Source organism: Vipera berus, assembly GCF_964194415.1.
Source record: "Vipera berus genome assembly, chromosome: 2".
Lineage (NCBI taxonomy): Eukaryota > Metazoa > Chordata > Lepidosauria > Squamata > Viperidae > Vipera > Vipera berus.
The window spans coordinates 264,753,327-264,897,505 of NC_138203.1; the positions used below are offsets into that span (position 1 = coordinate 264,753,327).

At 44.0% G+C, this 144,179-nt stretch overlaps 6 protein-coding genes across 6 annotated transcripts in view; 1 reads left to right on the forward strand and 5 right to left on the reverse strand.

Annotated features, from left to right (window-relative positions):
• The first annotated feature begins 14,279 nt into the window (after positions 1–14,279).
• GABBR1 (gamma-aminobutyric acid type B receptor subunit 1) lies at positions 14,280–59,846 on the forward strand. The gene is made up of 18 exons (XM_081320082.1): positions 14,280–14,641; positions 21,293–21,427; positions 21,846–22,016; positions 27,142–27,243; positions 35,515–35,580; positions 36,303–36,494; positions 37,732–37,974; positions 39,370–39,433; positions 41,738–41,815; positions 42,972–43,122; positions 43,984–44,116; positions 49,470–49,586; positions 50,925–51,032; positions 54,235–54,328; positions 55,119–55,246; positions 56,403–56,531; positions 56,987–57,130; positions 57,961–59,846. Exons 1-18 carry the CDS (start codon positions 14,387–14,389, stop codon positions 58,204–58,206), a joined length of 2,556 nt encoding a protein of 851 aa, XP_081176208.1. The 5' UTR covers positions 14,280–14,386; the 3' UTR covers positions 58,207–59,846.
• A 2,768-nt stretch (positions 59,847–62,614) lies between these two features.
• LOC308663605 (RING finger protein 225-like) lies at positions 62,615–72,731 on the reverse strand. The gene is made up of 2 exons (XM_081320186.1): positions 72,524–72,731; positions 62,615–65,065 (listed from the first exon to the last, which is right to left on the reverse strand). Exon 2 carries the CDS (start codon positions 64,929–64,931, stop codon positions 64,227–64,229), a length of 705 nt encoding a protein of 234 aa, XP_081176312.1. The 5' UTR covers positions 64,932–65,065; positions 72,524–72,731; the 3' UTR covers positions 62,615–64,226.
• A 21,234-nt stretch (positions 72,732–93,965) lies between these two features.
• On the reverse strand, positions 93,966–102,273 carry RPS5 (ribosomal protein S5). The gene is made up of 6 exons (XM_081317751.1): positions 102,169–102,273; positions 100,112–100,217; positions 99,776–99,985; positions 95,421–95,549; positions 95,240–95,338; positions 93,966–94,119 (listed from the first exon to the last, which is right to left on the reverse strand). The coding sequence occupies exons 2-6, from the start codon at positions 100,214–100,216 to the stop codon at positions 94,051–94,053; spliced, it is 612 nt and encodes a 203-aa protein (XP_081173877.1). The 5' UTR covers position 100,217; positions 102,169–102,273; the 3' UTR covers positions 93,966–94,050.
• A 6,422-nt stretch (positions 102,274–108,695) lies between these two features.
• Positions 108,696–119,863, reverse strand: TEKTL1 (tektin like 1; the record flags this gene model as incomplete). The annotated part of the gene is made up of 7 exons (XM_081315540.1): positions 108,696–108,896; positions 110,109–110,222; positions 110,910–111,005; positions 113,053–113,219; positions 114,974–115,172; positions 116,305–116,409; positions 119,309–119,863. The coding sequence occupies 7 exons, from the start codon at positions 119,861–119,863 to the stop codon at positions 108,696–108,698; spliced, it is 1,437 nt and encodes a 478-aa protein (XP_081171666.1).
• Positions 119,864–123,253: 3,390 nt separating this feature from the next.
• On the reverse strand, positions 123,254–135,243 carry LOC308662942 (1-acyl-sn-glycerol-3-phosphate acyltransferase alpha-like; the record flags this gene model as incomplete). Its single annotated transcript, XM_081319088.1, is given in 7 exon segments — positions 123,254–123,384; positions 123,387–123,539; positions 124,887–124,959; positions 126,063–126,158; positions 127,061–127,236; positions 130,568–130,701; positions 135,059–135,243. Coding segments are annotated over 7 exon segments (948 nt in total).
• Positions 135,244–139,839: 4,596 nt separating this feature from the next.
• Positions 139,840–144,179, reverse strand: part of LOC308661478 (uncharacterized protein) — a 9,703-nt gene continuing 5,363 nt past the window's right edge. The window contains exon 6 of the mRNA XM_081316411.1: positions 139,840–142,001. Coding sequence (XP_081172537.1) covers positions 140,134–142,001 — 1,868 coding nt within the window. The 3' untranslated portion in view covers positions 139,840–140,133. The remainder of the gene's footprint in view (positions 142,002–144,179) is intronic.

The window sequence follows — 144,179 nt, forward strand, 5'->3', positions numbered from 1 at the left end:
ACGGACAGTGAGGTTCAAAGCCGTTGCTGTGAGTTACACCTGGGGCGACTCAGGCTTTCCGCTGTGGTGCTCAAAGTGGGCGGTGTGGATATGTGCGGGTGTGAAGCTTTCTGGTGGTTATGGAAACTGTCCTGGCTTGGGCAAAAAGCACCAGGCCTTGGGGAACAAGGGGAGACAAAATCGGTTAGTTTTCAGTGCAATCTAGAGCTTCTAGATGAGCTGCGTCTGCCACGTTGGACAGATTTAGCTAATTTCCTGCTCTCCAAATATCTTCTGCAACTTAACTTCATCCTGCTAGGCAAGGTTGGTTTTTTTCAAAAAAGAAAAAAAAGAAAAAACAACCACCTTGCAGCTTTGTTCTTTTTCAGTTTCACCTTATTTCATCATGAGAGCATTCAATGTGAAAAAAGCATAATCCACGAGGAAGTTCTTTAACACGGGGAGAATATGATGGGGAAAGCTTGACCTGTTGGATTCCTGCTTGTTTTGCAAAGGCTCTTGCTCGGTGGGGAGGTTGGGGAGGTAAACTGAAAGAAAGCACTCAGTAGGTCGAACAAATCCTGAGCTTAGCACTTAGACCACAGGTCTGCCATCAGCGTGCAATGCTGAAATTGTCTTCAGGTGGCAGGCAGCTATAAATGGTCATTTCAAATTTCTTAGGAAGCTCCAGATATACCCACATAAGCCTGGAGAATTTACAGTGCCAACTTCAGTTTGCTTGTAGCTTGCGCCCATTAAGTTTGGACTCATCAAGATGGGTGACGGCACACAAAGGAATTTTGCAGAAGATGCTTTCAGCTTTGGAAGTATGAGTAGTCTGGCATAAGACTTAATGCAGGATTTCCAAACCTTGGCAACTTTAAGACCCCTGGACTTCAACTCCCAGAATTCCCTAGCCACCAATTCCTGGCTGGGGAATTCTGGGAGTTTCATTTCATTTATTAAATTTGTATACCGCCCTTCTCCCGAAGGACTCAGGGCGGTGAACAGGGCACATATAAATAGAAAATACAAAAATTAAAAGAGAATTAAATAATCGCCCAGATAAAACAGTAACAATATAGAAACCCGTTAAAAACCCTAACATCCCCCATCAGGCCAGGCCAGCTTGTTCAAATAAATGGGTCTTCAGACCGCGCCGGAAGGAGCGAAGGTCCGGTGCCGTCCGGAGCTCAACCGGTAGCTGGTTCCATAAAGCCGGAGCGCCCACAGAGAAGGCCCTCCCCCTGGGGGCCACCAGCCGACATTCTCTGACCGGAGGCACCCTGAGGAGGCCCTCTCTGTGGGAGGGTACTGGGCGGAGGGAAGTTGACGCCGGCAGCAGGTGGTCCCCGAGGTACTCCGGACCCATGCCATGTAGGGACTTAAAGACCATTACCAGAACCTTGAATCTCAGAACCTTGAAGTCCACACGTCTTAAGGTTGTCACGGTGGGGAAACCCTGACAATGGAATTACCGAACAGTCAAATAATTCCTGTCGCAAAGATACATTAATTTTGTGTCCAGGTAGCCACAGACTTGTACAGCGTGAAGAGCTATAGTTTGTTCATGAAGCAATGCCAAGCTATGTACAATAATACTGGGGGATATTTCTGAAACGAACACTTCTTTTTCTACAGTACGTACTTGTCCCAAGATGCACCTGAACCTGGAGAATGGGCAAGTCACTGTCCGGGCAATTGAACGAGTGCCTGTTGAAGGCACGTGGGTGGAGTATCGCTGCAATCCTGGCTTTTACCTAGTGGGCAGCCCACGCAGCAATTGCACCAAGGTGGGCCGCTGGAGCTCCACCAAACCTATCTGCGAGTGTAAGTCATAAGGCAGGAGAGCAGAGTTGGGGAACCTTAGACACACAGGGAAGGTTGATTTGGAGCAGAAGGTTTGGGGGGGGGAAAGTAGTATTCAAGACTGTTAACTTCAGAAATTCTGGGAGGGAAAAAAATATTTGTGATAGATGGACTTAGCGCAGTGTTTTTCCCCCAACCTTGCCATGTGCAGACTTCGACTCATCTTTAACACATTTCAAGGCTGCCAAGTTTGAAAAAAACCCCACAGATTTAGTCTGAGTTTTGCAGTAGTCATATTTGGTGGGGCTTTCTTTTATACTCTAGTTTTTCTTTGCATTGGAATATTATTCTTAGAACTTCATGTTAGCTCAAGCTGGTTAGTAATTTCCTGGTAAACTGAATGAGAGCACTCCAGCAGCCCAGCTAGGAATAGCGCTGATGGCAAAAATCGGTCAGAATAAAATAAGTTCACAGCAGACCCTAGAATTGCCTTTAAACTGTTTCCACACTGCCTTTCTTGGGGCATGAATTCAGAGTGACTTCCCCTAACAGTGCATCGTGCAACAAATGAAAAATATGCAGTTCAAAATTACAGTTGAATCTATTAGCATCAAAGAAAGCATTGGCTGGGGAGAAAAAATAATCTCTAAAATAACACAGCCAAAAAAGCCATCAATTAAAAGCCTCCTCTATCAATTGGGCCTCTCTCAAAGGTCTGAAAGAAGGAAGATAGAGTGGGAAACTTATTTTAAGCTTGCGGGCTTCATTGTGCTAACTGGACAGGAGATATGCATACCCTTAACAAGTGGGTGGAATCAGGGAGCAGAACTGTCCCCCACTTCTCATCTCTACATGCCTTCAAACTCATTGATTCCTACACATTCCTGTATAGCATACATACACCTATACCACAGGTCGGCAACCTGCGGCTCCGGAGCCGCATGCGGCTCTTTGAGCCGTCTCTTGCGGCTCCCAGCCGCCCGGTGCGCGCGCACCTCTTCCAACGGGCAGTGGTGCGCGCGCACCTCTCCAAATGGAGAGTGGCACCGCCCGTTTGGAGAGGTGCACGCGCACCTCCCCGAATGGGCGGAGGTGCGCGCGCACCTCCCCGAATGGGCGGAGGTGCGCGCGCACCTCCCCGAATGGGCGGAGGTGCGCGCGCACCTCCCCAAACCTTTGGAGAGGTGCGCGCGTACCTCCGCGCGAATGGGCAGCGGTGCCGCTCTTTCAGGAAGCTGCCGCGGCCCGTCTGTGAAGCTGCCGAAAGCGGCAGCTTAGCAGACAGGCCGCGGCAGCTTCCTCAAAGAGCGGCGCCCCTGCCCATTCCGAGAGGTGCGCGCGCACCTCTCCGAACGACCGGAGTTGCGCGCGCACCTCCCCAAACCTTTGGGGAGGTGCGTGCGTACCTCCGCGCGAACGGGCAGCGGTGCCGCTCTTTGAGGAAGCTGCCGCTTTCGGCAGCTTCCTCAAAGAGCGGCGCCGCTGCCCCTTCGCACGGAGGTACGCGCGCACCTCCGGTCGTTCGGAGAGGTGCGCGCGCACCTCTCGGAATGGGCAGGGGCGCCGCTCTTTGAGGAAGCTGCCACGGGCCCGTCTGCAAAGCTGCCGAAAGCGGCAGCTTTGCAGACGGGCCGTCGCCGTCGGGCAACCGGGAACCGGTTCCATCTCATTTTTAAAAAAATGGCAGCCGCGTGCGTCCGCGCATGCGCAAAAAACCTTTTTGCGCATGCGCGTGCATGGACACACGCACGCGGCTCCCTCTTTTTTTAATTTGTGATGGAACCGGTTCCCAGTGGCTCTTTTTCTTTTTTAGGTTGCCGACCCCTGACCTATACACACTCCTTTATATTTTCCTTTAAGCATGCTCTCTCAGGCACATACATGCAAACTCATACGCCCTCAACTCATGCCATTGTTAACAAAAGTCTTTCGATGGGGTTCAGCGGAAGGCCCTTTTCAAGGCTAATCATATTGAGGATGATAAAAGATGAAATGCATTTATCTGCCTCTCCCTATAAAATATATCAAAGTTCTTTACAATCAGGTTTAAAAAGAGTAATGAAACATTTGTAACAGTAAAAAAAAACATACATATATGTGTTGGGTGGAGCACCCGGTCTACCAAATATAAAGCAGTCTGTTCTGTGTTTCACTCCAGTCTAGGACCATCTACAGACAGACGTCACTACTGTGAACACTGTAAATTCAAATTTTTGTGGCTGACAAAGAGTTAAAGGGAGACTAGTATAGCTAAGGAGCTTGAAATAGCTATACTAGTCTCCCTTTAACTCTTTGTCAGTCACAAAAATTTGAATATATATATATATATATATATATATATATATATATATATATATATATATATATATATAAAATGCTTGTTAACTATTTTTAGATTACCTTGCTAGGCCCCAAACATGGGACAAATCTTTATTTCCTGTGTCAGCCTAACCTGAAGGCCATCAACAGGCAGTAGTCACACCGGTGACAGCTCATATTTGTGTAATTTTTTTAAATTGCTAACAAAGAATTAAGGGAGACTGATATGCATTTCAAACTTATTAGTTTTCATCAGTCAGCCATACCCTTCTGAGATTCGAACCTGGGCTGATTGCACATTAGGCAGTTGTTTTCACCTCTAGGCCACAGGCTCTCTCTCGCTTTGTTAGCTGAGAAGCAAGGGAAGATATGTGTCAAATGCTTGTTAACTATTTTTAGATTACCTTGCTAGGCCCCAAACATGGGACAAATCTTTATTTCCTGTGTCAGCCTAACCTGAAGGCCGTCGACAGGCAGTAGTCACACCGGTGACAGCTCATATTTGTGTAAATTTTTTAAATTGCTAACAAAGAATTAAGGGAGACTGATATGCATTTCAAAATTAACAAGCATATATATACTGTAGATAGATAGATATATATAGATAGATACAGAGAGATATATGGAAGACTGAAAGAAAAAAAATACATTAAAAAAGTTGCCTCAGCTACTTATACAAGGAAGGCCACAATTAGTCATCTCAATCCATCCAGGCTCAAAATCAGATTGAATCCAGCAAAGGCAACAGGATTACCAGATATGGTTGCAAAAATCCAGATGATCATTAAATGACAACAAAGTGGTAAAGTTTCCTGTGTCTTTTTGCCATACAGAAAGTCCTTGACTTACGACCATTTGCTTGATTTGCTTGTTCAAAGTTACACTGATATGGGGGGAAAAATGACTTACCAGCAATAACCATTGGAGTGTCTCTGGGATCCCGTGATTAAAATTTGGGTGCTGGGCAACCAGCATGTATTTATGATGATTACAGCATCCTGGGGTCGCGTGATCACCATTTGTGATCTTCCTAGCTGGCTTCCAAAAAGCAAATTCAATGGAGTAGGTTAGATTCACTTAATGACCATGGCAAAAAAAGGTTATAAAATTGGATAAGACTCACTTAACAATCACATCACTTAGTAACAGAGGTTCCGATCCCAGTTGTGGTCATAAGGTGAGGAATACCTGTACACATATTTGCAACCTAGTTCCCATTTATCAGTTGGAATTGGTACTTATTTGACTGTTGAAATTTCAGTCGATAAGTCTACTTAGAATAGGTTTGGGGGATCCTCAATGTTATTAAGCTTTATTGGTGATATTAGTAAAATAATGAGCTGTCTATCAACAATAGCCACTCACAAATCATTTAATTTGGCATGTGAAAGAGTATATTCTTGCAATATATAGTACTGGCATACTCTTTGGGAAAGGATGAATATACTTCCCCAAATCTTTCTTGGGTCTCATCCCTTTCTCTTCCTGTTTCTGTGCAGTGTGGCGTCCTCCTGTTTCCCGGTCTGGATCAGGTGAGTTGGTTTCTGTTTTGCCTGCTATCCTTGTTCTCACATGTCTACAAAACTACAAAACTCACCATCATCCCTTTGTGTTCATGAACATTGGGCTTGTCTTGCATATTTCTTGGAGGTCTGCAACCATGGCAGCCTGTTCCAGCTGATGTTAATGGGTGACAAGGCTTTGTTCTCTCTGAGATCCTGATCACAATACTGTAGTTAAGCTTATTCTTTGACAACTACACTATTCTTTGACAACTACACTACACACGTAAGAGGGGTGTGTCAGCATCACATAGAGAACATACATGTTTAAATTCTTCACTAATCCCAGGGTAATCTACATCTCCAAGCAACTGTCTCTTAGTGTAGAGCTTTTATGAGACCAAGGTAGTACAGTGTCAAGAGATATTTGGCAAATATGGATGATAAGTAGGCAGGTCAACATGGGCTTTGGAAGAAATTGGCAATAGCAGTGATTGATGTTCTTGCCACACTATCCATTTTTTTTAAAGAACCCTTCTCTATCAAATTAGCACATTTCTTCACAAAATGTACTTTTATCTTGTACTTCAATTTGTTCGTCCTCATTCATGCCAAAACCAAAACTCAACAGCCTCCTTTGAATTAGTGGGTAGAAAACAGGTTGAGTTGACAATATCGTTAACACCCTCAAACAACAACATCTGCCTATTGCAGGTCCTTGGGAAGGACTTGATAGATGGATTAAAAATGCCGAAACTACTCTAAAGGTCAGGCTGACTGTGCGATCAACAACAACAATAATAATTAAACTTGTATGCCTGATTCTGAACAATTCTGGGCAGCTCACAGCAATCAAACAAAGAAGTTACAATCAAATCAATCGAATATAAAGATAAAAGATGGCGCGTGCGATGAGGCTAGAGGTCTCAATTTCCCTCATCAAAGGTCTGGGTTAAGAGTCAAAGATATAACCTATACCTTTGGATCATTTCCCGAAGTGGTTTCTTGTTAATGTGTATTTTCTTGGTCATGGAACATTTCAAAACCTATATGGCACAACAAGAATCCCTAACTAAGCAAAGAGAATAAGATACCCTGTGGAGTTGTTCCTTCCAGACCCAGCTAGAGAATTCAAAGAGACCAGGATTCTCCATTTTATGTATGCTGCCCTTCAGGCACCTAGGAGCCTTGCAATTTCTTTTGCATTCCTACAGCAACTCTGTAAGCGACAGTAAGCTGAAAAGGCACGATCTGTTTTCTTTGGGTTGTTTTTAGCATTCAGAAGAGATACAGATACTCTTTCTTGTGCTTTTAATGCATCTCCGCTCTCACTTTATGGACTTTGTCCATTTTGCTGAAAGGGGGGCATGCCTGCCCAGAATTCTTGATCGCGGATTCTTTCTGCTGCAACTTTGTGGTCAGACCCTCTGCAGAGATCCTTCTGCCTGCGTATTTTGTCTCTCGGCTAAGTTTGTTGCTGGGAGGCCATTTCCTTCTCTTTTTCTCTCTTTGTTCATCCGGATCTTATTTTTTCAAGCTATCAGAAGGGAGATCCCCTTCAACCCCAGGTTGAATCTCTCCAGCTTGACTCTTTGATAGGTAATGCTTGCAGCCCCCCTCGCCCCCTCAGTTGCCAGGAGATGTCTTGGGACACTACTTGTTCTTCTGCTTAACGTGAGTCAAGAGCTGGGAGGCACTGGGGCCACTGGATTATGGGATGCTGTTTTCGCCAGTTTTGTCTCATTTACCTTAGAAGAGGTTATTCAAAGTCTTGGGCAGAATTTCAGTCTTTCCAGTGGAAGATTATCAGAAACTGAACACAGAGCCCTCTATTTTTAAAGTTTGCCTTCTCAGCCCTGCAGCTTTGGTGATATTGGTTGGGGATTATGAGAATTGAGGTTCGACATCGGTGGAGGGCATCAGGGTGGAAAATTAGTATTAGCTCTCTGTGGTGAAAAAAAAATATTGCTGGGAGCCATGCAGCACTGAATATGGTTTGAATAAAAAGATGTATTTTCTAGGAAGTCAAAAGTTTTGGAATATATGAGCCGGCTTTTCCCCACTTACACTTTATTGGCATCTAAAGGGGCATTGCTGTAAACTCTGAGGAAGCTGCCTTATTTCAGATCAGAAGATGCCTGCGTGTAGCTGAGGGCCATCTTCGTTAACAAGGCTGCAGTTCTCCCTCATTCTGAGCCCTCCTTGGACTGAAGATTTTTTAATGGGCAAAATGTCGGGCTGTCTCCAGGCTACATGCCTTTCCTTCAGCCATTTATGCTTTATGCACAAATTAGGAGCTACATCTTTATTCATATTTTATAGTATCTTGCCTTGATCTTTGAGACACAGAATTTCAATTGCTGATCCTGCATATAAAGGGTTCCTCCTGCTTCTTCTGTCATTTCTTTCATCCATCTCTTCTTAAAAGAATTTTCCCCGAGCTTTATTTATTTAACTAGTTAATTTAGAAGTCATAAACCCTTGTCTAAAGAACACAGAATGGGGCATATCATTTCAGGCTTGCATTTTGATAGTAGATTTGAGGTATTAGAGGTGCTTTGTGTAAAGGAAGCCACAGACTTTATCCTCATGTTATTGACAAGTTGAAGAGAGGTAGGTTCATCTGAGGCCAGCTATCAGCAGAGAAATCCCTAATTATATTTTTGCTTCACTAAAATATAATTAGAGACTTCTCTGCTGATAGCTTAAAAAATGAGACAAAACTTGTGCACATACATCTAAGAGAGTCACATATCGGTAGTTAAGTAATAGTGCAGCGGGACTCAAACAGAAAAAAAATCTGCATTTATATTATTATTGTTGTTGCTCTTATTGTTATCATCAGCCAAAATCAACCCACTGTAAGATGACGTCTTATTCAGTGAAGATTATGGGCCATGATCTACCACAGTAATTCAGTTTGAGTTGTAGATAGATGTTTTTTTAACTTCCTTATCACACCCACCCACCCAAATATATACAGGGGGCCTACTTACATCTTATTTCTTTTTTTGCAAGTGCCAGGTTTAGTTTGGGAAATGGTCGATGGTGGTTGCATGTTTTTTTTCCTGCACTTTATTAGATCTATGGTAAAAAAAAATCATCATTACCTGTGGAAGTAAAGCAAGAGATGTCAAATATCTTTACTAAATGATGAAGTTCAATGGGTATCATTAGGACAAATCACTCTCTCTCAACTCAACCCAACTCATGGGACTGCTGTTAAAATAATATGAAAAAAACCCTGCCTAACTGTTATCTTGAGTTTTCTAAGGTGATAACAAATGTTCTTTTCAAAATTTTAGTATGCTTTTACACTAAGTACCCGCCTGCTAACTCTCCCTCTCTCAGTTGCTAGATTGCTGAAATCTTTGGTCTGTGCATTTGTAATACTTGCTATCTAGGCATGCTGCCAAAACCATTCCCCTGAAGTGAATAATCCCAGGCTGGGCCATAAATTATAAAGCTATACATCCTGTGGAACTTGCCATCATGTTGTGGTTCTCCACTGTTCCATTCATGTTCCTTACAGCTGCCAGAAAGTGTGTGGAGAAACAGAAGCTGTATCTGAAGACTAATGGCATGAATGATTCCATGTCTCGCAGCCAGGTCAGGGATTAATCTAACTGAGAAAAACTGGCTTGAGGCCCTGCAGATCCATGGTAGCAAACATGATGCTTCTCAGGCTTCTAAGAATACTCCTGTATCATGCTTGTTCCATTTCCCAACCATTCAGATCCAATATTCTGGTGTAGACAGTATTTTTATCTAATATACTGCCATCATATTGTGATTTTCCACAATATGTTCCTCACATCACATACTGGATTTATATTCAGGTTTGCAGGAGCCTGCGGTTGTTCCCAGTGTGGACTTTGCAAATATCTGAGCTGATTAGTATCTTGCTTGTTTTGCAGCAAGACAAAAATAATAATAAAACTATAGAGCTGCCTAACCAACAATCCTGGAACCTGTTGTAAGGGCATCAAGAACCGAGGAATAAGGCAATTTCTTAGCCTCAGGAAGGAGGCAGTTCCAAAAAGCCAGCCCTCCCACTATGGAATTGGTCTAGTATGATTCTGACCCACATCAGTTCCCTCCACACTATGAAACTGGCCCGTATGCAAGCCCCTGAAAGAGTTCCAGTGTCTCAAATGGTAAAATAGAAATTTGAGATAGTTGAACTAGAAGAAAATTGACCTGGACATTTAGCTAAAATGGAACCTGGTGGATTTTGCTGTAAACCGCCCAGAGTCATTGGATAGGAGACGGGTGGCAAATAAATTTCATAAATAAATAAATTTGGGGCTCACATATGTGGAAAGTACCAGATTAGGCTGGGCTGTGTGAATGCTGCCTTGGCTAGACAGGCAGACAAAAAAGTTGACCTCATCAATTGCAGGGCAGCTTGTTTAAAAGCATTAGACTTTGAAGTCATTCAATGAGGTAATTTCCCCTTGGGACTTTAAAGGACACAGTGGACCACAAGTGCTTTTCACAGAGGCATAACTTAATACTGCTGTGGGGTTTTTGTTTTGTTTTTTGGTGTTCTACAAGCGGATAATCGGATGGCTTCCGCCTTTACCCCATCATGGGTGAGCAGTTGGCATAGGAGCCAGACTTGGGTTTTCTTTAAAGGCAGGTGTCTCTTGCAGACTGCAGCAGTTGTCCAACCCTGATTAGGCTTGGAGCTAAGCAGGATGGATCTGATAGTACCTGAATGAAAAATCACCTGGTAATTCCAGTTCTTCCATATGATTGCCAAGAACATGCCAGGAATATGTGCACATCTACTTGAAGGAACTTAATTTTAAATAGGAATTAGGGTTGCCACATTGCAACCCAAGCCTGAGACACATTAAATCATCCAACTGCTATTGGAGATAAGGCAGCCATAATTCCTCCCTGTTCCTCTAGGGTTTAGTGCCCCTTTTTCCACATAAGACTTCACATTAATGGCCTAACAGAGGCAGAATGGACCTTAAGATAGGGAAGAAACAGGTAGGAAAACCTCCCCTGCCTCACCTCTCACGCCATTGGTAGCTACGGAACTAGGGTTCAAATTAGAAAGTGACAGCCTAAACATAGGAAAAGCATATTCCCTAGGACAGCTATTTCATTACCGGGAAGAGAAATGCCAGGCAAATTTTAGAATAGGCTTCAACATCCTTATACTCTTATCACATCTGGGGGGCACCAGGCACCAGGCACCAGGTTGCAAGAACCGACTGTAGACTAGGCTTCTGTTGCCAGGCCTAAATCTACCAGTGGCTGTAGGATATAGTTGCCTAGCAACTGTCACATTCTCCATTCACCAGCTCTGCCCCTCAGAGTAGCTACTGCAGAAGGCCAGCTGTTTCAACAGAGGGATGGGGAAACAGCTGGCAAATGTCTTTTGATAAGTCTTCTATTGATGCAGTCCAGAATATGCATCAGACTTGTTGTATTCTTAATACTGTTGCGCATACACTTCTATTATCATTTGAGGCAATACCTTTCACAAGATATAGCCAAGAAAAATGGGATCTCCAAATATTCCATCTATAGCCTTAACACCTTGCTCTGTGAGCTGAAACAGGCTGCTTGGTGTGTGTTTGTGTGTGTGTGCTCTGTATAAAGGGACACATTTATCTCCTGGCCATTTCAGAAGAGGTCCTCCAGGAGATAATATGAATTATAATTTGACCTATCAAAATCCTGAGAGCCCAAATTCCAAATCCTTTTTCCTTTTTCCTCACAAGACTTCACATTAATTGCCTAACAGAGGCAGGATGTACTTTAAGACAGGGAAGAAACTATGACGAGAGTCTAAGGAGTTACAACAGGGAGACTGGACACAGGATGGAACAGGGGCTACACTTCCAGGTGGCAAACCTTTGCTTTTCCAGTTGTTTTTCCTCTTCCACGTATCCTTTCTTACAAAGCCTCTGTTTCCCTACAGGGGTGAACACTAAATAGGGGGTGCAGGGACCCCCCTTACATATATTTTTTTTGTTTCTGTTCCTTTTCCAGACACCTCCGCATGTGTCTGTTTGCCAGGGAAATGTCAGCAACCAGCAGGGAGAGAAATTGGTGATATACACTACCTCCTCCCCATTTCCCAGAGCTGGGAAAAAAGCCAAGGACTTCTACAGTGCAACACCACCCCCCCTCCAAACAAAAGCACAAGTACCACTATTCTAATCAATTTAGCCCCCATTTCAGAAAACCCAGGAATCCTGTCTCTCAGAGTCTCCATGCTAGGCCCCACACCCACCTTCTCTGCCCTGCTAACTGTGCTGCAGAATGGATACACTACAAGTGGCTTTACTTCCTCTGATACTATTTATCTGTGGATAGGATAACCTAAAAAGAATTGTTTTCCCTTCTTCTGGCCACCTAGATTAGGGCTGCCTGATCTGGGCTGCAAATATCCAGGCACCCAATAGGTGGCAGCAAAGGTATAGGAAACGTTGTAACTCAACTATCATCTATTGGTGGTTTGGACTTACCAAGCTCGGAATTGGCAGCTCTGTAACGCTAAACCTGCTCCCTCTGCATGTCAGAGTTGCTGCTTTCTTGACGGCTATGATTTGCGGATCTGTGTGTGAATTGCTGGTTGTTGTTCACCCTTTCCACGGCATCCTTGCCTCGATTTTATTTCCATCACTCAGTGCTTCCCTGCTTCCCTTCTGGTGTGTTTTGATAAATCCCACTGCTTTCCCCCCCCTCCCTCCATGCCTGTTTTGCATCCTTGCCTCCAGCCTTTCTTTGTCAGCCTTTTTGTGTTTTGTGTGTGTCTTTGTAAAGCCTCTTCACTTTCCTTTACCGCCTCCTTTCCCCACCTCTTTGACTCTCATCCTGCATTGTGTTCCTTTGTATCTGCTTTTCTATCTGGCTCTTGCTTGTTAACCGCATCTGTCATTTTCCTCTTTCTGTGTTCCCGACTTTAACTGCACTTCTGTTTCTTCTCCTCTTTCTTCTTCTCCTCTGTCCACCTTCCACCTCAGCTGTTTTGTTTCTCCATCCTTCCCCAGATCTAATTTCTACTATTTTTTTCTTCGAGCCTCACTACACTTTTCTCGTCTTTCTACCCGTTCCCTCTGTTCTCTCCGCGCTTTCTCTTCTGCTCTTATCTCCACATAATTTCTGCGTTCTTTAACTGCCCCATTTTCCAGAGCCCATCATCCTACATGCCAGCAAATATGAGTAACAGAGAAGCGTGTTGCTAGTCACAGTGGAGGGCTTGGTATTTTAACTCTGACTTTTCTGGTTTCTTTGCCTTTTAAAATACATGTTTCTTTTCTTTAATCATCCTTCCAACTTCTTTATCACTTCCCTCCCCGCATAGCTTTTCTTTATCCAAGCTTCTATCTATCATTCTATCTTCAGGTCTCCAACTAGCACCAGACATTCAGTTTCTGGTCTTCCATCATCCTAATCTAGCCCCCCATCTCACCTCATATTTTTTTCCAATGAACTCCAAACCCCCATCCTCTCTTGCTCTGTCTTTCATCTCTTTAACCTCCTAATCCCTATTCTTGTCCTTCTGTTATTCTTTCTCCACATATCTCCAAAACATTCCAGACTCTTCCTTTATCATTTCATCTTTCCTCCTATTGGTCCATTTCCCACCACCACCACCTCACCTTTTCTGATTAGGACTTCACCTGTCTGCTGAATTTCCATTTCTCACACTGCTCTGAATCATTACCTAAGTGGGTTGCATCCACATGATATCCCAACTCCTTTCCTCAGCTCCCAATAATAAAGTTCAACCAAATTTAGCCTGCTGGGCAATCCCAGCTATTGCAAGTAGTTCTTGGAGGGATTTTGCTGGATAAATTTTGGCCAATCTGCCTAAACCGTTCCTTGGGCACATGGGTCTTCAAACTTGGCCCTTTTATGACTTGTGGACTTCAACTCCCAGAATTCCTCAGGCAGCGTGCCTAGCTGAGGAATTCTGGAAGTTGAAGTCCACAAGTCATAAAAGGACCAAGTTTGAAGACCCCTGCATCTTCCTGTTCTCCATCAGCCTGTCTGTCTGTTGTCTGTCTGTCTGTCTGTCTGTCTGTCTCTCTCTCTCTCTCTCTGTGTGTGTGTGTTTACTAATCTCAGCACTGTTCCTCGTGGCTCTGGTCTGTCTCACTTGAGTCCTTTACGTTAGACCTCTTTCATAGCGTTCCCAGCTCCATTCCTCCTTTGCCTTCTCCATCATTCTCTGCCCTTTCTCTGCATTTCTCATCATCCGTTTGCTCTTCATGCTTCTCCCATCGGCCCAGATGGTCTCCTAACCGTCTGCTTTTTTTCTTAGCGCCCTTTTTTTATTTTTTGGCCTTTCTCCACCAACCCCCTTGGGAGGGAGGGAGGCGGGGAGGTTTGTCCCTGCATTTCGCTGCCTCTTCGACCTTTCCCCACCGTCGCCGCGTTTCCTTTGCCGCCTCGCTCCCTCGCTCGCCCCTGCGACGAGGCGGCGCGGTGGGCTTATTGCAATTTATTCCCCCTCCCCTCCCCTCCCCGCGCCCTTGGACGGCGGCGTTCCGCGCCGGCTCCGCGCTGACATCAGCCCCCGCCCCCTCCTCCTCCTCCCCCTCCTCTTCCCCCCTCCCTCCTCCTCCTCCACTTGGCTGGCTCGCTCGCCAACACGCCCGCCCGCCCGCTCGCTTACTGCAGCACCGACGCCGGGCAGCGCCATGGAGGAGCCGGCTCCGGCGCCCTCGCCGCCGCCGACAGCGCCGCGCAGTGCAGCCACCGCCGCGCGCCCTCCCCGCCTTCGGCCCTGACCTCCGGCCGGCACCATGGCCTTCCCCGGCCCGCGGCCCGGCGGGGTCCCCCAGGTGGCTTTGCTGGTACTCACGGGCTGGCTCTTGCTCTCTCCTCCGCTGGGCGCAGGCAAGAAGAGGCTGCACATCGGGGCGCTTTTCCCCATGACCGGCGGCTGGCCGGGGGGCCAAGCCTGCCTGCCTTCCGCCCAGATGGCCCTCGAGGACGTCAACAGCCGAAGGGACATCCTGCCCGACTACGAGCTGCGTCTCGACCACCGCGACAGCGAGGTGAGCAGAGCCCCCCCCCACGCCCCACCTGCCCCACCCAGCGCCCAGGTGGGGACAGGTGGGCTTCCTCGGGGAGGAGGGGGGGGAGGGAAGGGAGAGGGCCCTCGGTTGCGGCAGGGAAGCCTCCTCCTCCTCCTCCTCCCCCCCCATTACACTGGAAGGATGTGGGAGAAATCAAATTGGGAGAGGAGGAGGTTTCGTTGTGCCTTATAACCCAGGTAGTTCTCTGTGTGCAGTGGGATGGATGCTCAAGCCAACTAGAAAATCTTGGAACAAGTCCTCCTCCTCACTTCCAGATCACCCAGGGACCCATCTGTAAATGGAGACCAGAGCGGCTTGGCTTGGAAAGAGGTGTTAAAAGATGTCGGGTCTACGCAACTAGGGCATTCTTAGGGGGAAGAGGTTCATAGAAGGTTGGACTAGATGACCTCCAAGGTCCCTTCCAACATTATTATTATTATTATTATTATTATAATGATTATAATGGAAAGAGAAAGTGGCCTTCAAAGTAGAGAGATGGAAATCCTGGAACTGATCTTGATGGGGAAGCAAGGGTGTGTGTGTGTGTGTGTGTGTGTGTGTGTGTGTGAAGGTTCCGCTCTTAAGACAGGAAGGATCCACAAGAAGGCTAAAAGATGAGGGAGAGGACAACAGCAGGACTAAGTTAGCATTCAAGGCTTTCAAGGGAGAAACTGCGAGCATAATGCCACAGAAGTCCTTCTTTTGTCACCCAACTTTTAACGGAACCTTTGGGCCAGAGCCTCATTTGGTATGATCCTGTGCAGTTTCTCACTTCTTTGCAAGAGTTGGTGAAAGTTGGTCAAGCTTGGGCTCCTCCACAGAGCTCCAAGAGGAATGAGTTATGGGGCACTTGGGGTACTGCCACAGACGATGATTAGAGGATCTGGTGAAAAGAATGACCTGGAAGGCAGGGTGGTGGTGGTGGTGGTGGTGGTGGCAGAGAGCTCTCATAGGATGCTATGGTCCAACATAGCAAGAAGGTAAACAGATGGGGGGAAAAAGGTGGGACTGGAGCAGTGACATTGGTGCACCTATTGGAAGCAAAGTTTGGAGAGCATTTTCAGAAATGGAGCTTGTGGAAGGGATTGGTGCTGGAGGCGCAAGAGAAAGAGTCATTTGGAGGTTCCAAACATGAGAATGACTCAGTTAACAATTTGCTAGGGTTCCCACGTAGAGAGATGTGCTGGAGGAAGATGCATGTTTTTAATGTGAGAAGGAAGAAGAGGAGAAGCAGCAACAGCAAGAGCAAACCATTAATCCACTAAAAGGAATGAAAGTTGAGAAGTACATTTTAGAGAGCTGGCTTAAGAGTGGTTTGTACTTGGATAAGGGACCGCCAGAAAATTCTTGGCTTTAGGCTAGACCCGAAAAAGATCCCAGCAGGGGCAGTGGAAAATCTTTCCGTGCAACTGCCAAGACAACTGTGTGAATGCAGACATGTACGGTAGTTTCCAGGACTCAAGTCCAGCTTGAAGAGAACTATATGAAGGAGAATTTTTGTAGCTCAGGGTTGAAACGAGGGAGTCCTCTCTGAGCTTGCTTGTTTGCTTGTAGATTTTCATTACCCAAACTAGGTAACATCATCAGCACTACTCTAATTGACTAGCTTGACTAGCGCAGATGATGTTACCTAGTTTGGGTAATGAAACATCTACAAGAAAACAATCAAGCTCAGAGAGGACCAAGGACCCCCTCAGAAAACTATGTCCTTAATGGGGCTTATAGGACTGGAGGCCTTGTTGTCAGCATAGCAGTTTCTTGAAGATAGTACAGTACATTATACAACAGCTGGTAGTTTGGTTGTAGGTTTTTTTTTAGGTATAGGTCTTAAATGGGAGGTCACTATGCCAATAGTCATGAAAGGTTGATTGAGGTAGCATCACAGATGTTATGAGACTCTCTTCACTAGAGTACCAGCCATGTGGATAAACCAAAGTAAGACCTATAACCTGATTCAAGGTTACAGGTAGTCCTTGACATATGACCCCCCCTCCCCAACTGCGACCAGAATTTGTGTTTGTTAAGTGATTCACACCCAATTTTACAATTGTTTTGTCCCGGGTATTAACGCAATCAGCGAATCTGGCTTCCCCCATTGACTTTGCTTATCGGAAGCCGGCTGATGATCACATGAACCCCGGGACATTGCAATCACTGTAAATACATGAGAGGTGCCAAGTGTCTAAATTAGGATCACATGACAGTGGGGATTCTGTGACAGTCGTATGTGTGAGGACCAGTAAATCACAGTCATAATTTCGAATGGTCATGAACTGAGTTATCAGTTGAGGACTCCCTGTCTTCTAGAGTAGTGTTCCTCAGCCTTGACAATTTGAATGTGTGGACTTCTGGCTGGGAAATTCTGGGAGTTGATGTCAAGATTGTGAAATGCCGCTCTAGAGTTATAGATATGGGTGGATTTTGGTGCAGGTTCTGTGAGGAGAAACAGAGAGGAGCATTCAGCTCCTTTTGAGCCAATGATGATGTGAAATTCCGCATCCTCAGAGCACCAGTTCCTGCCCAAACCAAAATATTCCAAAGTCAGTTGTAAATAGGGTTGAATAGCAAATGTTCCCTAAGCCAGATCTTTCTCTTGAAATATAAACACCCTTGTCAATCACCCTCTCTGCTTCCCAACATTTCACTTTTTTTAAAATTCACGTGCCTCCCTCAAGAAAGACTGTACAGAAGAAGATTGTGCAGAGAATCGGCATGGTATTTCCAGGGACCTAGCTTTGGTCATGCCCAATTGTTTTATGTGCTTCCATTACACACTCACATGCTGTGTTCTTTGTCCATTTAGGTCTGCATGCACCATTTCTGATTGATACAATCTTGAGTCGTTCCATTTGCACTCATTGCTCTCTTAATGTGTGTTGGACAACTCCCCTTGTTTGTTAAGTTCTTATTCAATCCTTTGTCCTTTTGCTTTTACCTCTACATGTTTGTTTGTTTTTAATATTTTCCCTTATAATCAGCTGTATTAGATGAGTTCTTGTGCACTGAGCAGCACAATGTGCCGCAAATAATGAATGGAAGAGAAACCGGGGTGCTGTTGTAAAATATTATTTCCTGTGTGGTTTAAGCCTTTTGGAATGTGGGTTCCTTGGTGCTCTCTGAGCTTGGTTGTTTTCTTGCAGACTTCCATTAAGATCCACAGGTCAACCCTGGGCTACAAATATTCTCTTCTGTAGTTTATTTATTTTTTATTTTATTTTAATCCCATTTATATCCCGCCCTTCTCCGAAGACTCAGGGCGGCTTACAAGCTTAGCAGTAGCCTTCATTCTATGTATATCCCTGCTTATTAGGGCTTTTGGGGGCCCCCAAGCAGCATTATTACAAAGTCAGCTTATTGCCCCCAACAATCTGGGTCCTCATTTTACCTACCTCGGAAGGATGGAAGGCTGAGTCAACCTTGAGCCTGGTGGGACGCGAACCTGCACTAATTGCAGGCAGCTGGTGTTACTTAAGGAGGCATTAGCCCACTGCTCCACCAAGGCTAGTTGCCTTCTGGAATGTCCTTCAGGCTAGATAACAACTGGGAACGAGCCACGTCTTTTACCCCTAGCTGGAGTGGACTCCTGGTTTTCATCCTCAGTACTGTAAAGGCCATTACGTTATGTGTCCTCATGCCACATGTTGCCATAATTGGACCATGTTTTTCTTCCTAAGATTGGAAATGAGCCAGACCATTCCTGCTCTTTCTTGTGGCTTTCCTGAGATACTTTCACTCCCATTGGGTCTACATGTACCTATGGATTGGTGGTCTCACCCTGAGCCTGCCTGTCAATGTGGCCCCGATGGCTGTATATGGGCAGGATTTCCAAAAGCACCCATCTTAACTTCCTCATTTGCTTCAACTCCTTGCCTTAAAGATTCTTGGGCGGACTTTGGCAACTTGAGGCAGGCCACATTCCTACAAATTTCCCCATACCTGATGCTCAAGTTGAAACCCCTGCAGCTCTTTCCTTTGCCCAGCTGCCCAAGGGCTATCCATATTAGCCCTTTCCCCCCTCCATCTCATCCTAGGGCAAAAAGCAATGTGGCCCAGTTGCCACCCTCCTGCCCCATTCGCTTGCATTGGAATTTCTGTAAACTTTTTTATTACTATTCTTTGCTTCCCTTATCAGTCTCTGCTCACATCCATTCCTCTAATCATCAGTCTGTCTGGTCGTCTGTCCCTTCTCCCACACACACACCTCCCTTCCCTGCCCTGTCTGTTCCTGTTTCTCTCTCCCTGTCTTATGCTCTCCTGGGGTTCCCAGTCAACCGCCCCCCCCTGCCCCATAGCGTTCCCTTTGTTCCATCCCTATTGAAGCCCGCTCCCTGGTGCTGACAGGTTGCCGTGGCAGCGCCTGCCTGAGGTTTCCATGGAAACTGATCCTCTTTCTTGGGGCGGCGATGCCCTGAATAATTCATCATCCCCTTGTGGAGGCTCACAGCCAGGAACAGGATGGGGCACATGGTTGTGGTGGGGGGGTGTAGGAAAAAACAGCAGGAGGGTCTTGGGTGGCACATTTGTTCAAAGATGGACAGAGCAAGGCAGGGGTCAGACAGAATGTGCAGAGTTAGGGAATAGTTGTAGGTAGGCATCCATTGCATGCTCAAGCCCGTTGGAGGTGTGAGGAACCTTTGGATGGCTAGGATGAGAGTAATATTTTTGAGGGTGAAGGTTCATCCTCCGAGCTTGTGGTTGGTTTCTGAACGTTTCGTTACCAGGCTAGGTAACATCTTCAATGCCGCTGACGACGTTACCTAGCCTGGTAACAAAAACAACCACAAGCTCGGAGAACAGACCTTCGCCCTCATCCTACACCCAAGCTATTTGCCAGTGATATTTTTTGCATGGCCAGAGAGCACATTGGATAAAATGATAGTGCAGAACGGGCAGGGCCATTGTTTTGTGGCAGAGTTGGATCTTTTTTTTTTTCATTTACTTTTTTGGTTAGGTTAAGCCTACAGTTGGGTGTTTTCCACCTACACCAGGAGTCTTCAGACCTGGCCCTTTTATGACTTGTGGACTTCAACTCCCAGAATTCCTCAAGCCAGGCATGCCTGGCTGAGACCAAGACCAAGTTTGAAGTCATGAAAGGGCCAAGTTTGAAGATCTACACATTTTAGGAAACTGCCACCACTTTTAGCAGCTGCGATCTTAGGTGGCTGTGGGGAATCACAGAAGAGAGTCTCAGGTTGCCTATATTCTTCTGCCTTAGTGGGAGGTGAAGTTTCACTAGCCAACTTGGCTCCAACTCCCAACCTCTTAACTGGAGAGTCCTCAGATGATTGGACGTTGAGAAAATGGCTTGGAAAATGGCAGTGCAAGGCGTTTATGAGCTGTTGCCCAGAAAGTGGCACAGGCCTGCTCACAGAGTCACCAGCATCATGTTCAATGCAAGGGAGATTTTACTCCTATCTACAGTCACCATCAGCCTGAGAGGCTTAGCTATGCTATGCCTTATTATGCCTTATGCCTTATTAATGGAAATGCAGGGGAAAGAATGTGGATCGGGTGAACACATTTAGTGTGCTTCTCCACGGGGAAAATTCATCCGTGATATCTATAATAGGTTGGCTTTTTGTTTCTGCGTGTTGGCATATTAAATGGACTGAAGTTGTTTCTGACCAGTAATGTGTCCATGGAAAAGTCATTTCCTTCCTCATGTAACCCCAGTGAATTCCAAGAAAGGTGGGGCCAAGCCAGTTGTTCTCCTCCCTCCCATTCAAACCCAATTCAAACTCCAGGATTGGCATCTTTTAAAATCTGTCAACAAAAATCCAATGAATTACCGATTCCTTCACTACGGTGAAGCCTTCTAACCTAAAGTCGCTTCTAGATGAGATGGATGACACATAAATCTAATAAATAAATGAAATATCTGTGTTTTCCTCATCCTAGGCATCTTGCAAACATGCAAACTTGAATTCTCAGCAGTGGACATACTGGCTGGAAATTCTGAGAGCTGAAGTCCATGTTTCTAGGAGAGACCTAGGTTGGTGAAGACTGTCCTAACTGAGTATCTTCATTGTTCAGAAACTAGGGGAGGAAGGGGTATAGTGTGTCTGTGGTAAGCTGGCTCTTTGGAGAAGCCATTTCCTTCCTTGTGCAACCCCAGTGCAATCCAAGAACTCTGGTCTGTCGGTAGTGGCATCATTTCTAGGTCTTGGCAGAGCAGTTGGCAAGTATATGTAAAACGTTTTCTGTTTTTTTTATGGAACAAGGATCACAGGAGGGCAGTGGTCCATTTGTGAGAGGATGGTTCATTGGCAAACCAAATGCTCCATGTTTTTCTCTACCTACTTAACAAATTACATTCTCACTTTGCTACAAAAGCCTTTTCCATTCCATTCTACCCAAATGTACAGGGTCATTTAACTCTTTCTATTATTAATTTTGTCCAAGCTTTACTCTTCCATGTTTCTTCTAGTCCTAGTTTGCAACTTGTTCATGTTTGGGCTCCATTAGAAGTATTTTATGTACAGCTTCTTGCCTAGCATTTGAAATGAAAATAAACGATTAGGAACAGTACCTTGAGTTTGACCAGAATTCTGAATGAGGGACCATGCACAGGTTGAGATTCTTGGTGAGGAGGTATATCTCTTGTCTCTATCTGTTCCTCACCACCTACAGTGTGAACCTGGTGTGGCCACTAAATTTCTGTATGAGCTTCTCTACAATGACCCCATCAAGATCATCCTTATGCCTGGCTGCAGCAGTGTTTCCACCTTGGTGGCCGAGGCTGCACGGATGTGGAATCTCATTGTGGTAAGCGTCTCTCATATTGATACGTATAGTGATGTTATGGAAGAAGCCAACTTTAATTTTGACCCTGCAAGCTGAAATTTTCAACTTGAAACCCATGAAGAAAATGCTTCAAAGTGAAAAGAGTCAAAGAACTATACCTTTCGTTTAACACCATCTTTTCCCATGTATCTATGATACCATAGACCCTATCTTTCTCCATTATCGTGAATGGAAGAAGGTAAAATACGTTGCAAGACTCCATAACCTTGACTGAAGCATCTCTAGATGCCTAGAACAGATGACTTTGATGTTAACCAGACAGATTGGTGTGCTTGCATGAAGGGGCAGAAGGAGAATCTTCATCTCAAAGTTAGCTAAGGAATGATGGGTGTCTCAGTCTTCCTGTCTTTAATAATATTTCCATCTTCTTCTTTTTCAGTTGTCCTACGGCTCCAGCTCGCCAGCCCTTTCCAACCGCCAGCGTTTCCCCACCTTTTTCCGCACACACCCATCCGCCACACTGCACAATCCCACCCGTGTGCAGCTCTTCAAGAAATGGAGCTGGACGAAGATTGCCACAATACAGCAGACCACAGAGGTGTTTACATCGGTATGGAGCCCAAACCTGAGCATAGACCCCCAGCTTAATCTCTTAGTCATTCTGTAATTTGCAGCAGGTTCCAGAACACTCACTGTTAAATCTTACCCTGATTATAATCCCTGGTTCCCATCCTAACCAGAACAGGTTTACAAGTCTAATAAATCACCCTTGCAGTTTGTACGTACAAACTGCATTGTTTCTTCCAGAGGTTCAGTACTGGGCTGATTTCCAAAGAAACCAAGGACAATTCATTGATTAATTACTGCAGTTATATCCCATCTTTTCTTATCAGCTCTCAAGATAATATACATGGGGTCTTTCATTTTATTGCTATAGCAACAGTCCTGTGAGATAGGTTAGTTTAAGAGAGAAGCCCGGCTCCATGATTTAGTGAGGACTTAAAGGTATATCTCCTCAGTCCAAGACTAGTAATCACTACACTGTCTGTGTTCATAAATCTCTTCTAAAACTACCACATTCTAACTACTTTCCAGAATTTCAGATAATCAGTCCATTACCTGATACCTGATTCTTTTAATCACAGATGCAGAGTTTTAAAACTAGGGCATTCTTTGTGCAGAATATTTGTTCTGGCAATGGATGGTGCCTTTCTCCTTTATCGAACCTGCTCCGTGCCCTAGTACTGTAATCCCTAGCTGGTCTACTCCTGATAACCATTATGGCCTTGAACTACCTCTTTACGTCCCCTACCCCTTTGGTGAATGATGATTCCAATGGAGAAAATTAAAAAAAATAGGCTAGAGACACAATTGCAGTGTAGACAGTTGCATGCCTGACATTATGCCAATCCTTGTTGGCCAGGGGATGTGCACAACGATAATTCACATTTACTGTACGCAATGATCTTTAAAATATCTTGGCAGCAGCCTTTGCTTCATAAAAGCGCTGATTCTGTAACAATTGCCAGTCACCAAAAAAAAAATATTGGCAAATCACTATTTCAGGGCATGCTTTCATTACCATCTAATTATGTAGTTGCTTTAAGTTCCTCTTTTGAGCAATAGAAACTCTCTATAAACTAACTAAATAAATAAAACTGACACAGTCTTCAGCATTTTCAGAATCTCCACACATATTATTTCACAAAAGACAAAACAAATAAAACTCCTTCTCATCTTCCTAGCTCTTGTGGTTCCAAAATAAGATTTTAAAATGGGCAGGCAGTATTTGGTGAGATCTGAAAAGAATGGATCTTAAAGTGGACAGGGAATAAGGACAAGAAAGGATACAAAATGATAAGGAAGGATATAAAAAAAGTACAAAACAGGTGGTGCCTGGCTCAACATTAGCAACTGTGACAGAGATCGAGGTGTCCTAGTGGACCACCATTTAAGTAGGAGCCAGCAATGTGCTGCAGCTGCCGAAAAAGCCAATGCAATCCTGGGCTGCATCAACAGAGGGATAGAATCAAGATCATGTTAAGCGATCATGCTGCTTTATACTGCACTCGTGGGGACACATTTGGAATACTGCATCCACTTCTGGTCACCACAATACAAATAAGTTGCTGAAACACTAGAAAATGCAGAGAAGAGCAATAAAGACAATTAGGGGATTAGAGGCTAAATTGGATGATGTTGAGGGACCTACTGGTAGATATGTCTAGCCTATCGAAGAGAAGGATTAAGGGGGATGTGGTAGCTGTCTTCCAGTACTTGAGAGGCTGTCATAGAGAAGAGGGGATTGATTTATTCTCTTATTCACCTCCTGGTTTTGGGCCATGTTCTTTTTCATATTTTGCAATATCTCAGCTGATCTTTCCTCTTGTTGCTGTTTGCCACTTGAATTCGTGCTAAAACATTTTGAATCCCTGCAAATCTCAAACTTCTGCAGGGTACCGAATATCCTAGCACAAAGACCCCTATCCCTGAACTGAATGCACACAATTAAGATTAATGTCTTGCTCCTCGATTGTCTCTGAGGGAAAACCCAGCTGAAGTTTAATGCCCTCTCTCTACTTGACGGCATCTCTATAACTACTACTGTACATAATCTTAATCAGCTTTTGGGTTATTAGCAGTGTTGGCAACCATCCCTTTATCTTACACACAAATGGGGAATTCAAACTTCTGGGTATATGTCCGTAGAAACCCAAAGAAAGCTTTCCTTCAAAATGTCAGGACTAAGATATACTGAAAATGTGCACGGTAGAAATGATTAAAAAGGGGTTTGATCCAGTGTGTGATCTGTGGACCAAACGAAACACTGACCAATTGAGGATTTCACACACAGAGAGCCCCCTCTGTCTCAGAAAATCTGCTCTGGGTATTTGGGGCTCCCCATAACTATGGGGATAGCCTGTAGTTGGAAGAGGAAATGGCAAAAATGGTCCCTTTTCTAGTCTGCTGGCATTCTGGGCAAAACTTCATTCAGGATGGTCCTACCCATGTAGAAGGTGAAACCAGCTCCATATTTATTAAGTAGACTATATAGTATAATGTAATATAGAGAGCCAGTTTGGTGAAGTGGCTGAGGCATCAGGCTAGAAACCAGGTGACTGTGAGTTCTAGTCCTACCTGAGACCAGGTGACCTTGGGCCAGTCACTCCCTCTCAGCCATAGGAAGAAGGAAGGAAGGGCAAACCACTTCTGTGGGGGGGGGAACCTTTGCCAAAAAATTTTGCAAGGTCTAGTAGTCCATGCAGTTGCCAGGAATCAAAAGCTGACATGAAGGTGCCCATATATGGTGAAATAACAAGAATGATGCTGTAATTCTCCTTCCACATTTGAGTTTTTTCAGCCTGAAGTTAGACAGATGAGAGGGGGTGGGACAGGTCGGGATGCAAAAAAGGAGGAAATGACAGGAGAAAAAAGTAATGAGTCTCTTAATATGCTTCTAGACTGCTCTCTCTAGCAGAAAATATATTTTCCGCCCCCTTTTTTTTCCCCTTACTGAATTTTAATAAATGTCAACTGAGATCTCAGCTGAGGGCTATTTGTCTCAACGATGTCCTAAACAACAATTACAGCTTCCTCTTTCAGAGAAGGGGTGGGGGGGGAAGCAAAACCCCACAAATAGCTTCAAGAAAGAAGAGGAGCATTTTCACCAGCTGTTTTCCAATGTGCCGTCACATTTATGCAAATGTGAAACCCCAGATTTATTTTTTACGTGGCCTGTGACAGGCAAGCGGGCTGCAGCCTTGCATCTCTCATGGTGATATATTGTCACTAGCATCACCGGGGCTAAGCGAGTCTCCTGCTGCCCAGACTTGTTCTTCATTTTTGATTACTCCCAGTCCATCAGAGAAATTAAGGAACTGTGGGTGATCAAAGCAGCTCTAATTAATGCACACTATGACTGATACAAGCAACATCCCATAACACTTGCACATTGTTGGATATATTATCGTTATCACAGTTATTATTGTAATACCAGAAAGAGAGCGGAACAGAGAGATCAGCACTATTAGAATCACAGTATATGTTACATTTTTCACCTCTTTGAAAAAAAATATTTGAAAAAGAACAGCAGCTGCTGGACCCCGGACATAAATGTGCTCCTAATCCTACCTGGCAATTGTGAAAGTAATAATATAATGTGTGCTTGAGTTCATGCCAAATATACAAGAGTCCAACCTTAGCTAACCTAGTTGCACTCACCTTTTCCTCCATATATCCCTAATTCTGCTTTGCTTCCTGTTTGTGGTTTGCTTCCTCCTCGGTTTGCCCTTTTACTAAGTAGCATTCAGTCATGCAAATATTCTGTTTACTCATGAAACGTATTCCTTTGCTTACAGAGAGGCCGTTTCTCATTGGGTCCAAGCGCTTCTATGGGGAAAAGGCATAGAAAAAAGAAAAGCTTCTTTTTTTATTGAAAAGTTTTACAATACATTTTTCCATAGCATACACCCTCCCTCCCCTCCCCTCCCCCTTACCCTCCCTCCCCCTCCCCCTCCCAACTTCCCAGAGCTGAATACAGGGTATAAACTTTACAAACTAAAGCTAAAATATGCTAACTAACTGAAAAAATAACATATAATTCTAACGCACTTTAACTCCTCTTAAACATAACTATATTATTAACAAATAGCATACCTAATACTACATCACATAATTTAATTTTATTTTAACCTGTATATATTGTACTGTTTTAATTTGCCCTGTAAACCGCCCTGAGTCCCTCGGGGGGAAAAGGGCGGTATATAAATCTAAATAAATGAATGAATGAATGAATGAATGAATGAATGAATGAATGAATGAATGAAATTTTTAGTCCCATATTTATTCTGTATATATTCAATCCATCTTCTCCATTCCAAAATATATCTCTGTTGCGATTGTTCTTTCAAATAAGCTGAAATCTTTGCCATTTCCGCCAAGTTAGAAACTTTCAAAGTCCATTCTTCTATAGTAGGCAAATCCTCCTTCTTCCAATATTGTGCTACTAAGAGTCTTGCTGCCGTAATTAAATTCAAAGCTTCTTTGTTGTAGAGAGTTTGATTCGTTGCGTCTATTTTTCCTGAACAGAGAGATGCATGTACATTAGAAAGCACTGAATGTGTTAAAAGAGGCCAAAGTATGTCAAATAATAATATTTGAAACAATTTATTTTGTGTTTGTTCCCTGTGATAGCAAGAATGAAAATAAAATAAAATTGGGAGCTGTATAGTGCAATACAAGAACTCGCTTCTGAGATTTTGACTAGGTATTTTTACACAGCTGTAGATAGGGCTTGTATCTTTTGAGAACGAAGAAACTGAAATTCTAAACTTCTGTCTTCGGCAGGGTCACAAATGCTGAAGATTTTATAAGCGTAAAACTGACGTTGCTATTTCCATGGTTTTTAACCTGTGCATGCAATGGTTTTATGCATTGTGCTAAGCTGCTCTTTGTATAGTCATGTTTTATTGAATAAGTGGTAACTGGGCTGGGTTTCTACCACACTAACCCATAAATCATGGCTTGCAAAACAGAACCACTGGATTCACGTAGTGTGCTGAGCTGCACTGTGATTTGTTTTGGGGGGGGGAGTGGGTTGGCTTATTATTAGCTTAGTAGCATGAGATGCAAACTCAGAATATATATTCTCCTATCTTAATGTAGCTTCTGAAGTACATCTTTGTCCAGGTCCTTATGACTTCATGATTATGATGCCTCCTTCTGCATTCCCACAGACTTTGGATGACCTGGAGGAACGAGTCAAAGAGGCTGGGATTGAAATCACTTTTCGACAGAGCTTCTTCTCTGATCCTACTGTGCCTGTCAAGAATCTCAAGGTATCAGAGTTTGTCTGACTGTCAAGGGAGGACAGGTTGGGACCCACAATTCCTCCATGCAGCCTTCCCTAACCCTGCCACCTTTCACACATAGAGGGATTAAGCTTGCAGAACAGCCCAAGAGTCCGTTAGGGGAGATTGTCCTTCATCCCCAATCGTCAGCTCCATGATTGCATGGGTGAAAGTTGACAACAAAATAATAGACTTTGGGCAGAGTTGTCATGAAACATTTTTGTTGCAAATTGAAAAGCAACATGGACACACTAAGCCTTTGCAAAAGAATTTCCCACAAAACTTGAGCAAATATGTTTGGCCCTGTTACCCTGAAACATCTCACCATGGGGGCTAAAAGGGAGACAATTCTACACGGATTAATGATTTTGATGAATAAATTGTTATACTATGTAACCTTGTTCTTTAGAAGTGAACCCATTTATCCATGAACTGTATATAATTAATCATGTCCCATTAAATTAATGCTGGCTGGTATTGTATATGTGTCTGTGTGTGCATGTCTGTATGTGTCTGTGTATCTACCTATCACGTTACTAGTGGACTTCTCACCTGTGTTAGTGCCTTGTAATCGGCTTTGGAAACATACAAGTAGCTTATCTAAGACTGATTAGATTAGCATAAAATAGAGATGGGGGAGAAAGGAACTAAGGTTATCTGATGGGCTACCTGCTAATCTGTCCCCTACATTTGTTGGTATCTTTTTTTTTAACTGATGCAATTTGATTGGGCAAGCTGCAAGTATGTTTCTGCAATTTGTGAAAATAATTTCGTACAGACTGAATCACATTTTCAAGTGCTACGTACTTATCTTTAGATTTTGGGGGGAATTTAACTTTTGAATGGAATGCAGTGCAATTGATGCAGCCTCTTTGAGAGGCCACTGTCCAGAAAGGCTGTGTTGGAATATTAAATTAAATGAATCATGTAATCATAGAGTTGGGAGGGGATCTAAGTGGTCATCAAAACCAACCCTCTGCACACGGCAAGATTCCCTACAGCATCTCTGATAGATGATTATCAGATCATTGTTTAAAAAACTCAAGCAGGGGAAGAAACAGTTTCCTACAGTAGCCTATCCCCTCATTGACCTATTCCACTGATAGACCACTCTTACTGTCGATACAGATCGTCCTCAAATAACGTCCACAATTGGGACCAGAATTTCTGTTGTTAAGCAAGGTGGTTGTTAAAATGAATCATGGGCAAATTTATGGCCTTTTTTTGCCACAGTTGTTAAGTGAATCACTGCAGTTGTTAAGTAAATCAGGCTTTCCCCGTTGACTTTGCTTGCCGGAAGATGGCTGGGAAAGTTGTAATGGCAATCCCATGACCCCTAGGATGCTGCAACCATCGTAAATATATGCCAGTTGCCATGCACCCAAATGTTGATTACACGACTCTGGAAATGCTACAGTTATTAAATCACTTTTTTCAGTGCTGTTGTAGATTTGAACGGTCGCTAAACCAATGGCTGCAAGTTAAGGACTACTGTAAGTTCTTCCTAATGACCTGTGAAAGCCATTTTGATTTATTGCTTAAGACAACAGATTAGAAATCAGGAGACGGTGATTCCTAGCACTGCCTTAGGCACGAGGTAAGCTTGTGTGAGTCTGTCTGCTCAGCCCTAGGTAGAAGGAAGAGGCAAGGGCAAGTCGCTCCTGAAATATTACCAAGAAAACAGCAGGAATAGCCTAGCCTAGCCGCTGTCACCAGGGTCAAAACTGACTCAAAGGGACTAAAATGGCAGATGATTGATGATAGATAGATAGATAGATAGATAGATAGATAGATAGATAGATAGATAGATAGATAGACAGACAGACAGACAGACAGACAGACAGACAGACAGACAGACAGGCATAAGATAGATATGATAGCTATGATAAATAAATATGATAGATAGATAAGATTAGATAGATAGATAGATAGATAGATAGATAGATAGATAGATAGATAGATAGATAGATAGATAGATAGATAGATATGATACAGATATGATACAGATATGATAGCTATGATAGCTATGATAGATAGATAAGATTAGATAGATAGATAGACAGACAGATAGATACAGATATGATACAGATATGGTAGATATGATAGATAGATAGATAGATAGATAGATAGATAGGTAGATAGATAGATAGATAGATAGATAGATAGATAGATAGATAGATAGATAGATAGATAGATAGATAGATAGATAGATATGAGCCTTGGTGGAGCAGTGGGCTAATGCCTCCTTAAGTAACACCAGCTGCCTGCAATTAATGCAGGTTCGCATCCCACCAGGCTCAAGGTTGACTCAGCCTTCCATCCTTCCGAGGTAGGTAAAATGAGGACCCAGATTGTTGGGGGCAATAAGCTGACTTTGTAAAAATGCCTCTGGGGGGGGGGCGAAAGCCCTAATAAGCAGGCATATACATAGAATGAAGGCTATTGCTAAGCACATTGATTTGTGCTTTAGATTGTAAGCCGCCCTGAGTCTTCGGAGAAGGGCGGGATATAAATGGGATTAAAATTAAAATTAAAAAATATATGATAGATAAGTTAGATATGATACATATGATAGCTAGATATAGATAGCTAGAGATATGATAGCTAGATATGATAGCTAGATATAGATATGATAGGTAAGATTAGATAGCTATGATAGATAGATATGATAGCTATGACAGATAGCTATGATAGATAGCTATGATAAATATGATAGATAAGATTAGATAGATAAGATAGAAAAGATATATGTATATATATATATATATATATATATATATATATATATATATATATATATATATATATATATAGAGAGAGAGAGAGAGAGAGAGAGAGAGAGAGAGAGAGAAGATAGATAGACAGACAGACATGATAGGTAGGTAGATAGATAGATAGAGATGATAAATAGACAGACAGACAGACAGTCAATCTATATCTACCTCTTTGAATTTTCATCCCACTACAGGTAGTCCTCCAATTACAACCATTCATTTAGTAACAATACTGGAAAAAGTGACTTATGACCACTTTCCACATTTACGAACATTGCAGGATCCCCACGACCACAGGATCAGAATTCAGCCATTTGGCAGCTTCGGATGTATTTATGACGGTTGCAGTGTCCCGGGCTCATGCGATCACCTTTTGTGACTTGCTGGCAAGCAATGTCAAATGGGGAGGCCAGATTCATTTAACAACCGTGTTACTATCTTGACAACTATGGTGATTCTCTTAACGCCTGTGGCAAGAAAGGTCATAAAATGGGGCAAAACTTACTTAACAAATGTCTCCCTTAGCAACAGAAATTTTGGTCTCATTTCTGGTGGTAAGTTGGGGACTACCTGTAGCTCTACTTTTAATCCTTGGAGCAAGTAAAAAATAAGTCCAAACCCTCTACAGCCCTTCAGCTATCCTGTCCCCACTCAGTTCCTCCCTTCCGCAAACTGAACGTAGCTCGGTCTTTCAGCTATTCCTCATAGGACGTGGCTTCCAGTCCTTGGTAGCCCTTCTCTGGACTTGCTCCAATTTATCAATGTCCTTTTGAAACTGAGATGTGTGGTCTGACCAAGGCAGAACAGAACAGATAATTATTACCTCCTGCGATCTGGATGCTCTTCAAGAAGCCGTTGGCATTTGTTGCAGCTGCCTCGGGTCGTTCCGGGGAAGTCGTATAGGGTTGTCTCCTAAATGAGAAATCCCTTTATGATCTTTTCCCTCTGTTAACCTTTCCAGCAGAAAAACAAGCGAGGCCCCCTGGCCTGCATCCAGCAGTGTAGCTTCCACCCTCCCTAGATCATAATTGCTGTGGGCTCCCAAACAGGACAGATTCATCACAGCCGGTTTAGCCGCCCGCTGTAGCGAGAAAGGCAGCTATCACTGCGATTCTGTTGTCCTAATGGCAGCTGCCAATCTCTGAACTAAGAGACCGGCAGATTCTCCTCCTTCTGATGGTTGCTACTCGGGAAGGAGGTGATGCCTCTGGAATGAGTGCACCCAAATGCCATCTCAGTGGCAGCACTTAACCTTTTTATGGATTCTTTAAAAAGCGGAGCAAAGTTATGATGAACATAAGCTGGTAGCACTCAAATGGCTGTGACCCACCTCCTTTCCTAAATGACTGCCTTTGTTCCTACGGAAGGAAATATGCCCCACTCAGTTTGCCCCATGCTGGTTGGGGAATTCTGGGAGTTGAAGTCCACCCATCATAAAGTTGCCAAGTCATTATAGGCACTGCAGCACCTTTCCCCCACTTAGTGGAAGCTATAATGCAGGGCTTTTCAACCAGTGGTACGGGTACCACCTGTGGTACATTGGCACCTGGCAGGTTGTTCGTGACCATCCTAGGAAAGTAGCGGGGGAGGGGAATGGCAGCACCACACAAGCCTGGGTGAGAGACGGCTGGAGCTGCAAGGCTGTCAGGGCTCAGTGGAAGCGCCAGGATCAGCGCTTCTTCGGGGCTGTCAGGGCTCAGTGGAAGCGCCAAGGTCAGCGCCAGGCTCCAGCTGGAGCTCGGCACTGATCCTGGCACTTCTGAGCCCAGAAACAGCACCAGTCAGCTGGAATGTTGCAGCATCTCCAGGGTCTTGTGATTTACATTCAGATGCTTGGCAACTGATTCCTATTTATGATGGTCACAGTGTCCCAGGGTCATGTGAAGTGACCAAAACCTGCTACAACCACCCAGCAGAGGGGGGAGAATAAAAACCAAACACCCCTCCACCCAACCTCTGCTGCCAATCCTCAACAGAAATGCTCACAACAATGAAAACCTCGGACAGGAGGAAGAGCGCTGCTGGGTGGGCAGGTGTCTTGCTCGGCTGTGGCTTGGGGCGGTACTTTTTTCAGTGCCATTGTAACTTCGAACAGTCACTAAGCGAACTCTTGTAGGTCGAGGACTGCCTGTACTTCATCACTTTTTTCCTCTTTTTTTTTTTTTGGTCATCATGTTTTTGACACCTTGCTAGGCAACTGGTGGTACTCGGATGTTGCCATATCCTAAAAGTGGTACCATGGGTGAAAAGGTTGAACAGCCCTGACTTAGTGGAAGCTGTAATGGGGCCAAAAAACCTGGGCCCTGTGCTTCTCTTCCCAATTTCGAGAAGAGCCCAGTCGCAACAGGTACTTCCCACGTCTAAGAATCTAATGGCCCCGTTCAGCAGCGTGCATTAATAATTTATGGCACAAAATGACAGATTTGTCAGACCTGGCTCTGCCAAAAAGAAAACAAGGAGCTAGGTGCGGGCTTCCCCAAGCGCCTTGTCTACTTCAAAAAACGCACAAATTCCCAGCTAAGCTGTTCTGACACAGAGTACATCACCTGATTAACCGTAAGTTCAGGACAGACAAAAAGAAGAATGTTTTCATGCAATGAATAATTAAGTCAGAAATATGTGCCTCGACTGTACAGTGGCTGCTTTTTAAGAGGTCTGAACAAATTAAGCACAGTGGCCGATTGAGATACAGGAGCAGAGGAAAGGGAAGGGAAGGGAAGGGAAGGAAAGGAAAGGAGGGGAGGGGAGGGGAGACATCTATCCTACACTTCCTCCTTCAATTTAGGGCTTTTCAGATATGATATATTTAACCCTCTGTTGGCCTTACTGGCTGAGGATTATGGTAATTAGGACCAGTGCTTTTTTGTAAAAGAAAAAGGTGCCGGAACTCATACATGTCATACAACCCGCCTTGCCTACCCTACAAGGTTCCATCCAAAAAAGGTGCCGGAACTCCGTTCTGAGCGTTCTATGACAAAAAAAGCCCTGATTAGGACCCAGCACAGAAGGACAACAACACCAAGTTGGGGAAGGCTGGCCTGTAGCTTGATTCCACAGGTTTCTGAGTTACTTTTTACTAATTGTTCTACTATCTGTTGGAATTTTGTCATTTTAATACCTGCTTGTCTATCTATCATCCACGTATAGACCAATATAACAAAAGAGAGTAATAATGACTTCCGGAAGCCTTAGCAAAATAACCCAGTCCCCAAATAAAGCAAAACGCATTTCCATTTACCCATCTGAGCTAATAGAAAACAGAAACTATAGTTACAGCTGCACTTAACCATATCTGGAGGTGATCTTTCCCTCTGTGTGCATGAAAGGAATAAAATGGTGCTTATGCCGTGAGGCTCAAGAGGTAATTGCAGTTGTTGGTGTGTGGGTGTGTACCTGTGTGCATGCAGTGTTTCTGTCCTCGATTAGCTGATTGGCAGGTTACATTCTTGGGACTGGTTAAGATTTGGGAATTAATGGTCTGAAAGGGTGAATCTGCCACTGTGGGAAGGTGCAGTGGGGAATATCTTTCTTGCAGTGTTCTAAATGGCGTTTATATGATTTCAATCTATTTAATGGAAGCACGATATGCAGTTAAGTATATTGGATAGTACAGGTAGTCCTTGATTTACAACCACAATTGGAACTAGAATTGCTTTGTTGCTAAGCAAGGCAGTTGTTAAGTGAGCCATGCCATCACTATAATTGTTAAGTGAATCATGCAGTTATTAAGCAAATCCAGCCTCCCCCCCATTGACTTTGTTTGCCAGCTGGGAAGGTTGCAAGTGGTGATCAGGAGGCTCCGGGATGATGACACCATCATATGTATATGCTGATTGCCAAGCACTCGATCATGTGACTGTGAGGATGCTGCGACGGTCATAAGTGCAAGGACTGGTTGTGTTGTGATTCAGGGTCAGCCTGTGGGTTCGGCAGTTGGGTCGGACGACTCAGAGGAGGAGGAGGGGGGTGTTGAAGACCTTGCTGAGGGGGTTGAAGATCTTGCTGATGATAGCCCTCAGCCAGACCCCTCCCACTTGGTCACCACGGAGACCCAGCTGTGTGAGCCTGACAGTGTGGATGAAGATGACCCACAGCTGGCCCTGTTCAAGGACGCCCGACGCAAGAGGCAGTCAATTAGGAGTAAACAGAGGAAGGCAATGGGGCTTCTCGGAAGGAGGCAGAGAGAAGCCACGCCCTGAACACTATATAAGGGGAATGTCTGGGAGGGCTGGTTTGCTGAAGGCAACCGCTCGGATGGTTCATGCTTCTTAAAGCTCCGGTTTCTTGGTTCGTGTCTTGTTTGTTTTTGTAGCTATAAATTTGGCAGGCGTAATTCCAGCCTCTTGCCGGTTGTAAAGGGGTTGTCCCTGCCTTTTCTGCAGGGCTGGTAGCAGGCTGGTACAGAACAGGTTGGAACTCCCTGTTTTCAGTGACGTCCTAACTTTGAACAGTCGATAAATGAATGGTTATAAGTTGAAAACTAGCTGTGTGTTGGATAGTAATGAATATGAACAGACATGCAATTATGTATATATGTACACATATACGTTTCACGAAAACATGAGTGATTCCCACCATCAGCATCATTTAGATAGAATACAGCTGGAAGGGACCTTGGAGGTCTTCTAGTCCAGCCCCCTGCTCACGCAGGAGAACCTATACCATCTCAGACAGGTGACTGTCCAGTCTCTTCTTTAAAAACTCCAGTGATGGAGCACCCATGATTTCTGGAGGCAAGCTGTTCCATTGATCAATTGTTCTCACTGCCAGGAAGTTTCTCCTTATTTCCAGGTTGGATTGCCCTCTGAGGAGCTTCTTATCCTGCCCTCTGTTGCTGTGGAGAATAAATGGATGCCTTCTTCCAAGTATTGGAAGTCTGTAATCAGGTCTCCCCTAAATCTTCCCCTTTTTAGGCTAAACATGCCTAGTTCCCTTAGCTGTTCATCATATGATTTTGCTTCCAGACCCTTTATCAACTTTATTGCAGCCTTTCTAGGGCAGGGGTGTTCAAACCTGGCCCTTTTATGACTTGTGGACTTCAACTCCCAGAATTCCTCAGTTGATTGTCCTCACTGTCAGGAAGTTTCTCCTTAGTTCCAGGTTGCTTGTCTCTTTGATCAGTTTCTAACCATTGTTTATTGTCCTTCCCTCTGGTGAACAACCTGACCCCCTCTGCCTTGTGGCAGCCCCTCAGATACTGGAACACTACTGTCGCATCTCCCCTATTTCTTCTTTTCTTTAGACTAGCTAAACCCAAGTCCTGCAGCCGTTCTTAGTATGTTTTAGCCTCCAAGCCCTTGATCATCTTAGTTGTTCTTCTCTGAAGTTTTTCCAAACTCTCAACATGTTTTTTGTGATAAGGTCACCAAAATTGGCTGCAGTATTCCAGGTGTGGTCTTATTAGGGTTTTATAAAGCGGTAATAAACTTGACTTGTCTCTGGCAAAGTCCTCTGGTCATCTGATTCCACTTTTTTCCCTTTTCAGCGCCAGGATGCTCGCATTATTGTTGGGCTGTTTTACGAGACTGAGGCACGAAAGGTTTTCTGTGAGGTGGGTACACGGGGTTCTCTGAGCGGAACAGAGAATACAGATAAAATGTTTTCCTAGCTCCATTCTGCTTCGGCTTCTGGAAAATTAGCATTAGTGTATATGATGATGGCACTAATTTGATGAACTGTTGCATTGCCTTGTGCTCCGGGGCTGCTGTATATGTGTTCGGCTTTGTTTCTTTCCAGTGCTTAAAGGTAAAAGGTAAAGGTTCCCCCGCACATACGTGCTAGTCGTTTCCGACTCTAGGGGCCGATGCTCATCTCCATTTCAAAGCCGAAGAGCCAGCGCTTGTCCGAGGACGTCTCCGTGGTCATGTGGCCGGCATGACTAGACGCCAAAGGCGCACGGAACGCTGTTACCTTCCCACCGTAGTGGTCCCTATTTTTCTACTTGCATTTTTTACGTGCTTTCGAACTGCTAGGTTGGCAGAAGCTGGGACACGTAACAGGCGCTCACTCTGTTACGCGGCACTCGGGATTCGACCCACCAAACTGCCAACCTTCTGATAGACAAGCTCAGCATCCTAACCCACTGAGCCACCACATCCCTTTCCAGTGCTTAGTGCATAGCAAATCTCCCCACACTTTCTTTCCGCCTACCTGTATGTATTCAATGAAACCCTTTCTGTACTGTAGTGGTGTGATCTCCTACTGCCTGGAAATGTGGCTTCCTCTGGTTTGCGAGTTTACCTTCTTTTATTCCTCCTTTGTGAATGGTGGCAGGTATATAAGGAGCGTTTGTTTGGAAAGAAATACGTCTGGTTCCTGATTGGCTGGTATGCTGACAACTGGTTCCGCATCAAGGACGCAAACATTAATTGCACGGAGGAAGAGATGAGGGAGGCGGTGGAGGGACACATCACCACGGAGATCGTCATGCTGAACCCAGAAAACACCCGCAGCATTTCTAATATGGTGAGGAAGAGCCGCAGCAGGCAAGGAACACGGCCATGTCTTTCAAAAATGAAAACCCAGTTAATCCGCGGTAGCCAAAATCAGAAGAAGGCCTAACAGTGCCTTTTTAGTGGAATACATTCTCTTAAAAGACATAAGCACCTGGTCTCCCCCCCCCCCCCCGCTCTCTTCTTCTCTGACCTCATCTTTAATTTAAATCTTGCATTGATTTTCCCACCCTGTGCATTTGATGAAGTGAGCTGTAATTCAAAAAAGCTTAGGCCTGCCAGACTCCTCCTGATTTTTAAAACAGACCTGCAAATTTATTTGGGAATGACATTCCTTGGTTTGGACCTGTTCGCTCTACAGAAGATTTGGCAGTATAAGACATGTGCTGCATCCGATGGCATGCTGACTGCATGTAAAATAATTACATATTTTATTTTATTACAGATCATTAATCAAAATTGTATACATTGGCAGGAGATTTTTTTTAATATTGTTCAAGTTAAGCAAATGCATTCCCCCCCCAAAGTTGCTCCTTGATTTTATTAAAAAAGAAAATAAAATTGTTTCATGAAATGTTCCTTCCCATTTAAAAAGAGTTGAATCACCGTATAAAGTAATATTTCTAATTCGATTAAAATTAGAGTCCAGAGTTTTCTCTTGAGTAGCTGAACGGTTATTGATTTCTCTAATAAGATTAATTCTCCTTTTTAGATTAATTCTCCTTTTAGAAAACCATACATTCTTTTGCATTTAATTATGAAACCAACTACAATAAATCTGAATCAATATTATTCTCAAACTTTTTACAGCAAGATTTCTGTTTTTAATCTGTTTATAAACCATTTAATAATACTAAGAACATAATCTCAAAGCAGCGTACAATAAAAATTAAATAAAAACATTAAAAATACAAAATATAATAACAATAAAAATAATATGCTAGAATTAAAATCATGCAAAGAATTTTTAAACCCATCTAAATGGAACAAGGCATTCTGTCAGAAAAGCCTGGGTAAAGAGGAAAGTTTATAAAAGCATCAAAACCACAGAGCAATTATATTACCCAATATAATATTTTACTGCTTTGCAAATATAAAATATTTTACATATTTTATGGAAGTATTAAATCCTGTTTATTTATAAAAGTTGCATTTCACTTTTTGCTGTTTCTTTTTCTTTATTAAAAGAATCCCGATATTTATCAATTTCTGCAACAAGGAAGAATGTTGTTTTTCTTGGTTCCCTACAGACATCACAGGAATTCATTGAGAAACTGACAAAGCGCGTAGAGAAATCTCCGGAAGAGACTGGGGGTTTCCAGGAAGCCCCATTGGCTTATGATGCCATCTGGGCACTAGCCCTTGCGTTGAACAAGACCTCAGCTGAACTGGTAAAGAAAGGACTGCGTCTTGAAGATTTCAATTACAACAACCAAACCATTACAGACGAGATCTACCGAGCACTCAACTCTTCAGCTTTTGAGGGGGTCTCGGTGAGTGATCCCTTGAAACCGATCTTTTGAGGGCAGGAAATCTGGTGTGCAGAATATTCAGGATCTATCCATAGGCAAGTCTGTCAAAATTCTGGGTCATCTAGTAAGATTATTTTGAGGAAGATCAAAAATCCTGCCTTCTCCTTCCAAGCCTATTTGAATTTTTAGAGCTTTTGGTTTTAAAGGTAGTAGTAATAGGTTGTCAAGAAACACTGATGGGAGGGAAAAAAGAAATATATACAGAAGTATTAGTACAGGATGGGGACATGATGGGCTAGTGCAGGGGTCCCCAACCTATGGTCCGCTGCCCGGGAGTGGGCCGTGGGCTCTTGGCCAGCGGGCTGCGGAAACAGCTGGCCCGTGCACACGCACACATGGACGCGCATTTCCGCCCCAATCATGCTAGGGCCCATGGCCCATTTGTGCATGCGTGTGGGTGTGAAAGGGGATGCTAGCATGAGAGTGGGTGTCTGCAGCCCATTCGCGCATGCTCAGCTAGCCCAGTTGGTTTGAGCAGCTGTTCACGCATGCACGAATGGGGCTGCTGGAGCCGCGCCAGTGTACATGGCCCTGTGCGCATGGCACCAATTTTACACTTGATTTCCTTTCCTCCGTTCCTTGAGCCCGGAAAGGTTGGGGACCTCTGGCCTAGTGGTTAAGACCCTGGACTTGTTGACCAAAAGGTTGGCAGTTTGAGATCTAAGTACCACATGATGGAGTGAACTAACCTAGCAGTTGAAAAGTATGCAAAATGCAAGTAGATCAATAGGTACCACTTTGGTGGGAAAGTAACACCTCGGCGTATAGTCTTGCTGGCCAAATGACCACAGAAGCTTCTTCAGACAACAATGGTTTCCTTGGCTAAGAAGCGGAGATGAACACCGCCCCCTACAGTCAAATACAATTGGACAGGGGAAACTTTTACCTTTACCTTTTATTGATACAGGACATATAATACTAAGGAAAAGGTCATGAAAGATAGTAAATCAAGGATAGGTCTCCCGGTTGCAGAACAAAAACTACTTTGTTCATGACCTTTCACTGAGGTTACATGTACACTTTCAGGTACAATGTTTCTTCACAATGATGACTTACTCCTTGAACTACTTGTCCCATATTTTTGAACACTGAGATTCTCAGAAACTTTGCTCTGGAACTCAGATTGTACTGGAACTGTACAATCTAGGGTCAAGGTGACTCACCTTCTTAATTTCACATCCTTCTATGATAACTGCCACATTTCTCCTCTGAAACCTCTTCCCACCAGAGAAAAACAATCCTTCTTCTTCTTACTGTTGGGATGTGGGACTCTGCCCCAATTAGCACCGGCAAGAGTGCCAAACCAGACTGCCACCATGAGGACCTTCTCTTAACACGATTTCCTTCACTCCCCAGGGACATGTGGTCTTCGATGCCAGTGGCTCTCGGATGGCCTGGACCCTCATTGAGCAGCTTCAGGGTGAGCAGAGTCCTCAGGATGCTCCACACTAAGGGTTTTCCCATAGATTGCAACATCAAGCTGACTCCCATGCCACATGAAACAGCTGCCAAAACATCAGACTCACATCATTTCTGCCCTTTAATCCTCTTTTTTTCCCCCAAATGCACACAGGTATGCTGTAATTTCCATTTTGGATTTTTTTTGGGGGGGGACAGGTAGTCCTTGACTTACAGCAGTTCATTTAATGACCATTTGAAGTTACAATGGCACTGAAAAAGTGACTTATGACCATTTTTCACACTGATGGCCATTGCGGCATCCCCAGGGCCGTGTTACCAAAATTCAGATTCTAGGCAACTGAGTCATATTTATGACGGTTGCAGTGTGATCCCATTTTGCGACCTTCTGACAAGCAAAGGCAATGAGGGAGCCAGATTCACTTAAGTTTAAGTTTAAGTTTATTATATTTGTATACTGCCCTTCTCCCGAAGGACTCAGGGCGGTGAACAGGGCATATATAAAAATACAAATTACAAAAATTAAAAGAGAATTAAACACGAGCCCAAACTAAAAACAATAGAAAAATGTAAAAAATCCCCAATAAAAAACCCCAACGCATCCCCCATCAGGCCAGGCCGGGCTGTTCAAACAGGTAGGTTTTCAAGTCGCGTCGGAAGGAGCGAAGGTCAGGTGCCATCCGGAGCTCAACCAGCAGCTGATTCCATAAAGCCGGGGCGCCCACAGAGAAAGCCCTCCCCCTGGGGGCCACCAGCCGACATTCTCTGACCGGTGGCACCCTGAGGAGGCCCTCTCTGTGGGAATGCACAGGGCGGAGGGAAGCTGACACCGGCAGCAGGTAGTCCCCGAGGTACTCCGCACCCATGCCATGTAGGGCTTTAAAAACCATTACCAAAACCTTGAACCTCACCCGGAAGACAACTGGCAGCCAATGCAGCTCGCGGAGCAAAGGTGTAACATGGGAGTACCGGGAGACTCCCAAGACAACTCTCGCGGCCGCATTCTGTACCAGCTGGAGCCTCCAAGTGGTCTTCAAGGGAAGCCCCATGTAGAGAGCGTTGCAGTAGTCCAGACGAGAGGTCACGAGCGCATGAGTGACTGTACACAGGGCATCCCGGTCTAGATAAGGCCGCAACTGGCGCACCAGGCGAACCTGGGCGAAAGCCCCCCTAGTCACAGCCACTATATGATCTTCCAAAGTGAGCCGTGAATCTAGGAGGACTTCCAAGTTGCGAGCCCTATCTACGGGGGGTAAAAACTCACCCCCCATAGAAAGAAGTGGAATATTCTGAATATCCCAGCTGTGCAGCTAACTTAACCAGCTGTGTAGCTAACTTAACTACAGTGATTCACTGAACAACTGTGACAAGAAAGGTCGTAAAATGGGGCAAAACTCACTTAACAAATTCCTCACTTAACAACAGAAATTTTGGGCTCATTTGTGGTTGTAAATTGAGGCCTGTACCGTGTGGGAACCATGCAGTGTTACAGTTTGCCTTTTAATTTGCAGGATTCATTTTGCTCCTCCCCCCCTTCCTTTGCTATTAATTGGGTGTGTGCCAATAACCCTGCGGTATAATTTATGTCACCGGGGGTTTACCTTTCCCCTTTATTCAGAGTGATGGGGAAATGTTTTTTTCTCTGTGTTCTTCATACATGCACTTTTGCACAACTCTATAGAAATCCTTCCCTTCGAATAAATAGACACAATACACACACATACACACACACACACCTGAAATTGGACTTCTGCTGCAACACAGCTGTACATCCTGTTTAGAGGATTTTGTGGAGAAACGGCAAAGTCAGATGTGTGTCATTACCTTCCAGGAAATTATTGCTCTTACGATCATGTTCTCTCCCCATTACTTTTTTTTGAGATTGCAGCTCGTAGAAATATACTGCTTAGAAGATGCTCTAAAACAAAGGCTTGCATTTAACAGTTACCATAGATGGTGAATCAAACAACTGTGCTTGGGAGCAATGCCATCTCTTGCCATGTTACACAAAGCTGTATAATATCCCCACCGAGGGCAAGGAATTATTCAACATTACAATGATCAGCGCCTCACAATAAATACTGTATAATTATGTAGAAATGTTCCATTCAACATAATTATATAGGATTTATTTTAGCGTGTTTCCTTTTATAAAAGGCAATCAGGTGTGGCTATGCTCTTGCTATTTTTTAAAAGATTCAGTTCCGGCATTCTGGCAGTTTAAAAACTGGTCCAATAGTCTTATCTTTCCGTAAATCCATTACTTGATTCTTCTATTGTCTAGAATTCTTCTCTCTGTCAACAGATGGTGTCTACAAGAAGATTGGCTATTATGACAGCACTAAGGATAACCTCTCCTGGTATAGCAATGACAAGTGGATTGGTAAGAGACTGAAAGATGTTCATTGTGAGTAGGAGTGTGCGAAATGTTTTGAGCTCAAAGTGTTTTAAGTGTTCTGAGCTTAAAATAAAATAATATTGCTTTGTTCCAAACGTCAAACAAAATCATTTCGAGCAATGGCGTTTTGACTATTTTGGATATAAGTAAGCACTGAAATACTGTTTCCAACTGAAGCTGGCGATTTCAAGTGTTCCAAGATCAAAACAAAGCTGTACATTCCAACAGTTTAATTCTGAGGTCAGGAATTGAGACAAAATCCTGAAATTGCTTCATGTTTTGTGCTGCTGTAACACACAGCCAAGTGATCATTTCAACAGAACATCTCAAGTAAATCAGTATAAGACACTTTCGGTTACTTAAAGATACAACTCAGTTCTTTCCAGTTTACCTGAGGCTATTTAACAAGTGAGTCAGAATCACTCTAATAGTGAAATTGTAGGGTGAGGAACTTAACAGGTATTTTATTTATTTATTTATTTTATTATATTTGTATACCGCCCTTCTCCCGAAGGACTCAGGGCGGTGAACAGGGCAATACATGTTAAAAAACAAGAATACAAAAGTTAAAAAAGATTAAACAAGATGCCCAAAAACTATAACAATAAGTTAAGTTAAAATACATAAAAAACAATAAAACCCAAACCCATCACCCATCAGGCCAGGCCGGCTTGTTCGAACAGGTAAGTCTTTAGATCGCGCCGGAAGGAGCAAAGGTCGGGCGCCATCCGGAGCTCAACCGGAAGATGGTTCCATAAATCCGGCACGCCCACAGAGAACGCCCTCCCCCTGGGGGCCACCAGTCGACATTCTTTGACCGGTGGCACCCTGAGGAGGCCCTCTCTGTGGGAGCGCACTGGGCGGAGGGAAGTTGATGCCGGCCGCAGGTGCTCCCTGAGGTATTCCGGACCCATGCCATGAAGGGCTTTGTAGGTCATTACCAGCACCTTGAATCTCACCCGGAAGACAACTGGAAGCCAATGCAGCTCGCGGAGCAGGGGTGTAACATGGGAGTATCGGGAGACTCCCAACACAACTCTCGCGGCTGCATTCTGTACCAGTTGGAGCCTCCGAGTGGTCCTCAAGGGTGAAAAAGCCTGTGATGTGAATTCCTTTCTTCTTCCCATATCTTCCATTGCAGGTGGTGTCCCACCAGCAGATTATACAAAGGTCATCATCACCTTCCGGTACCTTTCCCAGAAGCTCTTCATTTCTGTTTCGGTGCTCTCAAGTTTGGGTATCTTGTTGGCCATCATTTGCTTGGCCTTCAACATCTACAATGGGCATGTCAGGTGGGTGGTACTTTATTTATTTATTAATTTTATATGCTGCTCATCTCACTGACAAGTGATTCTACTTAATACATCCAGCTTCTTCTGCTGAGTGAAGGCATACTTTGCATTCAAAGTCCCATTCCCAATATATCCAGAACAACTTCTGGATTTTGAAACTCTGGAGCACAATTTGCCAATCAGGACAGATCAAGTGTTAGGGACCTGTAGCAATCTAGATACTGTCACATTGTAATGCTTATGGTTCCCCAATCTGACAACCTCCAGTTATATTAGGATTTCAATTCCCAGAATCCCCCGCCAGCACAAGTTGAGTATCTGAACAAAGGTACCATGTTAGAGTCAACTGAAATGGAATATCAAGTCACAGTGAGTTGGCTTCTTAGACGGGCATATTCACCCAAAACAGTCAGAATGGTTAAGCATTTGTTTATTTCACTTAAGCATGGTAAGGCTCCTTTAGGATCCAATTCAATGATTCAAAAACATAAATTAGAATATTTTTTAAAAATCAAATGGAATCTGATTGCTTTTAAAATTGGTTAGTCAAAATGGATATTGTCTAGATCAGGGGTAGGCAACCTTGGCTCTTTTATGACTCGTGGATTTCAACTCCCAGAATTCTTGAGCCAGCATGACTCGGCTTGGAAACCTCTCCCTTTCCCCTCAGCATGGCTGGCTCAGGAATTCTGGGAGTTGAAGTCCACGAGTCATAAAAGAGTCAAGGTTGCCTACCCCTGGTCTAGTTCATTCAGCCGTAATACTTTATTTTGATCTTATAGTAATTTGGAAGCTGGTGGCTCAAACCCTTTGTATTCCAGATTCTGCTTGGACCTTGACACTGCCCTTCTTTTTTTACAGATACATCCAAAACTCACAGCCATATCTCAACAATATGACAGCTGTGGGCTGTGCACTGGCCCAGGCAGCTGTCTTCCCACTTGGGTTGGATGGCCTTCACATCAGCAAAGACCTCTTCCCTTTTGTTTGCCAGGTACATCGTGGCTGCTCTAAAGCTTTAGAGAACATCCTGGTAGTTTAATAGCTAAACAAAGAGCAGGAAACCTGAGGCCTCCACGTGCCACTGAACTACATTTCCCAGCATACTTAACCAACTTACCTAATGGTCAATGATGCTAGGAGCTACAATCCTGTAGTTTCTGGAGAACCACAGTTACCAGACCTGGATTATTCATGCACTCTAGACCAATTTATGACATATATATATATTTTTAATGAAGTCTTCTCTATTTCTAATTCCATTTTAGAATTGAGAACTACCGTGGAAATCAATGGACACAGTTCAGAACTGGAATAGGCAGCATCATAACTACTCCCATATCAGTGCCCCCCAAAGTTGAACAGATACCCTAACTAGGGTTTTCTTTGTGTGAAAATATATATATTTAAGATATTCCTAAATATTTAAATGTGTTAATATGCAGCCGAAAGTATAAATTCCTCTGTCAGTGCTAGATTTTGAGGGAATGGTGTTAGGAAGCTAACCTTTGCTCAACCAGAATTGCGTTTTATAAAGGAAATACTGTATCTGGCCCGACATGCTGTCTTAACAGTGGACAGTACTGTATTGCTGTTGGAAACATTTTATTTTAAACAAAGGTCTCCATCCCACCACATGATAAATAGATAGCAATGTTATTGATTATTAGAGGCAAAAATATTTTTAAATAATATTTATTAAGACATTTTACAAAGATAACAATAGATAGATTCAAAGAAAAATACATAGCAAAGTAAATGGGAAAAGGAAAAAAAGAAAAGAAGATAGAGAAAAAAAATGAAAAACCAGAAAGCATATATATAAAAAAAAATGGCTTTCGATATTCCTCTTGGCCGTTATATGTATGCTCCTAATCAAACCATTCTCCAATTTCATTATAATTCCATTCTTTCTATAATCTATTCTTTCTAAGCATCAAAACCATAAATCACAAGGTCATTTTCTTTCTCAAGCAAAAAATCTATAAGAGATTTCCAGTGATTGATGTGTGTCCATAACGACCTTTCTCTAATCAAAGAAGTCAATTTGTCCATCTCAGCAAGTTCTGTCAATTTTGCCAACTATTCTTCCCTGGTGGATAATGCAGACTCTTTCCATCTTTGTGCATATAATAATCATGCTACAGTAATCACACATTGAAATAATCTTCCATGGTTCTTTTCTAACCGTTTATCCATCTATCCTAACAAGAAAAATTCTGGCTTCAATTGAATATTAATCTTTAAAACCTTCTGCATCAAGGTATGCATGTGAATCCTATTTTTTTTAAACATTTTTAGATGTCTACCAAGCAAGTCCATTCCTGTTGGTCATATTTCAACACATATTTGAATTGCCTTTATACATTCTAGATATTTTTTCTGCCATCATTGTGCTGAGATCCTCAGAGGTGTTTTGGGGCTCAGTCTGGAGTTATATCTATTCCAGACATGTCAAACACAAGGCCCGGGGGCCATATCCGGCCCGTGGTTTCATGCGGCTTGCGAAGCCATCCTGGAAACAGTGAGGGAACGGCCCCCACTGCCTTGGCCCTGGCCCAGAGACCCTCCTTCTGCCAGAGACCCTCAGATCTGTCCCACTCCTGCCCAGGCCCCCATAGGCACCCTTGATGCGAACGATGTAGAGCTGGCCACGCCCACCCAGTAGGCCATACACACTCTAGCCACGCCCACCCAGTAGGCCACGCCCACCCTGGCCATACCCACCCGGCCCCCTGAGGGCAACCGCAATGCTGATGCGGACCTCAATGAAATTGAGTTTGACACCCCTGAATACTTTCAAAATGGCATATCTAATAAAATTTCAACAAAACTTTATACATTTTAGCAATTTATTTATTTATTTATTTATTAATTTAATTTGTATACCGCCCTTCTCCCTAGGGACTCAGGGCGGTGAACAGGGCAATACATAAAAACTAGATACAAAAATTAAAATTATTAAAACATGATTAAACAATGCCCATAAATTAATACAAATTTAAAATTAAAGTCATTTCCCACCCCGTCCCATCAGGCCAGGCCAGCTTGTTTAAAGAGGTAAGTTTTAAGATCTTCACCACTGGTACACAATTAATTTCAAATTCTGTCTGACCTTGCCCTATATCATAAGTCTTTTTATCCATTTTAAATCTTCCTGATAAGTGTAAATGGGAAAACCGTTGACATGATGACTATTTCTCTGTCATCAATTGCTCTCTTGATTTGATTTTTTTTATTCCCCTTGGTGATTTTTCAATAATTCCTTTACTGTAATCATTTGTCTTTGTCTGCTGCTTCTCTTCTATAAAAATGCTTTTTGTGCTGAGATCCCCAGAGGTGTTTTTTGGGGCTCAGTCTGGAGTTATATCTATTCCACGCTTTCAAAATGGCACTTCTAATAAAATAGCTTTTAAGATCCACATTAACTTTATGATATCAAAATACCATAAATGTACTGCAAAATACAATTTCAGGTCAGGTTAACCCAATCTTCCTCTGCCCTTTACATCTTATAACTCTTTATATTTAACTTGTATTTTTTCCCTTGCAATACAAATTTACACTTAATGAGAAGGAAGTACTCACTGGAGAAGAGCCTCATGCTGGGAAAGGTTGAGGGCAAGAGAAGAAGGGGACGACAGAGAATGAGGTGGCTGGATGGAGTCACTGAAGCAGTAGGCCTGAGCCTAAACGGACTCCAGAAGATGGCAGAGGACAGGAAGGCCTGGAGGAACGTTGTCCATGGGGTCGCGATGGGTCGGACACGACTTCGCAACCAACAACAACAACAAAAAAATTTAATATATCTTTTTACCATTGCTTGAATAGTACATAAGTTCTTAAAACATCACTCTGGGCAAAACATTTTTATGAAATAAATTCTCCCTAATAGTGACAGTTTTAATTTCTTCCATCTTAACATGTCCTTTTTAATTTCATTCCATATCTAAAATAATAATTTCAAAATAATATGATTCATATTATAATTTGATTCATATTCATCATCATAATACCCAAGTAATTACTTTTTAAAAAATCTTAAACCAGCTTTCTCCATCAGTTCTATTAGATCTTCTGTTTCCATATTTTTGTAGGCATCTTTGTCTTTCAACTATTAATCTTAAAACCTGCTAGCATACCAAAGACCTTTAATTTTCCCATTAATGTTTCAACTCCATCTAGTAGAGCTTCCAAAACTAACACCAGTCATCTGCAAAAGGCTTAACTTATAAGTTACTTTTTTAATCTTATTCTAGTGATTCGTGTTATGTCTATTCAGTAAAACAAGACGAGACAGTAGGCATCTTTGACTTTTTTTGAATCTCACAGAGTTTTATTAGTTATCTATTAAAACTCATTTGTGCTTTCCATGAAGTGTAAATTGATCTTACCTATTTAATAAAATTATCTCCAAATTCATATGCTCTAGAACTCTAAATAAGAAAATCCAGTTCAAAATGTCGGTGCATCTAAGATCAGTGCAGAACTGTTTTTCATTCTGTTGCTCCAAAATAACCAAAACATTTCTAATATTATCTTGTAATTTTAGGTCAAAACACACGAATAAAGTCCTATAACATTAAGGCAGAACAAAATCTGATTGGCTACTGATTCTTGAAATACCTTGTGCTGTTGATCTCTACTGGGTAAATAGTAGATTAAAGTCTTTGCCCTGTAGAAGTTTTGTGACACAAAAACAGATGAAAAGGTTTGCCACAACCTTCAGTGGAAACTCTGGCATTTAGCTGGCACAGTTGGCAGCTTGTGGAACTTACCAAAATTCATTAAAAGTGTTGTGTTTTTTTGAAAGACTATTGAATGCTAGTCTCATAATCTCAGTTTTATGTAAACCCAAGGATGTTTTCAGATTGTTGTGCACGAATATCACAACATCCCACAATTTGGGAAAAATCTTTAATAGGCAGCACAGCACAATCTCAATCATAGCATTTCTAACCTGCAATATTGCAATGAAGAAACAGCTGAATTGGGTTGTTTTTTTAATTAATCCCATTTATATCCCGCCCTTCTCCGAAGACTCAGGGCGGCTTACAATCTAAGAAGCACAAACCAATGTGCTTAGCAATAGCCTTCATTCTATGTATATGCCTGCTTGTTAGGGCTTTCACACACACCCCCAAGCGGCATTATTACAAAGTCAGCTTAATTGCCCCCAACAATCTGGGTCCTCATTTTACCTACCTCGGAAGGATGGAAGGCTGAGTCAACCTTGAGCCTGGTGGGACTCGAACCTGCACTAATTGCAGGCAGCTGGTGTTACTTAAGGAGGCATTAGCCCACTGCTCCACCAAGGTTGCCAGTTGTTGTTGTTAGCTGCGAAGTCGTGTCCGACTCATCGCGACCCTATGGACAACATTCCTCCAGGCCTTCCTGTCTTCTACCATCTTCTGGAGTCCATTTAAGCTCACGCCTACTGCTTCAGTGACTCCATCCAGCCACCTCATTCTCTGTCGGGGTTGCCAGTAGAAGGGCTATTTTTATATATATTTTTAAACCTTGACATCATTTAGGTGGCCTCAGTTCTGAAATAACAGAATTACCGAGTCGGAAAGGACCTTGGAGGTCTTCTAGTCCAACCCCTTCCTCAAGCAGAAGACCCTTTATCATTTCAGACAAGAGGCTGTCCAGTCTGGCACCATGACTTTTGGGAGGCAAGCCATTTAATAAGATTTAATGCTTAATAACATTTTTCAAATGAGAGAGAGAATTCAGGTGGTTCTCCGTCTCTATCTCCAGGTAGTCCTTGACTTAGGACCACCATTGAGAATTGAGCCCCAAATTTCTGTTGCTAAGCAAGACAGTTGTTAAGTGAATTTTGCCCCGTTTCATGACTTTTCTTGCCACAGCTGTTAAGTGAATCACTGCAGTTGTTAAATTAGTAACATGGTTGTTGAATGAATCTGGATTCCCTGTTGACTTTGCTCGTCGGAAAGTCTCAAAAGGTGAGCCCATGACGCTGGGGCACTGCTACCATTGTAAATATGAGTCAGTTGCCAAGCAATGGTCTTGAGTGTGAAAAACTGTCACAAGTCACTTTTTTCAGTGTCGTTGTAACTTCAAATGGTCACTAGTTGAACTGTTGTAAGTTGAGAATTACCTGTAGTGTTAGAAAATTCACCGTCTCTCCGTGGTAGGCTATAGATAACTCTCGGGAAAGTCCCAGCTTCTCTTGGTTGATTGAGAGCTTTCAGGAAGTTCTGACATTCTTTTGTGATGAGATATTCTAAACGAAGGTATTGACTTAATATGGATTTTAGAACTAGACAAATCTGATAGTAAATAGTTCTGCTTTCTTACTATTCTTTCCCCTACCCCACTTCCAGGCTCGGCTGTGGCTCTTGGGTTTGGGTTTTAGCCTTGGCTACGGCAGCATGTTCACCAAAATCTGGTGGGTACATACCGTCTTCACCAAAAAGGAAGAGAAAAAAGAACGACGGAAGGTCTGTGTTTTGTCTTGTTATCACTCTGGGCTAAATCGTTCAAACGAAGCGAGTAGTACCGAGAAAGCATTTGGATGTACCTTATATTTCCTTTGAACGCTATTATTCTTGGAAACAATTCAGAATTGGCTTGAGGCCACACCAAGACGGAATTGGCAATATTTGCTCAAAAGTTGCAAGGGTGTTCATCGTTTTTCTATTCCACAGGAATTTAATCTTGAAATCACACCACACCCTTGTTCCACTAAAATAATTGTTGATAGAGATTAGAGTTCCCTACTCTGCCAGATACTTTTATCTTTTCTATCTGGTGGGTGTGTCCTTAGGGTTTGACACAGAAGTTCATAAATCTTAGCAAAACCCAGATCTAACCCAGTGTATTTACATCTGAGTTTTGCTACAGTTTACGACTGGCTGCCGATTTGGAGGGGAGCACACCGTTTTCAGGGTGGGAGGATCAGTAAATTTGATCTTACAACCATACTAAAGAAAAGGCGTAATAAATAAATTGTCAGTGTTCCTTAGCCGCGTTCCTTGCTTTCTTCCTCTGTGTGTGTGCGCCCTTAGCCTCTTGTTGAAACTCTGCTGAACTTTGCTGTTTTGTTTTGATTTATTGCTTTACAGTGTTGTTTTCTTACATTTATGTTGATAAGTTTCCCAAGGAACTGTCACTGCAGGAACAGAACTTAAATTCATAGGCACGTTTAGAAGGCTGCTTCATATTAAATCAGACCATTGAACCATCCAGTCTGATATTGTTGTGACTGGAATAAGTTTCTCCAGTCCTCTCTGGATACAAAACAGGAATTTGTGTGTGTGTGTGGGGGGGGGGAATGTATTTGCACACAACTTGTCTCCCAGAACATCTTTGTGTTGTCTTATTTATTACTTTAAGCCCACTTTTTCCACTAAACTTTTGACACAAGGTCTTGGGTTTCCCACACTTTCTCAACTTTCCTCAGCCTGATGCCTTCCAGGTAACATTCACTTCAATTCCCAGGCTTATGAGAGTCTGAAGACCAACCACGAAGGCACCAGCTCGGGGAAAACTGTTGTTCCCATAATCAGAAAAATGAAACATGTGAAATAGGTGTGTATTGTTTCCATAGTACCCAATAATACACGATAAAGACATTGGGTAAACAATTATTATTATTATTATTATTATTATTATTATTATTATTATTATTATTATAGTTGACTAGATGGATCTATGGTCTGAATCCCCAGGCAGCTAGAATACGTGGTCTCCAGTATCCGTGAAATTTCATATATTCTATTCCATTCCTTTGAGTGGGTTTAGCCTCCAGTTCTCTCTCTCCTTTTTCCCCCCCGCAGACTTTGGAAACCTGGAAACTCTATGCCACTGTTGGATTGCTGGTTGGGCTTGATTTTGTCATCTTGGCTATCTGGCAAATAGTTAACCCACTGAAACGCACAACAGAGGTAACATACTAAGGTGGCATCATTTTAAAACAAGCTATGGGTTCAGGGGTTCCAGTTTGTTGAAACGGCTGTTGGTTCTGTTAGTACTAAGATGTATGAAACAACAATTTTTAAAAAATTCCACGGAGCGTACAAAACTGCCTTTCTATCATTAGCCCACAAAGTTGTAGCGAGTTAAAGAGGCAAAAATTATGTTAGCCTGAACCAGAAAGTCTTGCCTTTTCAGCAATGAAGTATTGCTTTATCAAACATGCTTACCTACTCTTATATTAAAAGCCTCTTCAAGAGAAGATTCCACATTCCTATTAGATCCATGAGGGGGGCCTTGTGGCCTCCCAGTTGTTGTTATTTGTAATAGCCCTCATCACAGGCCGTAGTTCCTGCAAGGTGTCATTCAGGAACCACAGAGAGGACTACTAGTCCCATGTTACTGGAGATGGTTCTCATTCCATTGACCACTCTTTTTTTTTAACAGAAAAAGCCAACAGTTGCAGTCAAGCTTAACAGCGCTAAATTTGAAGCCAGGAAATTGAGAATTCTTTATTGCTGCCTTAGGCATGGAATAAAGTGAGTGACTTTGGATCAGTCACTTTTTCTCTGCCCTAGGAAGAAGGCGATTGGCAAATCTCCTCTAAACATTTTGGCAAGAAAACTGCATAGATTTGTCCATATAGTCACCAGGAGTCAGGGTTGGCTCGGTGGACCGTAACTAAAACAAGTGTTTGTCCCAGGGTATTGTAGAAAAGTCTGCATCTCTTGGATGCCTGTCTCACTATTTCTCCTCTGTGGCCCAGTTCCCCTGCTTCTTCCCTGATGCCATTGCCCCCATAATCTCCCATATATTTACTTCCTCATGTTTTTGAGTCTCTCTTCCCCCCCTCCCAATAATGTGTGCTGGCTGCATTCACGTCATATACTTGCCTTAATCATGGTTTAACCCAGGGGTAGGCAACCTCGGCTCTTTTATGACTCATGGACTTCAACTCCCAGAATTCCTGAGCCAGCTTGGTCCATGAGTCCATGAGTCATAAAAGAGCCGAGGTTGCCTACCCCTGGGTTAACCAATTCATTCAGTTTTTGGAATTTTGTGCAGCAATACTTACTGGCCCAGCCAACAGAGACAGTTGTAAGCAGAGGTGACTTCTGTAAGCTCACCTTAAACCTCTGAGTCTTGAGTTTTACAAGCTGCTGCTAATTACTGACCTTTACAGCATATCTGCAGTTGTAGATATCATGTGGGAGATGATGGGATTGACCCTTCCCTGGGCTCAGCCTGGTCAGCTCCCACCTCTCACCTGTTTGGTATGTCCCTGCAGTTTCTTCTCCTCTTCCCTATAACAACCTATTGAGAAGATTGTTTTTCCCCCTTATTGCTTTCCTCTCCATTCTTGGCAGTTTTGTTCATATCTTAATTGAATGGTGACTCCCAGTGTGAGTTGGGATATATCTAAAGACCTATCACAGGGTCAGTTCCTTCTCTGGCTGAATGTTCTGGGAAGGGGCTAAAACTTCAGTGTTCCTTCCCCCTGACCTAATAGTATATCACAAGAAGAGATGCAAATGACAAAATGATCATTGTGAAATATGAATGCAAGCTCTGCTCTTTTGTACATTCATCATGATATTGCGTGCAGATATGTAAGGGACAGACGTTTGCAGTGTGATGTCACAACACCCATTTCCTCATGTTGATGAAACCATCCAATTTCACAGGTGCCTTTGCATCACACCTGCAGAGAGCCTGGATTCTATACAGCAAGCCATATATTTCTATAAAACCAACTTATTAGAAAATTCCTTTTTTCCTAACTGTACATGAAAGCTGGTGCCCTATAATTTTGAACTTGAAGCTACCCCAGTTACGTATAAAGCAAGATATGTAAAGATATGCAGTTTAAGATATAAAAGGTACATGCGTGTGTGTGAGAGAGAAAATGTTGCTAAACTTTCTTTCCGAATTTTACTTAGGATTATTTTTCAGCTGGGCTCTGGTTATTAATTAAGAAACTTAAAAGCAGAGCAAGGAAAATGGCCACAAAAACCATCCATGCGTCCTTTTTGCACTTTAAATGCACCACTAGGAGACCTGCTGGCGCAGTGGTTAGAGTGCAGTATTGCAGGCAAACTCTGCCCACAACCTGGAGCTTGATCTTGAGGGGGCTCAAGGGTGCCTCAGCCTTCCATCCTTCCGAGGTCGGTAAAATGAGGAGCCAGATTGATGGGGGCAATAGGCAAATAAGGTTTACTGTAGGAGATGACTAGGCTGAGCCCAAGGGATGGATCAAATGCGTCATTAGTCTTGAGTCACTTGGCGCCCACAAGAGACCTAAGTCCAACCCACCTTGAATTCCATAGACTCTTATCTACCGTCAATTTGCTTTGACAGTTAATAGTACTGATTCTTGTAGAGCAGAGGTCCCCAACCTTTTGGGCACCAGGGACCAGTAACATGAAGAGAGGTTTTTCTGCAGACCGGAGGGGGCGTGGTTTTGTGTGCTGCCTGCATCCCGCGGATGGGGCTTTGCTTGTTTGTGTGGACCAGTTGCTGCATGCCGCGGCCCGGTACTGGTCCACGAACTGGGGGCTGGGCACCCCTGTTGTAGAGAGCTTAAGCTTGCAATAAACTTTTATATTTATCCGAACTGTCTGGACTCCTGATTTCCCGTGCTTGATATTACGTTGTCAACTGCCCAGAGAGTACTGTAAAGTAGTATGGGGTGGTATGTAAGGCTAAATGCTATTGCTGTTGTTAAATGACAGTTTCACCCTCTTCCGTACCCTTCTTTAGAAAAGAGAATATCAGGATTGAACTGTGGAGTCCTGATGCTCTCTAAGCTTGGTTGTTTTCTTGCAGGTGTTTTATTACCCAGCCAGGTAACGTCATCAGTGCTAGAAGGAAGTGGGGTTTGCTCTCTTTTTATATGCAATTGCTTGCCCTGCCAGTATGGCTGAGGGGTGTGTGATTTACTCCTTGGTGTTTCCTTGATTAGGGTATTCCTTTATATATGCTTCTTTATATTCTTCTACATACTGTATGTGCTTGAGACAGGTATATATATCTATAATCATCTTGGCCCTTATAGTGCTGCCTTAAGAAAGGGTTAACAGCATACCTTGCCTTATTCAGTTTAATATCTGTTTTGGCTCTTCTGCTTCCGATGTCTTAATCCTGTCTCCCCACCCCCCACCCCCCACCCCCAAGGAATTTACCAAAGAGGAGCCGAAAAGTGACATCGACGTGCTGATCCTACCCAAATTGGAGCACTGCAGTTCAGAAAAGATGAACACTTGGCTGGGTGAGCCTCTCCTGGAGAAGAAGCGGGTTTGTCCCAAATCCACTTCCGCTCATCTCGAGGTTTCGGTCTCCTTTCTTTTCCTTGGCTAGCTCTGTAACCCTGCCCAGTCTTGCCTTAGTTTAGAAGTGGACAACTTGGTCACTTTCCTGCCTTCTGGACTGACGCATGGTGTCCCGAATATTTTTTTGGTTTCTTGTCTACTGCCCAGTCCCCCCAGGTGTGCCTTCTGCATATGTGTATTTTACCATTCAAAAAAAAACAACGGATTGTTTTGGGAAACTGGGGAGGAAATGCTTGAGGGCTGAAAAAAATCAATGTAGGGGATAAGGATGGACATAGATTGGGACTGAGTGGGATCCTGGAGACAGCCAGGTGGCTCCCTCCATAATCCTGGGCATAAATGCTTTTTTGCACTGTTTTGAAGCTGATTAGACAAGCCTTCTTCCTCCATCTGGTACTTCCACTACAATGACCAGCAATTAGGCTACCTGGAAGATTGGGGAGATTTAATCCTTAGAAGAGGGGGGAGGCCGGTTTAAAGTCCTGTTAAAATCTGTGTTTTTAAAAATTTGTCTTTGATTCTCGCTTTATTACTATGTGGGGGGTTTTTTTCTTATAAGCTTCCTTGAATGTTTCATAAAAGAAATGAGCTACCTACTACCCAAAGAGTTAATAAGGGAGGCAGAATCTACTGCTACCCACCCTTCCTAGGGTTGTTCCCCCCCTACACCCACCCTTCCATTGGGGTCTCTTCACCTTCCACCACCTTCACATTTCTTCCTCCCCGCAGGTATTTTCTATGGCTTCAAGGGGCTGCTTCTGCTTCTAGGCATCTTCCTGGCCTATGAGACAAAGGGAGTCTCCACAGAGAAGATCAATGACCACCGGGCTGTGGGCATGGCAATCTATAATGTGGCTGTAAGTGGTTTGTTTCAAATGATTGACAGTCATCTCTGCCAATTGAGCTTCTGAGTACAGCAATGTACAAGTAATTGGAAGAGTACTCCGTTTCTCCTCAGTCTAAAGAAAAGGAACGAGGTTTAGGCCAACATTTCTGCCTTAGCAGGGATCAGAATGGGGATTGGGCCACTTCTAACGTGTCATGCAGTCGTCTTGTTTTGGGCTACTTTGCCTCAGTTGGGGTTGCATGTAAGATCTCTTTTTGTAAAGAGGAAGGAAGATGATCCTCACATATATGCCAGCCCTGTTGCCAAGGCAACAAGAGGTAGAACATTTTTTTTAAGTTCAGGATGTCTAGATAATCTTTGGAAGTGGCAGATTCACTGAACTATAAAAATACTTTAAGAGTAGAATAGAGTGGAGAGTGGGGAGGAGCGGAGTAGAGCGGAACAGAACAGAACAGAATAGAATTACTTTATTTGGCCCAGTGTGATTAGACACACAAGGACTTTATCTCCGGTGTACAGACTCTCCGTCTATATGCAAAACAACAAAGTAATAATTATAATAATGATACCAATAAGAGAAGATAGTAAAAAAAAGGTGAGAAGGATAATAATGCAGCCATACTACAAGGGTAATTATACTTTAGTGTATACTTTAGTATATTCACCAAACATATTTAGAATGTATAATTCTACATTTATAGTGTATTTTAGAAGGAGTAGTAGGAGATACAGTCAGACCTGGATGATTCTATTCTACCCAATCTCAATAAAAGCGGTTTTAACCTTCCTGTAGAGTTGATTTCCTGGCGTGGTCTACCCAGTAGGGCTGACACTTTTGGAGGGGAGCTTCTGAACACCTGACTGCAGCTCAGCCAGGAAGCTTTGCTTTGCTGAGCTTTGCTCAGTGATAACCATCTGCTTTCAGAAAGCCAGCCTGTCCTGTTGGATGATGTCTAGGGTATTATCTCTCCTTGGCCATAGGGGCAGGGTGAGCCTTGAAGGCTAGAAGCAAATTTCGTGACAATTCCTACCACGGCTAGAGAATTCCGACGATTGAAGTCCACACGCCTTAGGTTGGTCAAGGTTGTAAAATCCTGCCGTAGGATTTCCTGGGTGTGCTTTCCGGTGTAAGCTCTCTAACTGCCTGCTGCCTCTCCCTTTTGTAGGTGCTGTGTCTTATCACGGCCCCCGTGACCATGATCCTCAGCAGTCAACAGGATGCTGCCTTTGCCTTTGCCTCACTTGCCATCGTCTTCTCCTCTTATATCACACTGGTTGTGCTGTTTGTGCCCAAGGTAAGCACTTCCCCTCTGACATTGCTTAAGTCATTCTTTAGCTCAGGACTGGACAATTAATTTTCCCAAAGGGCCACCTAAAACTGGGACTATTGTGGAGGGCCAAACCAAAAGGGCCGTGAAGGTCCATAGGCACGCATGCACGCACATCTATAAATTGGGGGGGGGGGAAATAGCTGCCTTCAAAATAAAAGCAATGCAGTTGTATTGCATGCATGGTGTCCACTTACATTTGACTTCCAATTTTCGGTGGACTTCACGTGGGCTGGATAGCAACATCCAAAGAGTCAGATGTGGCCCAGAGGCCATAAAATGCCCAGATCTGGTCTAGCCCATCCCAGACCTTCTGGCCTGGGAGCTGAAAAAATTGAGAAGCACATCTGGTCTGCCTGTTCTGGCTATCTTGCGCAGCCTTTTCCTAGCCACGAACTGCAGAAGTGTGGTTCCTGTTTCAGATGCGGCGTCTTATCACCCGGGGAGAATGGCAGTCCGAGCAACAGGACACCATGAAAACTGGCTCCTCCACCAACAACAACGAGGAAGAGAAATCACGGATGTTGGAGAAGGAGAACCGTGAACTGGAGAAGATCATTGCCGAGGTGGGGACTGTATGTATCTGGGGAGGGGCAGTCAGGGAGTGATGATCAGTCCGGTGTCCATTTTCAGTTGTATTTTCCGCACAACTTAATAATGCACAGTAGAGAACTTTCATCGATCCAGACCAAGGGTAGGCAACCTTGGCTCTTTTATGACACGTGGACTTCAACTCCCAGAATTCTTCAGCCAGCATGGCTGGCTCAGGAATTCTGGGAGTTGAAGTCCACGAGTCATAAAAGAGCCAAGGTTGCCTACCCCTGATCCAGACAGATAACCTGCAGGGCAGAGGGCAAAGCATGATGGGAGGTGGCATGGGATTTCTTTCTATGTTTTTGGGTGGAGTTTCCTCAGAATTGTGGGAAGCTCCGTGGTGAGCCTTTTCAGTGATCATTGGTGGAGAATGCAACCCTGGAGGTGCAAATTGGCCACACTTTCTATAAAGACTAAGAATGCGGCGCCACACTGCTTCCTCTTCACGAGCACCTTCCGTACTCTTCTTGGAATATACTACTTGAGCAGCCCACAGAACTGAGTGTAAAACAGCAGGAGAATTGAGCTCTCTTTTGATTGCTGGGCAACCTCCCTGGACTTGAGTTTGGTTCTGGTGGGGTGTTTTTAGGGTGGGGAGGATTACAGCTGCCTCCTTCCTGTGTCCAAATTCTAAAGGAACAAGTTGGGGACAGGTCGCAGAGAAAAACCATTTAGCGTCAATACCAACTTGATGGCACATAATAAAACCTGCGCCAACATCCCTTCCTTCCAGCGGGATACTAGGGGAGGTCTTGCCCCATTGCTTCATAGACCCTCTCCCTCCCTCCCTCCTCCCCGACAGAAAGAAGAGCGTGTCTCGGAGCTCCAGCAGCAGCTGAAAGAACGGCAGCAACTCCGCTCCCGGCGGCGCTCCTCCAACTGCGCGGCTGACAACCATTTCAACAACTCAGCTTCAGCTTCAGCAGCCACCGGCCCCAACCTTTACCAGCCCAGCCTGCCACTTGTCCGTTGCCTGGTGGCTGACCAGGCTGACAAGCTGGGACGCAACAATTGCGACGGGAGCCGTGTCCACCTGCTCTACAAGTGAAGGACCTTGCAGACATCTGGAGAAAGGGAGAGTGTGGGCAGCCGGGGAACGGGCATCTGGTGGGTGGGGACTCTGTACAGCCGGCTGGGAAGGGGTTTTTTTTTTCCCCAAAAGAAAGGGAACGGAATCATAATCCCTAGCCTTTGTAAAATATCTTCGTGTCTGTCCATCTGTTTCCCCTGGAGCCTGGAAATCCACGTGGAAAATCTGCAGACTTACTTTAGAAGTATGGAATCCCAGGGACACCCACATCTACACTCCCCACCCCCCACCCCACAACACACACATTTCACTACTCTTCAAATGTTACTACTTGGGAAGGGAGCAACTGGAAACGTGGCCGTTGTAAAGTCAAACTCTCCGTCTGCGTGCCGTGGGTGCTTGCAAGAAGAATATGAGGGAGCAAGAAGAAATTCAGACTGAAAGGAGCACTGGAAACTGGTGCACTTTTTGCTCCTCTGTAAACTTAACCTAGATACAGATACCAGTAGATACAGCATACAGGGACATCAATTTTTGTGCAGTTGAGTTGTAATGTGGCAATTATGTTGCGTTACTGATAGTCATACCATAGTTCTCAAGCGTCTTCTTTACATTTCCCCCCCCCTTCTTTTTGCTGCAACCTGATCATTTGCAAAAGGGTCTGTTTATTCCAAGCCAGACTGCAGCACAGTCTTCCTGCAGCAGATAGTTGAGTCTTCTAAGCATTTTGGTAATGGGGAAAAAAAGAGTTTCCTGTAACCCCAAAGAGTTCTATGATGTTGGATTGGATTGCACTGATTACGTTTCATTATCAAAAGCACTTAACTTAGTTTCCCGATCCGATTCTGGCGGCCAGTACAAGCAACCGCACAAATGCACAGCCTGGCTGGCTTGGACGACAGCCGTATCGCACATCCATAGCCATGTCACATTTTAACTTCCACCATCATTCCTGTGCAATCATGGGACGTGTGGAGTCCCAGCTGGGCCACATCTACTTAAAGGTGGAGAGTGATGCAGTGATGGAGGTGAAAGTTTAAAGCCAAAGGGAAAATTCAAAAGGTGAAGGTGGAGCCCTTATTCAGAGATACAGGCTTTTGCTAGAGACAGGAGAGGGAACGTAACAGGTGACTTCCTTGTCCAGGTGGTAATTAATTAACCACAAGATACGCCTTGTCAATCCGTAGCAGAGTTCTTTAAGAAAGTAAGCACCGTTCCTTGGATACGAGGGGATGGGCATTGCCTGATGTGGGAATGTTAACTTGGAGTTGTTTCTACGAATATTTCAGTTCTTATTCAGCAGCATCTGCTCATGCTTGAAAAGGTGTCCTTCGTTTGACAATGGGCCGTGGGGAATTTCTAGACCACATTTAATTGCCCTTATTGCCTTCATCTTGGTTGGTCTACACAAGGCATGTACGGCGCTAGAGCTACAGTGGAGATAAGGATTGGCTAGGTGGCTGAGGAACATTAGGGAATTGGGGCCAACAGTCTTGAAGAATGTATGCACCTCTGCATGCAGATCCTCTCCATGCTTTTCCCATTTGGAGCACTTTATTGTCCCAGCAGATATGGAAAGCGGTGGATGCTACCCTAGGATGGCGAGGGAAGCCCAGATGCCTGCCAGACTTTTCCACCAGTATACAGATGTTCTTTAGTAAAATGATACCATATGAAACAAGAGCCTGTGTGTCATCTGTGAACGGTGTGAATGTCTTCAACCTTACGGTGCTGTTCTGCCTCCTGCAACATGAGCCTAACCCAAAGTAACAAGGGATGGAGCAAAGGGGATTCTTCATGAAAGCATTGTTGGTGCCACATACATTTCTCCCTCCATGTGTAGGTAAAACCCATTCATTCTCTTACGAAGGTAGTCCTCAACTTACAACCGTTCATTTGGTGACCTTTTGAAGTTACAACAGCACTGAAAAAGTGACTTATGACCATTTTTCACACTTGCAGCGTCCCCACAGGTCAAGTGATCAGAATTGGAACACTTAGCAACTGGCATGTATTTATGACTGGTTGCAATGTCCCAGGATCATGTGACCCACTTTTGCAACCTTCTGACGACGTCAATGAGAAAGCCTGATTCACTTAATAAACGTGTTACTAACTTAAACTGAAGTGATTTACTTAACAACTGTGCCAGGAAAGGTCATAAAAATGAGTCAAATTCACCTAACTATCTTGCTTAGCAATGGAAATTTGGGGCTCTTTTTTGGTCATAAGGACTACCTATATATAGTAGCCAATGCATGTTACTCCAGAGCATCTTAATCTGGCACCCATCTAAATAATTTGGCTTATAAACCTGGACCAGCTTTGGCTATTAACAATTCTTGAGAATGAGGGACGGGTAGGCCCCTTGGCCCTGAAGGAAGTTCTCTGGGGTCCTCTTATAAGTACGTTCATTAGAAATTAGAGCCTAAAATGAAAAACACAACTGCTGGTGGACTTGTTGATTAAAAGACATAGCCAGTTAGTGCCAACCATAACTAGTTGCTACTGCAGACTTTTAAAACTCAATTTGTTTGAGAAGGCAGGTATACTTGGACTGTTTCCAAATTGTTACTACTTTAAAAGAAGTAGTAGGCTACTAATGCCTGACTGGGAGAGGGTGTGTGCGCGTGCACATGTGTCATTGTGTGTTAGCTTTGTTGCTGCAGCAGAGCCAAGGAAGCAAGAGAGTGTGTGGCTAAACTAATCTGAAAAGCCTCTTTTAAAAGACAGCCTTAGTCTCTGCCAACAAATGAACAGATGAATTAGCTCAGTAGCCCTAAGGCAAAGATGATAATTTTTTTAATAATGCCCAGCTCCTGGAGTTAAAACAGCTGTGGAATATGGCAATATAATAAGAGATGGAGGTCACTGTGCGCCAGCCACAGTTCTTCAGTATAATTAGAAATCAGTCCATTCTTTTATAAGCTGCAGACATAGCTCTCTGGAGGCTAAATGTAAGATTTAAGTGAAGTTGGAAAATTATTTTAACTCCTTAGATTGGGGGCAGCCAGACAGATAGATTAGGAACTACCAGGAGCCTACCAATATTACCTCAAATTCCTGCTTATCCAAAATGAGGAGCTTCTTCCACATCAAAAAAGGACTCTTAGAAGCTCCTGTTTGTAGTGGTCGAAGTATTTTTTAATTAGATTCTTATCCTTTGTTATTAAACAAACTCAAGATGACATTGTTAAAAAAAACTCAAGGTGTCAATAATCCTATTTCCCCCCCCCACCAACAACCCTGTGAGGTGGGTTAGGCTGAGAGCGACTGGCTCAAAGTCACCCAGACATTTTTTCCAGGCCTAAGGGAGGACTAGAACTCATAACCTCCCGATTTCTAGGCTGGCACCTTAATCACTAGGCCAAACTGGATCTCAATATAGATTTATATATAGCAGGGGTTCCCAACCGGGGGTGCTTGCACCCCTGGGGTGCAAGACGATATTCCAGTGGGTGTGAAAACTTGGGTTTTAAAAATTATAGTGTATATGCATAATCTGTTGCTGTTATTTCGAACTTTTGTAAAGGGTACGAGAATATATCAGAAGCGTTCTAGCGGGGTATAGAAAAGGTTGGAAGCCACTGATATATATAGGATTTAGAAGTTCAGGGCAAGGCTACCATCCTTCAAAGCATTGTTTTGCTTTTGCCCATATGTGCATGGATCAGCATGGCAATATATGCAGCCAAATAGATATTATAATAAATAATAAATAGCTATTTACCACACTGGCTGGTAAATAGCTAAATAGCCTCCACAAGCAGACCGAGAGCCTAGCTTGCTAATTCTGATGTTCTCTGTTGTAGTGTTTCTCAACCTTGAGAATCCGTGTGTGGATCTCCATTCCCAGAGTTTTGAAATTAGAAGTTCACAGATTTTAAAACCTCTAAGAAACACTGCTGTATTATGTATGTCTTTCGTCTATTGGTGACCTTAGAAGTTATAACGTTTAGACATCTTGCTGAAAAGAATAATTTGCTTGAGGGAAAGGCAGAAGGCAAAGGAAAAACAAAAGCTGCCCAAGGAAGATATTCATTTTTTTGACCCATCAATAGCAACGATCAATTAATCAAGATACAAATGCCAATACAGTAATTTAGTTGAACTTCAGGTGTCGGTCGCAGGTGATGAATTCATTGGAGATAAGTTTGCTCAGCTCGTGGTCAACCAGAAGGAGAAAAAAAAAATACACACATCATAAACCCAGAAGTAAGTCCTTTTACGACGTGATTAAGAAATGTGTGAAAGTCCTTTAATGGTTATTCGTAATTGCAGACAAAACATTTAAGAAGATTAAACTTCTCAGGGCAATGGGCGTAGGATTCTAGGCTTTTTGGACTTCAGTTCTAAATTTCCTTATCACAAGTATAAAGTTCTAAGCAGCTGGCCAGTTATTTTTACAATTAAGCATTCTTTCCCCCCCAGTAATACAGATTTCCTATACAGGATGGTGAAACAGCTTTGAGGCATTTCCAGGATTGAGGTGATCCTGCTACAGAAGTGGCCAAACAACAACAGAAACAAAAACAGTGTAATTTCTAAGGCACAAAACCTGAAGATTTCAGAATTTTACTGGCATTCTTCCTTGCCCAAACCAATCCGTCCTGTTGTGTTCCGGAGTAATTTGACCTGCATTAATTGCCCGTCACTGCTTCTCTTCTTTGTCTGCTGATCTGTGCAGTTTTCTGCTGCTATTAAAGGCACCGACACAAAGCCAGATGGGTTTCCCCCCCCCAGCCAATTAATAACCACCCACTTAAAAATATGACTCTGAGCTAGAGATAAAATCTCCAAGCCTCTACCACAGGCTGCCTTTGCGCAGGTCTGTTCCACCCCAGCTCTCCCTCCTTCCTTAAATCCGAGTCTTGGGCCTTGATGGCCACACAGCAAGTAGGTGAAGTCCCCTCCCTTTACTACATGTTTGATGTTTGGGAAACCTTGGCATTTTGGATTCCTGCTTTCCATGCAGTTGTTCAGGCCACAGAACATGGGAGAAAAATGAAGTAGCAAAACAAGCAAGAAGCTGGAAGTGATAATCCTTCAGTCCTTCATTAGGCTGTTGTGATCCACAAGACTTGAGTTCTGCATTCACACTCACCAGAACTCCAGAGCAGCATCAACAATTAATCTCACCTTGCTATCTTTAGCAAGTTGCCCAGAGCTGAACCCAACACCAAGTGAATTTCTCTGCTGCTCCTATGAGTAGTGTAGCCTGGGTCCAGGAGGAGAGGTTAGAAAGCAAAAAAAAAAAAACCCAAGCACCAAGAACAGTGAAAGTGCAGCTGCCAAGGATGAGGACGCTTTGCCAAATCCCTGCAAGTGATGTGCCAGATCCAGTTGTGGAGCAGAATCTCAGAGCAGATTCCACCAGCTGTTCGGGAGAAAAGGCCAATGGAAACGTCCTCATTTGCTTCTAAGCATGTTTTATCCCCTCCTCATCATATTCTGTCTTGCATTACATTCCTGATTGGAGAAAGAGTGTCAAAGCTGGCAGTGGCTTGGGTGCTTGAAATGTTCCCCTCATCTGGAATGATATTCCCAGCCTGGCACCCACAGCTGGCTACAACTTCCTGGAAGGGTTGGAGTTAATGAACCAGCCATGTCTGGAAGGCACCAGGAGAAGTAAGGTTGGCAACACTTTTAAGAGCATGGGGTGTGTTCTCTGCCAAGGTGCCAATTAAAGAGGGTTAATAATGTCTCCCATCCACCAAGAAGTCATAACATGGCTCCGTTTCTCTACCAGCCTGTTCCCATGGGCAATAAAACAGCAAAGGGGCAACTTCAACCTCTCCAATTCACCTACTCCAAAGATGACTGCCAAGAGAAAGTGCCAGCAGAAGTCTAAGGAGTGGTTCGCCAATAAAGTGCTGGTGCCACAGCCTCCAGACAGACAAGAGTTAGGCTTTATCTTCCCATTCATCCTGCGCAGACAACTGGAGGCAGCCCGGGGGAGTTTCTGGAGAATGTGAAACTACCAGCAGTACAATCATGACAGGTGGATGCAGGAAGGGCAGGAAGCCCACCTCTTGGCGTTAGGGCGAGGGAGGGGTTATCGGACTAGATTCATTTCTCCCAAGGGCCGAGCTGTGATTCCCTTTGGGAAATCCTCCCACTGAAATGTACATCGAAGGCATCATGAAGATGTAGATGCCGCAGATTATCAAGGCGATGGTGACTAGCAAAGCGACGGACAGAGCGACATAGAAGGGCCAACCCGAAATGGCCAGTCTCCGGGCTGATCCTGGGGGTGGGGGCCTCCCGACATCGACACTCAAACTGACAGTGTTAAGTGGAGGTCCTGGCTTCGTTCCAACTTGAGCCCCATTTTTGTTCCCCCCTGGCAAGTAGAGCAGGCCCCGCCGACGATCAAAGCGCACTGAGCCGGGGGGCACCGGCATTGCCGTCAGCTGCTCCAGCAGGTCACGACGGGTGGGAAGCCCCGGCAGGCCCTTGCGGGGAGGCAAGGCGGTGGGTGCCCGGCAGACAGGGCAGGTGATGGCGTTGACATCTTCTGAAGAGACATTGATGCGGGCCAGGCACTCCAGGCAGAAGACATGTCTGCAGCTCAGCTCCTTTGGCAGTTTAAAGAGCTGGTCGTAAGGGGTGAAGCAGATAACGCAGTCCAAGGGGCTGGGCTCAGTACTGGCCGGTTCTTCCTTGCGATCCACGGCTTCCTCCTTGGAGTCAAAACGTGGTGCTGAGGATTCAGGCTGGAAACTGACATTGTAGTGGGCCATGGTGTCACTGGAGGTTGCAACAGGCCCCAACGTTGAAAGACCAGAAGCTGAGGGACTCAGGCGTCATTCTTCAACGGTCCATGCTTCCACTCAACAAACTTCAGAGGAATTGGTCAGGAATTGAGCTGACATTTCTGAGAAGGACAGAAAGAGGACAAAAGGTCAGCAAGTGATGATAACCTACTCCCAAATCACAATGTACCAGGAGCACGGCCACCTTTGTCAAGTAGATTCAAAGGGAGGTGCTCCAGTTTGCCTGCAATACCAAGATAAGGTATTAAAACAGGGGAAGAATCGCAAATTACAGCAGTTTTCAAAAGCACAGCCCCGTCCAGTGGAAGGCACGGAGTTTTTTTTTCCCCTTTTGTACATGCAGCTTTTGTGATAGATGTTGTGTCTGTTGCCACGAAGGCTTTGACTTCGTAATGCTTGGTTAACGCCCAAACTTAGTCACCGAAGGCCACAGAACTAGAAAAAGACAGGTGAAATGGATCAAAAGCCTTCTGCTGACTTTTTAATTGCAGCAAAGGTTTACAGGACTTAAGAGTTGCTAAACATCTCATCTTATCCTCATCCTCAGCATCTGAACTACACTATAGGTAAAGGTAAAGTTTCCCCCGCACATGCGTGCTAGTCGTTTCCAACTCTAGGGGCCGGTGCTCATCTCCGTTTCAAAGCCGAAGAGCCAGTGCTTGTCCGAGGACGTCTCCGTGGTTATGTGGGCCAGAGGCGCACGGAACGCTGTTACCTTCCCACCGTAGTGGTCCCTATTTTTCTACTTGCATTTTTATGTGATTTCGAACTGCTAGGTTGGCAGAAGCTGGGACGAGTAACAGGCGCTCACTCTGTTACGCGGCACTCGGGATTCGACCCGCCAAACTGCCGACCTTCTGATCGACAAGCTCAGCGTCCTAACCCACTGAGCCACCACGTCCCTTCGAACTACACTATACTTCAGACCTTTTTTTGCCATCTTTATTATTTGTGTGCTTCCAGTCAGTTTTGATTCCTAATGACCATCTGAACAAGTTCATACACTTTTTGTGGCAATATTTTTGAAAGTTGTTTTCCACTGTGTGTGTGTGTGTGTGTGTGTGTGTGTGTGTGTGTGTGTGTGAGAGAGAGAGAGAGAGAGAGAGAGAGAGAGAGAGAGAGAGATGGCCTCATGTCCAAGATTAGACTCAAACTCATGGTCTCCTGGTTTCTAGCTCAGTGCCCTTAACTACTACCCCAAATTGGCTCTCTTTGTTATCATAGTCCTTTGCTGTCCCTGATCTTAAATGCCACCTATATCAGCTTTTCTCCTCCTCATGGAAGCTGCTGCTAGCTGGGGAATTCTGAGAACTGAAGTCCACACACCTTAAAGTTGCTGAGATTGAGAAATATTGATCTACATCCTTAGCAGTTCTCCTGATGTTATCCTAGTCTCTTTTTTTCTAGCCCTAAACCTTTCATTGCTTTTGTGGCCTCAGCCTTTAAAGAAGATCTAAAGGATTTAGAAGACGATCTAAATTAAGAAATTACACTTTGCGGCATCTCCTGTGGCAAAGAATAGGGAAAACATGAATACATGTCAAGGTATTTTTTTTTATTGAAAAGTTTTACATTTTTTTAAAAAAGACAAAATCCCCTCCCAACCCCCTCCCCTCTCCCCAAACCTCCCCAACTCCTCCCTCCCCTCCCCCTCCCCCCTCTCCGACTTCCCAGAGCTAAATACAGGGTATAAAAATACAAACAATCATAGTCTACCTTATGCAAACAACAATAAAATATTAAGTTCTATCGCACTTTAACTCTTATTAAAGTAACTACAAGTAATTTATATATCACATCAATACTTATTCAAATGCTAGGTGAAACTTTTTAGTCCCATATTTATTCTATATATGTCAAGGTATTGATTTAACAGCTAACCAGCTTATGTAATGTAAGATTTAAGGTGTAATGATGGGAATCACTCAGCAGGGTCTGTGTCTCTTTAAGAGCTCTTGTATAAAGGGAAGGGTCCGCTGATGTGTTCTCTCTCTTCTGTTTCTTTCCGTAGCTGTGGTTTGTTGGATCCTGCTGTATTAGCACGCGTATGTGTATTGTTCCTGTTGTATGATATTGTAGATAGTGTAAGATAAACCACCATTTACTATAGACCACTGTTTACTGTGTTTACTCCTGGGTTATCTCACACAATAAGACTGTGCACGCTCTGACAATACAGAGGATTAGAGAAGCTGCTCCATGAATTATCTTTCATTGAGCAACTACTCAACTGTGTGACAAATGTGGTATAACTGAAAAATAAGGGGCACTTCAATCAAAATTATACGACTTGATATTCACAGCAATCTGGCTCCCCAGTCACACATACGCCTCTTAAGAGAAAACCACAACTTGCTTGTATCTTCTGGATTACTTTTGGAGAGAGGCTGCAAGGTCGGAGGGCAATGCAGGGAGATCATTATCTACACTGGATGAGAAGGGGGGGGAAATCCTTCATTCCGCAGCAATGCGAAATAGTCGTCACTGGTGCGAAATATAAAGTGGGAGGTTATGGGTTGCGCAGCCCTACAGCATTCAGGGATGTGAGATGGAGACAAAATACATATGCTCGCCTACTCACAGATTCAGTTCAAGACAACCTGGAGAACATGCAGGCTGTAAAAAGAATAATGTCCACAAGTCATTCTAACAATAGTCAACCACTGTGTACGTGTACCAAGAGGAATGACAACTAGGCAATAGGAATGCATGGACAATACGGTTGTTGGACTCTGTGTCCTCTCAGTTTGGATTTTATTTGGGAAGGCTAATTTAATTGCTTGCAAAGGGATGTTTCTGGTATAACTTGGCATGAATGGGGACCGAGTATGGAGACATTCTCCAATGGCATCATTATCTGGCATAAACAAAAACGTCTGGTCCCACCTTACGTGTAACACAGGGGCAGGAAAGCCATTATTGGTCCAATGGTTAAGGCGTCAAGCTGGAAACCAGGAGACTGTGAGTTCTAGTCCGAACTTAGGCATGAAAGCTGGCTGGGAGACTGCAGGCCAACTACTCTCTCTCAACACAATTCACTTCACAGGGTCGTTGTGGAGAAAATAAGAGGAAGCGGGAGTGTTAGGTATCTTCGCCACATTGAATTGTTTATAACAGTAATAACAAAAGTGAGATGTAAATAAATGACCATCCCAATCCCTCAGATATGTCTGGCAAGACCCCTTGCGTGGCAACAACGTGAACAATGCTGGAGTTACTCTATGCTGATTTGGGGTGGGACATGAATAAAAAAGAATGGGCTTGCCTTTCAAAAATACCCCCCCTTTAAAAGAAAATAAGAGTATAGGTCAAGTACTCCCACCTTTGCCAATTGCTCCACTGCTGCACTATTACATTCAACAAGAAAGATTTAAGTTACTCTCTGAAAATGATAGTCCATCTCTGAGATGAACAGGTTTAATCCTGAATGATGAGGAATATTGGAGAGGACGGGTTATTTTACGAGAAAGCTAGGGAAAAATGAGATGGAGGGCTCCAGCTAATTAGAAGACTACTTCTAATAATAATAAAGGGGAGAAATCAGAGCTAAGCCTAAATAACCTTTCAAACTTCTCTCCATCCGATCTGTAGGGTGAATTGGATGCTTTTTCTGTTTCTCAAGGTCAGGGCTCCTTTCCTCCCTCACAAAGGTCTAGCTATGTGGTTGCTAAGAGTCAACAACAACTCCATGGTAGGTAAACAATCAACCAAGCCTTAAGGGTAAAAAGGCCAAAGGAAGACATTTCCTCGTGAAATCTTTACTCAGGATTGAACTAAAGCAAGGAAGGCTGCCTTTGGCACCACTGTGATTGAATAAAAACAAGAGCACATTTGCACAGTCAAGTTCTGAGAACTTTTCAATTAATGAATAATTCAGTAATGTGAATATGACAGAGCTGTATCATGCAGAATGCATTCAAAGATATCCCTGTGGTCACAGAACTCAATAATGGAAAAAGCTTTTTAGTGGCACAGAAAAACAACAAGAGCCCAATCCACTCCTGATCATTTCTGTTTTGCAACAATTTCCTAAAACCACTTTTTCCCTCCAGCTGAATGACAACTGGGAGAAAAATCTACAGGAGCTTGACTATCTGACATTGGTAGAAACAATACTGAAGAGGCATCTGACTAAACATTAGGAGAACTTCCCTAATAATTACAGCAATTAGAGAGGAATCTAACAGGCTTAAGAGCTGCTATGTTTGCTTTCCCAGGAAAGGAAGGAACTTTAAAACTGCATCTTGCGCTATAGATCCTATACTGAGTTGTGGGTTGGACTAAATGACCTCCAAGATACATTTTGGCTCAAAGCAGCCTCCTACAACTATTTTCTTCCTGCAATTATTATCCACAAACAATAATCAAACCAATCACAACATAATTTTTCCTTCTAGCTATTATCAACAAACACCTCACCCAACAAATGAGCTAAGATAAAGGATTATCTAAGGCAGGGGTGTCAAACTCAATTTCATTGAGGGCCGCATCAGCATTGGGGTTGCCCTCAGGGGGCCGGGTGGGTGTGGCCTGGGTGGGCGTGGCCTACTGGGTGGGTGTGGCCAGCTCTACATCGTTCGCATCAAGGGTGCCTATGGGGGCCTGGGCAGGAGTGGGACAGATCTGAGGGTCTCTGGCAGAAGGAGGGTCTCTGGGCCAGGGCCAAGGCAGTGGGGGCCGTTCCCTCACTGTTTCCAGGATGGCTTCGCAGGCCGCATGAAACCACTTCACGGGCTGGATCCGGCCCCCGGGCCTTGTGTTTGACATGTCTGATCTAAGGCCACTGTTTGGCTCCAAAGTGGGAATCAGGCTTCAACTTTTTGCCAGCCAAATTCACTCCCACCTACCGGGGGGGAGGAGGAGGAGGCACTGTTGCTCAGCTAGCACAGCATACACCTTATGTGCCAGATGTTCCTGGTTCAGGCTGTGGCATTTCCCATTAAAAAGATCAGGGAGCAAGGGTTCATGAGCCACCGTCAGAAGAGAAGCAGTAACAAGGATGGAGAAATATGACTGCACTTCATGTTGGGAAATGCAAAAGTATGATAGGGTCAAGTCTGACAGTTGGCTTCATGGTAGCCCTTTGGTGCTCTGCAAACATTTCTTCAGCAGGCAGTAGGTTGGCAGACCTGTGCAAGGCATCCTGGGAAGAGTCAGGCTGCAGCTGTGAAGGGGTGGCAGGGTTTTACATTGTGGATTTTTAATGTTGTAAGCCACCTGTAATCACCATGTATGAGTTTCATCAATAAATCTGCAGCAAGTATTGATCAATTTTCCAGGCATACATAGGACAAGAAAGGCCGTCAACTCTGGGTTGCAAAAACCCAGATGACCACTAGATGGCATCAAGGGGATTATCCCTGCCATCATCTAGCATGCTGGCTCAGGAATTCTGGGAGTTGAAGTCCACAAGTCATAAAAGAGCCAAGGTTGCCTACCCCTGATCTAGCAGCAGTCTGGATTTTGGCCGTCCAGATCTTATCGCTTTAGGACAGAGGGATACGTAGCCTCAACAAAAGAGGTAGTTAATAAATAATAAAGAAACCAACTATCCCACAACCTGAATCCATTATTTTCTGTAATTCAATTGTGGGCCTTCAGCTGTTGAAGACATCCAATTCTCAGCCAAACCTCCACCCACACAGGCACTGCAGAAAGAGGTTGTAAGTGTAGGGCAGCAACATCTGGAGGACCCTAGGTTCTTCAGCAATGGTTTAATGGCATTTCCCTTTATTTACCATCTTTGCAAACCCTCAAACACAGAACGTGTGAAACTGCCCGATTTCAAGTGCTCACTGGCAGCTGTTTTCCAGTTTCAGACAGGAATCCTTCCCAACCCTGCCACAGCAGAGAATATTATTTTCTATGGGACTATCTTCCCCAAGTGGCATTGATCAGTAACAGAAAGCAAGGCGGCCTCAAAGTCTGGGCACGTTGGAGTATTGGTCAATAACCCATTAAGCATGCAGGAGCATTGACCGTCTTGACAGCATATCAGCTTATTCAAGGTTACAGAGAAAGTCAGCTGTCTGGGCGGACAGGCACACAGGCATCTGCACTTCAGTCAAGAGGGAACCCCCTGGGACACTGGAGCATCTGTCAAGTGAAGGCTGGGGGAAGGCAAAGACAGCAATGCAAGTTCAACCAGGAATTCTCCACACTTGGCAAACTGAAATTTACAGTTCCTGGTTTGCTTGGTCTTTGCAGATCACTGACTTTGGTCTCCCAACAGCTGCTACCTGGAGCTTTCTTGAAAGGCTTCCAAAGAATCATCTTTCTTCTGCATTGGGTTTTTTGTTTTTTTTTGGCAGGGGCAAACACATGCCAGGGAAAACGAGGCACGACCACAGGAACTCTTGCGGGCATTTCTTAAGGGCGAGGGTGGGGGATTTCAGCCGAGAAGTAGCTCGTCTCTGTCTCTTAAACCCCTTTTTTTTAAAACTAGCACCTGAAGTAACCCAATCTCTGGACACAGGTGAATCAAGGAGACAGAACTGTAAGGTGATTGCTTTTTCTGCAGGAATTTGTGGAGTCCAAATTCCCAAGCAGGTTAACCTTTTTTTTTCAGCTCCTGCTTCCAGATCCGGTACAATGCTATATGGAACATATGAAAAAGTGTGGGTGAGAAAGAGTGCCTCTGAGCATAAATCGTGTGCAGCACGCTTGCAGCACTGAAGAGCTACATAGATCTTCTATGACCAGCATGGGGTTTGTTAGAAGATGGGGTTTCCAAATAGCCTGGGCTCCAATGCATCTAATTGGAAGAATGTTACTTCTCCTGAGTCTTAGCCAACGGCAGTATCTGCTTGACCTTGGCTAGGCTTGGCAGGGTAGTTTTGGCTGGATCCCTGGAGGAAAAATTTCCATGGAATCCCTAAAATGTAGGTTAGACTGGAAAGTTGAAAACCATCCGCAAAGCAAATACAGGTAAATCCCTTCTATTCTCTTGCTGAGAAAGTTGCATAGCCGAGTCTCCAAGCCACTCAAGTCTCCAAGCCACTCGTAAGGCGTTGAGCTTGACTTTATGGTATCGGTACTGGACAAAAAAACAAACCACTTCCTCACCCTCCATGGCCCGGGAGAGAAACCAATTCCAACTTTTCAGTTAGGTAACAGAAATGATCTTCCAGGGCTTTCCTGCGTACATGAGGACTAGAAACGTGTCCCTTTGAAACACTTTTTTTGCTTGGCATTCCAAATCTGGCATATCCAAATCAGGCATGGCACCTACTCCTTTTCCCACGGTGCAGAGCAGAGCAAATAATGCAAAAGCACAGAAGGAGCCGTGGGGGGACACCCCCCCCCCGGCATCCTTCGCACCCGGTCCCCTCATTTGTGTGTGTGTGGGAATAAACTTCCCACGTTAGGAATGTTTCCCCCAGCGATATTTGGTCCTCGCTTCCATATGGAGCTCCTTTCCTCTCCCCTCACCCCCAAGCGAGAAAGGCCGTGAGCCCCACCGCGGCCCACCCTTGACCTTCTGCCGGGGCTCCAAAGGCCGCTGCGGGGCCGAAGCTCCCTCTTTCCCTCCCCGCCCTGCGCGCACGGCCAAGTCTTACCGGTCTGGAGACGCGGGCGGGCCTTCCTCGAGCTGCGCGCCACTTGCTCTCCTTCTCGCCCTCTCGGCGCTGCCGGCTTTTTCTGCCGCGCCTCCGCAGCCGTCTGCCGGTCCCGGCCGCCGTTTGCTCTCGTTTGCCACTCCCTGCCACTGGAATCTGCCCCCTGGAGAGAGCGTCTTCCTCGGGCACACCCCGTCTCCAGGCTCCACCTGCTCTGGGGAGCGGCGGGGGTCACCGAGCCGGTACCGCCGCATTCTCTCCCGGAGGAGGGATTAAGTTGGCGCGTAAATCCTCCGTCAAACGGGGCCCGCGCGTTCTGGCTGACCCTCGTTCTCCGGCCAAGTTGCGGATTTATGGCCCCTTGCTCTCACCTGAGGCTCTCCGGAGCCCTCTGCCTAGGAAGTCGCCCTCCTTGCGGGGGGACCCGCCGCAAATCTAGCAGTGTCTTTTATTTTTATTTATTTTAATTCCATTTATATAATAATAATAATAAATAATAATAATAAGCCTTGGTGGAGCAGTGGGCTAATGCCTCCTTAAGTAACACCAGCTGCCTGCAATTAGTGCAGGTTCGCACCCCACCAGGCTCAAGGTTGACTCAGCCTTCCATCCTTCCGAGGTAGGTAAAATGAGGACCCAGATTGTTGGGGGCAATAAGCTGACTTTGTAATAATGCCGCTTGGGGGGTGTATGAAAGCCCTAATAAGCAGGCATATACATAGAATGAAGGCTACTGCTAAGTTTGTAAAGCCGCCCTGAGTCTTCGGAGAAGGGCAGGATATAAATGGAATTAAAATAAAAAATAAATAAAATAAAAATAATAATAATAATAAACCTTTATTGTCAAAGTACAACATGTGTACATTGAGATTAGCTGAGCCTCCCCCTGTGCTCTCTTCCCCCCAACACACAGTGACAACAAACCCTCCATCCCACCACACTCAGGGCTTACAAGCTTAGCAGTAGCCTTCATTCTATGTATATATGCCTGCTTATTAGGGCTTTCACACACACACACACACACACACACACACACACACACACACACACACACACCAAGCGGCATTATTCCAAAGTCAGCTTAATTGCCCCCAACAATCTGGGTCCTCATTTTACCTACCTCGGAAGGATGGAAGGCTGAGTCAACCTTTTCACCAGACAGACATAAGTTTGGTTTCTTTCGCGCCTTCAGGCGGGAGGGGACTTGACCCGCGGATAGTAGTAGCCCTGTTCCAGAAGATGGTTTGCCCTCTGCCCTTCCAAAGGGCTTGCAAATTCCGTTCATAATTGTAGAAGCCTCGGGGGGGGGGGCGCCTGGCTGCGGTCAGAGACCAGAGAAGTCCGATGTGTTAGAAATCTTCCCACTCCTAACAGACCCTCCAGGAGAACCGGCTTAAATTTCCTGAGTCTGCTGCTGGAATTTTTCCAGTCCGGCTGGCTGCAGACAGAAGCCCCTAGTACCTACTTAACGGATCCACCTGCCTCTGTCCGGTGCAAACAACACACCTGTGATTCACCTAATCACGATTTACTTGATCAAATCTACTTAGGGAGTGAGGCGTTTAACACACTGAGTCAACCAGAAGTTACATTTTCCACACCAAACCACTTGTTCATATACCACATTTCCTTCAGGTCTTGAATTACTGTAACCCATTTCTTAATTGGTCTGAGGCTCTGAACCATAATCCAATCCAATGGGTTGCATTCAGACCACATCCTAAGCCAGAAAGCTAACCCAGCTTAGCATGTGTTGTGAATTAAGCCAGAGAGTAACAAGGCAGTGAAACTGACAAATTGGCAATCAAATGTTTAGTTACAGGGTAGTGGTGCAGCTGGAAACCTCATAGGTAACTCATACAATAGCTGTGCTTGCGCTACATGCTTTCCATGTTTAACCACATTTACTTAATCAGCCCAATTTTCAAGGTTTTCATAACAAACAACTACAAATTACATGTGAATGTAGAATACAGTGAGGACAGACTTAGAAGGCAGGTTTGCTTGCAGAAATCACCAGCTTGAAACAGAGAGATTTTGTGTGTGTGTGTGTGTGTGTGTGTGTGTGTGTGTGTGTGTGTATTCGTAGATTTTCACGGGTATAGGTATGTAGGTCTTGGTGTATTCAGGTCTTTTCCCGTGTAAGATTGAGGGTGTCTTGGTGACGTTTTGATGAGGTCCCACTCGTCATCTTCAGGCTGGTGTCTTCGGCTTCGCACGAAGCCAAAGACACCAGCCTGAAGATGACGAGTGGGACCTCGTGGAAACATCGCCAAGACACTCTCAATCTTACACGGGAAAAGACCCGAATACGCCAAGACCTACACACAGAGAGAGAGAGAGATGCAAATAGCATGTATGAAGTCAGCCCTTGCACAATGACAAAACCAGTAATCGTCAAATAATTCTCCACCTTTTACATAGTTTAATACGCTGACAATATATTTTGCTACATTCACCGAAAGAGTTTTAAAAGTCCAAGAATTTGTCGGTACCCAAAATCTTTCTAATTAGTATCATCCAGAGGTAAACATTTTTCTTTATGAAACAACTAGGTAAAATGGGATTTTGTTTCTGGAAGTAAAAGCGCTAAATACCATTTTTGTTGGTAATACGTTTTTGCCAAATTACTCCAGTCTCTAAGATAATTGGTGGGGAAAGAATGCATAAAGGTTGTCTTCTCCCTGTGCTCATCTTTCAAAATATCACACAATGAAGCCATTTTAATCTCCTAGCATAGATGCCCTCCTCTAGTCTTAATCTCCCATCCAGTTCCTCTCTTCTTCTGCCTCCTTTTATCCTGTCTTCTTCCTCCACTAATGTTCTAAGTTCACACATTGTAGTAAATCACTGGTTACAGTTCTTACTTTATTGAATAAGCCACAATTGGATGGGTTTCCATTCCATATAATGGGAGATTTCCCCAACTAAAACACTCATAGATATGTGGACACCACCTCCCAGAATTCTCAGCAACGGTACCTAAGGAATTATGGGAGTTGAAGTCCACAGATCTGGAAAGCATCTGGATTGGGGAAGAGGCAGTAAATTATAAACCATTGTTGATAAACCACACTCGGCTGGTTTCATGTGATACGCTAGGTCAGAACTCAAGAAGCCACATTATGACATGGCATGTTGTATTAAGCGGGCCAGAATATCTCAGCTGTTTTCAACCAATCATACACTTGGGTTATCAGGTAGCCATTTGTCCGTATCTTCTCTTCGAAAGACTTTTCAGCCATTATCCACTCTAGGGATAAGAACCTGAAACAAGACCCAGGGGATTTCACAGATGTTCCTTATACTTACAGGTAGTCCTTGACTTACAACCGTTCATTTAATGACCATTTGAAGTTACAACGGCACTGAAAAAAGTGACTTACAACCATTCTTCACACAACCATTGCAGCATCCCCAGGGCCACAGGATCAAAATTTGGATGCTTGGCAACTGGCTCATATTTATGACGGTTGCAGTGTGCCCGGGTCATGTGATCACCTTTTGTGACCTCCTGATAAGTAAAGCCAAGGGGGAAGTTGGACTCACTTTACAACCATGTTACTAACTTAACAACTGCAGTGATTCGCTTAATCAGCTGTGGCAAGAAAGGATGTGAAATGGGGCAAAATTCACTTGACAATTGTCTCACTTAGCAACAGAAATGTTGGGCTCAATTGTGGTTGTAAGACGAGGACTACCTGTACAGCCTGATCACAGGGGTAAAGAGATATAATCTTTTGGTTCCTTGTCTGGCACAACCTCTAGACCAGGGGTGTCAAACTGCCGGCCCACAGGCCGGTTGCATCATACAGAGCCCATGCCCACCCCAGCTCCGGCAATGCAAAAAACATCACGATACATCATGACACATCACGTGACGACTTTGATACCTATGCTCTAAATCAAGGGTGTCAAACTGCTGGCCCCGCAGGCCAGATGCATCATGCCAAAACCACACCCACCTCATTGCCGACAATGGGAAAAAAGTCGCAATACGTCACGACACGTCACGTGATGTTGCGAGTTTGACCCCTGCTCTAAATGAATGAGCTGCAGCTCCCAGCATTGCAGCCCAGAGAGGCTGGGGCTAAGGGGAATTTTAATCCTATCTATCTGAGACTCTCAATCTGGAGAGGGCCTCTTCAGATCGTCTATACAGGTTCACTTACCACCAGTGCTTTTTTTGTAAAAGAAAAAGGTGCCGGAACTTACACATGGCATACAACTTGCCTTGCCTACCCTACAAGGTTCCATCCAAAAAAGGTGCCGGAACTCCGTTCTGAGCGTTCTATGACAAAAAAAGCCCTGCTTACCACCAAATCATTTGTGTGTCTGGAAGCAAACATGTAGTAGTAGTAGTAGTAGTAGTAGTAGTAGTAGTAGTAGTAGTAGAAGACTTTATTGTCTTCAATATACAGTACAGTACACAATTCAACAATATACAGTACAGTACACAGTGAAACGAAGCGACGTTTCCCCAGGACCAAGGTGCTACATCAGATGACACGAATCAAAAAAGAACAGAACACAACTACACATAACTCTAAACTAAAAACTTAAAAAAAACTACAAATACAAGTATTTATAGATCCAGTTTCTTCGTATTGAGAAGTCTAATGGCTTGTAGGAAGAAACTGTTACACAATCTGGATGTCCGAGCCCAAATGCTCCTGTACCTCTTTCCAGATGGCAAAAGAGTAAAGAGTGTGTATGAGGGGGTGTGTGTAATCAGCCACAATGTTTCTGGCTTTACGGATGCAACATGTGATGTAAATATCCAGGACAGAGGGAAGAGCAATCTTCTCTGCCATCCTCACTATTCGCTGTAGGGTTTTGCGATCCGAAACGGTACAGTTTCCAAACCAGGCAGTAATGCAACTGCTCAGGGTGCTCAAAACGTCTTTCACAGCTGTCTTTGGGGGGGGGGTTCTTAACATTATTTTTCTTTTAATACACAAACTTCTGCAGTGTTTCTTACACAAGAAAATGCCTCACTCTGTAGAAAACATTCCTTTATTTTGTATCACGTGCTCTCATTGCCAAACCCTGTCAGTACTTCAGTTCCTGTTTGTTTTTATGAGAATTGTGTATTCACAGGAATGGCCCTGAGGTGCCTCTGGGTTACAGCCATTATATGTGAGAAAGGTGAATTAAACCAACATTTCCAGCAGCAGCAGCAACAACAAAGGCAGTTCAAGATGAGAGGTTAAATTCCAGGGTGGTCTCTGTTCATGTTTGACTTCTCCAACCGGCTTACACCAGGAAGCCAAACCAGAATGTCCTTTGCCAGAGGAAATGTTTGGCAGCAGGAAAGATCTCAAAAATTAACCAGGTTTCTTTCTTTGCAAGAAAACTCAACTGATCCTCCACCCAAAGAATACCAACGAGGGAAAAATGCCAAATGAGAGATTGGGAGAGCAACCTAAACTTGTGTAAAGCAGAAGAAATATAGGGTACTTTTTTTTTTTGCACACCTGTTCCCCCTCCCACCAACCTTTCTGGACAAATCTTCTAAGAGTAACAGTCGTGTTTTACAGGCCAGAAATAAATCATTTTCCTGTTGCTTTCAGTACTAGGTCTTCACTACAGCCAGCCGCAATGATTAATGAAGGGCGCCATCTACTGGTTCATCTTTTCATGAGAAAATCAAGCAAGCCTACATGTCTACGGAAATTCTCAGTCTCTTGAAAAGGCACCTTTGGGATTCTTGCCTCGTGAAAAAGCACCTTTGGGATAAGCAAACCTACGGATCTGAGAATTATTGAACAGCAGCTCCCAGGCCTGAGACTCCCCACCACATAGAAGTTACCTTAGGAACATGGACACCGGAATGGCTATGATAATGCTAAGCGAAGTGTAACACATCTGCAGGACCCCAGATTAGAAGTGTCCTTTTTTTAAACAAGAGACATCCAATATCCAGTCCATGATTGTCCTTTGTACAGTGACCCCACTACTACAAGGTAGTGTTACATTTTAAGGGTGCCTTCGGACATGTTTTTCAGCATCTAGCCCAGGGGTAGGCAACCTTAGCTCTTTTATGAGTCGTGGACTTCAACTCCCAGAATTCCTGAGACAGCCATGCTGAGGGGAAAGGGAGAGGTTTCCAAACTTAGCCATGTTGGCTCAGGAATTCTGGGAGTTGAAGTCCACGAGTCATCAAAGAGCCAAGGTGGCCTACCCCTGATAGCCTCACAGGTGTGGTAATTATCCCCTATTCAAGGACATGCCAGATCTCAGATCTGCAGGAGTGGCTAGGCATGGGGGAGCCTTTCTCTTAGGGAAAACATTGTGAGAGAAATGGTTGAGTTTTCAGAGTGCTTTGTTCTGTTGAGTGGTCAGCTAAAGCAAATTCCTAAACTTTTTTTTCCCCCTAGACTTTTTAAGTACCACTGATATGTCGAAAGATTTTAGATTTCCAATATTTTGTAAAAAAAAGAAAGAAAATCAAACAAACCTAGGCACTAATAGCAGTTGTTAATACTGTAGAGTAGTCCTTGACTTACAACCATTCATTTAGTGACTGTTTGAAGTTACAATGGCATTGAAAAAAATGACTTAGAACTGTTGCAGCATTCCCTACAGTCACACAACTTTGGGTGCTTGGCAACAGGCATGTATTTACAATAGTTGCAGCATCCTGGGACCTTGTGATCATCATTTGTGACATTCCCAGCTTGATTCCAACAAGCAAAGTCAATGGGGGAAGCCATTGCATGATCTGCTTAACAACGGTGGCAAAAAAAGGTCGTAAAATCAGGCATGACTCACTAACACCCACCTTGTTTAGCAATGGAATTCTGGTCCCTGTCATGATTGTAAGTTGAGGACTTCTTATAGAATGCATTGAGACAATGTGGGCCTATGTCAAGGGTCTTCAAACTTGGCCCTTTGATGACTTGTGGACTTCAACTCCCAGAATTCCTCAGCCAGGTACGCTGGCTGAGGAATTCTGGGAGTTGAAGTCCACAAGTCATAAAAGGGCCATGTTTGAAGACCCCTGGCCTAAGTTGTTCTGGTCCCAAGGAGAGTTCACTTCCACTTAATTAACACAGAAGCACAATTTCAGCTGTTCTAGCAAAGTAATGATGTTTATAGATCAGTTGGAATTTATAAAAGCTTTAAAGGACTGCATACAGCAGGAGTATCCAGGGAGATGGAAATTGATTTTTTTTTTAAAAATCAAGATGAGGAGTTGTGACTGTGCAATTGAATCCTTATCTTTTCTTTTCATGCATCACACATTTAATGCATGTAAAATGTGGGGCATCCCTTCTGCAGTTTGGCTGCCCCACTGACTTTTGTGCCATCTACAGATATCCCTTGTTGAACTATTACCATGGAAGACTCCTGGTTTTTTTTTCTTTTAAAAAGGCCAATTCAGAAGCATTCTTTGAAAATATTGAGGTTTCTACATTATTCTGAGTCACACTGTGGGTTGGTTGAGTTTCAAACCCTGTTTTGTAACCAATTCAATAAACCATGGTTTAATATTGGTCCCTAATATGAAGCCTGAGAGCACCAGTCACCTTATGGACAAAACCCTTGGCATCCACCCTCCCAGCCAGTCACTCCTAACTATTTATTTTTTTTTAATTTGTTTGTTTGTTTGTTTAAAAGTGGGGCACTAATATAAAGCAGAGCAAAGCACCAGTTTCCAGCTTCCATTGTCAGCCTTTGCATGAATGCCTCCAGAGCAAAAACAGGCCGAACAAGCTTTCTCAGAAAAATAACAAGACAGGTGGCTGCAGCCCATTGTTGAGTTTGGAAATATGCCCAACTCTCTAGAAGAAGGCCAAAGGTAACTAGACCAGGTGTGTGGCAACACAAGGATTTCATAGGTTTGCATTGCTCCCATTCATTGCAGTGGGACATTCACAGGAGAACTGCATCGCCTTTGCACCCAGCAGAACATATTCATGTTAGTTCTGTTCAGTCATCCAGACACTTCCAGGTCTTTGCAACCTGAAGGATGTCATTTCTCCAGGATCAGCTTCTCTACCTATGTCATCAGTGATAGTAACTAGCCTCCTTGCTTTGCTTAAATTCATGCTGCTTCTTCCAAGCCTCGTGGCTTTCTCCAGTGACTCTACCCTTCACACTAACTGTCCAAAACATTACGCTCTAGCTTCCCTATTCGTGTTCCCAGGGCTTTTTTTGTCATAGAACGCTCAGAACGGAGTTCCGGCACCTTTTGTGGATGGAACCTTGTAGGGTAGGCAAGGCGGGTTGTATGACATGTGTGAGTTCCGGCACCTTTTTGTTTTACAAAAAAAGCACTGCGTGTTCCCTATTATGAATTACTTGTTCATAATGTAGGCTGAGATATTTTCAACAGCTTCTCAAGCATCACAGGTCAAAGGTATTTATTTTTCTCTTTGTTTGGCATTTTTGATGGTCCAGTTTTCGTGAGTGTATGTTACATAGCTCGGACCATACATATCTTTGAGTCACGGTCTATAAATTGGGTCCCTTCGTAAATTTGTTTAATAAATAATTTTTCTGCACTTCAATCTTTGGTCTAGATTTGTCAATTTTTTTTTCTCATAGGAAGCAGATATCTTTTTTGCATGACAACGGTTACTATCTCTGCGAATTTTTGAGTCTAGGAAAAGTGGTTTTTTTGCCTCCTTCAGCTAATGATGATGTTGGAAGGGACCTTGGAGGTCATCTAGTCCAACCCCGTGCTCAGCCAGGAAACCCTATACCATTTCAGACAAATGGCTCTCCAGTCTCTTCTTAAAAACTTCCAGGTTTTAATAGTTTTTTAAACTATTGAGCAGCAAGCTGGCTTTGCATCTCTTCTTTCACATTCAATGAGAAAGTCTACAAGTCTTCTTCACATCTAGCCATTATGTAATGGGATCATCAGCCTTTCTGTAGCTGATGACAGTTTTAATTCATTTTCTATTTCTTGCAGTCCAAGAGTCATCATAATCATCTTCCTAGCATTTTTCCCAAAGGAGCAGGGTCTGCTTTTCAGATTGACAGACACCAAATTCCACAATCAAACACAGTATCCCCATCATGTCTGCATCTTGATGGAGATGGCTATAGATCCATAGATTGCAACAAAAAACTGACCAATCGGCTTGTCACCTTCTTCCAGTCCAGGAGTATTCACGATATTTTCTGCACATCAATGAAATAAGTAAGGTGATAGTTGAAAACCTTGCCACATTCCTTTCCCCTTTTCCATAATCTCTTCTGTTGATTGCTGATCATCAGATATGTCCTTCACAAAGCTGATCAGATGGCCTCCTAGGGTTTGCAGTCTGAAAAGCCTTACAATGGCTAAACTAACATGGTTTCTGAGAACACCAGCATGTCTACTGACGTCTTCCTTGATGCCTACCAAGCTTCCCAACCCATCTGCCTTTTATCAAAAGCACTGAAGCCAATGAATGGGCAGGTGACAAGCAGCAACAGCAAATCAGAGTTGCAAAGGACCTAGGAGGTCTTCTAGGGCAGGGCTTTTCAACCTTTTCACCCATTGTACCACTTTTAGGATATGGCAACACCTGAGTACCACCAGTCGCCTTGCAAGGTGTCAAAAACTTGATGACCCACCCCCCCCCAAAAGGAAAAAAGTGATGAAGTACAGGTAGTCCTCGACTTACAACAGTTCACTTAATGACTGTTCGAAGTTACAATGGCACCGAAAAAGTGCCCCCCAGGACACAGCCGAGCAAGACACCTGCCTGCCCGCCCGGCGGTGCTCTTCCTCCTGTCTGAGGTTTTCATTGTTGTGAGCATTTCTGTTGAGGATTGGCAGCGGGGGTGGGGTGGGGGGGAATGTTTGGTTTTTATTTTCCCCCCCCACACTCTCTGCTGGGTGGTTGCAGCAGATTTTGGTCACTTCACATGACCCTGGGACACTGTGACCGTTATAAATATGAATCAGTTGCCAAGCATCTGTAAATCACAAGACCCTGGAGATGCTGCAACATTCCAGCTGATCGGCACTTCTTCTGGGCTCAGAAGCGCCAGGATCAGCGCCGAGCTCCAGCTGGAGCCTGGCGCTGATCCTGGCGCTTCCGCTGAGCCCCGACAGCCCTGAAGCTCTCGCTCAGGCTTGTGCGGTGCTGCCACCGGTTCAGCTCATTCCCCTCCCCCGCTACCACTTTTCTAGGATGGTCACGTACCACCTGCCAGGTGCCAATGTAACTGGTTGAAAAGCCCTGCTCTATTGATCCAGCCTAGGACTCCATTGGCTTTTTGTCAGTTATAGTACAATGCTGGCTCATATTTGAATGGTTGTCTACTAGGACTCTTAGATCTCTCTCACAGTTACTACTGTTGAGTCATGTACCACCTTTTCTATATCTTACTTTTATGTAAAACCTTACCTTTCCCACAACCGAACTGCATTTTGTTGGATAGGGCCTAGTGTTTGAGTCTGTCAAGATCCTTGTGGCTATCTTCTAAATTGTTTTTTTTAATTGAAAAGTTTTACAATACATTTTTTAACAAAGCAAATCTTTTCCCAGGTATCCATTGTAATGACTTCTTGAAAATTCTGAATTGTTGACTATTCCTCCCAGCTTAGTGTTGTCTGCAAATTTGATGAGTTCCCCTTCTATCCCCTCATCAAAATCATTTATGAAGATATTGAAGAGTACTGGGCTTAAGACAGAACTTTGGGATACCCCACTGCATGCTTCCTTCCATGTTGATGTAGCGCCATTAAGGACTACACATTGAATGCAGTCAGCCAGTTATGAATCCATCTGTTGGTGATGCTTTCTATCCCACATTTTTCTATCTTACCAGGAAGTAGGTTGTGGTCTACTTCGTCTAGAGGTCAATGTGGGAGTCATTCTGCATTGTCTTTATTTCTAAATTATTTTAGTACACAATGGGCCTTATACAGTACACTTGCTTAGAAAACAAATAAAAAACAGGGTTGGGTGAAGCCCAGTGCTTTTTGGAAATATGCCCATCTGCCCAGACAGAAACAAAAGCGAACAGATATTATTCCTATGGTTTACACGTTTTATCCCACCTTCCTTTCAAGTGTTCAAAGCTGCTCAATAAAAGTCCCTCTTTTGTTTTATGGGCATATACAAGACAGGTGAGGATGGCAGAGAGCATTCTGGGAAATCATGGCTTTGCTAGTGGTAGCTTTTGAAGAGCAACAGCATGTTCTTAATATTTCAGATAGGCCCCCACTAAGCCTCCAAAGTTGGGGACCCCTCCAGCTGAGTCACTCTAAGAATGGACACACAGGGTTGGCACAATAAGAGCAAGGCAGAAAATTACACACACACCCCAATTCTGAAGGACATTTTGATCAACAGGAAACTACAGGGGCCTAGAGGTAAATCACCTTCCATCCGATATGCAGTCATAACTTGTTTCAGACAGTGCTGGAAACAGCAAAACCAGCATTACCTGCACAGCAAGATACTGGCAGGATGACCTGTGGCAAAAACACTGTTTGCCATCATAAGGACAAACATTTTTCAGACAGAGACATCCAATGGTTACAAGGAGGGTCATCATCTTACAGACTGGGATACATCCCATCACTTTAAAAGAACACGGGCTGGCATGGAGACACAACTTTAGAACTCTCCACTAAACAGCAGATGTGCAGAGCTCAAAAGCATCCATCTGTAGACGTACCCTGCAGAAAAGCATTGTCCTGGTGCATTTTGGCAAGAAAAAGTGCTTGCTAGATCGAAGATTTTGCAAGCCCTTGCAACTTAACACTCTTGAGTATCTCTTTAAAGCTAATTAGTGGCTAACTTTCATTAAGCAGGTATTCTAAACAAAATGCTGCTCTTTTCTTGCCTCCCCTCCCTTCACCTCGGAGAGGGCAGGAACAGATTTTACAGACAAAAGCTTTTGCATGGAAGCAATTTGAAGTCCATAATTTCTGTGTATATGCATGACTAAAGATTGAAATGTCTTTGACTTGTACACACAATGAATATAGAGTATCTGGCTATGCAATCACTAGTAACACTGGAATGGGTCGAAAAAATGTCTACTGATCCGATGACTTTCAGCAAGGATGGCAGTCCAAGCTAATCTTTTCAAGTGCCAAAGTTTTACAACTTCTCCCCAGCTGAAGTTAAATAACCTCTTTCCGTGCTTCCATAGATCAAATGGATAATGGTTGAAGCCTTTAGACTAGAGTTAGTTTCCTGGTCTGCATGTACAGAGATTAAAATCCTACTTTGAAAATGAACTTCCTGGCTGTCCTGTTTAAGTTGTTCTCCAGGTCATGACGTGATGGAGCTGCCCTGCTGGAACAAAGCACATCCGGATCTGGTTGGTAAGCTCTGGCTGTTCCTTGAACACTATCTTGAGGCTCAAAGAATGCAAACATATAAACTCTGCAACATTGCATACATTTTGCAGGAGAATGTTCTCCACTTACACTCTTCACCAAATACTGCATTAAGACAGAGTTAATTCACTGTTCTACTATTTGTTCAGTGAGATGGAAACTTCCCAATACAGCAGGGGTGTCAAACTCAATTTCATTGAGGGCCGCATCAGCATTGCGGTTGCCCTCAGGGGGCTGGGTGGGTGTGGCCTACTGGGTGGGCGTGGCTAGAGTGCCTATGGCCTACTGGGTGGGCGTGGCCAGCTCTACATCGTTCGCATCAAGGGTGCCTATGGGGGCCTGGGCAGGAGTGGGACAGATCTGAGGGTCTCTGGCAGAAGGAGGGTCTCTGGGCCAGGACCAAGGCAGCGGGGGCCGTTCCCTCACTGTTTCCAGGATGGCTTCGCAGGCCACATGAAACCACTTTGCGGGCCGGATCCGGGCCCCGGGTCTTGTGTTTGACATGTCTGCAATACAGCCTTTCTGTAGAAGCATCCATTTTAGGGCTAGTACGACACAGCTGTGACTGGAGCTAGAATGGAAGGGCGACTCTCCCTCATACCCAATTTATCCACAGAGACTCTTGATTCCAAACTGGTCATTAAAGATTTGATTTTTGACCCTGTCAGGGGGGAAAAAAAGACATCCCACCACCCCATCTCAGATATAACCAGGGCAGTTTGGGATACTGCTGATCACTTGCCCGTGTTTTACCGGATAAAATATTTATCTAGGAATAGTGATAAAGTAAGGAAATCAGATACTTTCAGGAGTGCAGGAGTGCCCAACGATACGACCACAAGCGAGCCCAACATTTCTGTTGCTAAGTGAGACAGTTAAGGGAGTTTTGCTGCACTTTACGACCTTTCCTGCCACCGTTGTTACATGAACGCTGGGCGCTATCTAACAAAATGAAATTCAGTGGTGAAAAAAGTAAAGTTCTACATTTAGGCAAGAAAAACCAAATGTACAGGTATAGTGTAGGTGGTACCCCGCTCAATAGTAGCAACTGTGAGAGGGATCTCGGAGTCCTAGTGGACAATCACTTAAATATGAGCCAGCAGTGTGCTGCAGCTACCAAAAAAGCCAACACAGTGATAGGCTGCATTAACAGAGGGATAGAATCAAGATCACGTGAAGTATTAATACTACTTTACAATGCCTTGGTAAGGCCACACTTGGAATACCGCATCCAGTTTTGGTCACCATGATGTAAAAAGATGTTGGGACTCTTTTAGAAAGAGTACAGAAAAGAGCAACAAAGATGATTAGGGGACTGGAGGCTAAAACATATAAGGAACGGCTGCTGGAATTGGGTATGTCTAGTTTAATGAAGAGAAGGACTAGGGTTGACATGATAGCCGTGTTCCAATATCTCAGGGGCTGCCACAAAGAAGAGGGAGTCAAGCTATTCTCCAAAGCGCCCAAAGGCAGGACAAGAAGCAAAGGATGGAAGCTAATCAAGGAGAGAAGCAACTTAGAACTAAGGAGAAACTTCCTGACAGTGAGAACAATTAATCAGTGGAACAATCTGCCTCCAGAAGCTGTGAATGCTCCAACACTGGAAGTTTTTAAGAAGAAACTGGACAGCCATTTGTCTGAAATGGTATAGGGTTTCCTTCCTGAGCAGGGGGCTGGACTAGATGACCTCCAAGGTCCCTTCCAACTTTACTATTATGATTATGAACCGCTGCTATTGTTAAGTTAGTAACACAATTGTAAAGTGAATCTGGCTTCCCCATTGACTTTGCTTGTCAGAAGGTCGCAAAAGGGGATCACGTGACCCTGGGACGCTACAACCGTCATAAATATGAGCCAATTGCCAAGCATCTGAATTTTGACCACGTGACCAAGGGGATGCTGCAGTGGTCGTAGGTGTGGAAAATGGTCATAAGTCACTTTTTTTCAGTGCTGTTGTAAATTCAAATGGTCAGTAAACGAATAGCCATAAGTCAAGGATTACCTGTAATGAACTGTGCAGGAATTCAGTGGCTCAAAGGTTTTCTGGCCTGAAAATCATTTTATAGAACTACCCCTTATCCAATGAATGCAAAATCGGTTTCCTGCTATATATCATGGTGACAAATTTGGCCACTTTATAAAAGCCTAGGGACGCGGTGGCTCAGTGGGTTAGGACGCTGAGCTTGTTGATCAGAAGGTCGGCAGTTTGGCGGGTCAAATCCCGAGTGCCGCGTAACACAGTGAGCGCCTGTTACTCGTCCCAGCTTCTGCCAACCTAGCAGTTCGAAAGCACACTAAAAACACAAGTAGAAAAATAGGGACCACTACGGTGGGAAGGTAACAGCGTTCCGTGCGCCTTTTGCATCTAGTCATGCCGGCCACATGACCACAGAGACGTCCTCGGACATGCACTGGCTCTTCGGCTTTGAAACAGAGATGAGCACCGGCCCCAAGAGTTGGAAACGACTAGCACGCATGTGCGGGGAAACCTTTACCTTTATAAAAGCCTAGTGAGACCACCCCTGGAATACTGCAGCCAATTTTGGTCGCCGTATCAGAAAAAAGATGTTGAGAGTTTGGAAAAAATTCAGAGAAGAGCAACTAAGATGATCAAAGACTGGAGACTAAAACATACGAAGAACGGCTGCAGGACTTGGATTTGGCTAGTCTAAACAGGGGTGACATGATAGCAGTATTCCTGTATTTGAGGTGCTGCCACAAAGAGGAGGGGGTCAAATTATCCTCCAAAGCACCAGAGGGCAGGATGAGAAACAATGGTTGGAAACTGATCAAAGAGAGAAGCAGCCTGGAATTAAGGAGAAACTTCCTAACAGTGAGGATAATTAACCAGTGGAACAGCTTACCCCAGAAATTGTGGGCACTCCATCACTGGAGATTTTTAAGAAGAGACTAGACATTCACCTGTCTGAGACGGTATAGGTTCTCCTGCTTGAGCAGGGGGCTAGACTAGAAGACCTCCAAGGTCCCTTCCAGCTCCATTCTATTCTATTCTATTCTATTCTATTCTATTCTATTCTATTCTATTCTATTCTATTCTATTCTATTCTATTCTAGTCTAGTCTAGTCTAGTCTAGTCTAGTCTAGTCTAGTCTAGTCTAGTCTAGTCTAGTCTAGTCTAAACAATATTCTTTGGCTTGAATGTTGGTGGTTTTCTACATCTCCTATTAACATTTTCTTCCAAAAAAATTTAATTTCATCTCCATGCGTTCTCTCAAAACCTTTCACCTCTCAAGATGAAAAAAGCACTACGCAAAAGTTCAAGCTACACAGATACAAAAACCAGAAACTGACTGTTAGCACATTTTCATTGGTGCAATCTGTGATGCTTTGATGGGTTGTTTCAAGTTCCACTGAAGTCTTGGTTCTGTTGATGCAGGCCCAAAATACAGGTAGCTCATGATTTATGACCATAATTGAGTCTGGCAATTACGGTCATAAATCGCTATGTCCATAAAGTGGCTCACCATGAGACTGTCCCAATTTTATTACCTTCCTTGTTGTGGTCATTAAGCAAAGCCATCGTTCACTGTGGACCAGTTTTTGCCAGAAAAAGTGAACACGGGTTTCTAGCACACAGGGGTGGGTGGGCGACTATTGGAATGTTGGAATGAGGGTTTTAAGAAACTTTTGGGGAAGTCTATTGTAACTTTCTATTGTAAATTTTAGGGACGCGGTGGCTCAGGACGCTGAACTTGTTGATCAGAAGGTCGGCAGTTTGGCGGGTCAAATCCCGACTGCCGCGTAGCAGAGTGAGCGCCTGTTACTCGTCCCAGCTTCTGCCAACCTAGCAGTTCGAAAGCACGTAAAAATGCAAGTAGAAAAATAGGGACCACTACGGTGGGAAGGTAACAGCGTTCCGGGCGCATCTGGCGTCCAGTCATGCCGGCCACATGACCACGGAGACGTCCTCGGACAAGCGCTGGCTCTTTGGCTTTGAAACGGAGATGAGCACCGGCCCCTAGAGTCGGAAACGACTAGCACGCATGTGCGGGGGAACCTTTACCTTTACCTTATTGTAACTTTGAACAGTCACTAAGTGACCAGTTGTAAGTCAAGAACTACCTGTAGAGAGGCATACATTTGTTTCTCCCTAAACAATCTAAGACAATTTAAGACATATGTCTTAAATTGTTTAGGGATTTCTCTCTCCCCACTTTTTGGAGACATAGAGGCACTAATATTTTTTAAAATGTATTACGTCAGCTGCCTTTCAGAGGATAAAGATGACTTTCTGTAATGTTCTCATGACTTTTCTTTAACAGCATTTGCTAAGCTGTTATTAAGAACAGTGCATCTAATTTAACACCTGTAAAGTTTAGATATTGAAACTAACAATTTTTTCTGTCAAAGTTTTTCAGTGGCTAAATTCTAAAACTAATTACTTAAAAATGTTGCAACTTCTACAATTGAGGAGGGATTAGGATTTAGCTGGGGTCAGAAAAATAAGCAACTCCTTCCTGCAATTCAGCTGTCATATAAAACATAATTTGGAACACAGCCTTCAGGTTTTGTCACCTGTTACACAATGCCAGGGAGAACAATCATAGCCTTTATATTTAAACCAGCCCAGTGATGCCCTCAACGTGATGTCCCACTGCCTGGAGGCAGTTCGGGTCTGGATGGGGAGGAACAGGCTTCGACTTAATCCCGACAAGACAGAGTGGTTGTACATACCGGCATCTCGGGCAATCCAGCCTATTCCATCTTTAACTATGGGGGGTGAGGTGTTACCCCCCGTAGATAGGGCCCACAACTTGGGCGTCCTCCTTGACTCACAGAGTTTGGAAGATCACATAGGAGCTGTGGCTAGGGGGGCTTTTGCCCAGGTTCACCTGGTGCGCCAGTTGCGGCCCTATCTGGACCAAGATGCCCTACGTACAGTCACTCATGCGCTCGTGACCTCTCGAATAGACTACTGCAATGCTCTCTACATGGGGCTGCCCTTGAGGACTATTCGGAGCTGGTGCAGAATGCGGCCGCGCGAGTTGTGATGGGGGTCTCCCGATACTCCCCCATGTAACACCTCTTCTCCGCGAGCTGCATTGGCTCCCAGTTGTCCTCCGGGTGAGATTCAAGGTGCTGGTGATGACCTATAAAGCCCTAAATGGCTTGGGTCCGGACTACCTACAGGAGCACCTTCTGCCGGCGTCAACTGCCCATCGTCCCGTGCGCTCCCATAGAGAGGGTCTCCTCAGGGTGCCGTCGGTCAGGGAGTGCCGGCTGGCAGCCCCCAGGGGGAGAGCATTCTCTGTGGGTGCGCCTGCCCTCTGGAATCAGCTGCCCGTGGAGCTCTGGATGGCTCCCAACCTTCGCTCTTTTCACTGTGACCTGAAAACCTGGTTATTCGAGCTTGCCGGCCTGGACTGAGGGATTGGGGTTTTAAATTTCTTAATTTATTTTGTTTGAGGCTAAATTTAATTTAATCTATTTTTAACTTTTGTATGTTATATTTTAATTGCCCTGTACACCGCCCTGAGTCCCTCAGGAGAAGGGCGGTATATAAATCTAATAAATAAAATAAAATAAATAAATGAATAATGTTTTTCCCTATGAAATACAAGAAACCAACCTAGCCCAACATCAAAACGCTACCAGATACATGCCATTGAAGGGCTAGAGACCATTGCAAGGAAGAAGTCTTCCATCATCTTGCTTCTCAGTGAGCCCTATTCACCTACAGAAACAACAAATCCTGAAGTTGCAGCCATCGTAATATCAGCACACCAGTAGGAAAGCTACTTGGCTCTTGACACTGGAGAGCCCATTTGTGGTATAGTGGCTTAGGTGCTACACTAGAAACCAGCAGAGAATTGAGCATGAAAGCCTTGGTGGAGCAGTGGGCTAATGCCTCCTTAAGTAACACCAGCTGCCTGCAATTAGTGCAGGTTCGAGTCCCACCAGGCTCAAGGTTGACTCAGCCTTCCATCCTTCCGAGGTAGGTAAAATGAGGACCCAGATTGTTGGGGGCAATAAGCTGACTTTGTAATAATGCTGCTTGGGGGCGGGCGAAAGCCCTAATAAGCAGGCATATACATAGAATGAAGGCTATTGCTAAGCACATTGATTTGTGCTTCTTAGATTGTAAGCCGCCCTGAGTCTTCGGAGAAGGGCGGGATATAAATGGGAATAAAAAAAGAAAGAAATAAAGCTGCATGGATGACTTTGGCCCAGTCCTTCTTTCAGCCAGAGGGTTCCTCGTTGCGGTGAAAATAGGAAGCTCTACCTTGATTCATACAAAATATAAACCAGGATATAAATCTAATAACAAATAAAGCCATCAGCTTGTTGATATGTTGCATCCCCTTAAGCAGATTTCATACAATTGTTTTAAAAAAAAATCGATTCAAAAGTAGATTGGGCAGGGGGAATTCTATAGAAATTTACCACCGCAACGTGCATGTAGTAGAGGACCAGGCTGAGCCCAAGGGAGGGGTCAAGCAGGTCATTAGTCTTGAATTTCTTCATGCTCACGGGAGATCAAAGTCCAGCCCACCTTGAATTCTACTGACTCTGATCTAATGCTAATTTGCTTTAACCATTAGTAGTTCAGATTCTTGAAGAGTTAGCATGCATTAAACCTGTATTTATTTGAATTGCCTTGGCTCTTCGATTTCCTGTGCTTGAGTGTACGAAACCATGACAATGAACAGAATGATTTTGATGGGATTAAAAGCCCATTCTATTTTCCAAACAACTAACAAGGGGTCTGTAGAAAGGTCAATACTGAAACACCTTTTCTTACTCTCAGTAGCAAGCAATGATATTAGTAGGCTAACACTATTCAGGTAGGCAATGTGCCAACATTTTAAAGTCAGTCTTCAAGCTTCAAAAGACCTCTTTATAGTGGAGTCTGCTGACCTCTTCAGTGCGATAAATTTGTTGCACTTCTATGACTGTTCAAATATAAAGCTGACGCGTGGGGCTTTGCCATGAAACATGACTAAAGTAAGAAAATACATGTGCATAAATACAATTGGGAAAGATAAGGCTAGCATATTGGAGGAGGTGTTGGACTGCTGAGTAGTGTAGATCCTGTATCTAGTCCACCTGAACTGCAGACGCTCCTTGGTGACTTTGTGCTACTGTCTCTCAAGCCTAAGAGGGTTGTTCTTGAGAGGAAAAATAGGTGGAGGGATACCGTCTACACCACCTTGACTTCCTAAACAAAACATGGGATATAAATCTAATCCTTTACAAGAAAATTTTTAAAAAAGGACCTTGAATGATCAATAGACTATAGGAATAGCAGTCCCTACATCAATGGTATGGTGCTTTTAGAACTTCATTGCTCCCTTATTGTCATGTTGAACTGCGCAGTCCACATTCTGGATTATTGGCCCAAATCACAGCTCATCTTCCAAAAGGCCCCTTTAGAAAGAAGCCCCAGATATGAGTTCCTGCAAGCACCACGGTGAGCTGACACACTGTGGCTTTTGCTGGCTAGCAAGACAGCTCTTGTGAAGGGAATCGTGGCTGGATGCTGGATCCAAGCTGGTCTAATTTTTCTTGAGTGAAGATCAATGAGATCATCCAATGTGATTTCAGGCAGTCATTCCTCATGAATAGAAACTTCCGTTTTTTACCATCAGCTTACGAGTGGATACAAAGCAGCTTTTACGGATATTAAGTTTGAACAACTTTCATATCTTGAATCATTTGGCTTGGATTATTTTTTGTATATTGGAGAGATTAAGACCACTTGGATCAATAAGGTTTTAATGCATTCAGGTGAGTTTCTACCTCTTTAAAAGATTATGTAAATTTGATTTTAAAGTTTAAAAAATACACCATGTCAAGGCTGACTTGTAATGCATCTTTGCTCACAACTTGACAACAGAAATGAAGGGAGCAGGAAGGGAAATGTTTGGAATGCATTGGGAACTGGGAGGGAGAGGAGGAATTTATGCGAGCTGTTTGCAGCCTGAGAAAATCCTGACACTTCAAGGCCGTGCGCAAAGGTGGAGACTGTTTTCCCAAAATAAAAAGAATGTGTTGAATTGGACGACAATGGGTGGCCCAAATGGGAAAAGGGGAAATTAATTATGCTAGCTTCGCTTCTTCTGTGCCTGTATGGACCTATCAGTTAAGTTATACTCTTGGTAAAATAATGTCCAACGAGTTTCTTTTGCTGCATATGCCAATGGGACGGTTAACAACTTTTTGGAATATGCAGCAAGAGGGTACTATTTTGGAAAATTACCAACAGATTAAGTGGCCAAAGCAATTTGGAATTATAGTTTTGAATTATGGAAGATATTTTATCACGGGAAAATGGAGATTGCTTTGGTATTTTTAATAATAATGAGACCTTCAAGGGTGGACAGTACAGCCACAGTATAGAATTGCGAACCTTTGAATACCTCCCAGCCACGTTTTTGGAGAGAATGGCTAAAATGATTGATAAAATTGACAAGAGTGTGTTTAAATGAAGTTGTTAAATAAAAGGAGCTGCAATGGATGTTTATGAAATTAAATTAAAGGGGGATTTAAATGTAATGTAAATGGATCTGATGTGTCTTGTTTCCCAATGGAAGTGAACAGATATTTAAAAAGGAAACTGGATCATTTTTATTCTTCTGGATAAACAAAAGAGCTTTGCTAAGATTTGGAAACGTTTTTTAGAAAGATAAAACAAAAAGATACATTTTACTTATTGATACAAATGAAATCTGTTAAAAGTTCGGAAGATACACAAATAATCAGCAAACTATCTCCGGTATTTTTTTTTGAAGGGGTTAAAGAATAGTTTTAAAAACTCAGGGGAAGTCTATAATAGTGGCTTGTTTGACCAGGGTTAAAAGAAGGTAATAGTTACATCAGGTTGTCCTTACTGAACTTCTGCGGACAAAGATATGGATCTATTTTAAATCTAAGAGATGAGCTGCTCAGAGATGGTGACAAGATACTAAAATTGGTTTTTACCTGATGGGATGAAAGGAGAAATGACTTTACTTCTTTCTCTTGTATTTTTCTGTTCGTATTTTTGTAGTTTATATATTGACTTTTATCCATTTATGGCTCTTAGTAAAATTATTTGAAAAAGAAAAGGAGCTCCAGATATCATGTCTATTATAACCCAACCAGGCAATTCCCTCAAATCAAAGAAAAAGACCCATCTGCTTCAACAAGGGAACTGCAACACAAAAAAAGTGTAACAGTATGAAAATGAGGATTTATTTGCTTTGGTTTCCAGGAACAACTCTTTTTAACGGTTGGACTTGGCCACACGCTCCAGCTCATCCTTTTTCTTGATGGCGTAGGAGTTGGAGGAGCCCTAGGAACAAATACAGTTAACAGTTGAAGCAACCACGCACCCCACCCGACGTTGTCACTGAAAACATCCATGTAAGTCTCGCCTTCTCTCCCACCCTCCAAACATCTCAGATAAATGGGAGGTATAGCAACGGAGCAGTTTCCACGTAAATGGCTGAAAATGCCAGTCAGCTATCACTACAGCAGAAACCTTTATGGTACATGCCAGAATATCACCAGCTGTTAACACTGTTCATACTAGCCATTTAAGAGACACTTGCCTTAGCAATGTGGCTATGTTCCCAGGCTTTTTGGGGGGTGGGGGGTCAGAAAATTAAGAGGATCTGTGAGATGGAAGCCACCATACCACTGGCTATTGGACTCAGTGTCATAATTTTTTGGTTACTAATTTGTGTTTGTTTTGCTACTAATATGAGTTTATTTCTATTTAATTCTTAATTCTGCCCAAGTCATTGTATAAGATGGGTGGCTATGCATACCAATGAAATTGAGCAAAAAAAATTAAATTCCACAGTGCTAGAGTTGTATGGACCTGCATTTTCTGTTTATTGCTAATGCTTGCAGGCTACTTGCAATGCTAGCTATTTTTACCAAGCATTAAACAGTAGGGACTAGAGTAAAGGCAGGAAAGAATTGTGATGCAGCTTAAAACTAATGTTTAATCCAGCCAAGCTAACTTTAGGGGCATCATCCTATACAACAATAAAGGCAGCCACAAAGTTCTTGAATAGCTTAAAGGTCACTAATAAATTTGATGTTTTGGTTTGAAATACCATGAGATTGTTATTCTTATTTAAATCTCACAACACTTTCGGATACTATCAAAAGATCAAAAGATTTACTACAAAATACCATACTATGAAAATTATTTCATCTTAGAGGTCATTTTGCCACCTACTGTATTGAAAAAGCTTTCATAGGCCCAACCCCAAATAAACAAATATACGCTGCTGCTGTGAGATGCAATTTAGCACCACAGCTCTTGGGCTCCTGCTGGTTGAAATGTCTCAGATGGGCCAAGGTAAATACTCTTTTAAGATTCATATATTTGATTCCTAGGTCTGTGGTCTCTTAAACCAAAGAGCCATCTTCTCCACAGCTCTCCATTCATTTATTCTTACCTTGGCTGCATTTATCAGCTCATCTGCTAGACACTCAGCTATGGTCTTTATGTTTCGGAAGGCAGCTTCACGTGCCCCGGTGCAAAGTAACCAAATAGCCTATGGGAAGACACAGGAGATATGTTCACAAGAGAGTCAGCTGAGTCTATATCAATCTAGCCCTCTTGATAAATACCCCTACCTGATTGACACGACGCAGTGGTGACACATCAACAGCCTGCCTCCTCACTGTGCCAGCACGACCAATACGGGTGGAGTCTTCACGAGGGCCACTGTTGATGATGGCATTCACCAGGACTTGGAGGGGATTCTGGAACAAAAAAGAAGCAAGGTTTAAACTACATCCAAGTCAAGTCTGGGAAACGATTAAACAGCCAATGTAACTCAAAAATATAGCCTAAAATGTTAAATATTTTACAGCCAGTTTCAAGAAGAGCACATTGCAAATAATGATTAGCGCTTAAATAATCTGCATTTCTAAATTTTAATCTTTACCTTATTGAAATCCTTCTCTAAAACTGCAAGGGCAAAAAAATTGAGCTAACAGAATGTTTTATGTATGTGGAATTCTCCAATTGCATCTTTAGTTGTACAGGTAGTTCTTGACTTACGACCGTAATTAAGCCCAAAATTTCTGTTGCTAAATGAGACATTTGATAATTGAGTTTTGCCCCGTTTTACAATCCTTCTCGCCACCGTTGTTAAATGAATTACTGGAGTTTTTAAGTTAGTAATCTGGCTAAGTAAATCTGGCTACCTCATTGACTTTGCTTGTCAGGTCACAAAAGATGATCACAAGACCCTGGGACACTGCAACCATCATAAATATGAGTCCATTGCCAAGTATCTGAATTTTGATGTGACCCTGGGGATACAACTGTCATAAGTCATAAGTTGCTTTTTTCAATGCCAATATAACTTTTAATGGTCACTAAATGAACTATTGTAAGTCGAGGACTAGCTATAATTGTTCTACAGTTGTATACAAGTGTCACTATTTGGGGCAGAGGCATTTGGTGACAGACTATGTATGAAACATCATGAACCCAGCTTGTTCTGGGAGATCTACTTCTGGGAAAGTACCAGATCACCTTTGGAACAGCTGGATTAACTTATTTTGGAACAAAATGAAACATAGTTGTCCCTGGAACAATGAGTTAGCACGTTCCTAGTTTTCTTCTAAATTATTGTAATCTCCTCTTCTGTCATCCATGCCACTTATGAAAATTTCTTCCCACTTCACCCAACCAAAGAGTTGCCAATGAATTGGGATTCCTCAAATTCCTTTTTTATCTTTAATGCATTGTTCCAAAGAGAAAATCTATCTTGCCTATGTCACTTTCCCCCCATTTTCATATAAAAATCCTGGTTTAAACACTGAAGTCAAAATACTGATAGTAATCTAGCATATTATAGATATTGCCTTTGATTAAGTACTGTGCACAAGATAGTTTGATAAAACAGTTGCAGAGTACATGGTTTCAATTTGTCTGCAGCAAATACAGCAATGGTGAATTAGCTCTCGACCAATATAATTGAAAGACTGATCAATATTCTTACATAGGGTCAAGATTTAATGATGTGTTAAAGATTTGCCTGAAATAACTGCTCTATTTTTATTGTTTCCTTTCCCCTGTTTTGGAGGTTCCCCATCACTTTTAAATTTTCTGTACATATTAAAACATAAAAGTAAAAAAAAAGAGAACAGGTGTTAAAGAAAATCAAAGTTTAATAAATACCAATTTTGTTTTATGAGTTTTTAGTTCATCCCTCCCAAGAGTTTTAACAGGAGAGATCTCTCCCCAAATTATAGCTTCTGGCCTTCAGAAAGTTTTTAAGACTTGGTTCTGCCAATTAGCATGGGGATTGAAGAGTGATAGGCAACCTTGGGGATGGTTGCTATCTTGAAGGTGTCTTTTCCATTTTATAAAATTTTTAATACTGCAACCTTATCTTTTAATTCCGTTTTCAACTAAGTTCTTATTTATGCTTTTATATTTTGTGATGTTTTTATTATTAGCTGCCCTGAGTCACTTAGATAAAACAGGTGGTATTGAAATGCAGTGAATAAATAAAATGTTCAAATTTTAATTATTCATAATTGCCTTTCTAAATGCTAGCCGAATCAAGATGACACTGGGGGAACTCCAGAAACCTGCAATTATCTCTTTATAAAGTAGCTACCAAGTCAGAGGAGCACTAAGCAAGTGACATCCGTTGATACTGATTTGTGTCTAACTTTTTTGAAATGTTTTTAGTTACTTTATGGCACAAGTAGAAATCTGAGGCTGCTTGTCACCAAATATTCACCAGCAAACTCTATCTTCCATTTCTTATGCAGCAGTTCCCCAGCATCTACTTTTTGCAGGCCTTAACAACAAAGCAACTGTCAGCCCTATGAGGCAGACCAGACCAAGGAATAAACTGCACAGAAGACAAAAGTCTACTTTTTACTGGCAGTTCTTCTTTAGATTGCCTGGTACAGTGATCTGTCAGTTATGACAGTGACGAATAAGTAACTTTGGGACCCACACATTTACAATGTTTGCAGGTTTGTAAAGCAAAGCTGAAATAAGATCATAAGCAGTCAGTTTCACTTAGCAACCATTTTTCTTAGAAACAGTTGCCAACCCCAACAGTTGCATTTACTAAACAAGGACCACGTACATCAAGGGTGTCAAACTGCTGCCCCGTGGGCCGGACACATCATCCGGAAGCCACGCCCACCCCATTGCCTTCAATGGCAAAACTCTCCCGATTCATTGCGCGACGTCACAAGTTTGACATGTCTGACCTACATGTAGACTGGTAACGTAATGATTGCTTCCCCTTTTCTTTTATACCTGTTTGAATCAGAGATGTCTCTGAGATGTTTGCACACTTTTTCCAGATGCCCTAAACTTAATCTATTTTCTTGTTCTCATTTTTTTGGAATGGTTCTCTCCAGTCTCTCTCTCTCTCTCTCTCTCTCTGTGCTTTCTACAGCAATGGACTGCATTGTATTAAGACAGCCACCATCTTATTGTGAGAAAGATGAATAATAATAATAATAATAATGTTGGAAGGGACCTTGGAGATCTTCTAGTCCAACTCCCTGCTCAGGCAGGAAACCCTATACCATTTCAGACAAATGGCTGTCCAATCTCTTCTTAAAAGAGAAGCATTCACAGCTTCTGGAGGCAGGTTGTTCCACTGATTAATTGTTCTGTCAGGAAGTTTCTCCTTAGTTCTAGGTTGCCTCTCTTTGGTTAATTTCCATCCGTTGCTTCTTGTTTTGCCTTCAGGTGCTTTGGAAAATAGCTTGACTCCCTCTTCTTTGTGGCAGCCCCTGAGATATTGGAACACTGCTATCATGTCACCCCTTGTCCTTCTAGACATACCCAATTCTAGCAACTGTTCCTTATATGTTTTAGCCCCGTTTCCTGATCATCTTTGTTGCTCTTCTCTGTACTCTTTCTAAAGTCTCAGCATCTTTTTTACACCGTGGTGACCAAAACTGGATGCAATATTCCAAATGTGGCCTTACCAAGGCATTGTAAAGTGGTATTAACACTCCATGTGATCTTGATTCTATCCCTGTTAATTCAGCCTAGCACTGTTGGCTTTTTTGGCAGCTGCAGCACACTGCTGGCTCATATTTAAGTGATTGTCCACTAGGATTCCAAAATCCCTCTCTGTTACTATTGAGCAAGGTACCACCTAAACCAGGGGTGTCAAACTCAATTTCATTGAGGGCCGCATCAGCATTGCAGTTGCCCTCAGGGGGCCAGGTGGGTATGGCCAGGGTGGGTGTGGCCTACTGGGTGGGTGTGGCTAGAGTGCTTATGGCCTACTGGGTGGGCATGGCCAGCTCTACATAGTTGGCATCAAGGGTGCCTATGGGGGCCTGGGCAGGAGTGGGACAGATCTGGGGGTCTCTGGCAGAAGGAGGGTCTCTGGGCCAGGGCCAAGGCAGTGGCGGCCGTTCCTTCACTGTTTACAGGATGGCTTCGCGGGCCACATGAAACCACTTCGCAGGCTGAATCCGGCCCCCGGGCCTTGTGTTTGACATGTCTGACCTATACTGTACCTGTGCATTTGGTTTTTCTAGCCTAAATGTAGAACCTTACTTTTTTCACCACTGAATTTCATTTTGTTCAAGTCTATCTTCTGGAGTGTTAGCTATTACTGCCAGCTTGGTGTCGTCTGCAAATTTGATGAGTTCCCATCTATCCCCTCATCCAAATCATTGATGATGTTGAAAAGCACTGGGGCCATGTTCCAAAACTGATAAACTGTTTGCAGTATCTCTATTCCTTAAACTAAAAATTAGTCAAGTGCTTCTTGAGAAAATGAACAAACATAATAGCTGTCCATCAAATGTAGCTTTATCAGGCCTGTAATTCCAGGTACATGGCTTATGCCTCATTCATAGTATAGCTATTTATTTCTAGTATGACTTCATCTCTCCTTCTCTTGGCCCCCTTCAAGTAATACCTCATTTCACAGTATTTTCCTGCTCCATAGCTTAGCATAGTCTTTTCTCCCTGTGCTTACCTCTCCTGTGAGCAGATGGATGATCTCAAAAGCATGCTTAATGATGCGCACAGTCATGAGCTTCTTGCCGTTGTTGCGCCCGTGCATCATCATGGAGTTGGTGAGGCGCTCCACAATTGGGCACTGGGCCTTACGGAAGCGCTTAGCAGCATAGCGCCCAGCACTGTGGGGCAAATACTTTGCATATTTCTCCTTCACAGCAATGTAATCCTACAAAAACACGAATAAAGAGCCATGCGTTAGGGTAACTCTCAGGATCAAACTCTTCTTCCAGCCAGAAGACAAACCAGTCTGCAGTTCTTCCAAACTTCCCACCTGTAACTTCTCTTTTCATACCTGCAGGGAGATATCACTGATCTGAACATCATCTGTGCTCCACTTTCCAAACAGCTTGATATCAGGGGTCTCTGCCACAGCAGGGGCTGTCTCCCAGTCAGTCATTCTAAAGACAGAATAAAAAGCAGTTAGGTCCTGAATTGGCCTCCCTCCCTCCCTCAATAGCTTGTTCCTCCCTCCTAATATTGACTTTCTGGATAGGCAATGTCAGGCAAAGCTCTAGCTGTGCTATGCAAATTAGTCCAATTATCTTTTCAAACCACGGAAGAAGCATTTCACTTGTGAATTGCGCAGCTCTAATTCATAACCAATACTAATGATGTAGAGAAGCTATCAGAAAGAATCCAAATGGGCTGTAATTCCCATGTTCCTGGAAAAACATGGTCCGGTACATGCTCATTCATTTAACAGTTAGGTGCCAGATAACAAGACCAATTATATTGTTGTAAGCTTTACTTACTAATGTATTACTGCTACATTCCCTCTTTTCAAATGCACACTTGTCAGATCATCTAAATATTGCTAATAATGTGGTGTGTTATTACCAAAAGAGCATATACATTCCATACATTTTGGAGGCTGTTGTTGACGCTGTTTACACAAATTCGCTGGAGGGACAGGTGAGCAGAAGAAATGTGAAGAAAAAGCTGGAGGGGAGGGGAGAATGGAATATGTACTACGGTATAAAGGGACAGAAGGTAATAAAATACCAATACAGCCATAAGTAAAACGAAGAGCAGTGTAGAATCATACAAGTGATTCTAAGTGAAATCTAAGTGAAAAAAAAATCTCACGACAACCTTCTTCACTCTCAAAAAGTCCTTCTCTCTCTCAAAACGGCTACACCGAGACGCCTATACTTGGAAGCACCCTAACTTAAAAAACATTTCTCCTTCGGGAAAGTTCATTTCGGAAATTAGGAGGTGACAAAAGATCACCAAAAAAAAAAAAGGTTCACTGGTCCAAGTAAAGATTTAAAGCCCAATCTCCCCATTCCTCTATACTGGGATCGGGACTTACAACTCCCATTTCAGTCAGCATGACCACGCTGGAGCCATGAAGTAATTCAAGTCCCAGCATATATTGGAAGGGTGCCGGGTTATAGAGGGCTCCCCGGCCTACAAAATACGCCTCAGAATTGCTTTATGTTTTTTATTTTTTTATTTTTTTATTTTAATCCCATTTATATCCCGCCCTTCTCCGAAGACTCAGGGCGGCTTACAATCTAAGCACAAATCAAATGTGCTTAGCAGTAATAATAATAATAATAATAATAATAATAATAATAATAATAATAATTTCATTTGTATAGCGCCCTTCTCCCGAAGGACTCAGGGCGGTAAACAGGGCAAACATATAAAAATACAAAAATACAAAAGTTAAGAAAGAATTAAACGTAGCCTTCATTCTATGTATATGCCTGCTTATTAGGGCTTTCACACACACCCCAGCGGCATTATTACAAAGTCAGCTTTGAGCTATCTGGTCTGGACTGAGGGGTTTAATGTTTTTAAATTGTGATTTAATTTTTGCGGCTAGACTTAATTTAATTTTAATTTTATATTGGATTGTTTTTAAATTTTGCCTTGTAAACCGCCCTGAGTCCTTTGGGAATAGGGCGGTATATAAACCGAATAAATAAAATAAATAAAATAAATCTGGGTCCTCATTTTACCTACCTCGGAAGGATGGAAGGCTGAGTCAACCTTGAGCCTGGTGGGATGCGAACCTGCACTAATTGCAGGCAGCTGGTGTTACTTAAGGAGGCATTAGCCCACTGCTCCACCAAGGCTCATGTTACATTTTATTTTATTTGATTTAATTCCTTAACTGAATGTTAGGTTAGGTTATGCCACCGCGTCTAAAGATTTCTCCGCACGGATCACGTGCTCTCCAGGGCTCCCCGGCCTCATTTTTCAACGGATTCTGCCCACCGACCCCTCCAGGCCTTTCCCTCAGAGTCTCTCCTCGTTCCCACCCTCGGACCAAACAGGATCCCGTCGCCGCCCTCTCAGCCTCGCGAAGGTAAAAAGCTCAGATGGAGACGCTCCCCTCACCTCCCCGCGTCCCGCTCGCTGGCTCAGGCAGAAAAAGGCCGCACGCGGGGTTACCCAGAGACTTATCCACGGGCTAACGGCTTCCGGCGCATTTACGCATGCGCTATCCTCACTCCGAGGGCGCCATTCGGGTCCCAAGAAGTTGTCGCAGGTTTTCTACGTTCTTTGGCGCATGCGGAGTTGGCTTTTCCAGTTCCGAATAGTGATAAGATGTAGAGGAGTTTGCGGACCGAAATGGGCTTGATAACATTATTATTATTGTTATTGTTGAGGCAGTTTGCTTTTCGCCATCAGTCTTTCCCCGGCATCAGTTTTATGTCTTTGTAGTTGAACTGCTGGGTAGGTCGGCTACCCGATCTGGGTCGCAAAACTCCGGATGCCCACTAGGGGGAATCAAAAGTATATATAAATTTAATAAATAATAATAAAAGAAAACGGGCTGCGTCTCGCCCGGATTTTTGAACTCGGATCCGGGGGCCCTAATGTCCCCATGACTCTTTTTCTTTATAACTATTGGCAAGACAGACCTTGCATATTAAAATCTCTTTTGTGCAGGCGCGTTTGGATCAGCTTCCATCGCTTTCTTTGCTCAAGACTAGGTCAGGGATAGGCAACCTCGGCTCTTTTATGACTCATGGACTTCAGCTCCCAGAATTCCTGAGTCAGCATAGCTGACTCAGGAATTCTGGGAGTTGAAGTCCATGAGTCATAAAAGAGTGAATGAACTTTTTTTATTTTTATTTTTATTTTATTAAATTTATATACCGCCCTTTCCCGAAGGACTCAGGGCGGTTTACAGGGCATTTAAAACAACCAAATACAAAAGTTAAAAACAAATTTTAAAAAAAAGATTAAATCATCCCTAGAATTAAAAACCCCAGTTAAAAATTCTCAGCCTGGGCCGGAGAGCTCAAAGAGCCAGGTTTTCAGGTCCCGGTGAAATGTGTCATGTATACAACCATGTATACATTGAGATTGGCTGAGCCTCCCTTTGTCACTGCGTTTTTTTTTTCTGTTTGTCAGCTCCGCACTTCTCACTCTGTTTCTCTGCCAGCTGCATAGTAATCCTATCAATGTAACCAAGGTGATTGTCACATGTCCAGCCATGTTATGGTTTCATGCCTAAACTGCTATTAAGTGTGCATGTCTACAAAAGTTTTCTCACTTTATTTTCTTCTCTTCTCTTTGTATTCTGTCTGATGAGAGGATGTAGTCAGTTAAGTTCTTTCTTTTGCTTTCTAATTAAAAGTTTTATATACAGTAGAATATGCCTCGGGCTTCTTTATTTTTACCTGATGTTTACCATACGTCAAATGAACCACGGTTCATTGCCCTCTGATAGGGAAGTATTAATTTATTTTTCCCTGACACCCTTCGTGCCCCCACCCCAACTTACTGTGACACAAACCTTCCATCTTATTACACTGTGTGAGCTAATTGCACAACGCACTGGCCTCGCAAGTCAATCATGCATAAAGTTTATCAAATTATTTCCCGTTCAAATGCCTAACAGCCCATGGATAAAAGCTGTTCTTCAGCCTGTTGGTACGGCTGGCTGTACTCCTATATCTCCTACCTGATGGTAAAGAGATACCGCCCAGGGTGTGAGTCATCCCTGAGAATTTTCCTCACTCTTCCAAGGCAGCGAGCCCTGCCGATGTCATCCAGTGGTGTCAGGGGACAGCCCACAATGTCTTGTGCTGTGCTCACCACCCTCTGTAATGCCTTCCTATCTGCGGCTGTCAGACCAGCATACCAAACCACAATACCATACGAGAGGATGCTCTCTGTAGTAGACCGGTAAAAGAGGGTCATAACATAAGCCATTGTTCTACCCTGTTCTTCTGCAAGACACTGAGAAAGTGAAGTCTCTGTTGGGCCTTTCTGGCCACCTGGGTTGTATTAACTTTCCAGGTAAGATCTTCGCAGAGGTAGAGCCGAGATTGCCTACCCCTGGACTAGGTGGAGCATCATCTGTTTAAGTGAAGGTAAGCTGCAGTGAAAGCTGGACCATAAAAAAGGCTGAGCACCAAAGAATTGAGGCCTTTGAACTATGGTGCTGGAGAAGACTCCTGCAAGTCCCTTGGACTGCAAGGCGATCAAACCAGTCAGTTCTAGAGGAGATCAACCCTGACTGCTCTTTAGAAGGCCAGATCCTGAAGCTAAAACTCAAATACTTTGGCCGCCTAATGAGAAGGAAGGACTCACTGGAGAAGAGCCTAATGTTGGGAAAGATTGAGGGCAATAGAAGAAGGGGATGACAGAGAATGAGGTGGCTGGATGGAGTCACTGAAGCAGTAGGCGTGAGCTTAAATGGACTCCAGAAGATGGTAGAGGACAGGAAGGCCTGGAGGAACGTTGTCCATAGGGTTGCGATGGGTCGGACACGACTTTGCAGCTAACAACAACAACAAAGCTGTCTTTACTTTCCACGTCCATTCATTCAAACTGTATGTCCCCTATCTCATTACAAGTGATTCTGAGCAGTGAACAATCAAATAACGTTACCATCACATTGCAAAAATTAAACTATATAAGATGATGTTACAATCCATGGCTGTTGTCACAGCCAGGAGATGGGACACTTGTCAAGCTGGGGCCCTGTGCCTGGACAGATAACCAAGTTTTTAGGGCCTTATGGAAGGCCAGCAGGTCAGGGTTATCCTGATCTCCAGAGGGAGGATGTTCCATAGGGCAAGTGCTACGGCAGAAAAGGCACATTTACTGGGCCCTGCCAACTGCCATTTCCTGGCTGACAGGACCCAGGCAATCTATCCTGCCAGACAAAATTGGTTGGGTAGAAACAACTGGAAAAAGACAGTCCCCCAGGTAACCCAGTCAGAAGCCATAAAGAACTTTAAAGATGGCAACCTGCACTTTGAATTGCACCCCAAAGCACCTTGGCAACTTGCAGTGTATGCCTCCCAGCATACACAAAGGACAGCACAACAGGAGGCTGATGGTGCAGATCAGCAGAGGGGTTGGACAGCTCCAGGCGATAACTGCTCACTCAGGATAAGCCTAATGACTTAAGCTGTTGACAGCCCCAGGCATGGTCAGCCTGGTGGGAAGCCAGGATCTACACCCATTGTCACGTGCACTGGCAGGAAGCCCAGGGTTGAACTGATTGGATGCCATCCACCTGGGCAGGTACAAATAGACGCCAGGCTTCCCTGTTTCCCCAGTTCGTGCTGTTCAGAATAAACTCATCTTTACCCCAGCTCTGTGTCCGTCTCTATGTGAAGCACGCGACTTTACACTACATGAAGGCCATCCAGGCATTGTCAGAATGAAAGCTTTAGCAAAAAGCTACCTGTGGTGGCCAGGCCTAGACAAGGCTATTGAGGCACAGGTACATGGATGTTATACATGCCAGCAATCAAGGCCTGAAATGTCAAATGCCCCAGTTCACAGGTGAGAGGAAACGCACACTCCCTGGTCTAGAATTCACATAGACTTCGCTTGGCCCTTTCAGGGACAGCTCTTCCTCATAGTGGTAGAAAGCCACTCCAAATGGCTTGAAGTAATCCCAGTTGCAAACATGACTAGTACTAGGACCATCCAGGTGCTGAGAAAACTCTTTGCCACACTGTTGCAGAATTAAGAGACTCAGACCTCGGAATCAAAAGAAGTTTGTTTTATTTTGCACGCAAAAGGTTCAGATTAGAGAGCAAAGGCAATGTCTGAACAACTTTCCAGGAAACAAGCAGGTACATTTATAGTCTTCAAAAGTCACAGAACACGGAAATGTAAATTATTAATTCTGATTGGTTACATGGATTCTAAGCCCCCTTCTAGCTCATCCCTAGCCCCCCTTTGCAGTGCAAAATTCTAGCCAAATATCATGCAACCTTGTTTCTAACAATGGTCACAGGCACCTTGCTAGCATCTAAGTTTCCTGTGCTATGTCTGTGGTTGGGTACAAGCGAGACATATGTGGTTAGCTGTAACTGAATTCTGTGACAGCTATACCAAAGGTGCCCCAGGGGTGAATGTGTGGTTTGACATTTTCCATTTCCTTGTTCTTCTTCTTCTAACTAATACACGCATTATTCTCTATGCCTCACTGTTGTGTCCTACCTCACATTTATGACATACAGCATCCATATGTATTATTTATATTTTTCCTTATGGCCTGCCTCAACACATGTGTTGCCAGATGTCTTAGTTTCAGACAATGGGGCCTAATTCACTGCTGCTTAATTTCAGCCCTTCTTGAGAGCAAATCTCATCAGACACGCAATGTCTGCCCCATTTCACCCATCCTCTAATGGTCAAGCTGAACGTATGGTGAGGACCACAAAGGAGTTACTTAAACGCATAGTAACAGGGACTGCCATCATAGACTGGCAGATTTTTTACTTTGCCAGCATTCTACGCCCGCACTACTACAGGCAAAAGTCCTGCAGAACTTCATTGGGGGAGGTGACTGATCACTAAACTGGACAGGTTGCATCCAGATAGAGTGGCAGCAGAAGCCTCTCAACCAAAACCCCCAAGGGGGCTGCAAGTGCGCGACTGGGTATGGGCCAGAAACTATGGACATGGGAATCTGTGGGTTCCTGGTAAAATTACCAAATCATCTGGTCCCCTCTCGTACAAAGTGGGGCTGGAGGGAGGGTGAGTTGTCAGACGCCACATTGATCAATTAAGGAAGCGGTTTCCAGAACGGCCACTAAGCGAGGACTGCATCATAAGTCCCTCCCAAAGTCCCCAAACTAGCAGCCAAGACAGCCCATACATGGACTCTCAAGACCCTTCCTTCTTAAGCAATCAGGAATTTGGCGTAGAGGAGGAGAATCCAGAAGTGCAACATGGATCCCCTGACGGAGTAAGTCAACCAGATCTTCACAGCCATTGTGCTAACTCTGCTGAACAATCTGACTCTGGGGTGGGCCAACCTGGAGAGGCCAGCCAGAGAGCTTCTAATTCCTTTGACTCAAGTGCATTAAGGGACACTGGTCTGCCTGGCCCGATGCATAAGCTGGTAGACCAGAAAGTGACTGGAACCCTGAGGCTTTCCAAAAGGGCACACAAGCCTCCTACTTATCTAGCAGATTATATTGTAAAATAAAGGAACTATAATGTATGTACTGTTGACTTGTTGCTGTACTGAAACAATAATGGAGCTATGATGTTGTTAACTGTCTTAGTGTGTTGTTATTGGGAGCCTAGTCATTATGGTGATAAATCTTGTAACTTGTATTATTTTGCTAATTGTTGCTATGATGTGTTCATTCTAAGAGGGGAGGGGTGTTATCTATTGGGCTTAATAGTAGCACCACGTGGTAAGCTGGAGCTAGCTAATGGCTCCCAGCAACTCAGACTCCCCGTCTCCAGTGCTGCTTTTGGCTGCCCCTAGGTGGCAATGGGTTGCTTTAAACCTATTGGCTGCCACCTAGGGGCCAGGCTATAAATATCTGCAGACTGCAGCTCAGTTCCTCAGTTCAGATCCTGCAAGCAAATAAACATGACCTTGTCTCCATTCCTGCGCAACGAACCCACTACACAACAGAGAGTATTAAGAACCTCAAACACAATACGTTGACTTTAAATGGTCCCTTCCTGTTCTCTGATTCTGTGTATTGTGCGCTCAGATTTGGATTTAGTAATTAGGTTTACAGTAGAGACATCACCCTGCCAACAAAAGTGCGTATAGTCAAGACTATGGTCTTCCCAGTTGCAATGTATTGCTGTGAGTGCCAAAGAATTGAGGCCTTTGAACTATGGTGCTGGAGAAGACTCCTGCAAGTCCCTTGGACTGCAAGGCGATCAAACCAGTCAGTCCTAGAGGAGATCAACCCTGACTGCTCTTTAGAAGGTCAGATCCTGAAGTTGAAACTCAAATACTTTGGCCACCTAATGAGAAGGAAGGACTCACTGGAGAAGAGCCTAATGCTGGGAAAGATTGAGGGCAAGAGAAGAAGGGGACGACAGAGAATGAGGTGGCTGGATGGAGTCACTGAAGCAGTAGGCGTGAGCTTAAATGGACTCCAGAAGATGGTAGAGGACAGGAAGGCCTGGAGGAACGTTGTCCATGGGGTCGCGATGGGTCAGACATGACTTTGCAGGTAACAACAAATTAGGTTTACAATAGGAGAAAACAGTAACAGTGACCTTTGTTTTCACTGTTTATCTCCTGCCTCTGTTGCAGGAGCTAGATAGCATACGCAGTGCTTCCTCCTCCAGATTTTCTCACAGCTCTTCCTGTGAGATAAGTTAAACTGAGACAGACTGAGTAGCCCAAAGTCAACCAGTGAGTTTCCGTGGCTAATGCTGGATTTGAACCTGAGTCTTCCCTCTACCTTAATCTCTACTACTGTAACTTCTGCACCACATTCTACGTTAAGCAGCCATGCTCCCCTTCTCTCTCAAGAATCTGACTTAAGAGTATTTTGCTAGTCTGAATTTGGTATTCCGTTCTATTAACACAGCCCGTCAAATATTTTCCCCTCCTTAACTATAAAGAAATTGACTACTATAAGTGTCCAGCTTTTATTTCAGCCCTAATTAATTTGCCCGGCTTCCTAGGTATAGACCAATTGAGAAATCTCATTCATGTTGGTGCGTGGATGCATGCGGCGCTGCCGCAGCCGTTTAATACCACCATCAACATCATAGCCTGTCTGCTTGTTGTGAATGCATTTGTGCAAGTACTTCTGAGTGGCTTTTAGATGTTGGATATTCATGGCCGTATCTTCCATGAAGCGATCAATCTGTGCAGTGGACTGGATTAAAAAAAAAAAGCAAGAATAGAGAAGAAAAAGTAAGCAAGGGTTTGCAAGCCTGAGAGGACGTATTTGCAAATAGGTTTTGTATCCACAGAGTTAACTTGCATCGTAATGAGGTGTACAGTTAATTCAGTAGAAGAGAATATTTGTTAGAAGAGAGTATTTGTAGCTCAGGGTTGAACTAGGAGGGGTCTTTGGTGTTCTCTGAGCTCGGTTGGGTTTTTTTTGCAGACATTTCATTACCTGACTAGGTAACACCATCAGTGCTAGAAAGGAGTGGGGTTTGCTCTTTGTTTAGGTCCAAGTGGTTTGCCCTGTCAGTGTTGGTGGGAGCGTTGTTTTATTATTGGTAATTCTTTGATTAGCCTCTTGCTTACTTTTTGATTGTTTAAGTTGGCAGTTCCTGAATTGGGATATTGTTTGCTGCTTGACTATTGGTCTGGTGTTAATATCTGTTTATCTGGGTGTTGATTGCTGTTGAGGAGGTGTTTTAATCAGAGAACTATAAAAAAATACTTCCACCAACAGTGGCAGAGTAAACCACTTATATATAAACAGAGAGCAAACCACATTCCCTTCTAGCAGTGATGATGTTACCTAGTTGGGTAATGAAATGTCTGCAAGAAAACGACCAAGAGAGCACCAGGAAGCCCACAGATAATTCAGTTTAGCATTTTATGCCACAAACACTGCAAGTCCCACTGACCAAAATAGAACAATTAAGCCAGACATGTCAAACACAAGGCCCGGGGGCCGGATCCGGCCCGCGAAGTGGTTTCATGTGGCCCGCAAAGCCATCCTGGAAACAGTGAGGGAATGGCCCCCACTGCCTTGGCCCTGGCCCAGAGACCCTCCTTCTGCCAAAGACCCTCAGATCTGTCCCACTCCTGCCCAGGCCCCCATAGGCACCCTTGATGCGAACGATGTAGAACTGGCCACGCCCACCCAGTAGGCCATACGCACTTTAGCCACGTCCACCCAGTAGGCCACGCCCACACTGGCCATACCCACCCGGCCCCCTGAGGGCAACCACAATGTTGATGCGGCCCTCAATGAAATTGAGTTTGACACCCCTGAATTAAGCACACCTGCCAAAAACAGCTTTACTGCTATTTTGAAAAACTTCCTTTTATTTTCTCCCCATGCCAAAATCCATGGTCTGGAAGACTGCATTATACATCCTACACAAAGGCTATAATATCCCCTTACCTGATTGAGGATTGCAGCTTCAGGCAATTGTGTTCCCACGTGTCTCTGATATGTCCTCACCATTGGCCGTGTCAGCTTTTCCCGTGTCTCCAGGTACTTCATACTCTCAGGGCCCTGTGGAGATAAATTCAAAGCATAGAAAAGCAACTCTTTTCAAATCAAACTCCAGCTAATCCAGCTATATAAATATTTTTTAAAAACATTGTGTTTTATCATTTTCAGTGGGGTTTTTTTTTTGATTGGGAGCTGCCCAGAGTTGGTTGAAAGATGTGCAGCTGTATAAATGTTTTAAATAAATAGTCAGAGTTGGAGTGGGCTAAAGGAGAGAATTACAGCCTTTGGGGGGTTTTATATATATATATATTTTAATTCCATTTATATCCCGCCCTTCTCCGAAGACTCAGGGCAGCTTACAAGCTTAGCAGTAGCCTTCATTCTATGTATATGCCTGCTTATTAGGGCTTTCACCCCCCCCCCCAGCGGCATTATTACAAAGTCAGCTTAATTGCCCCCAACAATCTGGGTCCTCATTTTACCTACCTCGGAAGGATGGAAGGCTGAGTCAACCTTGAGCCTGGTGGGATGCGAACCTGCACTAATTGCAGGCAGCTGGTGTTACTTAAGTAGGCATTAGCCCACTGCTCCACCAAGGCATCATTTTTCAGGATTTGATTTAATTCTTTTTAACTTTTGTATCGATTTTTGTTTTAAATACCCTGTAAACCGCCCTGAGTCCTTCGGGAAAGGGCGGTATATAAATCCAATAACTAAAATAAATAAATAAAATAAATAATATCTCACCAGTGTCAATCCACGAGTGAGACGCATCTCATGCTGGAAACGTTGGCAGCGGTGCAGAGTGCTGCGTGTTCCTCCCAGGGTTATATCTAATTTTTCCTGCCAGTGAGAGGGAATAAAGGAACGATTGAACCAGGCTGATCAGACGTGCTAAATTTCCGAATATAATTCTAGCTTTTTAAGCGCCATATTTTAGAACCAGGAATATTCTTAATATGCATCCCTTGTCTAGATACAGAGTTTGAGAAGAACAGGACAGGATTAAAAAGTCTGTTGTTAAAAGTACAGGAAATCTTATGACCACAACTGAGCCCAACATTTCTGTTCCTAAGTGTTGTGATTCAGGGTCAGCCTGTGGGTTCGGCAGTTGGGTCGGACGACTCAGAGGAGGAGGAGGAGGGGGTGTTAAAGAGCTTGCTGAGGGGATTGGACAGCTTGATGAGAGCCCCCAGCCAGGCCCCTCTCATCTGGTCACGACGGAGACCCAGCTGTGTGAGCCTGACAGTGTGGATGAATATGACCCACAGCTGGCCCTGTTCAAGGACGCCTGACGCAGGAGGCAGTCAATCAGGAGTAAACAGAGGAAGGCAATGGGGCACCTCGGAAGGAGGCAGAGAGAGGCCACGCCCTGAACTGTATTTAAGGGGAATGTGTGGGAGGGCTGGTTTGCTGAAGGCAACCGCTTGGATAGTTCCTGTTTCTTAGCTCCTGTTTCATGGTTGGTGTCTTGTCTTGCTCTGTTTTATGTGAATAAATTTGGCAGGCTTTATTCCAGCCTCTTGCCGTTTGTAAAGAGGTTGTCCCTGCTTTTGCTGCAGGGCCGGTAGCAGGCTGGTACAGAAGACTAAGTGGGACATTTGTTAAGTGAGTATTGCCCCATTTTATGACCTGGCCACAGTTGTTTCAGTGAATCACTGCAGTCGTTAAGTTAGGGACATGGTTGTTAAGTCAATTTGGCTTCCCCATTGACTTTGCTAGCCAGAAGGTTGCAAAAGGTGATCACATGACCCTTGGAACACTGCAACCATCCTAAGTATGAGTCAGTTGTGAAGCATCTGAATTTTGATCACATGACTATAGGGAGGCTGCAATGGCCTTAGGTGTGAAAAATGGTTATAAGTCACTTTTTCCAGAGCCGTTGTAACTTTGAACGGTCATTAAATGTACTGTTGTAAGTCAAGGAGCACCTGAATAGATCAGTGTTTTTCAAACTTGGCAACATATTGACTGGGGAATGTAAGTCCACTACGTTCCATTAAGAACTGATACGAAAGAGATTCTGTTGGGTTCAATTTATATAACACCAAGTTCTAAATCTGGATTAAAAAAACCTCTATCTTTTGCATTCACTTAAGATGCCTGAGCAAATATGTCTTTATATGTCTGGGTCATACAGCATGGAAAACAATAGCTGGGTCCTCACAACAACTTTGTTATATGACACCTAGAGTTGCTTTTGGTGAAATGGACGGCAGTGTACGGTAAATTAGATAAATAAATAACAAATAAACAAACTAAACCACAGACTAAAAAACCAAAGTGAATTTACCTTTTCCGTGTTCTTCAGAAATGCTTCCTCAACCTTCCAGTCTAGTTTTCAGTCCTGGAAATGCTAGAAGGTCCCTTTTAAATGTTGACTATGGAAAACTCTGCTTAGTGTATGGGATCAGCCAGGGCATTGCCATTTGAGGCCGTAAATCACAAACTATCCAGTCTTCAGTCTGTTTAACACACTGTGTGAACTGGACAGTGGGTTAGGCAAAGGTTAATCTTCCTAGCCATCAGCAGATTATTCTAAAAATGATGCTGTGTTATTTGGTGGCAAGTTCCAGAAAATTACAGGGATCCTGGGGGTGGGTGGGGAGGGGGGTAGGAGAGAAGAGCGCATGTTCTTGATTCTATTCTAGAGAAAGACAAAAAACCTAATGACATACTGCTCATCAGCAACAGGAACAGGATATGACAAAAGCAGTGTGTATGTAGTCTGACTTTACGTTAGACGGCTTCCATTTTGTAATTGTTTAGTTTCATTAAGATTCGTATTCGTTCTCTCAGAATTGGCTTGCTGTTTGAACAGATCAGTGGATGGATGGATTGTCTGACTAACGTCACCTATGTTTACACCAGGACACCTCCCATTCATTACCTTGTGACCGAGAGTCTCCTCCATCTTGCCTTGCAATCTGTTCTCAATGGCTTCGTGCACAGTATTACGGGTGTCTCGTGCCTCACTGATAGTTTTTTGTAACTGAAGCATCACTTCCTTGGTGAGAACGGTAAGACGCCGGGCATCTTCTAAAGCTCCTGCACACTCTGGAGAACAGCAGTAATGAAACAAGAGGAAATAAGAGCTCTCCTCAAATCTGCTTTGTTGGTTGAACGTGGCTAATAATTCAAACCAGCTTCCGTTCCTTTTCACAAGCAAGGACAAGCCACGTGTGAAATAATCTACTCTTGTTTAGTTGAAGTTTCTTCTAGGTCACTTGTGTTTTTTTTACCTCTGAATCATAGAATTGGACCAAAAGATACGTGCTGGTCTAAGTCTTTGGATTGACCCCTTTACCATTTGCAAATTCCTAAATATATCTGCAGTCCTTTCTCGGGGCAAAGAATTCTAGAATCTTGAATATGCCAACAACTAGATTCATCCAATTAAAAATGAGCGCATCCTTCATCATGTAATATGAGCATTAGATTACCTCTGTCTGGAAAGTCGCTTTGAGAAGAGAATATCAGTTAAAAAAAACCAAGCATGTGCCATCTTACTGTATCTCATTTTGATTTTATCTTTGCCTCTGACTTGGTCTCACTTCTTTTTTGTGAATTTGAGGAGTTGGAAATACCGATATAGTTTTAAAAGTGGAGAAGGAGAGACAGCAGTGGTGAGAATTCTCCTTATAGGATGAGCCACTTATGAGAATGCATGCTTTTGCTTGCTGCCTGATATGTGAAAGAAAGCACTTAATAAGGGCATACTAGGCTAACTTTGAGGGCTGTTCATCATTTCAGTGTCTGGATAGACACTAAGCTCCTTAACAGCAAAGCATGATTGGGAAAAAAAAAGATTCACCTCAACTTTCCTTAATGAATTTTAATGCCAAGAATTGAGGGTTAGAGCACAGAACAGTGAAATAAAAACCTTGCAGCCCTTCTTTATTAATTAGTCATTAATCTCGTTCAACTCCTTGAAACTGTTAGATTTCTTTTTCTTAGGCTGTTGTACAATCAGCTAAACAAATCATTCCTGTCTGTTGATTGTTTTTGTCTCTCTTTAAGTCTGTCACAGCCCCTTTGCTTTGTATGAGATGCTCTAGCAATTACAGAATTTGAGGGTTCTGATAACTTCTTACAGAGGTCTTGAGAGGAACTGTCATTAGTTGCCCGAGAAATTCTAGAAAAAAAGCAATCCAAGAGCCTATAAATTTTCCCACTTTTTGAACGGATAAGCAATTTGTCTGCAATGTGTATCCAAATAGTGATGGCGAACCTTTTAGAGACTGAGTGCCCAAAATGCAACGCAAAACCCACTTATGTATCATCGGGTGCCAGGTGGCCGTTGCCCATTGGGTGGGTGTGGCCCATTGGGTGGGTGTGGCTGCAGTGGTAACAGCAGACCGGGTGGGACTAAAAAGTTCCATCAGTCAATTCCAGCTTTGCTAGATCTCTTTTTTCCCCCTAAGAAGTTGAAATGGATTGATTGAACCTTTTTTTTTCTGCACACGGCAGCGGAGGCCTAAAGCGAAAAGGTTTTATAAAACCCAGCTGAAGGCCTAGGACTGGGGCGACAGCGCACGTGCCCACAGAGAGGACTCTGCGTGCCTCCTGTGGCACGCCTGCCATAGGTTCGCCACCACGGAAATAGACTCTTTTCTTCAACCGCTAACAAATTCTCATTTGTACAGCTTGTTTCTTGAAATGCCACTGATACGATAGGAAAAGGTGTGTATTTGCTAACATGTGAAATGCACGTAACCTTTGTTATTACTTGATAACCAGTTAGCCATATCAAACCATGTCTCTTAAGAACTTACTTCTGTACGCTCCCCAAAAAGTTAGGTAGTAATTACCTGGTGTGAATGGTCCCACGGAGTTTGGAATTGGGGTTGCATTACGCTCCACCCAGGGGGATGAGGGCCGGTCCAGGCCAAGCCAGGAATCACGCCCAGCCGCTAAGAGAACCATGCGCAGAGGCTGGGGCACCAGGTCGAGCACACGGCCACGTTCACCACACAGGGTGTTGAGGGTTTCCCTACATGTACCTAGTTGCTGCAAGAAATTGGGTGCTGATGAAGAAACTGAAGATGAAACAACCACTTTTATTCAGCCTGCTAGACTTATATCTAGGCTTAGAGATAAGCCGAGCATAGTTCTCTGCCACTTAATAATAATAAACCTTTATTGTCAAAGTACAAAGAGTAAAGAGATACCGTCCAGGGTGTGAGAGAAGCCAAATCATGGCTTGTGTCAGCTTCTTTTCTTAAGTGAATCGCTGCCGTTGTTAAATTAGTAACCAGGTTATTCTGAATCTGGCTTCCCCCTTGACTTTGCTTGTCAGAAGGTCGCAAAAGGTACATGACCCCAGGACGCTGCAACCGTCATAAATATGAATCGGTTGCCTAGCATCTGAATTTTGATTATGTGAAGATAGGGATGCTGCAATGATTGTAAGTGTGAACAACAGTCATAAGTCACTTTTTCCCAATGCCATTGTAACTTTGGTCACTAAAGACGAGGACTGCCTGTATTTCACAGGTTCCTACGTGATATGCCAAGGATGAGAGAGCCTGAAACTCTGAAGAAGTTAAATTGCATTTAGCTGATCCGGCTGAGTTGTGTTTTAGGAGCACCCCTGGAAGGCCACAAATTGAACATGCCTGCTGTAAGCTAAGCAAGCAACAGCCCCTTTGCCTTGGGGGTTCTGTATCACCCTAAGTTTGCTAACCTACAAACTTAACTGTGTGGTCCCGCAAGCTGTAATTCTCAGTTCCATACAAATTAATCAATCTGAATTTCATCTCTCAAAATCTGGTTTTCAATCCCTGAGATACAGAGGATTGCAGATTTTGATAAAGTAATTTTGTTAGTTCTTTCCCATAACATACAGGCCCAGGCTGAGAATTTTAATTTTAATTTTAACTGGGGTTTTATTTGTTCAGGGACGGATATAATTTTTTAAACTGTTTTTAACTTTTGTATTTTTTGTTTTAATCACCCTGTAAACCGCCCTGAGTCCTTCGGGAAAGGGCGGTATATAAATATAATAAAATAAATAAAAATAAAAAATAAAGTGTCCTTATATTTTCTGCTTTGATTATTTCATCCGTCAGTAGCCCCTTAATATCCACTGGTATGGATCATGGGATCTTGCCTACCATTCTTCATCTGTTTAATTCCTTACCTTAAGATGGTCTCCTGACCAGGCCATCATGTCCTGCAGTTTGTTTTTCAGTTTTGTAAATTCCTCTTTTTCCCATTTCATGAGTGCATCTACTTTGTCGCGTATCTACATGCCAGAAAGGAAATATTTATTTGCTCGTTTGTTTGTCAAATTTATGTAGTCACCCATCTCACAAATTTCGATATGCAATAAAATCAACAATTAAGACAGTCTTAAATAACCACTTAAAACAATTAGACGTGAAGATAAATAAGATCGTCGGAGTATGCATCAGAATCTGGCACATCAAACAACCAATTCAAAAAAATGTGTAGCAATTGAGCATAATCTTCCAGGGCAGGAATGGTTTATATAAATTGTGTGTGTCAGGACACACAAATAGAAGAATACAAAAAAAAAAAGAATACCTAAAATAAAATCAGACGAAATGGGCAACTCAGTGTGATTACTATTTCAATTTTAAGTGTTGGGGGTGTTTGTCGTCATTATTTTTCTTTTCACTATATCCATATATATATTTCTACTATGTTTTATTTATGGAAGTAGATATCTATGATAAGGGAGAAAGCTAGAAAAGCATTCAATATAAAGTGTCTTATGAAAAGTTTAGAGACAGAAGATTATCATCATACAACAGAGAGTTTATTCAGTTAAATAGTAGTTTCAAGACTGATAAAAGAAGCCCATTTTCATTTAATCGTTCACATTGCCGCAGGATCTCAAGGTAATGCTCACAAATTCAGAAGAAATTAAAGAAATCCATGGAAACTATGTATCTCTTGTCACAGTAGTAGCTCAAATGATTAAATAGAACATCTGTTTTCAATATAACTGCCATTAACAGATATTGCGAACAGAGAGGAAATCATTAGTTTGTTCATCAGAACAGTTTTTCATCATTAGATGTGCTGTGCCAAGAACACAATATGTTTGCACATACGCTCTTTTAAAAAAAAAGCAAAATAATTTCCTTGTACTAATACTAAGTGCTTGAGCTATGAGTAGTTAATCATTGTTTGCCCAATGAATGGGCTAGGTTCATACAATGGACGAGGGGGGACACGATAGCAGTGTTCCAATATCTCAGGGGTTGCCACAAAGAAGAGGGAGTCGAGCTATTCTCCAAAGTGCCCAAAGGCAGGACAAGAAGAAACAGATGGAAACTAACCAAGGAGAGAAGCAACCTAGAACTAAGGAGAAATTTCCTGACAGTGAGAACAATTAACCAGTGGAACAACCTGCCTCCAGAAGCTGTGAATGCTCCAACACTGGAAGTTTTTAAGAAGAGACTGGACAGCCATTTGTCTGAAATGGTAAATGGCCTGAGCAGGGGGTTGGCCTAGATGACCTTTGTAATGTATTGGTCTTTGTCTTGCTAGGGCAGGGGTCAGCAACCTGAAACAGTGAAAGAGCCACTCAGAACTGGTTCCCTCACAAAAGGAAAAACTGGGAGCCTCAAAAAATGTGTGCGCATGCGCGTACATGCGCACATGCGCAGAACAGGGTTTCACTGAAGAGTGGAGCCAAGGCGAGATATACACCTACCCTGCATATTTGAATTGATTGGTTGAAATTTTTTAGTCCCACTTTTTTTTTTTGGACTGCACGTGGCAGAGGACTGGGAGCCACAGGAGATGGCTGAAAGAGCCACATGCGGCTCCGGAGCTGCGGTTTGCAGACCTGTGTGCTAGGGGAATGTCACATGGGTTAATTGCTGGAAGGCTGCTCAAGCAGGGAAGCTGGCTAACGGCTCCCAGCTCCTCAGACAACCTGTCTCCAGCACCACCATTGGCTGCCTCTAGGGCAGCAATAGGTTGCTTTAAACCTATTGGCCGCCGCCTAGAGGCCAGGGTATAAATTGCTGCATTCGCAGCCCTGTTCCTCAGTTCAGTTCCTGCAACCAAATAAACAATGATCTTTGCTGAACTCACTTGCCTCGTCTCGTCATTGAAGCAACGAACCCAGTATCTTACAACCTTGAAGGTCCCTTCCAACATCATCATCAACATTATTATTATTATTATTATTATTATTATTATTATTATTATTATTATTATTATTATTGTTGTTGTTGTTGTTGTTGTTGTTGTTGTTGTTATTTAGGCCACAACTCCAATTTACAATTTAAAATGGCTGAATTGATTCTGAGCTAAGGTGGAATCAAGCAAGTTATATTATATTATATTATATTATATTATATTATATTATATTATATTATATTATATTATATTATATTATATTATATTATATTATATTATATTATATTATATTATATTATTATATTATATATTATATTATATTATTATATTATATTATATTATATTATATTATATTATATTATATTATATTATATTATATTATATTATATTATATTATATTATTATATTACATTACATTACATTACATTACATTACATTACTCGGATAGGTAAACACCATTACTGATACTGATCACCTTATAAAGGAAGACCAGAGTTTGAAAAACTGGTATTTGTAATGTATTAAGAGGAATAAACCCTGAGTGAGTCTCTGGTACTCACTGGCATGTAATGTATGGCTGTGAGAGGAGGACAATAAGGACGGGCTGAGCGCTAAAGAACTCGTGCTTTCAAACTGTGGAGCTGGAGAAAAGTCCCTTGGACTCCAGGGAGATCAAATCAGTCCATCCTAAAGGAAATCAACCCTGACCCTCCTTTGGAAGGACAGACACTGAAACCGAAGCTCAAATACTTTGGCCGCCAGATGAGACGAGAGGACTCATTGGGAAAGATGTTGGGAAAGGCAAAAAGGAGAAAGGGATGGCGGAGGAGGGAGATGGTTAGACAGTGTCATCAATACAATGAACATGAATTTGGGCAAACCTCAGGAGACAGTGGAGGTCAAGGTGACCTGGCGTGTTGTGGTCCACGGGCTCACAAAAGAGTTGGATATGACTTAGTGACTGAACAACGGCAACAACAACAAATCAAGGAAGGAGATGGATCTGAAAGGAATGCAAGTCTCACCTTTTCTGTTTCTGCCCGGTGTTCTCGGATGGCTTGGCTCTGCTTGTTGGTCATGAGGCCCTGGCGGATTTTATCCAACATGGCATCCAGTTGCTGCCGCATACGCATTATTCCCTTGAACTGCTCGTTGATTTCAATAAGAGCCTGGCGCAGGCGACTTACCACCAGGCGTGTCTCCCTGAAGTACTGAGCCACGTATTCATTGTTCTTTGTGTTGCTGTAGTCCCGGGAGCAAGGCAAGGATAACTTGCAAACCCAAGGAGGAGGCTTCATTTTGCTTTTCCATAGGGTCACCCCCGGCCCCTCCGGGGGTTTTCTCTTCACCTCTCCAGAATCCGAGACATCTATCTTGAATTTCCAGGAGTCAATCTTCAGCTTGTGCTCATATGGTGTTTCCTCAGGCTGGCCTGGGACTTGAGCAGGACGCCAGAGATCAAGGGCGTCCTTGCCGCATCTCTTTGTGAATGTAGAGGCTTCTTGTACTGTTGTACGTGTGTTCTGGTGCCACTTCTCAGCACCAATCTGACCTGTCAACAGGTGAGGAGGAGGTCCCATGACTGCAGCTGAATTCCTGGGGCTGTCAGGGAAGAGGAGTAAATGTTACAATGTAGCAGGAAAGGATTCCACCAAATGCATGAAGTTGGCAGGTGAGGCATTCAAGGTGTGAGGTCATGGAAGGGAATTGCAATCAGTGGCATAATGATTTCAAATGGGAAAGAAGGAAACCAAAATTTTGACATGCTGACCTTTTCACCCGATAAAATATAGCGTGTCTTGGGATAAGTCATGAAGCCGTGCCCTCAACATAAAATTCTTGTTCAGTCCCAATAGATGATGATATATGTAGCTCAGGATTGAACTGTAAGTGCTTGGTGCTCCCTGTGCTTAGTGCATTGATGAAATTACCTAGTCAGGTCATGAAATGTCTGCAAACAGACAACCAAACTCAGAGAGCACCAAGGACTCTTGTTCAGTCCCCATCAATATTTGGAATTGAAAGTTTGATAATTCTGAAAATTGGAATATCCTCAAGTCCATCTCTATTTCAATATTTGAAGATGTTTCCTTGATTTGTGTGGTTGTGGCTTTGACAATGTGGGAATATTGACATTTCAGAGAAGTTACTTTTTGGGGGTATTGGAATCTGACCTAGGTAAAGTTATTTGGAGGGCTCAGAAAATGAGCAGATGAGAATAGAATGATCAACTTTTCAGATGTTAAAAGGGAATTATTCAAATTCTAATCCTGGAAGAGCAGCCAGTAACCCAGATTCTTCAAATTCTTCCTATAATTTGCTGTATTTTACACATTCCATCTCTCACAGCTGTTCCCTCTTGACTACTCATTGCTATCCGCTCTCATAGTTCTTAAACATTTCATCACTTGTCTGTTTCCCCCAATCCCTGTCAGTTGGTCCATAACTGCTGTCATCTCTTACATTTTGGAAAATTTATTGCTTCCTCAGCTGCTGCTCCTTTTTTATTTAAACTGTAACCTTGCTTTGAAGCAGATACAACTGTTGCTTCTTGCTTAAACCTCAATGATGCAACTTTTGCAAAATTCCTCATTACTAGGTTGGATGGATGGAAATATACATATATTGATCAATAAGCCTGTTATAGACATGCATACTCTGGCGGGATGACCTGAGTGTAATTTATTTTTCTACTTGGTCATCCAGCAAGCAAATAAGGAGAGCAAATTAAGAATTGCCCAGAGGGAAACTCGAAAAAACACCAAGCAGTGTGGAGAACAAAAGAAGCTTCTCAGCAATTTGCAAGGTGGATGTAATCTTTGCCCTCTCTCTCAGCAAGAACCCCAACTGCACCAGCTGGTACTGAAAATTTGGGTCCTTATTGGAGAAAGCAAAAGGCTTAGGGGGAATGAGTGTCTATACTGCAATATGCCAGAGAAGGTGAGAATTTTCTCAATAGGTGGCACTCCTTAGGGAGGGTAAAAGAGTGAATGCCAAGAAACACAGAAAGGCAAACAAGTAAAGCACATGACCCAGAGAAGGAGATCAGGAGGTAAAGGTAAAGGTTCCCCCGCACATGCGTGCTAGTCGTCTCCAACTCTAGGGGCCGGTGCTCATCTCCGTTTCAAAGCCGAAGAGCCAGCGCTTGTCCGAGGACATCTCCGTGGTCATGTGGCCGGCATGACTAGACGCCAAAGGCGCACGGAATGCTGTTACCTTCCCACCGTAGTGGTCCCTATTTTTCTACTTGCATTTTTACGTGCTTTCGAACTGCTAGGTTGGCAGAAGCTGGGACGAGTAACAGGTGCTCACTGTGTTACGCGGCACTCGGGATTCGACCCGCCAAACTGCCGACCTTCTGATCGACAAGCTCAGCGTCCTAACCCACTGAGCCACTGCGTCCCTGATCAGGAGGTATTCATATCAGCCAGTGATATGTCAAGCTCTTGCTAGGAATAAACAGAAAGGAAGTTGTGTTGTGTGTAAAGGAAGCATACAAGTGCACTGAAATTCACAAAGCAGAGCATAGAATTCTGTTGAAAGTGTTTGAATAAGAATAAAAGGAAAGGGAAATGGAAGTGTCACATGAGTTTATTATATGGACAAGCAGAAGATATGGAAGAAGCCTTGAGTGTCCACAGAAAAAGACAGAACTTGGAAACAATGCTTCTCTTATGCTCCCTACTTCGACCCTTTAGACCAGGGGTATCAAACTGCTGGCCCGCAGACCGGATGTGTAATGGAAAACCTGCACCCACCCCATTGCCGGCAATGGAAAAATAGTCACGATACGTCGCGACACATCATGTGATGTTGCGAGTTTGACACCTCTGCTTTAGACTATGCTCCCCCAGCAAAGATCTGGGTAGATCCCATTTTGGTCCCCTTTCAGACAATGATGAAAACAGCCTTTTCAGACAAGCCTCTGGATGCCATTATCCAAACAAAGGATACCCCTTGTTTCTCACCTGATTAAATTTTACTGATTTATTTTTTTACAGCTTTCATAGTTTTCATGAATTGATTTGTAAACTGTCTAGAGATATATAATTGTGGCAGTAAGTCAATATTCAAAGTAAATACAGAATATTCCATAATATATAACATTTATTTTAGATTACTTAGGCAAACAAGAATAATTGGTGTCGCAAGATCTGGTCTTCTATTGGGAAAGCCCCAGTGGGAGGTGAAAGTACCACAATATGACAGGGTTAATTGACAAAGTTCCAAGTCCCCCAAACTTTCTTTCCCACCAACACACACACACAGTGCTACAACGGGAAAATCAGATGCATTACCCTGTAGCCTCACCACCTCTGGCTGCATTAACAAAAGTCACTAAACCTGAATTAACAAAAGACATCCCATGATGATTTAATGCAATGTCCCGGTGTATGCAACACTTAAGACTGAGGTTCCCACAAGCCATTGCATGGCCAAAGTGAGTCAGGGAAGCATCCGATCAAATGGTCCTCCTACGCCATATTTACCTGTATGCAAAAAAGCTGAGATCTCTGAGGCCACATTAAGGGCACTGGCCTCCGCTCCAGCCTTCAGGAGGGTATGTGAGGCACGTGTTCGGCCTCACAATCCGATTGCAAATTCTTCCTCCCAACAGGCTCTCTCTGACTCAGGCCGAGCTGTCCCTTGAGCTGTCCCTTTCACATCGGAGGCACCAGTTGCTGTGGCAACTGGCGCTTGCCTCACAATGCTGCTGCCTTCCCCAGTTCTGGCTCTAGAAGCAACGTAGCCGAGAAACTTGTTTGGAGAAGCCCAGCCAGCCTACTCAGGTTCGCGCTGCATGGAGCTCCCTTTCATTTTAGTTTTCTGTCCTTCAAAGGGAATGGGAAAGGGAAGCAGGACTCAAATCCAAAACAAAGAGGAGAACCGCTTTTACGGGCTCCCCAAGGATCTCTCCGCTTTATCCCAAAGGAAATTGCACTCTTCTTATCAGAAATCCTTGTCGCAGGTTAAGACACCCAAGACAGCCAACCACAAATAGGTAGATCCCCAAAAAGTACAAAAAGAAGCAATGAAGTGTGTGTGTGTCTGTGGGGGGAATTAAATAAGTTCCTTAGTAATTGGGGGCTTGTCTGGTGTCTTCCTTGTCCATGCTTGCTTGTTCCGCAGGCTCTCCTGAGATCTCATGGAAGTTGGAGAGGATGGTCCCATACACATGGTCTGTTAAGTCTGGGATATCACCCGGGCTGAATCCCTTGGTCTTCACCGGAGGAAGAATCCGGACGGTGATGTCCCCTTGGAGGAGAGAAAACAAAGACATCTATTGTGGCATGGCTCATAAGTATCCAAATGCATGTGATGTCAATCATGCCTCATCCAGAGGACCACTTCAGCTTCCAGGGTCCCAGCTGGTTTGTGGAAGCCCTGACCAACCCTAACTTGCACAGGGGGGAATTACAAGTGGACTTGTGTATTGAGCAACACAAAACAGGAACTATGGCAGGGGTAGGCAACTCGTGGACTTCAACTCCCAGAATTCCTGAGCCAGCCATGCTGAGGGAAAAGGGAGAGGTTTCCAAGCTGAGCCATGCTGGCTCAGGAATTCTGGGAGTTGAAGTCCACAAGTCATAAAAGAGCCAAGGTTGCCTACCCCTGAACTATGTAATCTTATCTCTTGACTTTGTAGCTAATGCGTCTAAACTTAGTGCAGGTAGTCCTTGATTTACAACCTGCAGTGCAGCCTGCCATTGTGGTTGTAAGTCATGACAGTCATGAAATGAGTCATCATGTGACTTGACCCAATTTTATGACCTTTTTTGCGGGGGCCATAAAGCAAATGCTATGGTTGTTAAGCGAACACCGCAATCATTAAGGAAACACTACAGTCGTTAAGCGGACCCATTGTTTGCTATGGGCCTTTTTTTATTATCAAAAATTGGAAGTAAACACTGATTTTCAGCCTGGTCATTAGAACTCGGAACTGGGACATAAATAAATACCTTTTGGGGGAGGTCTGTTGTAATTTTGAACCATCGCTAAACAGCCAGTCATAACTGAAGGACTACCTGTCCTTGGAAGTATAGTTTGCATAAATTATAGACCTTCTCTGCCATTCAGAAGTTCTCGTGTTAGATTCAGAGAGACCTTGGCTTTCAAGCAAAAGTGGGCAACCAGTTATACTGCATCTGCCCAGTTTATTTGAGTGCCCTTTTTAGAACACAATGATTATATTGCTAAAATGTGGCAACGGATTTAATTGCAGCTCCATTTTTTTTTTTTTTTTGCTTTTTAAAAGAAATCCTCCTACAAAGGTCCCAAAGATGCTTTTCAAAAGGCAGCTGGACTTCCTTTTTTTTTCCCCCTTGAAAATATTTTGATTCTCATGGGGAAAGAAAATCCCACCCTAACTGCGAGGCTGAACATTTTGGCTCTCCAGTAAGGTTAAAATCAAGTGGCGTCCCCAGCCCAAAACTGTTATCTGCGGAGACTACAGTGCTGTGTGATGGAAGGGCTGACCTATTTTTATCCCGGTCACTTGCAATTCCAGGCCTCCCCTTAAGAGCTGACATGCTGCTACCTCTGGGGGTGGGGGGGGGAACCCAGACAATCATTGACTTAGCTATGCCCAGTGCAACAGAATACCAGATGTGAATTTGTTAGTCTTTATGTTGAAAAATGGTCTGTAGGAGGACATCACCACAGGAACGATTGGCACCTGCATGGAAAGAAAAACAATCACTGTTCAGCAGAGGGGCATCATGACTGTTGCATTGTGAAAATGGAATCATAAAGTCAACCTCTCCACCACGGTGTCGGCAGAGTAACACATAAAGATGGTGGCCGTGTTGGACATACAATCAAGAGAGGCTTCAATTCTACCATCACAGCCACCATCTCGACTTGTTTGCCATACCCTGTAGACACCCTGGCAGTTACTTTTGTGTAAGGTTTTGGGTGTGTGTGTGTTTTTAACACCATCTACCTAAAGGAAAACTGAAGAGAAGTGGACCTATGTGGCCACATCCAAGTAGCAATATGCTATTGCTGCAACCTCTGATCGGTGTAGAACCAGGTTTGAGGAGTGGGGAAGGCCTTGCTGAGGGAAAACCATCCCAAGGACTGATGCTGCTATTTTGGTTCTCAGTAGAGGGCGGTGCTCATCTCTGTTTCAAGGCCATTGAGCCAGCACTGTCTGAAGACATTTCTGAGGTCATGTGGCCAGCATGACGTCACAGAGCGCTGTTACCTTCCCACTGAAATGGTACCTATTGATCTATTTACATTTGCATGCTTTCGAACTGCTAGGTTGGCAGGAGATTGCGGTGGGGGGGGGAAGAACGGGAGCTCACCCTGTCGCATGACATTCAGGTGTCAAACCTGGGCTGCCAACTTTCCAACGGATAAGCCCAGAGTCTTAACTGCTGAGCCACAGCACTGCCCCAGATAAAGTTGATCTGACATTTTTAATAGCTATGTATTAAAAGAAAATAATCCAGTGTAGCTTTGGGGTGACGTTTTGGGAAAGGAAGATAAAACACCTCCCTCCAACCTTGAATTCATAGTATTTAATAAGGACATATTCTTTTAATACGAGATACAAAGGTTTTTGTTTTTTTTATTTTGCTGCTTTGGGTGGTAGCTTAGTTGCTAATAATAATTATCACTGTACACCGATGATGATTATGATTATACATTGCTTAGCTTGATGGTTCTGGTTTCTACCAATGAATGACTCACAGAAATACAATTGCTCTCTTATCTCCATTCCTGACTGAGTTAAATGAAGAAATAAGAAGTGTGGAAATGTCACGTTCTTACCTGGGCCTTCACTGCAAGATGGACAGCTTCTCTTTGCAAGGGTTCCAAAGTGGATTCACCAGTTCTGTGGCCTTCAGAAAATACCCATATCCGCAGCTAATTAGACAGAAAAGAACATATTTAATAATGAATAAATTAGGCCCAGACATGTCAAACACAAGGCCCGGGGGCCAGATCCGGCCCGCAAAGTGGTTTCATGCGGCCCACGAAGCCATCCTGGAAACAGTGAGGGAACGGCCCCCGCTGCCTTGGCCCTGGCCCAGAGACCCTCCTTCTGCCAGAGACCCTCAGATCTGTCCCACTCCTGCCCAGGCCCCCATAGGCACCCTTGATGCCAACGATGTAGAGCTGGCCACGCCCACCCAGTAGGTCACACCCACTCTAGCCACCCCCACCCAGTAGGCCACACCCACCCAGGCCATACCCACCTGGCCCCCTGAGGGCAACCGCAATGCTGATGCGGCCCTCAGTGAAATTGAGTTTGACACCCCTGAATTAGGCCTTTCTTCTTCAGCCGATTAATACAGTATTGACAAGGGGGTATCTTTGATTCCTGTTACACACTATTCCTCTCAATTCCACCAGTTCTAGTACCACTTTTCCAAAAGCAAAACTCTACATTCCCGCCATGTGGTCATATTAAAATAGGCACCGGAAATTAAGACAGATAGTCCTCAACTTACAAAGACAATTGGAACCAGAATTTCCATTGCTAAGCAAACTGGTTAAGTGAGTTGCCCCAGATTTCGCAACTTTTTTCATGATTGTTAAACCAATAATTGCAGTTGTCGAGTGAATTTGTGGAACAGCTTGCTTCTCAGAATTGTCAGTGCTCCATTGCTGGAGGTTTTCAAGAAAAGGTTGGACAATCGCTTATGCAAGATGGTATCAGCCTCTTGCCTTGGGCAGAGAGTTAGAGTAGAAGACCTCCAAGCTTTATGTTTTATGAATACAGAAAGCCTAATATAGCCATTGTATTGCTGTCCTCCCCTACTCACGTGGTCCCGGAGCATGATGTCTCCAGTTGCTGACATTATCTCAACAGCTTCTGTTTCCTTCTTATGGTCAATGAAAATGAAACCACAGAGCCACAAGACAACACCAACAGTAAACATGTACAGGACCTCTTGCTTGACGAAAAGGGTACATCGCTCGGGCAAGATTTGAAAAATCCCTGGAGTTTTCCAGAAGAAGAAGGGGATCAGAAAGAAGATCAAATCTAGGGTTAATTGAAGGTTTTTTCCAGCCCCCCCCCCAGTTCCCCATTGTGTAAGGTAGGCAGGCCAGGATTAGCAGCAGCTGGAGTGAACAGACCTAGATTCACATCCCAGTTGGGTTCAACAATTTCAGAGGATTGTTACAAAGGTACAAGAACATTCTTGAGCAATTTTTCCCAAGCTATGCCCACAAGAAGTGCTGGGCTACAAAGGTTGAAAATGAAGATTGCTAGCCAAAGGAAAAAAAGAAAATATTGGTTTTGAAAAATAAATTTTAATTTGTGGGCCAACATGAAGTGTATTTGCTTCAGTTTGTATTAAGAGATGCAGAGCCCCCTGAAGAAAAACTTAACACTTTTTTTTTTGCTATTCAATATAAGTGAGGATTGAGGGTTGTAAGGAATGGATGTGGAAGATAGTGGAGTGAGCAAGGCTGACTTCAGGTTCCTCTAAGGCAGGGGTCTTCAAACTTGGCCTTTTTATGACTTGTGGACTTCAACTCCCAGAATTCCTCAGCCAGCGTGCCTGGCTGAGGAATTCTGGGAGTTAAAGTCCACAAGTCATAAAGGGCCAAGTTTGAAGACCCCTGTTCTCAGGAAAAGTGGAATTTCTTGTATATGCTGTGGAAGGAAAGCTATTGGGACAAAGAGAGCCTTGCTTCTCAGCATTATGTTGATTATTTTGTGGTTAAGAAACCATACATGGATTATGACTTGACTATCTAAAGCAATGTTTCTCAATCACGGCAACTCTTAAGACAGGGGTCTGCAACCTTGACGACTTTAAGACTTGTGGACTTCAGCTCCCAGAATTCCTCAGCCAGCCATGCTGGCTGAGGAATACTGGGAGCTGAAGTCCACAAGTCTTAAAGTCGTCAAGGTTGCAGACCCCTGTTCTAAGATGTGTGGATTTCAACTTCCAGAATTCTGAAAGTTAAAGTCTACACATCTTGAAGTTCCCAAGGTTGAGAAACACTGATTTCTAAAGGATCAATTCTCCCACTAGGAAAGTATCGGGTGGTTAAGAACTGCAGCAAAACAGAAGTTCTGTTAGCTTCCTTCTTCTGACAAAACCCATTTATCTTTCTCCACAGAATAGGTCCTTCCACTTTGTTGTTTCCAGGTATGGAAAACAGATTCTTGGCTGCTGCATCAGTTTGTTCTCCAGCTATTCATGGTTCTCGATCTGGAAAAGGGTTAGGACAGGATAATCTGCTGTTCTCTCCCGTCTTCAAATGAAGCATGAAAAGCCCAGAGAATGCAAAAAAACAAACAAAACAACAGGGCAGAAGGAGATAGGCAAAATATTCATCCCCATTATGAAATATTAACTCTCCTTTGGGAGATTAGATTAGATTAGATAACCTTTATTGTCATTTTGTCATCAGTGTTGACGGGAGGGCAGAGATCCGCCCCGAGGCCTCTCGTTTGTGGAGTTCCTCAGGGGTCGGTTCTCTCTCCCCTCCTGTTCAACATCTATATGAAGCCCGTTTCTCCACCCCGAACCAACCCAGTGATGCCCTCGCCATGATGTCCCGTTGCCTGGAGGTGGTCCGGGTCTGGATGGGGAGAAACAGGCTTCATCTCAATCCTGCCAAGACTGAGTGGCTGTGCATACCGGCATCTCGTGTTAACCAGACTATTCCATCTTTAACGATGGGGGGTGAGGTGTTACCCCCCGTTGATAGGGCTCGCAACTTGGGCGTCCTCCTGGATTCACGGCTCAACTTTGAAGATCAAAGTGGCTTGGGTCCGGGATATCTGAGGGAACACCTGCTGCCGGCATCAAGTTCCCTTCATCCAGTGCACTCCCACAGGGAGGGCCTTCTCAGGGTGCCGCCGGTTAAAGATTGCTGACGGGTAACACCCAGGGGGAGTGCCTTCTCTGTGGGTGCGCCTGCTCTCTGGAACCAGCTGCCCGCGGAGCTTAGGACCGCCTCCGACCTTCGTTCATTTCGCCGGGACCTGAAGACCTGGCTCTTTGAGCTTTCCGGCCCAGGCTGAAAGTTTTTAATTAGGGTTTTTAATACTTTTTCAGGGATTAAATTTAATTCTTTTTAATTCTTTTTAATTTTTGTATCAATGTTTTAAGCACCCTGTAAACCGCCCTGAGTCCTTCAGGAAAGGGCGGTATATAAATTCAATAAAATAAAATAAATAAATAAATTTTGAATTCTGAATTCTGAATTGAGAATTCTGAAACCATTTTATTTTCTACCAGGCATGACTATAAAGGGTGAGTAAAGGATATTTTAGTCACATTGAATCATATGCTGTTTCCAAATGCTTCATATTGTCTGACTTTAAACACGGTACATAAATGACAATGTTTCAAATATTTCATATAGATGGAGAGTATTCATATATTGTCTAAGGCAGACATGTCAAACACAAGGCCTGGGGGCCAGATCCGGCCCGTGAAGTGGTTTCATGCGGCCCACGAAGCCATCCTGGAAACAGTGAGGGAACGGCCCCCGCTGCCTTGGCCCTGGCCCAGAGACCCTCCTCCTGCCAGAGACCCTCAGATCTGTCCCACTCCTGCCCAGGCCCCCATAGGCACCCTTGATGCCAACGATGTAGAGCTGGCCACGCCCACCCAGTAGGCCATATGCACTCTAGCCACACCCACCCAGGCCACACCCACCCAGCCCCCTGAGGGCAACCACAATGCTGATGTGGCCCTCAATGAAACTGAGTTTGACACCCCTGGTCTAAGGGAAAATGCAACTAGACCCATCACTACTATCTACATGCCTGCTATTGCTACTATTTTGTTTTTTATTCCCCTGCTTTTAATTTATTTAAGCTACATGCTCTATTTCTACTTTGGCTAGCACACAGTGTGCCTAAACAAGGCAAGCAAAAGAGAAAGAGTTAAAAATACAAAATAAAAAGGATCAATAAAATTAAATGATGAAATGGACACATTTTTTGTGGGTCCACCTTTTTGTAGGGGGGGAATATTTTTCTTTGTGGGAGCACTTTTCCTCAAGTTAATCTTACATAGGTAGAGACGGAAATGAGTTATTCCTATTTCAAGACATATTTTCAGGGCCATTCCAACACAGGATAAACTTCCTAACAGTGAGGACAATTAGCCAGTGGAACAGCTTGCCTTCAGACATTGTGGGTGCTTCATCACTGGAGGTTTTTAGGAAGAGACTGGACAGTCACTTGTCTGAAATGGTATAGGATCCCTTGCTTGAGCAGGGGGCTGGACTAGAAGACCTCCAAGGTCCCTTCCAGCTCTATTCTGATTCAGTAGGTTTCAAAGGATCAACACACTCACCAAGCAAGTCCAAGGAGCACTGCAGATTAGAGATGATGACATAGGGCCCTTTTAGATTTAAATTTGTAGCTCCCTGCACGTTGATCTTAATGCCATAAAGGAGTTTCAAAGGTAGTATGGTAAAACGTAGAACTCTGAAATAAAGAATAAGAACAGACGTACTTTAGAAACAAGGGACGCAGTGGCTCAGTGGGTTAGGACGCTGAGCTTGTCGATCAGAAGGTCGGCAGTTTGGTAGGTCGAATCCCGAGTGCTGCGTAACAGAGTGAACGCCTGTTACTTGTCCCAGCTTCTGCCAACCTAGCAGTTCGAAAGCACGTAAAAATGCAAGTAGAAAAATAGGGACCACTACGGTGGGAAGGTAACAGCGTTCCGTGCGCCTTTGGCGTCTAGTCATGCTGGCCACATGACCACGGAGACGTCCTCGGACAAGCGCTGGCTCTTCGGCTTTGAAACGGAGATGAGCACCGGCCCCTAGAGTTGGAAACGACTAGCACACATGTGCAGGGGAACCTTTACCTTTACCTTTACTTTAGAAACATTAAGAGCGGTTTTGGAAAAGAAGCCGAGGAAGTTGCTAGAGCTGATTCCAATAAGACCAATTGCACTCTTCCATAAAACATGGGCAATCTTCATCCAGTTACAATTAGGTCATTATTGTCCAACACTATTTTGCTGTCCTTTCGTCTCACATTTTTATGCTACAGAACAGCAACTTCAAGATGTGTGGACTTCAATTCTGGGAGTTGAAGTCCTCACATCTTCAAGAGGCCAAGGTTGGGAAACACAGCTATACGTAGAAAATGTGATCAATTCCAGGTTGTCATTCCAACATATTTCTTTCTTCCTGGTGGGAAGCTCTTTTGTGGTGCTCATGTCTAAGGAATTAATTACTCCAATGTTCAATTGTACTTCTCACCCTTCAGCGCTTATTTGATCCATTAGCCAGCATCCAATTTTTGTGTGTGCTTAGAGTAGAACATTAATGAAGTGCAATAGAATGTGGTAAGTTGAGGGAGCAAACACCTAGCTAAAATTTTATCTCTGAGGAGTTTTGTGTTTTCTTCAGCGGTAGAACCTGTGCGTGTTCAGAGATAATGGGGAAGTGCCTTGTGGATGGCCAACAAGGGCAATCATGGGTTCATCAGCTAAAGAGCACACACAGGTAGTCCTTTGGTTTCCAACTACAACTGAGCCCATCATTTTTTTTCCCTAAGAGAGACATTTGTTAAGTGAGTTTTGCCCTGTTTCACGACCTTTCTTGCCACATTTGTTAAGTAAGTCACTGCAGTTCTTAAGCTAGTAACATGGTTGTTAAGTGAATCTGGCTTCTCCATTGACTTTGCTTGTCAGAAGGTTGCAAAAGGTGATCACATGACCCCGGGACATTGCCGCCTTCATAAATACGAATCAGTTGACACGCATCTGAGTTTTGATCATGTGACCATGGGGATGCTGCAATGGTCATAAGCGTGAGAGACAGTCATAAGTCACTTTTTCAATTGTAACTTCGAAAGGTCACTAAACAAACGGTTATTAGCCAAGGACTACCTGTATTCCAGACACTCAGTACAGGAACAATATTTGAATAATAATAATAATATGAATTTGTCTAGAAAATTTAGGAACTGACCCAGAATCCCCTTGAGTAGAAACCAGATTAAAGTTGTCCTTGGTCTCAGGGAAAGACCACGCTCCATCAGTTTAGGCCTCTTTGTTTTGTTTTAGGGCTCCAGTAGAGCCCAATCACTCAGGAAGAGCTGGGTGCATCCTAATATACATGAGTGCAATGCATCCTATGATCCATATACCATAATGGATAGTTATGAAGTTTGCCACATACAACAAGTACTATCTCCTCTCCTCTTACACAATAATAGAGCTGGAAGCGACCTTGGGGGTCTTCTAGTCCAACGCCCTGCTCAAGCAGGAGACCCTATACCATTTCAGACAATTTCAGACAAGTTTTCTTGATTAACCTCATACTGTCACCAAAGACTCTGGAATTATAAGAATCAATCAGAGCAACAAAACATGGCTGTAAACATGGCAGGCTCTGTAAGATATTATGAAGGTATAGACTATAGAGCATCACCAGCATATCCACATATTCAGAATTATGGTAGTCTCAGAATGTCTATTTTTCATTTTGGATCGAGTAGTTAGATGAGCTCTGGCACCATTGGCTAAAATATATACCATATTTTCCGGCGTATAAGACTACTTTTTAACCCATGAAAATCTTCTCAAAAGTCACGGGTCGTCTTATACGCCGGGTGCTGAAAATTTAGGGACAGGGCTGGCTGGAAAACCTGGAGCGGATCTCCCATTTAGTCTGCGCAGGTAAAGCGGGACCAATTAGGTTTATTCGATTTCTATTGGAGAAGCTGCAGTCTGTGATTTTTTACAGGCTGGGGTCTGGGCATCTTTCCTTCTAAAGTTGAAGAGCAGCTGTAGTATATCCCAACTTGAAAGGCAGGTGGGGAAGGCAGCAGCCAGAGCAGCGGCTTAGCTCTAAGGACACATTTGACTCAGGAACTGGGCGGGCTGGCTGGAAAACCTGGAGCGGATCTCCCATTTGGTCTTTTTTTAAAAAAATCCCATTTATATCCTGCCCTTCTCCGAAGACTCAGGGTGGCTTACAATTTAAAGCACAAATCAATGTGCTTAGCAATGGCCTTCATTCTGTGTATATGCCTGTTTATTAGGGCTTTCACCCCCCCCCCAAGCAGCATTATTACAAAGTCAGCTTATTGCCCCCAACAATCTGGGTCCTCATTTTACCTACCTTGGAAGGATGGAAAGCTGAGTCAACCTTGAGCCTGGTGGGATGCGAACCTGCACTAATTGCAGGCAGCTGGTGTTACTTAAGGCTCTGCGCAGGGAAAGCTTTAGAGTGAATTAGGAAAAGTGAAAAAGTGAATTAGGAAAATAGGGAACGGTTGCTGGAATTGGGTATGTGTAGTTTAACGAAGAGAAGGGTGAGGGGTGACATGATAGCAGTGATCCAATATCTCAGGGGCTGCCACAAAGCAGAGGGAGCCAAGCTATTCTCCAAAACACCTGAAAGCAGGACAAGAAGCAATGGATGGAAACTAGTCAAGGAGAGAAGCAACCTAGAACTAAGGAGAAACTTCCTGACAGTTAGAACAATTAACAATTAACCAGTGGAACAACCTGCCTCCAGAAGTGGTGAATGCTCTAACACTGGAAGTTTTTAAGAAGAGACTGGACAGCCATTTGCCTGAAATGGTATAGGGTTTCCTGCCTTAGCAGGGGGTTGGTCCCCTCCAACCTATTATTAGAATGAAGGCTATTGCTAAGCACATTGATTTGTGCTTAGATTGTAAGCCGCCCTGAGTCTTCGGAGAAGGGCGGGATATAAATGGGATTAAAATAAAATAAATAAAAATAAATTATTATTATTATTATTATTATTATTAGTATTATTATTATTATTATTATTATTATTATTATTATTATTATTATTATTATTTAATCCACTTGCAGTTTTATGTTTACATGTTTGATGACAAACAGCCTTATGTTTATAAGTGACAGTTTTCCTACTAAGCACCTGCATGTCATAAGCATTTGAATTAAAATTACCATATTAAAATCAAATCTGATGTTTTTTAATTTTTATTTGGTGTGCATTGGAAGAGGGGTAGTCTTATACGGCGAGTATAGCCCAAACCCTATAATTTAACAGGAAATGTAGGGGGTCGTCGTCATACACCCAGTCGTCTTATACGCCGGAAAATACGGTACCTAATGGTGCAGCTCTTCAATTAAAACTCTCATTTATGGAAACTCAACTGGATGACCTCATACACTTTAAAGTCACTCAGCTGCAGCCTAACCTACTTAACAGGATAATGGAGATAAGATAAAATGGGATCTACAAGGGCACTGTTTTGAGTTTCTGGAGGAAAAGCAGGCTGCAAATCCAACAAGTAAAGCAAGTAAGCAAATAAATAACTCTCTACTCTTCTCACAAATGAAGGCAAATGTACACGTCCCAAGATAATGTTGCAGGATATAATCAGGGTCACTCTGGTCACTGGGACCAGAGGGTTTTTTTTTCTTCCAAGCTTTTGGGCTCCAGCACAAGTCCAAAAGTTCAGAAGACATAACCTCTTGTCCCGGTGACAGACCCAGACTGGATCTCTATGCTTCTCCCTATAATTCTGCTTTTCTGCTTTCATTTCTCCCAACTCTACTAGAGCAACTCTCCCTGTTGCTCGGTTTAACACCTGATAGTCCAGGGGTAGGCAACCGTGGCTCTTTTATGACTCATGGACTTCAACTCCCAGAATTCCTGAGCCAGCTGGCTCAGGAATTCTGGGAGTTGAAGTCCATGAGTCATAAAAGAGCCAAGGTTGCCTACCCCTGTGATAGTCACTGAAAGTACACACACACACACACACACACACGTGTGTGTGTGTGCATGCATGTGTGTGTGTGATGCCATAGCGCTGTGTGACTTACCTCATATTTGCCACATTCCTTCCACAGACAGCTAGGACCGGGAGCAGAAAAAAGGACCACACAAGTATCCAGCCTTTTAAAAAGCAAATCCTGAAGTAGTATCTGAAGACATTGCTAAAATGATAAAGGAGCACAACTGCTAACAAGAAGAGGAAGACATTGACCAGGAATAGCGACTGAGCCATGCTCTTTGCTAGGGCAGAACACTACAGACAGACAAACATCCCACATAGCTTACAATGCTTTGATGGTGTGGCTGGGTGTGCAATTCAGCATACATTAAAAAGAACCTGTTCAAGCAAGTACATCACAGCAAGGCAGAGGTTTCATTGGTTTTAACAAACATGTGGGGCTAGGCGTGGGAGCCAGGAATGTGCAGAGGTGTATACTTGCATTTTGGGATAGATGAAACATCTCAGCTAAGGTCAACTGATTAATGCTATTGATTTCAAAAAGATTACACGTGCTTAATAGAAAACAACCCCCCAAGTTGTCAACAGTTGAGAATGGATTTGGGGTTTTCATGAGCTGTAACCCATAATCATCACAATTATGACAAATCACGGCTTGAACTATCTTACTTTGCATGTAATGAGTCTATCTCATATATTAGTTTCCCCTTTTAAGTTGCATTACTGAAATAAATGAACTTTTGCACAATATTCTAATTTTTCAAGTTTCACCTGTATAAGCAGGTTCCATTACAGTTGTAACTTGAGGGCTTCCTGTAGCTAGAGTAGTGATGGCGAACCTTTTAGAGACCGAGTGCCCAAACTACAACCCAAAACCCACTTATGTATCGTCAGGTGCTAGGTGGGCGTGGCCCATTGGGTGGGCGTGGCTGCGGTGGTATCTGCAGACTGGGTGGGACTAAAATTTCAATCAATTCCAACTTTGCAAGATTTTTTTCCCTGTGAGAAGTTGAAATTGATTGATTGAACCTTTTTTTTCCCCACATGGCGGCGGAGGCCTAAAGCGAAAACGTTTTATAAAACCCAGCTGAAGGCCTAGGACTGGGGCAATGATACGCGTGCCCACAGAGGGCTCTGCGTGACACCTGTGGCACGCGTGGCATAGGTTCGCCACCACAGAGCTAGAGGCTGGACATAATGCAGAGGAGCGAGGAAAGCAGAGCTTTCTGACACCAAGCTTGACAAGTCCCACTTCCACCGAGAAGAAACTTACTATATATTTACATCATGCTTCCCAGTTTTATTGAGAAAGTAGTGCATTCAACTTGCTTGAGGAATGTATTTGCATAAATTTGGCACCATGTGGTAGCCATATGTTTTCTTGCACATTCTACGTCTTCTTTCTTCATTTACTCCAAAATCAGCAAAAGGAAGTTGTTGGCACCCTGCATGCCGTTTGACCAAGGAATATAAATTAGGGATTGGGTATAAGTTTCATATTGTAGAAGGAGAACCACATTAGTCCGTGGCAGTCAAAAATCAGGAGGAGTCCAGTAGGAACTTTTCAGATGAAATAATTTAATGGAAAAGGTAAAGGTTCTGGGTTTTTTTAAATCATCTCTCTGATTCTTCTGTGAGTTACTAAACATGGCAACTCTTAAAATTCTTTAGGAAGCTGATTTTCAAAAAGCTAAGTATTCATGGATTTAAATATTAATGGGATTATGTAGAAATTAACAGGAAGGAACAGACAATCCATTTTATTTTCTTGATTTATGATCCCACCAAATTTCAAAGTGAGGAAGGGATGTCCTCTCCCTTTATTTATTAATCTTGAGGTTAGTTCTTTTTGCTTCTTGGAAATCAGAAATTCCAAAATTCTTCCTCTTTTGTTTTTTGTTTTTAATCTTCACATTTTAAAAATGATGTAAAAATGCTTAATAATTATTATTTCAATAAATACAAAAAAGATGATTTTCTTTTCAGTTGATACAAAGAGTCTTGAGTAGAATAATTTCAAATTGTGTACAGGTGGTTCTCAACTTACAACCACTCATTTTGTGATCATTCAAAGTTACAATGGCACTCAGAAAAGTGACTTACGACTGTTACTCTCACTTGCAACTGTCACAGCCTTTCCATGATCAAAATACGGTTGCTTGGCAACCAGCATGTATTTACAATGGTTGCAGCATCCTGGGGTCATGTGATTGTCATTTGTGACCTTCCCAGCTGGCTTCCAACAAGCAAAGTCAGTGGGGGAAGCCAGGTTTGCTTAATGGCCATGTGGTTCGCTTAACAACTATAGCAAAAACGGTTGTAACCTTGGGTACTTAATACTTAATAACTGCCTTGCTTAGCAACCAAAATTCTGGGTTCAGTTGTGATTGTAACCCAAGGACTACCTGTATGTTATGAGGTGTGTGTGTGTGTGTGTGTGTGTGTATGACAACTATGAACAAGAAAACCTGGGAGCTTTTTCTATCGCAGAAGTGTTTGAAGACAAGGCACATGAGATTGTTTGCTAAATGTACACTAGAGGGCGCTGGACCTCAGTCTCTAGCCTGGACAGCTGCCAGCCCCAAATTGTCCCTTTTTTTTCCCCGGTCTTGCTGAACCAGATGCTGCATTCTCTCTCCTCCAAGTGCATCTTCCTCTGGTTTCCCTTTTGTAAATGCACCATAATCTGCAGCACCAAAATGAAAACTGGGGGAGGACAAAACAAGAAGGTCAGAAGTGAGAGGAAATCAAAGAAGCAAGACACCGCTACAGTAGGAGATACACAGGTGAGGATGTGTCTATCTTAGAAACTTAAAGCAGTTTTGGATCTATTGAACTGGGAGCACTTCTCACGAAGGCTCCTGAGGCTTAGTCTAGTGCAGGGGCCTTCAAACTTGGCCCTTTTATGACTTGTGGACTTCAACTCCCAGAATTCCTCAGCCAGGCACGCTGGCTGAGGAATTCTGGGAGTTAGTCCATAAGTCATAAAAGGGCCATGTTTGAAGACCCCTGGTCTAGTGAGAGTGCTTAGAATTTGCTCAAGCTGAACTACACCAAGAGGCTTCCTTTACTGTAGCACTGCCCCTGCTCATAGGAGCTGCTGGGAGTTGTAGTTTTGCACCCTCTGGAAAGCAATAGTTTTCCAATCTTTGATCTTCAGGATTCCCAAATCTTTGCAAAGAATTGAAGATTTGGCCTGAGTGGCACACACCACAAGATGGAATCTGGATGAGGTAGGGACAAAGTGCCCATGCAGGTCCAAAAAGTCAGGATAGTGGCCACCACCATTCAACCGATGCCCTCTTCATTTTTTAGCCTTGTTGCAATGCACAGAGAAATAGCAACAGCACTAGATTTATGTACCGCACCACAGTACTTTATAGCAGGGCTTTTCAACCAGTGGTATGGGTACCACCTGTGGTACATTGGCACCTGGCAGGTGGTACACGGCCATCCTAGAAAAGTGGTAGCAGGGGAGGGGAATGAGCTGAATCGGTGGCAGCACCGCACAAGCCTGAGCGAGAGACGGCTGGAGCTGCAGGGCTGTCAGGGCTCAGTGGAAGCACCAGGATCAGCGCCAGGCTCCAGCTGGAGCTTGGCGCCGATCCTGGTGCTTCTGCTGAGCCCAGAAGAAGCGCCGATCAGCTGGAATGTTGCAGCTTCTCCAGGGTCTTGTGATTTACATTCAGATGCTTGGCAACTGATTCATATTTATGATGGTCACAGTGTCCCAGGGTCATGTGAAGTGACCAAAACCTGCCGCAACCACCCAACAGGGGGGGGAATAAAAACCAAACACCCCTGCTGCCAAGCCTCAACAAAAATGCTCACAACAATGAAAACCTTGGACAGGACGAAGAGCGCCGCCGGGTGGGCAGGCAGGTGTCTTGCTCAGCTGTGGCTTGAGGGGCACTTTTTTCAGTGCCATTGTAACTTCCAACAGTCACTAAGCAAACTGTTGTAAGTTGAGGACTACCTGTACTTCATCACTTTTTTTTTTTGGTCATCAAGTTTTTGACACCTTGCTAGGCAACTGGTGGTACTTGGCTGTTGCCATATCCTAAAAGTGGTACAATGGGTGAAAAGGTTGAAAAGCCCTGCTTTATAGCATTCACTGGGTGGCATATAATGTCTGCATATTTGCCCCAACAATCTGGGTCCTCATTTTACTGACCTCAGAAGGATGGAAGGCTGAGTCAATCTTGGGCTGGTCAGGATTGAACTCCTGGCAGTGAACAGAGTTTGCCTGCAATACTGCATTCTATCCACTGCGCCACAGCTCATAGAAAAGGATGGGGTTCCATCCTCCGGTCATGTCTGCCATCACAATTTTTTTTTTACCCTCCCTGCAAACACCTTCTTCTGGGTAGAAAAAATGACTACGTCAGAATGTAGTGAAAGATACTATCAAATTCAAATTCTTTCTCCCCGCTCACACATGCACACAGCGGGTCAGAAGCTCGTATGTCCGAGAAAAAAAAACTCCTTACCCAGTTTTTCCTCTGATGTTTTCCAGTTGCATGGAGTTTGTCGTATAAAGCAGTCTCAAAAATGCGACTCCTTGCCATGAATTCTGCAGAGGGACAGGATATGGTACCATATTGTGACTCGTTCTTTCTTGTCTTGCCAGATGTATAGACAAGGTTAGCTAGAAAGAGAGGAGTGCCATTAAATACTCTAGGTAGGGAGAATTCAGATGACCGAGCTGGTATCGTTGGGGCAAGCTGCTAATGTCCCCCTCCCAACCTGACAAGGCTTACCAGCATCCTTGCTACTGCAGCTGCCAACTTCCTCTTTCTCTTCCAGCTAAGCTGGTACCCGGGGGGGGGGGGTTTCTAGACGGGGAGTTTGACACTGTCTCACAACAATGCAGAAGGCAACAAGAAGGAAAGGGTTGAGCCCCTCTGTTATGCAGCCCTAGAGCAACCTTCTTCACTGTGACGCGCGTGCGTGCACACACACACACACACACGCACCATTTCTGCCTGCTTCTCCTTTCCGGCTTCATCCTGGGTGGCCAGTGAAAACAGAGCAGGGGAATAGAGACTGAAGCTCAATCCACAGGGAGGGAGAAGGAAGAAGCAAAACCAAAAAGAATTTGGGAGGGCAGCTACAAGGAAGTGAAGGAGGACATGGGGAGAAGGGGCTGGAAGGGGGAAAAAATTAGTTGATGAGAGAAGCCTGGGCTGTGTCTGGAGCAGGGGGCACGTAGGCTGGATGGGGAAAACCCTGGGATGGGAAGGGGAGGGTCCAAGGCAGCTCCAAAGCAGGAAAGGGAAGAGGGGAGGGCGAGGAAGGGAAGGCAGTTAAGGGGGGGACAGGGCTGGAAGACGAATAGGAGGTGGAGAAGAGGGAGGTGGGCAGAGGAATGGCTGGCTTGTGAGAGTTGGGGGCAAGCAGTGGGGAAGGGACTGGACCAGGTGAGTCCTTCTGGCCACCATGGGTGCGCCGGTGACGGTTCAAGTGAGAGCTGCGGCTGAAGCATTTGCTGCAGAGACTGCATTTGTAGGGCTTCTCCCCAGTGTGTGTGCGCTGGTGGATGGTCAGCTCCGAGCGCTGGACGAAGGCCTTGCCACACTCCCCACAGGCGTAGGGTTTCTCCCCCAGATGGGTGCGCTGGTGAGTCAGCAAGTTGGAACTGACACTAAAGCACTTGCCGCAGGTGTCACAGTGATACGGCTTCTCCCCGGTGTGCATGCGCTGGTGGATGGTCAGATCTGACTTCTGGATGAAGCCCTTGCCACACTCCCCGCACGAGAAAGGCTTCTCGCCAGTGTGGATGCGCTGGTGCTTCATCAACGCTGAGCGCTGGGCAAAGGCCTTCCCACAACCCTCACACTTGTAGGGCTTCTCCACCACAAGCCCCGGCGGCTGAGTGGGAAGCTTGCTCAGGCTCTTCCCACAGTCCAAGCAATGGCTGCTGCGAGTGAGACGTCCTTTGCCGCTGTACAGCTGGTATTTCAAGGTCTGCTTGGCCCCACTGCTGAGCAGGAACCCTTTAACATGTTCGGGGCAGCAATGGGCAGCTGCAGCTGCCGCGAAGGCTTGATGGACTCTCTGGTGCCGGTCCAGATGGGAACTCACGGAAAACCCCCGGCCGCACTGGGCACAGGTATAGGGGCGTTCCCCGGTGTGCACCCGCTGGTGTCGCTCCAGGTCAGAACGCTGGATGAATCGCTTGCCACAGTCGGCACAAGGGAACGGGCGCTCCCCTGTGTGAGTGCGCCGGTGCTGTGCCAGGTTGGAACTGCGGCTGAACCGCTTGCCACAGGCACTGCAGGGGTAAGGGCGCTCCCCCAAGTGGGTCTTGCGGTGCTTAGAAAGAGCAGAGCGTTGTCCAAAACATTTCCCACAGTCGGGACAGTAGTGGGTAGCAGGGACTAGAGGGGTGGCCAATGGCTGCTCCTGAGGGTTGTCCTGGTGGGTGCGCCTGTGCCGGTCAAGGTGGGAGCTGACAGAAAAGCATTTCCCACACTCCTGGCAAATGTATGGCCGCTCCCCTGTGTGCACCCGCTGATGACGCTCCAGATCCGATTTCTGGGTGAAAGCCTTGCCACAGGCCGTGCAAGGAAAGGGACGCTCCCCTGTGTGCACGCGCTGGTGCTGCACCAGGTTGGAGCTGCGGTTGAATCGCTTGCCACAAGCCCCACACAGGTAGGGCTTCTCCCCAGTGTGGATCTTCTGATGCTTAGCCAGGATGGAGTGTTGCCGGAAGCAACGTCCACACTTGGTGCATTGGTGTGGTTTTTCTGGTGTGGGCATGCCGTGGCCTCGACCACTACCACTCGTGCTTTTCTTCCCACGCTCCCCACACAGCCCAGACTTTTCCAGATGACTGTGGCTGTCGGGATTCTTCCCTTCCTGCTGATGCACAGCAGAGTCTTGAAGAGGCTGTTGGTCCTCTAGGCCCTGCGGGCCCCAATTGCTGCTTGCACAAGCCTCATCTGGGCTGGTAGACCTCCTTGACGGTGGTGCCTCCTTCTCCACACAGTCTTGTTCTGTCTGTGGCTCTTCTTCATTCCCCCCAGCATCTGAAATAGAAATAGGAAGATAAGAAGAAGCAGGACCAATGGAACTCCAAATGATTAGTTCAGGGCTTCGGGAGTGGCCCACCTATTAGTTCCATCATCCCCAGATACAAAAGAGGGCTGCAAAAATCCAGATCACCACTAGCCACATGCAAGGATAATCTCTGGGGTTCTGTGCTACCATCTAGTGCAGTGATGGCGAACCTTTTAGAGACCAAGTGCCCCAAAACCGCCTGGCCCCTGGCCCACCCCCACCTCTCCTGCCCGCAGGGCCACCCACCGCCTCCATGGCCCACCACACCAGATCGCCCAGGCAGTCCAGCAGCATTATGGCGGCCACACCCTCTGTCCGCGCCCCGCAGCATCATCTGCATGCAATGGGGTGCGAGGGCGGAGTCTTGTCCTTGCTGCCCGGCTGCCATGTCCTTGACTGCGCTACTCCATGCAGGCTGCACCCAGGGCAACTCTCCTCTGGGGTGGCTGCTGATGAGGCGAGGACCACAGGGGGTCGTGGAGCTGGGGCGATGGCGTGCGTGCCCACAGAGAGGGCTCTGAGTGCCACCTCTGGCACGTGTGCCATAGGTTCGCCACTACTGATCTAGTGGCTTTTTTTCAGCACAGATTTGGTACCCTAGTCCAAGGGTGGTGCGATGACTTGGCAGTTAAGATGCTGGGCTTGTTGTTGAGAAAGTAGGCAGCCCAGGTTTGAGACCCAAGCATTGCATGACAGGGTGAGCTCTCGTCATCACCCTAGCTCCTGTGAACCTAGAGTTCAAAAGCATGCAAATACGAGTAGATAAATAGGTACCACTTTGGTGGGAAGGTAACAGCGTTCTGTGGCCACATGACTACAGAAATGTCTCCAGACAGCACTGGCTCTATGGCCCTTGAAATGGAGATGAGCACCACCCTGTACAGTCAAGTTACAACCAGAGGATTAGAATCTGCAGGGACTCCCTTTACCTACTCCAGTCCATGTAGCCAACTACAAGGGACGAAAGGCATTCCAGTGAAACACAACACAACATGATCAGTCCCTTCTTCAAACCCTACTCATTGCTCTGGTCCCTTAGCTCATCTGTTCCATAGTTCCTCCAGAAATAACTAGTTCTGCCCTGAAGCAGTGATGGTACAGCAGGAGGCAGTTCTCAAACCTGACAATATTCTCCATCAGAATGGAGAATATAGCACAGGCTTCCTCACTGGGGTTGTTCCAAAAGTCACAGCTCAAAGTCAAAGCTTTACAGGGGGGAAAAAAGTCTTTTACTCTCTCACACTTATACATACCAATTTCAGGATGTTTTTCAAAAATAGAAAGATGATTGCAACATCCCAATTTTTATTCCAAGAATTGCTGCCCTAACACCCATTGTCACCGTCCACATGACCATGGGCACTGCTGTCCCCCTTGGTATAATTGTTTATTTAGCAATAATCCATCCTCCAGAAAATTAAAAGTCCAGAATGGGGTAGTTCTATCAGTTCAGGCTTCTAACCTCCTGAATTGTCCAAGGGCAAAGGGAAAGGCGATGCGTTCTACATATGTTTTAGCCTCCAGCCCCCTAATCAACTTTGTTGCTCTTTTCTGCACTCTTTCAAGAGTCTCAAGGCTTGTAAAGAGGTACTAGTACTTCATGTGATCTTGAGTATATCCCAGTGGTGGGATTCAAATAGGTGAACAACCAGTTCTCTGTGTGGATGCCGCTTCTGGAAGTCCACTCTGGGCCTCGGCAACAAAAAATTAGCTACCGGTTCTGCCGAAGTGGTGCGAACTGGCTGAATCCCACCACTGGTCTATCCCTCTGATAATGTAGCCAAGGATTGTGTTGGCTTTTTTGGCTGCTGCCACACATTGTTGACTCTAAAAAGAGTACAGAGAAGAGCAACAAAGATGATTAGGGGTCTGGAGGCTAAAACATATAAGGAACAGTTGCTGGAATTGGGTATGTCTAGTTTAATGAAGAGAAGGACGAGGGGTAACGTGATAGCAGTGTTCCAGTATCTCACAGGTTGCCACAAAGAAGAGGGAGTCAAGCTATTCTCCAAAGCGCCTGAAAGCAGGACAAGAAGCAACGGATGGAAACTAATCAAGGAGAGAAGCAACCTACAACTAAGGAGAAAATTTCCTGACAGTTAGAACAATTAATTAGTGGAACAATTTGCCTCCAGAAGCTGTGAGTG

What these genes read in the sequence shown, in the direction of transcription:
- GABBR1 (XM_081320082.1), top strand. Translation starts at nt 14,387, where the DNA reads ATGGCCTTCCCCGGCCCGCGGCCCGGCGGGGTCCCCCAGGTGGCTTTG. An exon ending in AGAAAAAAGAACGACGGAAG is followed by an intron (nt 49,587 to 50,924) that starts GTCTGTGTTTTG and finishes TCCCCCCCGCAG; the next exon opens with ACTTTGGAAACCTGGAAACT. An exon ending in TGGAGAAGATCATTGCCGAG is followed by an intron (nt 57,131 to 57,960) that starts GTGGGGACTGTA and finishes CCTCCCCGACAG; the next exon opens with AAAGAAGAGCGTGTCTCGGA.
- LOC308663605 (XM_081320186.1), bottom strand. Translation starts at nt 64,931, where the DNA reads ATGGCCCACTACAATGTCAGTTTCCAGCCTGAATCCTCAGCACCACGT.
- RPS5 (XM_081317751.1), bottom strand. Translation starts at nt 100,216, where the DNA reads ATGACTGACTGGGAGACAGCCCCTGCTGTGGCAGAGACCCCTGATATC. An exon ending in TCAGTGATATCTCCCTGCAG is followed by an intron (nt 99,986 to 100,111) that starts GTATGAAAAGAG and finishes GTGTTTTTGTAG; the next exon opens with GATTACATTGCTGTGAAGGA. An exon ending in CACTGCGTCGTGTCAATCAG is followed by an intron (nt 95,339 to 95,420) that starts GTAGGGGTATTT and finishes GTCTTCCCATAG; the next exon opens with GCTATTTGGTTACTTTGCAC.